The sequence below is a fragment of the Acipenser ruthenus genome, chromosome 2 (assembly GCF_902713425.1).
Source record: "Acipenser ruthenus chromosome 2, fAciRut3.2 maternal haplotype, whole genome shotgun sequence".
NCBI lineage: Eukaryota > Metazoa > Chordata > Actinopteri > Acipenseriformes > Acipenseridae > Acipenser > Acipenser ruthenus.
The window spans coordinates 59,313,600-59,430,280 of NC_081190.1; the positions used below are offsets into that span (position 1 = coordinate 59,313,600).

General features: G+C 38.2%; 1 protein-coding gene and 1 long non-coding RNA gene across 7 annotated transcripts; both read right to left on the reverse strand.

Annotated features, from left to right (window-relative positions):
• Nucleotides 1-5,050: 5,050 nt before the first annotated feature.
• Nucleotides 5,051-10,837, reverse strand: LOC131700268 (uncharacterized). The gene is made up of 3 exons (XR_009308358.1): nt 9,645-10,837; nt 5,910-5,999; nt 5,051-5,223 (listed from the first exon to the last, which is right to left on the reverse strand). It is a non-coding gene; the product is annotated as an uncharacterized LOC131700268 (long non-coding RNA).
• A 3,392-nt stretch (nt 10,838-14,229) lies between these two features.
• Nucleotides 14,230-98,784, reverse strand: LOC117409581 (microtubule-associated tumor suppressor 1 homolog A-like). 6 transcript variants are annotated; one of them, XM_034015846.3, is made up of 16 exons: nt 98,570-98,783; nt 97,107-97,165; nt 70,074-72,310; nt 65,867-66,089; nt 62,017-62,214; nt 59,228-59,368; nt 58,246-58,377; nt 45,529-45,749; nt 34,250-34,316; nt 29,967-30,181; nt 29,274-29,379; nt 20,161-20,234; nt 19,550-19,645; nt 18,315-18,431; nt 17,497-17,594; nt 14,230-15,418 (listed from the first exon to the last, which is right to left on the reverse strand). In XM_034015846.3, the coding sequence occupies exons 3-16, from the start codon at nt 72,120-72,122 to the stop codon at nt 15,202-15,204; spliced, it is 3,954 nt and encodes a 1,317-aa protein (XP_033871737.3). In that variant the 5' UTR covers nt 72,123-72,310; nt 97,107-97,165; nt 98,570-98,783; the 3' UTR covers nt 14,230-15,201. The 6 variants fall into 6 exon arrangements, with proteins under 6 accessions (XP_033871737.3, XP_058853767.1, XP_033871738.3 ...); XM_058997784.1 differs by lacking the exon at nt 97,107-97,165 and having other exon boundaries at nt 18,315-18,428; nt 98,570-98,784; XM_034015847.3 differs by lacking the exon at nt 97,107-97,165.
• Between the last annotated feature and the right edge of the window lie 17,897 nt (nt 98,785-116,681).

A 116,681-nucleotide genomic window follows, 5' to 3' on the forward strand; every position in this document is an offset into this window, starting at 1 on the left:
CCATAGATCTACCCTAAGTTAATGTCTTAAGAGCATACACATGTCTCTTGGTATATTGGAAATTTGACTTGGCTTATATTTTTTTTTCAATGGCTGATATTAATGATTCTTAACCTTTTTAATGTTCTGTTATATTATGGCAGATAAATTAATTACTATAACGTTTTTATTTTTTTTATATAATCTGCTATACTGCTGTATAAGTGTAGCTGCTGTAAATATTGGGCCCTATTCATTAGGACTGTTTTAAATACTTTTTTTTAGAAATGTTTATAAAAATTCACTTACATTACAGTGCTTTCAAAATGTAGAATACAATGATAAAATCCTCACCAAAACAATTGAGAAAGGTTTCTGCATGAACTGCAAACTTGAATGAACCAAAGTGGGTTTTAAAAAGCTGTCCTACAGCACATTCATTAAAATTCTGTGAATAGGACCTATTGTCTTTAAATTATAGTATTGTAGAATGTGAATAGTTTTTCCAACGGGTTTTTACTAACATTTTTGTCAAATATATACCATTCATTGTTCAGATGTGTACATTCTTGTAACCTGTTACAAACTGAAGCTGAGCTAATTAAAATACTACTGTATGGGGTCCCATTTGACTGGAAATGTATTAGTTTATTGAAACAAAACGTATTGTAGAAACATACATCTCTTCTAATTGCCACATCCAGTAAGGTGTGCTTTTAGTTAGTTTTGTAATTATTATACACCTCACTGCAGTACGAATGGCGGAAGAGGGTCCCAGTCAGGACCAGGTCGATTTTAGCCTAGTTCATTGTAAGTGCTAATTTCAAAAGCTAATGGTTTTCAACTTGTGACCATGTAGTTTTATTGTTATTTTTGATTAGATACATTTTTGCAAATTGTTGTATGATTTTTTTTGCTTACATAACGTACTCACAAAACGTCCTTGTGGCCATTCCTCCAAACTTATATATATAAGGTTGGCACTTCAACTCTGTATGTGCTGTGGAATGTGTCAAGAATACAGTAAAACTTGTCTTTTGGTCACCTGCTCTCACCAGAAACACGCACATTAAACGACATTAAACCTTGAAAAAGCAGTCATAAATGTCCATTCCCTTTGTTTCACTTCATAGGTAGAGAAAAGTAAATACCGGTATGCTGAAATATGTTTTGTATTCTTGTTTGTGATTGAGAGAATAATAAATGTCTTGGAAATGTACAGGAATACATACTGGAATACAACTTTAGAGATCTACAACCTGCTACTAACAAACACACACAGGTCAAAAATATCAGGTGATGTACCCTCTGTTCAGAGCAGAATTGACATGGTTAGAAATCATGTGTGTGGCCTGTTAACTCAGAGATCATTTTCCAATATTCCCTCATAAAACTGTACCATTGTAAAAGCATGCCAAAATGTAATAATGCATAGTAAAAGTATGGGATATACCTGCGTTTAAAGATGGATATAGTTCAAACCATGGTAGTCTATGGTAAATGCATAGTATAAATTGTGTGTAAGAAACAAATTCGTTGTCAAAATCATCTTAATTCTGTGTACAGATGTTATCCTGTTAATAGAACCCTACAACACACACTTTAAAAAAAAAAAAAAAAACAAAAAAAAAAAATATATATGTTTAATAGTCATTCCTGAGTAGGGTCTTGTTTTTTGTGACCTGCAACAAGTTCATATGTTTAGGATGTCTCTTAGAGTAAGGTATGTCATTATTACTTCACAGTTTTATTGCCCAAACTACACAAGATGCCACCTCCTACACAAAAAGGGACACCCCACACTACATGTGTGTAACCACTGGAAAACTGTTCCTGTACTGTGTGGTAAATGTTTATAAGGGAAGAAATGAAGGTATTATTTATTTGACAGAAATAAATGATTAAAACACATGACATGATATAGGGTAACAGACACTGCCCTTTTATTTTACTTGAGTCAGTAATATGGACTCTACTTTAATGATCTATGTAATCCTACTGTTTAAAATCATTAAAATAACACCATGCATCATGATTACAACACACTCCATTAGTACAGTAAATGTGGAAGCCCTGTTATTCTCACAGTGATGTTTGTTGTGTTTAGCAGATGATTTAAAGGCTCTCTACTCTCTTTACTGTCCTGCTTGCACTTGCTCAACACTAGTTTCTTTCGCTATCAGCAGGGGGTGCTGGATCTCTAGAAGACGCAAGGGAATTGGAGCTTGAGATTGAAGAGGTCCCCAACCTCCTTGAAATGTTATGCTTCATCTGGGAATGTTCATTCGTTTGAACATTCATTCCAGACCACAGGACCAGGAGGCTGCAGCCCGGCCTCCACTTGCGCACTTCGCCTGTCACATCTTGAGAGCAACTTCGCACAAAACTGAAAGCTACTCCTGTGGGCCTAAAACCATTTCAAAGACTGCTTTACCAATTTCACAATGACGTTCTGGATAATTGTTACCTGACTGGAATCTGTGTAGTGCTTCAAAATAGTGAGCATCTGTTTTTTTTAAGAACATATTGCTGCTATGAGAAAAGCATCAGGCCTATGTATTAAATAGTCATGTTTTGCTATATTATCCATTTAAATATGATGTCAGCTTTTTTTTTTTACCCAAAATGGAATTCAGAACAGACTATGGTGCTTAATACTGTTTTCAGTAGAGTATTGGTTCACATGGGTTCTACTTTGCAAAGTTATACATTTAAAAAGTTTATCTTACTGTTTTTCATCATCCACTTTGACACAGGGGACAAAAAAAAATGTCCACCTACTTTAGTTGCTTGGATACTTCTAACACAAACATTGTTTTTCTTTTTTCAAAGGAATGCATGGTTGAAAGTTATTTCTTAGCAGAAGCAATGCGAGCTGCAGCCGAGGGCCTGAGAATAAATGGCACTGTGATAGTTTACCACTTACAGAAGCCATTGCATATTCAAAAGTGAATTACAAAGCAGTGTGTTCCATTTGTTCAAACAAAATATAATATTTGAACTTGAAGTGTAAACACTCCAGGGACCACATGTTGAGGACAGTGGTACAAAGATATTATAGTAGCTGGTAAATTGAATTCAAAACAATTAAGGTAAAAGCATATTCTTACAATAGAATGTCATCGTCATGTTTGTACAGCTGTACCAATGATCGTTTTCAGGAGTAGTTATGCAGCTTGCAATATACTATAAACATTAACAATAAACATTGTCTGGTCTACAGTGAACGATCGCCCTCTGGAAATGAAAATACACCACAGTTCTGCCTTGATGTGTTGGAATAAACATGGTTAATATTCAAAATGTACAACCACAGAATACAGGGAACATTTATCAAAATCCATGGCACTCCTCAGGAAAAAAACAAAACAGAACTGTGGTGTAGTCTGGCATGGAGGTGACTGTACATATTTAAACCATTTGTTAATTTCAGTGGTGTAATGAACATTGATTTTTGTTTAAACACTGGAATTGGCACCGCAACTGCAGACACTGGAGAGTTCAGCTGCTGGCCTCTGCTCTGCAATGGCCCTGAGTGCACCAAGGATGTGGACAAATCTACCACCACTTACATTTACTTCACTGGTAGTAATCTACACAGTAAATTCATGTTGTTTCAGCAAAAACTGTTACAACAAGAGACTTGGGGCCTCAATTACAAAAGGGCACTAAAATTTGGAGCCTAACGTGCGCGATAAATCTAAATTCACTGCCCCATTTACTAATCAATCTATAAATCAATCTATTTTATATAGCGCCTTTCATAGTGGACCGTCATCACAAAGCACTTTACGAGATAGTGAGGAACACTGCATAATACATTAAATACAGTGAAATACAGGGCATAGTACATTAAATGGGGCAGCAGTGTGGAGTAGTGGTTAGGGCTCTGGACTCTTGACCGGAGGGTTGTGGGTTCAATCCCCGGTGGGGACACTGCTGCTGTACCCTTGAGCAAGGTACTTTACCTAGATTGCTCCAGTAAAAACCCAACTGTATAAATGGGTAATTGTATGTAAAAATAATGTGATATCTTGTAACAATTGTAAGTCGCCCTGGATAAGGGTGTCAGCTAAGAAATAAATAATAATAATAATAATAATAATAATAATAATAATAATAATAATAATAATAATAATAATTATTAAATACAAACAGTAAAACAAAATGCAAATACATTAAATACAGGCATATTACAATGCAAATACATTAACTACAGGCATATTACATTTAATACAGGACTAGGATGTGAATTATAAACATTGTGGATGCGTGTATCATACAGAATCATACGAATAAGATGGAGTGAAAAACCTGAAATAGCAATTTAGACAACAGCTAATAACAGATATCAGGCCTAAAGAGCACTGAGAACAAGAGAGAACAAGTTGGTCTTGAAAGTTGATTTGAAGCGAACGACTGTGGGAGCTACATGCACTAAAGCTGGGAGAGAGTTCCAGAGAGTCGAGGCCATGAAGCTAAAAGAGCGCTCTCCGAGTGTGGTGAACTTTTGTTTGGGTACAACAAGCAAGCCTGAGTCAGAGGACCTCAGCTTGTGTGCAGGGACATAGCGGGTCAGCAGGTTGGAGAGATATTCTGGACCTGTGTGATGAAGGTCCTTGTAGGCAAGCAGGAGAATTTTGAAAATAATCCTGAACTTTATTGGTAGCCAGTGCAGCTGGGCAAGACAGGAGGTAATGTGATCATGTTTTTTTTACATCTGGTAAGGATCCTAGCAGTGGCATTTTGAACCAGCTGAAATCGGTTTATGTCGCGTGATGGAAGACCACCATAGAGAGAGTTGCAGTAGTCGAGTCGAGGGAGATGAATGCATGACAGAGTATCTCTGCATCCGGGAGGGAAAGGTAGGGACGACCTTTGAGATGTTTCGGATGTAGTAGAAGGAGGATTTGACTACAGAGGAGATTTGGGCACCAAAGGAGAGGTTACTATACAGAAGTACACCAAGGCTTCAAACAGTGGGGGAAGGCAGCAGCAGACAGTTTCCAAGGCTCAAGGAAGCAATATTGAGATTCTTGAGTTGAATTTTCAATCCTACTAAAAGAAGTTCAGATTTGTTGGTGTTGAGCTGAAGAAAATTGGCAGACATCCAGGCCTCGATGTCTTGGATGCAAGCTGAGAGCCGGACCATGGCAAAGGGACATCAAGGGTCTAGTTTTAGGTAGAGCTGGGTGTCATCTGCATAGGAGTGAAACATGAGGCTATGTTGGCGGATGAGGTGACCTAAGGGAAGCATGTAGATGTTAAAGAGAAGAAGCCCAAGAACAGACCCTTGAGGGACACCGCAAGTGACCGGGTTTGCGTCAGCACTGCTTCTGTCATAGAAAACAGACTGCATGCGTCCAGATAAGTAAGAGGACAGCCAGGAGAGACAGGTTCCAGAGATCCCCCCATACTTCTGAAGGCGGTCAAGAAGAATGCTATGATCTATGGTATCAAAAGCAGCAGTTAAGTCAAGGAGGACAAGGACAGAGGGAGCAGCAGCATCAGCATTAAGCAGAAGATCATTTACAATCCGGAGCAGAGCAGTTTCGGTACTGTGATGGGGCCAGACTGCAGAGATTTAAGCAGATTGTTATCTGTGAGATGTTTCATCAGCTGACTGGCTACAGCCCTTTCAAGAGTTTTGGAGAGAAAAGTAAGATTGGATATGGGAAGGAAGTTAGATAAGGCAGTCAGGTCAAGGGAGGGTTTTTAGAGCACTGGCGTTACTCGGGCAGTCTTGAGGGCAGCAGGAACCAGGCCTGAAGCCAGGGACGGGTTGAGAGTGTGCATAATGGAAGGAGCAAGGTCAGAGGCACAAAGACGGACGAGACTAACAGAGAACGCATTAATTTCTGTGCGCAGTATTTCGCCAATTTACATAACATACCGTGCATGCTACATAATTTAATGTGCACAAGACTTACCCATGACCACCTTGATATCAAAAGCCCCAGCAGTCGTGGCGTATCTTTTGGTCAGTAGCTTATTGTGAAGGTTGAGGTGGCTTGCATTGACTGAAAAAGAGCGATCAACAGACACAGCACTCAGCAGGGGACAGGCAGAGGCAACATAAAGTGAAACTGCACTGCTTACCTTTTAATTTTAACATGTATTCCTTGTCTGATGTGTAAAAAAAAAATCCTCTCTCTTTTATTGCATACGGCCCGACCATTAGTTTATAAATCTGCATTGTATGTATAGTTTTGGAATTCTTCTTTAAAACAACCCGCCTCTAATATAATACGTGTATTCAACATGTGCAGTCTGCATTGTATGAGTGACTTTCCCATTAAACCAATCCCAGCTCACAGAGGTAGTAAAATAGCCAATTAAATAGCACACAGGATCTGTTTCCTTATGCACACAGCACATATTTTGATTAGGATAGCGAAGCAAAGGCTTGTTTAAACTATTTATTTTACTTTGTGTAAAATTTAAAATCAGTAGCAAAAAAGTAGCTGGAGATGTCACAGGAGTGAAAGGTGGAACACAGAAGATTCTAAAATCGTTAGCCAATTGATTATTTTTTCACTGAATAATTTTGACCGTAAGGCAATATGTCTGATTTGCATTGCAACAGCTGCAGTTATGAAAGATTATACCATACAACGTCACTATGATACGCTGCACAAAGCAACGTAATTTGAGTTTCCTGGAATTGAAAGAAGCTATGGAGTCAATTGAAGGTTTTTCTGAAAAGTGCTGTGGATGCCATTAACAACACAACCACAGACTTCAAGAAGCCATGGAAAGTGCAGAATTACCTTGGAAGAAAGTAACTGGGATTACAACAGGGGGTGTACCATACGATTGGACAAAAGAGTCGACTGGCTAACTAGAGAAAATTAAAGAAAGAAATGCAGAAGTACCAATTTTCTTACACTGGACTCTGCATCAACAGGCATTATGTGGAAAAGTTGCAGAATTAGAAGAACACATAATGAGCACTGTTATCAAGAGTGCCAGAAAACAAGTGCCACGTGTCCCGACAGAAGTCATGAAAAGAAACATTGCATAGTGGCACTGTTTAGTAATTCCCATTTTCATAGCTTCTCAGTATCTTTTTTTTTCCAGTGCAGTTAAAAACGTTATATTTTGGAATTTAAGTTAAATATTGATTCTTAGCATTATATACTCTGACAACTTTTTTTGTTTGTTTTTACTGTTTGAGATTTCCATTGAAATAAAATACTCTTCTATTTCCTCCATTGTATTACATTTGTGATATTGAGTTTTTTTGTCAGTGTTCTAGAAAGCTGCTTCTAGTTATATCTGCTTATTTCTGTACTATAAAATACACTAAGTAATAATGTTGATTAATTGATTGAAACCGTGCCTGCATACTTATTGACTAGGAATTGTACAGTGGGGGTAATGTGTTTTGTGTAGTATATTTGAGTATATTGGCCTTCATACAATTTATATAGACAGTTTCACGTACATTACGATGTACATATACAGTTGTAGTCAACAGTTTACATACCCCAATGGAAATGTATAATTTTTACAAATTTCTTTTGTAGCAAAACTTTTGCTTTTGTGGATGAGGAAAAAAAAAAAAAAGTTACAGTACAAGAAATAGATGTCTACAATTATTTATTTCAGCATTTTATTTTTTTTTTGCAAAACTCCAAAAATGCTCATTCAAAAGCATTCATACCCTTTGATGCTATGATACTACTGCCTACAAGGTGTTAGAAATTTAAATATGATAATGCAGAACCTAATTCTAGAAAAGTCTAGAAAATGCTGGATTGTAGGTGAACATTCTTAGAGAGTATAAAAGGGTTAGGCATAGGATGATTGCAGTCATTACCAATAAGTCAATATGGGAAAAAGTAAAGAGCTATCTGAAGACCAGAAAATGATGTATTGTCATAAAGCTGGAGAAGGATACAAGAAGATTTCCAAGCATTTGAGTATCACAATTTCAACTATTGTTTCTATTATCAAGAAGTACAAGACTCATGGTACTATCATAACACTACCTCAGTCTGGAAGAAAGAAGGTTCTTTCACCAAGAACAAGTAGAAGAATTGTGAGGAAGGTTAATAACAATCTGAGATTAACTGCCAAAGATATTCAAAGTGAATTGGCTGCAAGTGGGACTAGGGTTTCCATTTCAACCATAGGTTGAGTATTGCATGGTGAAGGTCTCAATGGTTGCAGGCCAAGGAAAAAGACACTCTTAGGAAAACGTCAATCGCGTAAAGTTTGCAAAACAGCATTTGAATGATGGATACGAGTTCTGGTCAAAGGTTTTGTGGAGTGATGAAACAAAAATCGAGCTATTTGGTCACGCTGATAGTCGTTACGTTTGGAGAAAGTCTGGTGCGGCGGGCAAAGAAAAGACCACCATACCTACTGTCAAGCATGGAGGTGGTAATATCCTTCTATGGGGCTGTTTTTCCTCTAATGGCACAGGAAATTTTGTTCCAGTACATGGTAAAATGTATTCCATAGCATACCAAAAGATATTGGCCAATCATTAATTAAACTTGGATTAAAGCGCAACTGGGCATTCCAACACAACAACGATCCAAAGCACACATCAAAATCTACTTCACAATGGTTAAAGACAAATAAAATCAAGGTTCTGGAATGGCCTAGTCAAAGTCCTGATCTAAATCCGATTGAGAATCTTTGGTATGAGATGAAGAATGCTGTGCACAAGAGAAGTCCTCGGCATTTGAATGAACTGGAACAATTTTGCTTTGAATAATGGTCAAAAATCAGTAAAGAATCATGCCAAAAGCTCATTAAAAATATTCTAATCGTTTAAAAGAGGTTATTATTGCTAAAGGTGCCTCAACTAGCTATTCATTTCATTTTCCTTGTCAGGGTATGAATACTTTTGAAAAAGCATTTCTTGTAACTTTGTTTCCTCATCCACAAAAGCAAAACTTTTACTACAAAAGATGTTTCCTATAATTACTTGTTTTTGAGAAATTTCTAGAAATTATAAATTTCCATTGGGGTATGTAAACTTTTGATTACAACTAGATATAGATTATAGTTTAACTGAATTTCTGTGCTTATTAAGAATTCTACATTTTCAAAACCACCAGAGGGGGAAATGTGTTAAATGGCCAGCAGGTGGTGATGGTGTAAATGGGACTAAAACAATGCACATTACATAGCAAAGTACAAAAAGCAGCCAGTACTGCAGGTATGCATTAGACTACCAAATATTGCTTATAACCCAGCATATTTCCTCTCCACCTCAAATAATCAAAAGGTTTCAGGTCATTGAGAAAAACAAATTGTTCTAAACTGTTTTCTTTTATCTCTTGCTTAATTTGATTGTTTTAAACGTAATAAAAACAAATCAAGGCTAAAATTGAAAGTATTTTTTTCTTTTACATTCATATTGCGCTTCATGATTTCAAATTCAGATGTTTTGCGCATCTTTTAACTCAGTTGAAGCTTACTGAGAAACACACAACTTAAAATAGAGGCTGACGTATTAGTAAAACTACAAAGACACATTTAAACTAAAGATAACAGAAACAGACGGTACCAATTACCACCAATTCTAGTTGACAAAAAATACAGACTGGAAAAAAGGTATTTTCTCTTGCAGTTCCAAGTGGCCCTTCGTCTGTAATAATTGAAGCTTCCTCAAGCAGAGTAATGGGAGGGGACAACATAAACGTTACCTGCACTGTCCTCGGGGAGCCTGAGGTGGAGGTGGACTTCACTTAGACCTACCCTGGACAGTTGAGACACACCATCTGGAACACAAAGGAAATCTATCAATTAAACACATAGACACATGTTACAGTACTTTTTAAAATAAGTATAGAATGTAAAATCATTATCAAATAGGCATTCAAAAAAATAACATTTTATGGCAGTGCTTAAATAGGTCTTTACCAGTAATCTTTTGATTGTGTCTAAATCCCAAGGTTTCTCCAATATCTGCACAGCCAAAAACCTTCGAGGACAGACCTTTGTGGCTGCCCGTGTGGACTCATATTAATGGCTATGGTATGGTGACAACATAAAGATGATTACATGCCGTCACTGCCTCCTCCTGTACTCCCAGGCAATGCTGCCTGTTGTTAGTTAGTTGTTATCTCTTAAAAGGAACAAACTACAGCTTTACAGCAAATAGCAACTAATGTGTTTACAGTTTATAACTTTCTTTCTGATAAAAGGAAACAGGAAAAAGCCAATTTAACCACTGTCAGCCAGGGGAGTGGGGCTCCACTTCCCCCAGAAGTAGCTGACAGCACCACATCGCCCTACACAGCGCCGCTGCTACCGCCACTCCCAGTCAGGGGAGCCCGACAGTATAGACTCCACCCCCCAAAGTAGCTAACAGCTCTACAGTTCCAACAGGGCCCACCATTGTCATGGGGAGGACCTCTGTGGGGGTTCCTTGCACACGGCATTGACGGTTACATTGGTTAAATACCAGCAGCCAGCTGGACAACCAGACGGGAATCCTTCACTTCCAGGAGGGCCCGGCCATCGCCATAGCCCACGCGGGGGTAACAGCCACCACCCCCAGGACAGCCTAGTGGGGGCCGGGGACCGGCTTGGGGAACCAACACACCCTTGACGGACCCAGCCAATGAACCACGACACATAGAGCCTCAGCCACAATCAGAAGCTCGGCTTGCCATGCTAGCGGGACCCGGTTGCAACAGTGTTGCCACAAATCAGGGGATAAGATGTTGCAACAGTCAAGGGATCGAGAGCAGGAGGCCGGTGCACCAAGGGCGTGGCCTGGACAGGGGGGATAAGTAGTGGGCTGCTGAGACAAACAGGCACTGCAGAGGCTAAAGAGAGCTGGTGCAGAGACGAAAGAGAGCGCCAAAGAACAAAGAGAAAGATTGGCAAGAAACAGCCAAGGAGAGCCAGAGAGAAGCCCTGTTGGTGTAATGTATGGGTGTGTGTGGGGAATATTGGGCTGGTAGGGAGGGGGTTAAATTAGTCCCTGCCAGAACATATGTGGGAATGTGACTGGGGCCATAATGTAATAATTGATGATTTATTAGGCTCCAGCTCTTAAGGTGTGTTAGTGTTGGTGTGTTTTGATGTGTGCTGTGCTCTGCTGTATTGAACTGAAGGGTACATTTACAGTAGTTTGTGTTTATTTTGGCCCTGTACCTGTTCTTGTTTAGTTAAAGTGCACAATAGCACTTAAACCTGCAGCTTCTTTTGTCCGAGTCCCTCTCCCTGACGAACAATCCTTGCCAGCAACGCTGTTCTTTCACAGGGGTTAAAGAGGATCAAGTAAGAAACCAGAGACGGCACTTAGTTGGTTGTAGCACATGGCCAAAATAATGTGCTTTGAACTTTCTTTTATTTAGTCAGTCTGAGTAGCACTACGCTGCTCAGCTGTAGTTGTACCACTAACTGGTAAAGCAGCACACCTTACATGTCAAGTCCTGGCTTAAAGCGCTGCATTCGAGAAACTGAAATAGCAGAAAAAAAGGCAGTGGGCTTGGGGTCCCTCAGCAGCAGTAGAATCTTATTGACTGACAACACTATCTTAACATTTTACCTTAATTTGGCTGTTAAATGTACTTTCTCCACTAGCCAGCTGAGAAAATAAAACAATACATAGTTTATTCTAATAGACTTAAATGTTACATGTTGAAAAATACACTGTATACAACATTAATATAGCATTTCAATTTCAAGACCACATCACAGGGTAAGATTTGTCAAATTTCCAGTGGGAGAGGAATAAAATACACAATCTGCAAAACCGTAGGAAAGCCTATAGTAAAGATACATCACGTTGATACACCACTAATATGTTAACATCTAGCACCATGCAAATATTGTTATTTAACACATTTTATTATTATTGTAATGTGCATGGGGGACTCATAACACTAAAATTCGAGCCGAGGGTCTTGGTTTCCCCCACTGGCCGGATTATGGAAGCGCACACCCTCATTAGCCCTGCCCCGAGGGCCAATAGCCAGCCTGGACACTGATTGACGGGTTCCCATAGGGCTCTATGGGGAGTGATGGAGTGGAGACACAGCTGCTGGTGGTGGTTGGCCAGAGAGACTGGGGGCTGGGGGTAGGCGGGACTAGCAAGGGTTATAAGACTGGGGAGCGGCCATCTTCGCGCTGTTGAAGGGACAAGAACTGTGAAAGAGCTCTGTGTAGATTAGAGTATCAAAATATAGTTACGGCATGGCTGTGGCCAACAGCAGCCATGTAATTCTTGTGGCAGCACATAGATGTTTATTTGATGTTTTGTTACATTTCATGCACCTGTCAGTCCCAGTAAACGTTGGGTTTAGCCCTGTTTCAGCCTCCGATTCACCGATTTTCAAAAGGCAGTAACAACGTACACTTCTGCTACAAACAGAATTTGACAAACTAAAAAACGGAGTGGCGGTGTACTGTGCATACATAATTGCCATACTATATACAAAATGTTTGAATATCATTTGTAGAAATTATTTTTCAGCAGAAAGACATTGTCAAAACAAAATCTAATTTTCCCTGCCGGAGATTAAAACAAAGAGCAGAGTCTGGGATACAAAAAGCAGAGCTTGAATTTGTCTTGCCATAGTTCTGTACCAATAGGGGCTGGATGACTAAGTCAGAAGAGGCAGAATTGCAAACCTGTTTCACCTAATCATTAAAATGTATTCCTTGATTTTTCTAGCACAATAAAGGAAATGGATGAAATCCATTGACATCCTAGTAAATATGGTTATTTCCATGCAAACAGCAAGTAACTGGTCATAGCAAGCAATTATTTCTGTAAGTTCTGTGTCATGCTAAATTGTTTATTACTTTGAGATATGTGCATGCATCAGCGTTTCATATTAATGTATTCATCGCCATCGTTTCAATGTTAACTTTTAGTATTATAAATGAAATGCACTTGGACACCGAAACACATCAGGTGAAAATTAAATTAACACAGTAGTTATTACTTTCCATTCTGCCTACTTTTCGTGGATATATTTGCTTTGAAATTTGCACTATATCTAGCCTCAGACTACTCATGTAAATTTTGGACTGCCATATGTACTTAGAAACAAATTAAAAAGGTAGAAGCATTTAAAATCAAAACGTATACATCTTTCGCTGTTTTCCCATACACTACATGTATGTGTAATAAGAGTGCAGTATTGGTAATACTAGCACAAATTCATATATGTCATGTCATTGCATTTCAATGTAATTTTTCATTACTGTTTCTATAAAAAAAAAAAAATAATAAAATTGCTTCTCCAATTTAAACCAGGGATCAGACTACATCTTCTGCCACTGCTAGTACTGTGTGTGGTTATAGCAGATAAAAGTTTATAACTGAGACTGGTCTGAGGAAAAAATTCTGGGCTCCAATTAAAACCTGTGCTCAGATCACGTTGTCTGCTACTGCGAGTACTGTGGTTAACGGCAGATAGGAGTTTATAACGGAGAGCCTGAACTGCTGTTAATATAGGAATATTGAATCTAGGGTTTAGGTTAAACGTCATTTTTTTCTTGTATTTTAGACAACTTTGTTTTATTGAACATTATTATATTATGTGTGACGAGGTAAAGCGATCTTATGCTAAAATTTGACCTCCCAACCACCAGGTTGGGAGGTCAAATTTTAGCGGAAGTTCCGGCTTTTGGGCGGAAGTCCCAAAAGAGCGGTCGCCATCTTTGTTGGGGGCAGCAATAGGAGAATGTGCTGGAAAACTCCAGAATCAGCAGGCAATTTAAATATCAATCGCTGATTGGTGTTCTGCTGATTGGGGGGTGTTCCAAGTTACATAAAAAGAGCTCTGGTTGCAACACTCTGGGTTGGTCCATGGGAACGCGTAGGACTCGCACAAAAAAAGGGAAATAACCACAATACCAGCAGAGGTGGAATCTTTTCTTTACAGAACCGGAAAACCTGGCATGAGGAAAGGATCCGGAAGCCATACGAGGGCCTAAAGGAGGAGATATTCATAAGACCTCTGGCTGTTTAATTTAGTTAATTTCCCTTATTTCACATGTTTGTGTAAATTTGAGTTATTACCCCGATACCATTGCTGGTAGAGGGGAGTTTTGTTTTGTTATTTTTGGTTTAAATAATAAACCTGGAACTATCTCCTCGGAGGAGTAAACTGTAACTCTGCTAGTCTTTGACAGCCATCCTGTAACATTATGCTACATAATTCAATTCTTATTGCCCATTGTTTGAGACTTCCACTTGCAGCGATTGCTAGATTAACTAACTACAATAAAACTTATACTTGCATATAAACAAACATTTCACTGCCATATTTTAATATATATTTATTCATGTTTTTATACATAATTGCATATTTTCAAGAGTCAACATTGCACATTGATGACACTATTTTGACACCCACACAATTACCTTTTGTGATATTCAAAAGACTTCCTAAACCTTAAAAGATATGCATATTAAGGAAAGCCTCATTACAACTACATGTACATTATATAGATTGAGCTTCTCTGAAGAGCTATGCCTTGTCATGATTTACAGTGCTTTGAAAATCACTCTCGTGGTATCAGACATGCACAAAAACTTCCTTTGGTCCCATGGCCACAACTAAAAACACATAGTTCAACATCTAGAGCACACACACACACAGACAGCACCATGGTGATTCTGGTCTCCCTATGAACCCAGATTTAAGAGAGGCATCTCCCTCAGTGAAGGCTCCAGGCACACACATTTCTCAAAAACCACATTACAAACATGTTCTCTTTCTGCACTAAGTATTTTTTATAGATATAGGTGTACTTTAGGAAACTGTTGCCATAATGTAATTATCAAAATGTACAGAACATCTGCTCATTTTATTTAACAAAAGACAGCAGCCTCAAAAGTGCTCACACCCAAAGTGCCAATTTCATTCACACAGCATACCCAACCTACTCGACCAAGCTTTCTGTGAACACAAGGAAACTTGGTAATAAAACAGTGATACATTAATCTACAGGCCCTGAGTTTTCCTTTTTTCTCCCTAAATCAGGCAAAAAGGCAAGACCAAGAATTCTTGCTCTATAAGTGCTTTTGTGCAACATTGGCTTTGTACAGTTGTATTCATATTGTATATATTATACAAGAATCAGCTGAAAGTATATCCATTTTGGATTTTCTTTGCCTCCAGTTAATATTTTCATTATACTGTATCATGATCATACATAGCTAATATAGCTCCTGTTTGTCATGATGTTTCCATCAATAGTACTGAAATGCTTCCATGAAGCCCAGTTCCAGTGTTATCTTGGTGTAACAGCAGGGCTATTAAACACTCCAGAATTACGTGGCGATAGGAAAGACATGGGAGGAGATGAAGGAGATAGCTTTCGAGGACTGCACAGATCTCCGTTGTGTAACTTCCAGAGAAGTTCTTCATTTTCCATTGATAAACGTTTATTGACTTTTGATTCCTTTTCTAGGGATTCTTGTAGAACAGACTGTTCAGTTGAAAGTTGCCTAGAATTAAAAACAAATACAAAAAATGGTATTAATCAAAAAACTCAATATATACCAGTAATACAGTATGCTGAATGTACTGTAAACGGTTTGTACTTCACTTGAAGGAAGAATAGCAAAAAACCCTGATTGATAATGCATTGAGAAACCCTTTGTTATACAATAAAACCATTACATTTTTTGAATGTCTTAAAAGAGATCATAATGCACTTTACACAGCTAATGCCATAAGTCCCAAGTAAGCCAACTACAGCCCTGTGCGGGACTATTTTTTTTTTTAATCCCCCTCCCAGCCTGCTCCGCAAAATCCACTCCTGCCACTTCATCATCCAAAGTCTTTGGTGATGAACTACTAGAGCGTTCAGTTTCGGTGTCTTCCCAGCCGCAGAATTTACTAAGTATGCCACTTGCTTGCTTTTTTACTGGTGGCTCAGCTGAAACAGAGGCTTCTACATAAAACTGTCAATTATCATTTGCTTTGCAGCCTGAACTTCTTTTTGTGCATCTTCAACAGCCATAAAATTTGGGTTAGAAATGTTGCAATTTCTGTAGAGCATGTGAAGAGGCACTTTTGCAGTGGCACTCGTTGACATCAATTATTGTAAGTGGGATGCGCAAACAGATGCAGATTCAGACAGCAGTGGTTCCGATTCAGCCGCAGTGCAATGCTCCATCAGTCTTACATACCAAAGTAGCGCCATCGAACTATTGGGTGAGGAACGGTCACATTCCAGGTCATTTGTTTCATCCTTGATTAAAATTAATAATTTGTATTAAATTATTAATTTAGTTTTGGGAGTACCAGCTTCAAACAGGAGCAGCATAATTCCTGAAACAAGTTTTAAGTTGTAATTTATGTACTGGATAGTGGTGGATAAGAAGGAGGTCTTTCAGTAATCTTCGGTCCAAATATCGGTTGTGATTGCACATCCATAATTTGGAACAATTGGCTTCACTTCCTTCACCACGGTTTTGAGCATATTGGTAGCTCTGTCTTGCAAATGCCTCAAAACTGTGGTTGGATGGGGCAACACATCACTCGCATCGAATTTTCCATATTTTGCTGCTGTGTCAACTAAATGCTGAGCCAACTGAAGAAAACCTTTGCCAGCTACAAAATCGTATGGTCTAAAAATCAGCACAAGCAACATTTACACATTTGTCGATCAATTCTTGTTTGATATTAGTGGGGACTACAGGAGATTTTAGTTGGAAAGGAGTGGTTTGTCCAGTGGAAACCACACACACACACACGACGGCATATTCCTGAGGTACCAGTCTTGTGCCCACTGCGATGGAAAACTTTTAAACATCTGCATACCCGTCAACTCCTACAGGTTTCCCTATTTCTTACATTTTTTTCAAGTCTTACGGCCATAAGATGAAAATCTTACGGTCAGGGAAAAACACGCAGGGCATGCGCATCACCGGTTGCTTCCTTCAAAAAAAGGCTGAAGCCGTTCGCAAAAATGCCACCGCCAACATAAACTGGAAAGTTGTACAGTGGACGGTACCTTAAGGAATGGCGATTTGAGTCGGAGCCGAATTTAAGGTTTGTAAGCATTCCTTAAGGGTTTGAAAGCTCCGGTACAAGTTGGGCTCAAAAAGGGTTGACAGGTACGCACCTGTCACAATTTAAATTCCAGTTTCTAAACATCTGACTTGCAAGGTTTCTTCTTCGACACTGTACTCTTATTAAAACTTCTACATCCTCAGGTTTTAGATTACTCATTTTTCAAAAACACTGACAGCAAGCTGATACAGCACTGACAGTCTGTATATGTGGTGTCACAGAACGACAACGAGACCCGCGATTCTCTGACCCGACTTGACCTGGATTTGGAGCGCAGAAGCCAAATGCTTTTACAAAGGAGAAACACACAAAATAATTAGGAATTTCCTCATTAGCCTACTCTTGGCAAGCAGATGAGAGATTTAGTCTGTTCCCACAATCTGACACTTTTGCCTTCCTGCAACAAAGTTGCATTTTTCCTGCTCCCGCTATCACAGAACCCCAGTCCCGCTGCAGGGCTAAGACAAACAGCCAAGTTTTAAAATAGTTATTTACTTCATCTTACCTTGACAGAGCTGCATGTCTATCCATTCTTGCTCTGAAGTCTTCATTTTCTTGCTGGACCTTTTTAAGACATTCATCTAACTTAATATTCTTTTCCACCTACAATTCATTCAGACAAAGAATCAAGTTATTACATAATAATAATAATAATTAGGTGGGTAATGAAGAATGACAGCGGACATACTTATACTATCAGTATCATATGTACCTGGGGAACTATGTCTTCAATATGTAGCCAGATATCAAAATAGGTCAGAACACTACTAAACCACTGAACTCTACAATTTAATCTAGTAGGCTATTACAAATACTGTATTTCTAATTTAACTTCCAAAAAATATTTAAATTTACAAACAATGACCACAAGAGTTCATCAGGATCTCAAGGTTTAAAATTCTCATGCATCAAAGTGACAAATTCAATACGGATCAAATTTTCAAAGAAAACATTAAGTGAATTTTTTGTGGAATATTTAATAAACTCCAGACCATGTTATAAAAATAAAGATCATACAAAATATAAAAGTAGATACAAACGTTAATAAGAGCATCAGAGTTTGACGAAATGGTGCCATGACATGGTCATGTATACTGAGAAATCAACTGACCAGTCCGAAACAAATGTTAAAGCAAATTAGTCTCAGCTCATTCAAAGAAAGACATCAAATTCTGCTCTATGCATCTGTGAATTAAACTTTATTTACCTCACAAGTGGATCTTAGAACTGCCCTGTGTTTTTTGCTTAAGCATTTGGGTATGCGAATGAGTTTCAAAAACAAAATGTTTACTCCCCCGGTATCTGTTGTGCAGCAAGTCTCACCATTTTTTCCATTTGCATCAGTTTCTTATTCTGTTGATGTAACTGTTCATTCTTGATATCCAAAACAACTTTCAGACTTTCCAGTTCCTGCTCCAAATATAGAGTGTGGGAATCCTTCTAAAACGCAAACCAGATTACAGTTAGGCTTATCTCTACACCCCACTTTTTTTTTTTAATTTAGTAGGTTGCCAATTATTTTTAGAATATCTAATTATTTTTAGGCTCATCTCACCGCTACCACCCCCACGCTGACTCGGAAGCGGCAAAGACCGCTTCTTTTCACACTGCAGACTCACCATGCAGCCACCTCAGAGATACAGCGTCATAGGACAACGCAACTCTGGGCAGCTTACAGGCAAGCCCGCAGACAACCTAAGCCCTCTACCCCCGGGCAGCGCTCAGCCAATTGTGCGCCGCCCCCTGGGAGCTCCCGTCCACGGTCGGCAGTGGAATAGCCTGGACTTGAACCAGCGATGTCCAAGTTATAGGGCGCATCCTGCACTCCAAGCGGAGCGCCTTTACCAGATGCGCCACTAGGGAGCCCCTATACACCCCCTCTTACAGTATCTTATCAATACCATCATTAACTACATTCCATCATTCTAAACGTGCGAGTGAAAAAAAAAAAAAAAAAAAACTGGACGTGCAGAAACCGAGATTCTTAGGCACAACCAGCAATCCTAAAGCTTTATTTTTTTTTATTATTATTCCCCATGCCAACCCATCCAGGGTCCAAGCAGGGTCTTAATTATTTCACGGATGCAACTTAAATTGAATCAAGGAGGTGTTTGGAACAAGGTTGGAGTTTTGTATTCAACCAGGTTTCAGCCCTAATCAAAATGATAAATTTAGTTGCCCATAACAATAAGGCGCTGCTGTGATACTTGAAAAACAAGGAGATTAAATACTCTTCCTGCCTGATCCAGCCCAGGTCACTGTACATGTATAAGTGATGTCTACAGGGCCTTAATACCATCTGCATTAATTACTAGTATGATGTATTCACATGACCACTGCACAGAGTATGCATACAACAATTCTATGAATAAAAACATTAAGCTTTCCTGATCTAAAGCTTGCCTCAACCCCAACTCTAAAGTTTTATTATCCCTCCCCCCCAGCAATATTAATATCACTACCAATTATATATCTTATGGGATTACTTGCGATCACATTAAGCACTTTATAATACAATGGAGTTTAATTCAAGGACAGGATTATGAGAATGCCAATACCTGATTCTTTTCACGAAGTGCTTTCCTTCTATCATCTTCTGCTTTCAGTTTCTCATTTAAAGAATTATTCAAAGAAGTCAATTCATCAATCTTTTCCTGAAACATCCAATTGCTTCATGTTAATTTTACAAGCATGTTAAGAATACTACGTTGTACAGAAACAGAACAGAAAACAAATACTACCATTACATACTTCTTGGTTTGGGAGACTAATCAGAATAAAAGCAGTTTGTAGTCCCAAAGTGTAGACAGATCTCTACATATGGACTCCCATTCGAACTAACTTTAGGGCCATGTTCATTCATTCAGCTGCGAGATCAGCAACTGCTTTGCGGCTGGTCTCACTGCACTCTACCAAAAACAATCCATTAACAGGCACTACTTTTGAATACAACATCAATATACTCATTTGTGGGTTATTGTGGCCACCATCATCCACAGTTGCATTAAACTCTTTTACACCACTGCTATTTTCACACCACTATTTAGAAGATGGTGCTGATCTGTATGAAACCATTCTTATGAGCCTTGCACTCATGGATTACTGAATTGAGTATCGATGTTATGACAATGGGTAAAAAAAAAAAAGTAGACCATGGTCCTCTACTTACAGATAATGCTGCTTCAGTTTCCTTAAATGATTCATTAAGTGAATCTTTTTCCACTTCCTGAGATTTCTTGAGTTCTAAAAAATAGATAGAAGACTAAATCAATCAACAAGACAATGTTTTAAATCTGTATTCCGATTTATCTAATGGTTTACATGTTGGCCCATTAATCTGTTTATAAACCCATTACTGGGTAACACGCCAGTCAGCACGAAAGTGTGTAATGCTGCAATCATGTTACAGTCGGCGCAGCGTTAAATCGGGACACCTCAGGAGAAGGAAAAATATCCCAATTAAAAACGAGAGGCAGTTGAGAGACCCTTAAAGTAACACTATTTTGTTTCTTAATGAAAAAAAATCACACCACATTATGATTAAACGTTAATCAGGAGATGAAAGTGAGAAGTTTAAAAAAAAATTAAAAAAAAACACACACACACCACTGAAATGTGGCAGGAATCTGTTCCTTTTCCTTTGGATCTCAAATGCAACTTGTTTACACCAGAAAAAGTCACTCCCTTTTAATTAAGGTTAAAAAATAACTGTCCACTATCAATTGTTCTTGTTAATTTCTATTTTTGTAGCACCTTCCTCTCCCCCCTGTTTGAGCTTTAATAACACCACCACCACTAAACATTAAAACCTACAAAAGCCACACAAAACAAACACTTTCAGTGCAGGCTGTGGCAAGGTGGGGGAATGGAGAGAAAAGTGTGTGTGTGTGCACGCATGGGGGTGTGTGTGTGTAGGTGTGAGTGTTGGTTGGCAGGGAAAAAGAGATCCTGCCTTAATGAGTCCTTGCCTGGAATGTGGCTGAGGCATAAAAGCAGGCCCTTGTTCTTCGTATGAGGAGGGTGTTGGAGACAGAGGTTGTCTGTTTTTGTGACCGGTAAAAACGCCTTCTAAAACTAGGGATCTGAAGAAAAGTTTAGCTTAGCACTCCTGGAAGGAGTTAGGCTTTTTGTTTATTTTGTGAATAAGAAAAAAAAAAAAAAAAAGTGTGCAGTAAAGCGCTGAAACCTGTGTCTGGGTCACTAATTGAAGGGTGCAAACCAACCTTGGCCAGGGGCTTTGTTACAGAGCACACACAAGGCAAGAGCTCAAACTTGAGCTAATCATCCACTCGTTTGGGCCTATTTGCATTACTAAGCATTTAAGGTTGTAAATGTTTAGTTTAAGCACAAAGTTGACATTTTCTGCTTCATTTTATATGTTACCATGGGGGAGTAAGGAAGAAAATAGTGCTAATAAAAACAAACACTAAATTGCTTATGTCATGTAAGTATAAATAAAATAAATAAACACACAAACAAACGTTAATAAAATTTAAAATGACCACTTGATTTTTTTACTGTCTTCTATGGGGATCAAATGTCTGGCAACTTCCTTTTTCAAAAGATACTTGTTTAAACATGGTATTTTATAATTCGCTGGATCACTGCGTTTGCCTCCATCAACATCAGGTCACAAAGAAAATGCAGACGACATGGTGTATTTATTTTGGTCTACATGTTTGCTGCAGAGAATATCGCTTTCCAGTGCCTTGTATCCCCTTGATCCATAATCAGGGGTTCACATAACCGGTATGGATATACGCATGCGGATTAACACAAAACAAAACAAAAAGCGGACTTCGTTATTGTTGTACAAGACGCAAGTGCACCATCAGTATATTTTTTTGCATTTTCCTGCTTAATTTACTAAATGCCTCCACTAGTGTTTTCTACTATAACAACCTTGACTTGCATAAAGAAGGAAAAACTGAGTGAAATAGCTTGCATCACCTGATTTTCAAGGTTTGGTGTCCAAAGCATAAATCAACAACTACAGAGTAACGTCATCTGTAATTGACAAACCCAGCACTGGAAAACCAAAAAAGCTGTCTAACAAGGATGAACACTTGAAGATGATTTCCATTACACGAGAGTAGATGTTAAAACTTCATGCTGATTTGAACTCGGCTCTCGCCAAGATAAGCACCAACTAAGACGTAGCTTTACAGTAAACTAATGTGATCCATATGTGTCTCCATCCATTTACGTTTCCTTCCATATGATGTAGATATCCTTCAGTCTGGTGTTAATGGCTGAAGTGTAATGCTGGCTCCAGGGATCAGCTTAATTTTGCCTCCCTGGCGCATCAGCACACACAACGGCTGCGATGCTGGCTCCAGGGATCAACCACAGTGCGGCCTCCCCAGCGCATCAGCATGACAACCGTCTGGATTGAGCTAAGTAGGGTACATCTCTGGGGTTTTCAAGTGGGCACCTTCCATCCTCAGTGTTTCGTCGACTAGCCCACGACACCTCAAGAGGGCTCGACGGTGATTCTGGCGTCCCAGCATCACCCCCCTCCGTCCCCCACTCATCTCAGCCCAGCTTACTTACCTGTACATCAGCGTTTCTTTCTTTCTATTGTGCTTGAGATCCCCAGCCAGAATCTTTCCGTCTCAACCACAGCCAGTTGCTGCTCCTCTCTGCTGCTTCAGATAAGTTCTTCACTGTGCGACGCAACTCTTGGCCACTGAATCCGACGTCTCTGAGAAACCGGGTTGTAGAGTGTGCCACAAATCCTCGACAACCCACTTCCACTGGGTAAACCCGAACTCTCCATCCTCGCTGTTCCGCTTCAGTGGCTAGTTGAGCATACCGCAGTTTCTTCCTCTCATACGCCTCATCTACAGCATCCTCCCATGGCACTGTTAACTCTACCAGGTGAACAAGGCGTGCTGATCCAGACCACAAGACAATATCTGGTCGAAGGTTAGTGGTGGCAATCTCAGGTGGAAAAATAAGCCGTTGACCAACATCTGCCAGCATTTTCCAGTCTCTACCAGCTTCCAGTTGTCCTGGGCGAGGATTGGTTTTAACACCTTTTCTTGGTGGTTGCTCTCCTGGGCGGAGGAATGTTGTCTTTTGTGTGTAATGTTTTGATGGAACAGGTGGCAACTTATTGGTCATGTTACGCTTGTCTTCCAATGCTAAGGCCAAACATCGCAGCACCTGGTCATGGCGCCAAGTAAACCGTCCTTGGCTAAGAGCCACCTTACATCCTGTCAAAATGTGCCTTAATGTTGCAGGTGATGAACACAAAGGACATGAGGGATCCTCTCCTACCCAGAGGTTTAGGTTCTGTGGTGATGGGAGAACATCATATGTTGACCTGATGAGGAAACTGATCCTGCTCTGTTCCATTGACCATAGGTCTTGCCAGCCAATCTTGCGTTGTTCCACACTCTCCCATCTCATCCATTCTCCCTGCTTGGCCTGGGAAATGGCCTTTATACACCTCATCCTCTCCTCCTTTGAGCTCGGGCTGCCTTGTGCCATGTAGGAGGAGCTGAACTGAACCCAATACCCCCTCTTCCATGCTGAACTTGTCCCATGATATCACCAATTCGAAGGGGAGCCTTTGCATCTTCCACAGCTGTCATTTCCAGTCTGACCTTGGCACACAAAACTCCTCGGTTAGAGCGGAGACTGGTAGCTGCAGTATTCCTTTACCATAAAGTCCCACTCTGCTGAGGCAGCGTGGAACTCCCAACCATTTCCTGATGTATGAACTGATTAAAGCTTCCAGCTTCTCTACTGTTGTCAAAGAAACCTCGTACACAGTCATCAGCCACAGCAACCTCGGCAGTAGACCAAACTGAAAGCACCAGAGTTTTAGTTTACCTGGTAGAGCGCAGCTGTCTATGCTCTTCAACCCTTCCACTGCTTGTTGTCTAACTTCTCCCACACGAACTGTGTCCTTTAGATCCCCGTCGTACCATCTCCCAAGACTCTTCACTGGCTTCTCAGACACTGTTGGTATTGCCTCACCATTAATGAAGAATGTTTTATCTACTACTTTGCCTTTAATTATAGAGATGCTCCTTGATTTAGTGGGCTTGAATTGCATTCGTGCCCATTCAATGTTATTGGTTAATTTGCCCAATAATCAATTAGTGCAGGCTACTGTTGTAGTCATGGTTGTCATGTCATCCATGTATGCTCGAATTGGTGGTAGTCGCATTCCAGAAGCCAAGCGCTCTCCTCCTACTACCCATTTTGATGCCCTAATGATTACTTCCATTGCCATGGTAAAAGCCAGTGGAGAAATGGCGCATCCTGCCATTATTCCAACCTCTAGGCATTGCCATGTAGTGCTGAATTCTGAAGTTGAAAAACTGAATTGCAAATCTCCAAAATAGGCTTTCACTAAATTTGTTATTGTCATCGGTACACTGAAAAAATCAAATGCTGCCCAAAGTAGTTCATGTGGCACTGAACCATATGCATTAGCCAAATCCAGGAATGTCACATGGAGCTCCTTCCTCTCCTTTTTAGCTGATTGAATTTGTTGCCAGATCACATTGATGTGTTCTAAGCAACCTGGGAAACCTGGAATGCCCGCTTTTTGTATTGAAGTGTCAATGAAGCAGTTCTTTAATAGGTAAGCTGACAATCTGAGCAATAATGCTGAAGAAAATCTTGCCTTCTAAGTTTAATAGGGAAATGGGACGAAACTGACTGATGCTTGTAGAATCTTTTTCTTTAGGTATAAAGACTCCACCTGCTCGGCGCCATGCTCTTGGTACAACCTGTTTTTCCCCATGCCACTTTTATCAATTTCCACAGAATTCGTAGAACTCCTGAAGCACTCTTGTACACTCTGTACGGAACTCCATTAGGCCCTGGAGATGATGAAGCCCTTGCTTTTTTCACAGCTTGCTCTATTCCTTTCCACTTAGGTGCACAGTCCTCCATTTGGTATTCTGGTGGATTGATAGGTGGGATGTCTGACGGAATTGACATAGGCTCCTGCCTTTTTGAATTTGTATGTGTTTCTTCCAAATATCTCTCCAGCTCAACCTTAGATGCTTTTAGTGTGCCATTCTTCTCACTGGTGAATAACTTCTTTACAAATTTGAATGGGTCTTTATAAAAGTTAGCTCTCGCACGCTCCTTTTTGTAGCGTTTCCGTAGGCGCTCAGCTCTGCGCAATGTTGCAAGCTTATCTTTTATGACCCTTTAAGAGATTGAGTCCCTCCTTCTGACTTCATTCTGCTCTTCTCCATTGCTTCCTCAGCTGTCTCCTTTCTCTAACTAAGCGTTCAATCTCCTGCTGCCATCTAGACTTTACAGGAATAGTTTGTACTTTCCTTCCTTTTTTCAACTCCAAACCTCTCACTTCCATATGCGTAGATGATGTCCCCAAATTTATCCAGCTTCTTTTCAACTGTTCCACTTAATCTTTCCAATGCAACGCAGAGATCTGCGTTTACTGTGTCCCATGCAGTTCTCTCAAGCTCTTGGCCATTTAACTCCAGGCTTGTGCCCATTGAGGTTCTTTTCTCTCTTATGCTGGTTTGTCTGACCGGGTTCACAAGGATCATTAGGGTCATCACTAACTGTGTCCATGCAAGTCCTCCTTAAGTAATAGAAAGACGACAAGCATTGAATTGACAACAGAACTGGCAGAAGGCACAGGTGTCATTGTCCATCAAATCAACAGTACGAAGGTCACTCTTGAAATCGGGACTTGATGTGTTGCAGTACGAATACCACTGTTAAAAGGGGAAAGCTTAATGCAAGAAAGACTAAAATGCTAAAATATGCACAAGAACACAGAAATTAGACTATGGAACAATGGTCAAAGGTGCTTTGGACTGTTGATGGATGGACAATTGAACATTGGAGCACATTCTACAACAAGGACTATCTATATAGGTGGGACGGACGGCACTTAAACAGAAAGGGAACCAATCTACCCGGAGAAAGGATCCTTGAGGAGGTCCAGAAGCATTTAAACTAGAAAGGAAGGGGAGAGAACAAAAAACAGAAGGGAGACCACATCTAAACAAGGGCAACAACTCAGGTAAGACAACTATTAAATGTATTTATCTTAATGCTAGAAGTCTCAGAAACAAAATGTTAGAACTTGAAGCTACTACACTAACAAGTAACTACGATGTGATAGGCGTTACAGAAACTTGGTTGTTTGAGAGTGATGGAGACGAATATAAATTAGTGGGTACACACTGTATAGGAAAGACAGGCAGGACAGAAGAGCCAGAGGGGTAGCGTTATACATAAGAAATAGTCTTGAAGCCCAGGTGTTAAATCTGGACAAAGAAAACAATGCAGAATCAATATGGGTCAGAATAATGGACACAAATTCAAAAGGGCATAATAGGAGCATGCTATAGACCGCCAAATTCAGACACTGAGCAAAATAATCTGTTATACAATGACATTCGAAATGCATGTAGAAAAGAAGCAATACTAAAATGGGGGATTTCAACTTCCCCTGTATAAAATGGGAGAACCTGGTGGGGAGCACGACGGACGAAATTGAAATGGTGGAAATGACAAATGACTGCTTCCTAACGCAATTTGTCAAGGCATCGACTAGAGAAGAATAACTAAAACAGAGGTCAGAGAGCCATTGGCAAACTCAGACCACAACATGGTCTTATTTGAAGTATTTTTTAAAACCCCAAAAAGTAATGACTAAGGTTTACAATTTTAGAAAAGAAAACTATGAAGGTATGAAACAGAGACTAACAGAATTAGATTGGAGTAAAATAGAGAAAACATCCACAGAAAAAGGATGGCTTTTTTAAAAATGTAGTACTAGAGGCGCAAAACAATTACATCCCAAAAGTAGACAAATCTAAATCTAAAACAAAATGGCCAAAATGGTTTAATAGATCAATTAAAAAAAAAATAATTCAGCGAAAAAAGGCACTTTACAGAGCGTTTAAAAGGGACCAAAAACAAAAGTACAGAGTACTTGGAACTGCAAACGCAAATCAAAAAGGAAGTTAGAAAGGCCAAGAGAGAGCTAGAAATCAATATTGCTAAAGGGGGCTAAAACCAATTCCAAAATGTTTTTCCAATATAACAGCAAAAGAACATTCGAAGAGGAGGTTAAATGTCCAAGACACAAATGGCAAAATCATAGATGAAGGAAAAAAAAAAATAGCAAACATATTAAATGATTACTTTTCACAGGTTTTTACAAAGGAGGACACTGACAACATGCCCCACATGTCAACCTGTTCCTATCCAATTTTAAAATAACTTTAGCATAACAGAGGCAGAAGTGTTAAAGGGACTAGGAGCTCATAAAATAAACAAATCCCCTGGGCCGGATGAGATCCTCCCAATAGTACTCAAAGAAATGAAAAGAACTTATTTACAAACCACTAACCAAGATCATGTACAGTCTCTTGACACAAGGGTTGTACCGACAGACTGGAAAATTGCAAACGTAATACCGATCCACAAAAAAGGAAGACAAAACCGAACCAGGTAACTACAGACCAATAAGCCTGACTTATTATATGTAAACTTATGGAAACTATAAGATCTAAAATGGAAAATTACCTATATGGTAACAATATCCTGGGAGACAGTCAGCATGGTTTTAGGAAAGGGAGATCATGTCTAACTAACCTGCTTGACTGAGGATACAGCATCGACAATGGATAATTGCAAAGCATACGACATGGTTTATTTAGATTTCCAGAAAGCTTTTGACAAAGTCCTGCATTAAAAGATTAATTCTCATACTGAACGCAGTAGGGATTCAAGGAAATGTATGCACATGGATTAGGGAGTGGTTAACATGTAGAAAACAGAAAGTACTGATTAGAGGAGAAACCTCAAAATGGAGAGAGGTAACCAGTGGTGTACCACAGGGATCAGTATTAGGTCCTCTGCTATTCCTAATCTACATTAATGATTTAGACTCTGATATAGTAAGCAAACTCGTTAAATTTGCAGACGACACAAAAATAGGAGGAGTGGCAAACACTGTTGAAGCAGCAAAGGTCATTCAAAATGATCTAGACAGCATTCAGTACTGGGCAGACATGGCAAATGACATTTAATAGAGAAAAGTGTAAAGCATTGCATGCAGGCAATAAAAATGTGCATTATAAATATCATATGGGAGATAGTGAAATTGAAGAAGGGAACAATGAAAAAGACCTAGGAGTTTATGTTGATCAAATGTCTTTATCTAGACAATGTGGGGAAGCCATAAAAAAGGCCACCAAGATGCTCAGATATATTGTGAGAAGTGTTGAATTTAAATCAAGGGAAGTAATGTTAAAACTCTACAATGCATTAGTAAGACCTCACCTAGAATATTGTGTTCCATTCTGGTCACCTCGTTACAAAAAGGATATTGCTGCTCTAAAAAAAAAAAAAAAGAGTGCAAAGAAGAGCAACCAGAATTATCCCGGGTTTAAAAGGCATGCCATATGTAGACAGGCTACAAGAATTAAATCTATTCAGTCTTGAACAAAGAAGACTACACAGTGATCTGATTCAAGCATTCAAAATCCTAAAAGGTAGACAATGTCGACCCAGGGGACTTTTTTGACCTGAAAAAAGAAACAAGGACCAGGGGTCACAAATGGAGTTTCGATAAAGGGGCATTCAGAACAGAAAATAGGAGGCACTTTTTTACACAGAATTGTGATGGTATGGAACCAACTCCCCAGTAATGGTGTTGAAGCCGACACCCTGGGATCCTTCAAGAAGCTGCCTGATGAGATTCTGGGATCAATAATCTACTAACAACCAAACGAGCAAGATGGGCCGAATGGCCTCCTCTCATTTGTAAACTATGTTCTTATGATGATGACGACATGCCAGCTTTCTTTGCAACAGCAGCCTGAGAAACCACAGGAGACCTTCAAGAGTTCAACGTGGTTTACGCAAGTTAAAGCATATTCGCTGCACTGTGCTATGCAACCTGTCTTGCTCTGAAAAGCGATCTCCGTTCATCATTTGAAAATACTGTATTCCAATTAAACGACATAAATAGCATTGGGAAGAACTGTCTCCCAGAGTAGTATCCCATTTAAGCAGAAATCATGATTATCAGTATCCAGATTACATGGCGCCGACTGTACTGTATATCAAAACAGACATCTGTATCCCTGGTGTCCGTTTAGAACATGGCTTTATTTAGTCTATTATACATTACTTCATCAGAAATAAGACATTGTTGGCTGCAAGGTTTGCTTAACTGTTCCCCCTTGAAACAAGCATCAGTAGGAGAGGCTTAATAAAATACGATCTAAATCTCTCAAAGAATGCTTTAGAATATAAATGTACCTTCCAAAGAAGCTTCATACTGCTGTTTTAACATTGCAATCTTCTCTGAATGGCTAGTTTCAAGTTCTTTCCTGAAAGCTTCATGATGGGAATTCAGACTATTAACCTGGGAAAAAAAGAAAGATGTTTTCAGGTAAGTGTGTGCAAGAAAAAAAAAAAAAAAAAGTATACATCTTGGAGAAACCAGGGTGATGCCTGTGTATGGAACAAAAACATATGGTCCACTGTCCTAACAGCAAAACAGCGTGAGGTTTGTGACAGTATGGCAGAGAAGTGCAGTATATTTTCTTTCAGGAGTGAATACAATTGGATGGGATGTTGGTTGTCATAGATCCTGAAGCTCTTTTCACAACAGTTAAACTTCACGCTTAGATTAAATCCCCCTCAGGACACTTCTGTGTTTTAACATGACCTGCATGTTTTTTTTTTTTGTTGTTTTTTTTTTTTTAACAGAGCTACCTTGGGTTTCCTGAGAAACAAGAGCCTACCTTAATGTGGTTGATTAAACTAATAATTGGAAGTTGTTTAATTACAAGAAAGGAATATGCACAAACACTTAACATATAATGAAAACATGCCATTTATTATTATTACTATTATTTTTTTTTTTAAAAGAGTCATGCCCAAGATGCACAAGTTGGCAATCTATTCATCATTTATTTTGCGATGGTCATGCATCTAAAAATAACAAACCTGCTGCTGCAGTTGTGTTTTCAGTTTCTCTGCCTGTTCCTGGTAGGCCTCGTGTACTTTCTCCCACTCTACCAAGTAGAAGTCCTTGAGTCGTTCCTCCAGGTCAGCCAGCTCGCTCTGGTGCTGTTCCTGCACTTTTTGCAGCACAGCCTCGAACGCCGTCCGCAGCTCATCTTTCTCTCTCTCAAGCTTGTCACACGAGGTGGCTGTGTTCACTAACAAACAAACAAACAAACAAACAAACAATTGTATCTTGAACAAAAATAAAGAATATAAGTTTGTCTGATGAAAACCAGTAAGACCGTAATAGTGAGCAAAACAGAAGGACAGTGACGGCTACTGTTCTCTCTGTCATTATATAAAAGGGAAAGGCGGGGTACAAATCACAGTTTTAAAGCAAGCCTACCCTTCAAGGTCTAAAAGTTTCTCACATCTGCTTCTGGTAAACCTCACTATACTCAGTCTGACCTTTTTATATAGTACCATGAACCTGCCATTGCCAAGAGAATTACTTTTCGTACATTTAAAGCTTTCCATCATTCTGTAATAGTTATAAAATGTCAACCTTCTAGAAACTAAAGAAATCTCTCCATTTAACAATTGATGGATTACAATTAGGGCTTCTGTTTTTCGGGTTATTAATTAGTATTTTTCGGTGCTTATTTTTAAGCTATTTGAGTTATGTACATTTTTGGGGGGGGGGGGGGGGGGGCGGCTTTCGTTTTTGATATACTGTATGAAATTAGTGTTTTCGATTACTATCCAAAATGTATCATCATATCTTCCAGGATGTATAGATTTCATGGAAATATCAGAGAACAGCAGATAAACTTGGATAATGCTTGGAATACATAGATCGATGTATTTGTCATGTTTCAGTGAGAGGTAATACAATACACAATTCTCAGAAACCACTGTTTGTTTTGAGAATGCATATGAAGTTGCACTTCTGAATTCTTATTTTTTCTCCAAAATATGTAATGTTCAAAAATCAAATCAAACAAGTTTTCAAATTAGTAAAATGGTGTCACTGCAGTGGTACAGTAAATTCTACCAGTTTCATTTTTTTTTAGACTCTGAACAGAGAAGATAACTTCTGCTACAAACTATTGATGGTAAAATGACAGCAAAATATGGTTTTGAACTGACCAGTTGTGTCTGCTTCTCTTATTCTGAAAAGCTGCCCAGTTTAGTTTCGTCTACAACTGATTTTCAACACTGGATAGATTTTAAAGCCGCTGGCTCTTCCAAGCTGTACAGCTGTTTACACCACTTTTCTCTGTCAGACCATTTTCTAACATGGTGGCAGGTGGTGCAGCTGTACAATGTTCATTACTCAATCACACACAGACTTAAAGCTATAATATCCTATTTCAAAAGAATACTGTTTCATTATATATAAAAAAAAAACAAAAAAACAAAAAAAAAAACACAGGAATGTCTCTGGCAAATACTGGAGGAGTCAGAACTCAACCCCACCCGTTTTCTTAGGGCTGCCAAGTTGGAGGATGACTATACTAGCTGGGAGAGATTTAAAATACAGTTTCAATGTGTGTGTAGGTTAGTGGGGGGTTGGGGGTTGAACTTCAAAATACAGTACAGTAAAGATAGTTACAGCAATTAAATTGCCAGTTTTGGGGGACTTTTGGTTTACTACGGTGTTTTAGTTTTGAAACCCTTAAGAGCTTTAAAGTCCTCAGGACTGGTAAATAACCACACAGAGGTATCTGTGTATGATACTAATCCATTTACAACCTCTATTTAACTTAAGGTTTACTTCTTGGAAAAAAAGTAAGCAAGTTATTTTTGTAAGCAAAACACTGGTACCAAATGGTATTAAGGTTTGGGGACTAAACTGGAACTTAAGGCCAGTTTTCATAATACAAACACTTTGAACACAGTGTAGTCTGTTTGAACTAGAAGGGTGTATTTATGATCGTCCTCAAAGTTAACTTGAAACACATTTTCAATGCAAATATTATGTTAGTGAACATGCAAATACTATGCAATTTGCCAATTTTTTTTTTTGTGTTTGACCTTTCCTACATGGCGTGTCCTTTTTCTTACTTTGCACAAATACTGCATAAGTTTTTCTTTTGACAATACAGCTGATCAGGTTTATAGGATGTTGTGTGCAGTCTTCCAAATATCCAGTGCGCACAATTGTCAAAAGTAGAGCAAGTTGTGGTGCAAAGTAGGTTTAAATTCTATACGTTTGTAACAAATATTTTGGCAATGGAAACTGACCTACTGGAACAGCAACTCTTATTACACAAGCATTTACACAATATTATCTGCTAGTGCCATTATATATATGTTTTTTGGATGTGCCCCACCCCCCTTCACAAAAAATAAGATATTTTTCATCATATGTAACAAATTAATATGGTAAAACCATTATCAAAACCATGACTGCTAATGAAAGCTTTTGTTTACTTGATTTAATTGCAGTTATGGGTGGATAACTTTAGGTTGGGGAAACAAAGAGAAAAAATATTTTTTATGCCGTTTACAATGTCGCAATATCATGGTCCAATGGGTTGGTCTCTTGGAGCCCCCTATAGATCTCATAAATGTGTTCTTCTCCTGTTGGCCAGAAGATCTAGTTTCCTTCCAGAAATACCTTTTTTCACGTACACTCGTGGCGCAAGAATAAAGGCCATTAGGCCCAATGATCAAAACAACAACTTTGAATAGACCAGCACATGACTTAAGTGGTTACCAACCTGTGCCTTATCAATGTATCTTAAATACCACCCGGCATAGAAAGGGGAATAAAAATAATGCATTTATGAAAATAAATTCTGGCTTCCAAAGTAAGGTCTAGGGCCATTTGAAAAACGTGTGTTCATTTAAAATCGTACATTGCCAATTGCAGAATTAGGAATTACAGGTCGCCACCTGCATATGTCTATCCGAGGGCTCTTTTATTCTTCAAGCACGTGCAAGGCAGATGTCTTACAACTCACAGGCCATTTAAAATTGGAGATCAGTGTGTGATCTCCACACAAGTGACAGCTTAAATAGCGACCACTCCTTTGCGTAAACAGACATTGAACAGAGAACATGACTCATAATGCAGAAATACCACAGATGGCAAGTCTGATCAGATTACTTTTGTAGTGATGGTTTTTCAGATATGGCTTTATAAAAATGTGTAATGGAGACTATTGTAAATTAGACCTCATGCTTTTGTTTGAGTTCTGTTCAGAAACAGTTTAATGCTTGGTGTACATAACACCTCTAAAACATTTGTAAGTTTCAGTAACAGGCAGTGTTAGCCAAGCATAGGAGGAGTGGTCCACAACTAACTAGATGGATTTTATTTTTTAATAAGAAATCACAATAATCTTATTGTGTTGATAAACCCGGATTAACTATGAAGAAATTAGTGTAGTGGCATTTACTATAACAGTTATCTAAAATCCTTTGTAAAAGCATGTTCTATTTTAATGAATATACAACACACATTACACCCAATGTATCACATCAGTACTACACTGAAAATGGACTATAACTTTACACACTTCGATATAAAATTGGTGTTATCATGGTTTCATAGCTCCTTATATTGCCTGCATCATCCTTTGCATTTACCTATATATCCAGTATGTTAATCATGAATAACCTCTTGCCCCAGACAAACCTGCTATTTTATTACCTTATCTTTAAAAAAAAAAGAGTGCTATTAAACAAAGCTGAAGCAAAACTCTTGCACATGCTTTATTATAATGCTTCTTTTAGAGAGAATGCAAAACATTCACAGATTACACATTCTTCTGCAGAGGCCCTTCTAGGTTATGATACACTAGTGCTAGGAATTCTAAGAACAGGGGTCACGCTTACAGCCCCAAGGGACACAAAGGCAAAGTGTTCCAACAGAGAGGGGGGCAGCACAAGACGGATGCTACTGCTCTGCAGTGCCAAGTTGCATCTAGAACGTGAAAAGGTCTGCATATCAGGAATACAGTATTTACAAAGCAGCAACATCGCAGGGATAGAAATCAAGCACTAAAACAGCGCTACCAGTGTTCTTGTGTCAATTTAACTGGATTGTGACCGTTACATAAGTTAATTAAATAAATTAGTTTAGGAAGTTTTTTTTTTTTTTTTGTAATACAAAGACTCATGGCTTTTTTTTTTTTTTTTTAATTTATGGATATAAAATCAACATCCTCTTACCAGTACATCATTAAACCATAATTGTTGACATACATTAAAAGCCAGACATGCATTAGTGTTTACAATATAAATGCACAGTATTTAAAAATGTTTTTCCTTACCCAATTCCCTGTGCAGGTTAACAAGTTCCTGTGAGGACTCCTTGTGTTGCTTGAGAGCCTGCTCATGCTGTGAAAGAAAACACTTAGTTACTCATTTCTTTTGCATCTCCAAAACAAGCGTTTACCTTGACAAAAAGCACAGGCTTAAGCCTAGAAATACTAAATTAGTCCATGTTAGAACTTATATTTGACATGAAGATATATAGATAGAGATATATATATATATATATATATATATATATATATATATATATAAAGATATAGATATATAGATAGATAGATATATATATTTATGTATGCACCTAGTTAATTGACTTACTTCAGGGATTCTAAAAATCAGAGGTTACTGTAAATTAAAAGTTAAATAAACAGTAACTGTAAAATGTACTTTTTTTTATACAATCCAGCTTCATTGGCAGTTACAACCCCTTGCATTTACTGCCCCTCTCTCTTTTGTACGTAAAGGCAAAATAATTCAACACAAAAATCACCCAGACTGCAGCAAGAGTATGGGATGACTGCAGAGGCAATATTCAAGCATAAAATACCATATGTTGTCACACAATGTCAAAATTAAAGAAAAAAAAACACCACAACATCTGACACTTCATTCTTGTTGAATCAAAAGGGCTATGTTATAGTTATTATTATTTTTTTTTTTTTTTTAAAGACACAGTAGCATTACCTTAAGACACCATATTAAGAACTGAGGTTTAAATTCATCTTTAGGTGCTCAATCAGATCATAGTGTAGTAATTCCAGTCCAGTGCTGATGAAGACAATGACTCTGCAGGTTAAACATCGGGAAAAAAACTGCTCTGAAAAAGCCGTTCTATCAAAGCCAGCAGAGAGTCGGTCCTGCATATTCAGCACCGGGCTGCAGCACTTTAATCAGCTCAATAACCGCTGCAGATAGAGGGGGGTGGGGTGGAAGCACCAAGTCATCCGCCTCTGAAAACCCCCTGAAGACAAGACTCTGATTTAAGTGCTGCTCAATAACTGTTAGTTACCTAAAGTCAAGCCTTCAAAATCCCACTCTACTAAATGCACTTATTATTGAAACTTCTTTGATACAAGGGTTGCTTTGAAAAGGTAACTTCCCTTATATTCCTCTGTGAACAAGCAAGAAATGCAGAACTGAAATTTCTAAAAAAAAAAAAAAAAAAAAAGCCCACAAGCCAAAACAAACCCACCAGCTACAAATTTAAAAAAGCATCAACATCCAGTCCTTTCATCCGACTTCATTTGCTGCACAACAGAAAAAAAAAAAAATTTAAAAGTGGTTACCCTTTTTCCAGCACAAGGAGTGTTGAGGCACATTTTGCTGCCAGAGCAGCCCATTTCCAGGCTCCTTATTCCACAGGCTGTGTGGTGTAGAATGCGTAGTACAGGTGTAAACACTACAACCAGAAACTGGTCTGTCTATATTTAAGTCACTTCTAAAAAGCAGCTCCATTGGACCTTGCCTCCTTCTGCTACCTCTAGCATTATTGGCTCCCGTAATTCTTCTAAAAGCTGTGCCTGCAAAAGCTCTACTGACTGCATACTGGAAGTACTTCAAGCCACAGCCTTTTACATATAAAAAATGGGAGTCTGGCATTCGAGTGATCGATTGCCACTTACTGAAATGCTGGCCGTTACAGCAGAAGATTGTGCACTGACCTTGTGTACAGATAATTGAAGTCAGTTTATTTTTATTCACATAGCAGTAGAGAATACATTAGTTTGAACACCCACATATATAGCATGATGTTCTATAAAGCCTTTAAAAGCCTAGCCGTCTCATTTTCTATTAGCAAAACAATGTAATTTACAAAAGGTTAGGAGAGAATTGCCTTTACTTTTATAATTTAAAAAAAATAATAATTTAACTGGAAGTTTCCTCCACACACTCCAATTCATATATCAACATGAGACTATGATAATTTCTACATATCTGAAGTAATGATGCCTATTGTATGGTTCTAGGGCATAAAATACTTCCACATAATTATTAAAATATCAAACATGTCCTGCGCCACACAACTTCCAGCAATAGTGAAATCTGGAAATAGTTAAAGAATGTTTATACAGTACTTGATCGAACAACAATGTGGTCTGAATTACACAATTATAATTACTGATTAAGGAAACTAAGAATTAAAGCATTAAACATACTACACAACAGTAACGTACCTTAAAACAAATACAGATGAACACTGGTTTAAAAAAAAAAAAAAAAAAAAAAAAAAAAAAGCTGACATTTCACCTTAGGCAATTACAACAGAAACTATGGTAACTATTTTGCTGAATGCTGATATGATTACGCGAAAAGCCAATAGACAATGTGGAATTCACTAACATCCAAACCTTTGGGAAAACTAACTTAGACAGTGAGATAAATAATAATTAAGTCTACATCAAACAATAAAACCACCAAATTAGATTAATAATATATATATATATATATATATATATATATATATATAATATATATATATATATATATATATATATATATATAGAAATGTGTTAAATACATGTAGCTTTTGTATGCACAATTAGAAAACCTAGTGCCACACATGCCAAGAAATGTTGTGAATGTAGTTGCCGCTAACACTATTAATTCCTGCAAGACTATTACCTGCAAGTCAACAAAAAAATTAGTTCTGTTAAAATAAAAATAGTTCTCCATCTATAATCAAAACACATTAAAAACATAGCCTAGTTATTTGATGTAAGCAGTATAAGCTACTGGTATCTTATCAAGCTTTTTTTATATATATATATATATATATATATATATATATACATATATATATATATATACACACACACACACACACACACACTACCGGTCAAAAGTTTTAGAACACCAATTTTTCCAGTTTTTATTGAAATTTAAGCAGTTCAAGTCCAGTGAATAACCTAAAATGGTACAAAGGTAAGCGGTAAACTGCCAGAGGTTAAAAAAAAGTTTAGGTTACCAAAAACTGAAAAATAATGTACATTTCAGAGTTATACAAAAAGGCCTTTCAGGGAACAAGTAATGGGTTAACAACTTACAGCTGTTCTGCAGCAATGGAAGTAAAATTAAGCCTTGAAAGTTGATGCTAACAATTCCTACAGGTGTCCCAACTTTTGTTGATTACTTACAAACCCTCTGTCTGTATAAAAGCAGTGTTGGAACAGACTGTGTTACTACACCCTCTTTAGCATTATTTGGACAGTATTGTACTGCAGGAAGTAGTATATTGCTCTCATAATGGAGAGAAAAAGGCAATTAACAAAGGAAGACAGACAGACCATTATAACCCTTAAAAGTGTAGGTCTTTCCTTTAGAGAAATTGCAAAGAAAGCCAAGGTGTCAGTGAGTACAGTTTCCTACACCATCAAAAGGCACTTGGAAATTGGAGGAAACTGACAGGAAGAGGTCTGGCAGACCCAAAGCCACAACAGAAATCAGAAGACAAGTTTCTGAGAGTCAACAGCTTGCGTGATAGGCGGCTCACAGGACAACAGCTTCAAGCACAGCTTAACACTGGTTGAAGTAAGCAAGTCTCAGTTTCAACTGTGAAGAGAAGACTTCGAGCTGCAGGTTTGACAGGTTGAGTGGCAGTAAGAAAGCCATTGCTAAGATGGCAAAATAAGAAAAAAAAAAAGAGGCTTGCCTGGGCCATGAAGCACCGCCAGTGGACTACTGAAGACTGGAAGAAGGTCTTATGGACCGATGAATCAAAATTTGAAATCTTCGGTTCATCACGCAGGGTTTTTGTACGCCGTCGAGTAGGCGAAAGGATGGTTCCTCGGTGTGTGACACCAACTGTCAAACATGGAGGAGGAAGCGTGAAAGTCTGGGGCTCTTTTGCTGGATCCAGAGTCGGCGACTTGCACAGAGTGAGTGGCACCCTGAACCAAAACTGCTACCACAGCATTTTGCAGCGCCATACAATACCCTCTTGGTATACGCCTAGTTGGTCAGGGGTTAATCCTACAGTAAGATAATGACCCAAAACATACCTCCAGGCTATGTCAGAACTACCTTAGAAGAAAAGAACAAGACGGTAGGCTTCAAAATCATGGAATGGCCAGCACAGTCTCCAGACTTAAACCCCGTCGAGCTGGTTTGGGATGAACTGGACAGAAAGGTGAAAGCAGAGCAACCTACAAGTGCAACACATTTGTGGGAACTTCTGCAACAGTGTTGGGAAGAACTTTCCAAACAATATTTGATTTCCATTGTAGAAAGAATGCCACAAGTGTGTTCGGCTGTTATATCTGCAAAAGGTGGCTACTTTGACGAGTCAAAAATTTAGATTAAATTTTGTTAAACAAAACTATTCCATGATTTCTTTATCTACAATTGTTTATTTGTTCTATGCTTTAATTTCCGAGTACATTGAGACATTAAACTGCGTAAATTTCAATAAAAACTGGAAAAATTTAGGTGTTCTAAAACTTTTGACCAGGAGTGTATATAATTACACACAAATTGCCAGATAGCAGAACTGTGTGTTAGTTATACAAAGTTACATAAACAGACCCAGCTATCAACTGTCAGAACTGGTTTTATAAATAATTCTAGTCACCATTAAAATAACTGTTTCTGTGGCCTCAAAAGTCATAACTTGACTACAAAAACTGACCAAGTAAAAGGTTTATTAAGCTCTTACATAAAATTACCAGCATTATTTTCTGGGGTACTATTTTTACCTTCCCACTAAAATAAGTTTAAAAAAAAAAAAAAAAAAAAAAAAAAAAAAAAAAAGTGCATACTGCAAACTGTATGTAATGTTTTTTTGGTGGTGCTAAAAAGTACAAGACACATTTTGAAAAATGCCAAAAACTCAAAAACACTAGTAATCATGCTTCCATATTTTATTTACAAAAATACATTTCATTAGAAAGTTCAACACAATAGCAATAAATACATAAATAAAATTAAAAAAAATAATCCAGGTTGCAGGACTTCATCCAGTGCATCAGACCAAACTCCTTCCAGACCAAAAAAATGCCAACAAAAAACAGACATTACAAGCCAGGATAATTTAGCTTAAAGGAAATCAACCAACTACCTAGAGACAATTGATTTATACTAATCATATTTAAAAAGCAGCAGCTCCAGGCTAGAACTACAAAACATGCATAAACACGAAGATCCTCCAAGCAGATGGCAAGCCTGAGGTTGAATTTGGGGGTTGGGTCTTGAAACGGCTATTAACAAATATTCAGAAGGACAATGCCCCAATTCACAGCATGCATTCATCAATAATGTATTTATATTTATGAAGACAAACAAAAGATGGCTTGTCTCATGTGCAAGGCATTGTTTCAGTGTACCCCGCTTCTTAATATTTTATTAACCCATTATTTGTTAATTTTATTTTCCATTATATTTTAGCAAAGGAACCAATAACTAATAAAAAATAAACCAGTATTATTTTTCACTTTCCATAAAGTATTGGTACTGTAAATCTTAATTTTATTATAAAAAAAACTCAAATAGCTATCGTACTAATCAATGCATGTACAGTTCTGAGGATTGTAATGAATGCCTGGTTTCACTGATGGTAATTTGAACTCGTTCAAAAGTAAATGTTGATAGGCATGAATGTAGTGTCACTTTCTCTCCAACGTATTGTTTAGTCTCTTATTTGACGTTTGAAAACTGAAATCATATAACCATCTGCATCCAAACACCCCAGTTTTCTTTACTTTGCAGTTTTATTTATTTAAATTACAGATAAGCAAATACAGTACAATACACCTTCGACAAACAAGAAAATTGTTTAATGTGTCAAAAAGGCAGGTAATTAATTGCCAAGCAATGTTATGGTCCACTCCTCCATTCCCCACCCCCTGTGATATTTTCCAAACTGTTTTAAGTTGCCTTAATATCATTTCTAAATTGAACAGGGAAAATTTAATTCAAATGAATGGGACCAAGCCATCACTTTAAAACAGTATTTCTGTAAATCAAAACTGAGTTCTGTGAATTCAAAAAAAGACAAACCTTTGTGTCCAGTCCTCCCCATATCCTGTAACCTAATTTGCTGCAGCTTTGAAAGGCTATAAAATTTATATTTAATGTACTTAATGGGAATTAGTATAAAAAGGTTAAGACCCCCCCCCCCCCCACAGAAGAAACGTAAAGCTCATTCTCTGAAGCAGCCCAACAACATAATTTATAACAAATTCTTTATAAACAGTGATTAGCAAAACACCAAAGTACACTATAACCATTTCCCATACTGGTTTAAAATCAAGGACAATTCCACTGTTAGACTATTTCAAGTCTTAAAAAAAAAAAGAAGAATTAGAACAGGGCTTTGGATTTTGTCTGGCAACAGCAGATACTGTTGCACAGAACAAGGCACTTGCAGACACTGTCCAACAAGGCCCGAGTAATTACTGTACCAAAGAAATAATAAAAAAAGTGCAATCTGGAATAAGAAAATATTATAATTCAGCATTATTTCAAATATATATATATTATAAATATATATATATATATATATATATATGTAAACAATTGCACCTCACACGGGTTCGTGCCCCTTTAAATTACGACCCAGCACAGAGAAATTGAGTTTTCAGCGTGGTTGCGCTACTTTTAATTCAACACAAAAACAAATACCAAACAAAAACCTAACTCCGTTTGGAGCGCTTACTAAACAGGTACTTTCCCTGACTAACTTGCAGGACGGCTAAGCCGTTTACCTGGCACAATCAAACTCACAGGTTTACACAGCACTTACTCTTTCTCTGACTGCTCGGAGACAGAGCCCCTCTTCTGCCTCCTACTCAGCAGCCTTGAGCAGACTGACTGCTCCTCTTAAATACCCTGCACCTGGTCCCAATTTAACAATAGCTACCAGGTGCAGGGAAGAATTAATAATAAAACAATTAAATACAAAAAGGTGCCATTTTTTCCTTCAGGGAGGTTTTAACCCCCTCCCTGTTGTCTCACACAACACACTGCCTTACAATATATATATTTTTTTATATATATATATATATATATATATATATATATATATATATATATATATATATATATATAGACACACACACACACAGTACTGTGCAAAAGTTTTAGGCAGGTGTGAAAAAGTGCTGTAAAGTAAGAATGCTTTCAAAAATAGACATGTTAATAGTTTATATTTATCAATTAACAAAATGCAAAGTGAGTGAACAAAAGAAAAATCTACATCAAATCAATATTTGGTGTGACCACCATTTGCCTTCAAAACACCATCAATTCTTCTAGGTACACTTGCACACAGTTTTTGAAGGAACTCGGCAGGTAGGTTGTCCCAAACATCTTGGAGAACTAACCACAGTTCTTCTGTGGATTTAGGCAGCCTCAGTTGCTTCTCTCTCTTCATGTAATCCCAGACAGACTCGATGATGTTGAGATCAGGGCTCTGCGGGGACTATACCATCACTTCCAGGACTCCTTGTTCTTCTTTACGCTGAAGATAGTTCTTAATGACTTTCGCTGTATGTTTGGGGTCGTTGTCATGCTGCAGAATAAATTTGGGGCCAATCAGATGCCTCCCTGATGGTATTGCATGATGAATAAGTATCTGCCTGTACTTCTCAGCATTGAGGAGACCATTAATTCTGACCAAATCCCCAACTCCATTTACAGAAATGCAGCCCCAAACTTGCAAGGAACCTCCACCATGCTTCACTGTTGCCTGCAGACACTCATTCGTGTACCGCTCTCCAGCGAACAAACTGCCTCCTGCTACAGCCAAATATTTCAAATTTTGACTCATCAGTCCAGAGCACCTGCTGCCATTTTTCTGCACCCCAGTTCCTGTGTTTTCGTGCATAGTTGAGTCGCTTGGCCTTGTTTCCACGTCGGAGGTATGGCTTTTTGGCCGCAAGTCTTCCATGAAGGCCACTTCTGACCAGACTTCTCCGGACAGTAAATGGGTGTACCAGGGTCCCACTGTTTTCTGCCAATTCTGAGCTGATGGCACTGCTGGACATCTTCCGATTGCGAAGGGAAGTAAGCATGATGTGTCTTTCATCTGCTGCAGTAAGTTTCCTTGGCCGACCACTGCGTCTACGGTCCTCAACGTTGCCCGTTTCTTTGTGCTTCTTCAAAAGAGCTTGGACAGCACATCTGGAAACCCCTGTCTGCCTTGAAATTTCTGCCTGGGAGAGACCTTGCTGATGCAGTACAACTACCTTGTGTCTTGTTGCTGTGCTCAGTCTTGCCATGGTGTATGACTTGACAGTAAACTGTCTTCAGCAACCTCACCTTGTTAGCCGAGTTTGGCTGTTCCTCACCCAGTTTTATTCCTCCTACACAGCTGTTTCTGTTTCAGTTAATGATTGTGTTTCAACCTACATATTGAATTAATGATTAGCACCTGTTTGGTATAATTGTTTAATCATATTTTACAGCATTTTTTTACAACTGCCTAAAACTTTTGCACAGTACTGTGTATAATATATTATATATATACACACATTATAAAAACACATTTGTAAGCCAAAGGTTTACATACCCCAATGGAAATTCATAATTTCTAGAAAATTCTCAAACAAATTATAGGAAAAATCTTTTGTAGCAAACGTTTTGCTTTTGTGGATGGGGGGGGGGGGGGGGGGGGTTACAACTCCATGTCTACAGTTTCTTATTTCAGCAATTTTCTTTTTGGAAAACTCCAAATGCTAAAATTAAAAAGTATTCAAAATGATTCATACCCTGACAAGGAAAATTAAATAGCTAGTTGAGGCACCTTTAACAATAATAACCTCTTAAACAATTAGGATGTTTGTCAATGAGCCTTTGGCATGATTCTTGACCATTCTTAAACGCAAAATTGTTCCAGTTCATTTAAATTCCGAGGACTGATCTTCTGCACAGCCTTCAACTCATACCAAAGATTCGCAGTTGGATTTAGATTGGGACTTTGACTAGGCTATTCCAGAACCTTGATTTTATTCCTCTTTAACCATTTTGAAGTAGATTTTAATGCATGCTTTGGATCATTGTTGTGTTGGACCATCCAGTTGCGCTTTAAAACCAAGTTTTGTAGCTGAGGATTTTAGATGATTGACCAATATCTTTTGATATGCTACCTCCATGCTTGACAGTAGGTATGGTGTTCTTTTCTTTGCCCGGCGCACCAGACTTTCTCCAAACGTCAGCGTGAGCAAATAGCTCGATTTTTGTTTCATCACTCCACAAAACCTTTGACCAGAACTCAACCATCATTCAAAGGCCATTTTGCAAACTAAGTGATTGTCCTTGTGGCATTTTCTTAAGAATGGCTTTTTCCTTGGCCTGCGACCACTGATACCTTCACCATGCAATACTCTACCTATGGCTGAAATGGAAACCCCAGTCCCACTTGCAGCCAATTCACTTTGAATATCTTTTGCAGTCAATCTCAGATTTTTATTAACCTTCTTCACAATTTTTCTACTTGTTCTTGGTCAAACAGCCTTCTTTCTTCCAGACCGTGGGAGCATTGCGACAGTACCAGGAGTCTTGTACTTCTTGATAATAGAAACCAGAGTTAAAATTGGGATACTCAAATGCTTGGAAATCTTCTTGTATCCTTCAACTTTATGACGATAAATAATTCTGCCCAAGGTCTTCAGATAACTTTTTCCCCATATTGACTTACTGGTAATAACAGCAATCATCCTATGCCTAATCCTTCTATACTCTAAGAATGTTCACATCCAATCCAGCACGTTCTAGACTTTTCTAGAATTAGGTTCTGCATTATCCTATTGAAATTTCTAGCACCTTGTAGACAATACTATCATAGCATGAATGGTATGAATACTTTTGAAATATATATTTTCACACACACGGGCATAACTTCCCACATTTTTTACGGCAGCATATTTGTCCTCCTCCACAAGACAAAGGAAAATATCTAAACCTCCAAGGTACACACATCTTAAATAAACGTCCTTGAGCAGGTGTAACCTGAAAATCACATTTACAATGTGCCAAAACACATAATGAAAGCTTCAATAAGGAGTTGCAGATGACAACACCTTAAAACTAAACTTATGACTTCCATAACAGAAATATTTTTTATATTGGTGTTGCAAATGAGGATTTAGAGAATTAGCCAATATCTAGAGCCAAACATTAACTAAATTTTCCTCTGCCTATTAATCTTTCATTCCTAAAGAAACTGCCATTCAAATTATTTTGTTATAGCAACACCATAACAAAATGGTAGGTGAGTTTTATAGCTGGAGCTACACCAGTACTAAAATAATATCAGTAGTATTCTGCAAAGAAAGCATAGCTAAAAATTACCCTCACTCCTCGTTACCTGCATTCACAAACAAATACAATAAACCATGCTATTTCTGATGTGCGGGTTATTAGCTTAAAAGGCCCCATTAATGAATCATCTGAAACTGCTCAGCAAACTCAGTTCAGTCTGCACCATATCCTCCTGAGCAAGCTACATTTTTGTTCATGTCCAATCCAGATTAATCTAAATTTTCCCAATATCACATTATAAAAGACAACAATAAATCCATGAAAGGCTTGTGAACAATAGTTTGGATAAAGTCAAACGGATATCATTTGGTCAAGTATCAATTAACTCCAATACGTAGGTAAAGAAACAGACGAAAACCCATACAGTAAGTATTTACTCCAGTGTTAATTTTTCTAGAAGGAACAAACCAGTAAACCAAGCTATGTAAAAACTACTGTAACGTTTCGTATTTCTCTCATCTACAAAAAAAAGTCCAAACTTTGCACACAATTCAAAATATAATTCAAGAATTACAATTGATATTTTAATCTAGCACCTCTCACCTTTTTTGTTGTTGTTTACAAGAAAATAACCCTTTACTCCTGCCATTACAATTTAATGGATTGTTTTGACTATTCTAATAATTTCCTAAATGACATAATACCTTTGCAGAACCTAGGTAATTGTGTGACCTGTGGCTGTTACTATTAAAAAATAAATACACAACCCACAAACAATCCCCCAAGTATGCAGATATGACTATTTCAAAACTCAAGTATTATTGTGATTTAAAAAGCCCCCCACCCTACCCCTATCAAAATGAATTGGTGATTAAGTGAATTAAGCAGTGATTCTAAATATTCCAAGCTGTGCAGATTGCAACACTAGCCAAATAGATTGTCCCCTCTATTATTGCCATTCCTAACATGCTACTTAAAGAACACACATCTATAAAAGATGACACACACACATACAGAGGGACAGAAGAAAAGTATTTAGTCTGCTTTAATATTTAGCAACAATGCAGCATAATATTTGACTTACCTCTGCCAAAATATGCTGCACCACCACAGTGATGGCCTCAAACCTATGGTTGCTGGTGGCTAGTAACGTCTTGAGATGCTGAATGCATTCGTTTTTCTTCTCGCACTGTGTTTTGTAATGCGCTAGTCCATGGGTCTTGTTCTCTGTTGGCAGCAGATCAGGCTGGGTCTGTGCTTGTGGAGGCCGGCTCCTGGGGCTTGTCTTCAGCTTGTTCTTGTCCACTGCAAGAGAACATCCATTTACTGTTACCACGTTCAGCATCTTTCAACACACTGCGAAACACAAGACTCTGGGTTTTCGATCTGAAACTTATTACTCCAGCGCCCTGACCACAACACCCAATAGGACATGCAAAGAGTTCCCGTATCAGCTCAATTCAGTAACTTCATTAAGATACACAGCAAAGTTGAAACCCAGCTATGCTTAAAGCTTAAAGAGGATTTATTGAGCACTTAGGACCAACATTAAAGTTTTATTTCCTAGCCAGTGAAAGACATTATATCCATTTCCTCACTGAATACTCTATGGGTGCTGCTGTCAGTGTGCCTCATTTGAGCAGTCTTGTCACAGTGGTTTTGATTTACATCAGCACAATAATGGAAAGAGTACTACTAAATGAGCAGATACATTAATCAAAATTACAGGTCCTATGGAAAACAAAAACCAGTCTTAAATACAATTTAAAAAATGAATATAAGACACTAAAAGGAGCCTGTGAAACTTAAAGTAATATTTAGCATAACAAAGTTATAATGTAATATTTAAAATCAAGCATACACCCTATTTTATAGTGACAAAGAATACTTCTCCTATAGGAGGCTGTGTGGTCCAGTGGTTAAAGATAAGGGCTTGTAACCAGGAGGTCCCCGGTTCAAATCCCACCTCAGCCACTGACTCATTGTGTGACCCTGAGCAAGTCACTTCACCTCCTTGTGCTCCGTCTTTCGGGTGAGACGTAATTGTAAGTGACACTGCAGCCGATGCATAGTTCACACACCCTAGTCTCTGTAAGTCGCCTTGGATAAAGGCGTCTGCTAAATAAACAAATAATAATAATATACCTCCACACAAACAAAAAAACCTGCTCCCAAACCACTTAAAAATGTCAGAAGTAGAATTCCACAGCCGACAGCAGGTGGTGCCTTTTGCACTGTCTTGAACCTGGGGAACATTGCATTTTGATATAAAGGCATGCAGTGAGCAATATAGTAAACTCCCTTCACACCGTCAAGCGCTACATGTATGAACTGTTATACAAGTTTAATCCACATAAAAATGTCACACATTTGAGTCTAGTATCAAAGTGCCTTTCTACAGTCTGGATTGTATTGCTAGTTTTTAAAGAAAAGCAAAACTTGGTTTGCACTACAAATTTGTTACTGTCATAGAATTAGAATAGAACTAAATGATCGTAACAATGGACTTGGAGCCCCACTAAAACCTGAAGGAGCTTACTGCAGAGCTGCACAATGCAGTTAAGAAAATGTGCGAGATGTGAACTAATGTGAACCCCCACCCAATGTTGTATTCATAGCATTAAAAACTAGTCGCCAAAATAAATGTATATTAAACTGGACTGTTTAAATTATTGATTTACCTTTACAACACAAAATGACCTAGATGTTTAGTTTGTCTAAAAATGTTCAAGTTAAAACTGCCCTTCTCTTATGCAACAAGGCTGCAGTTATATTTGTATGGTTTCAACAGCAGTTGAATAGGAGGAGTCAGCAAAATAGACAAGGCACACATGGCTAAATAAGCCAAGTTACAAGGTGTACCTTTGCCGCTGTTATACATTCCAGCCCTTGTAGACACTGCCAGAAGTCAGGCTGTTGTACAAGCATGATGAGTTTACAGTACCTCAAAAAGGCATTCAGTAGGGCAAATCAGTACTTTAATTACAATACACATGACATACTTCAAACCAAAAATTCTGAAATGTACAAAAATAGCATGCTTTTTATTTGTAATCCCATAAAAAAAATGTTAATACTTAATCCTATCTGTGTTGACTATAAAATGTGTTACACTTTCCCCTTTTAAGTAAAAACAGAAACAATTATTATTGTACAGTAGTTAAGGATGTAAAGAATGGACAGACTTTAGAATTGCCGGAACAAATCATTTGTTGGTGGAGGCCACCCACTAGTTAAACAGCAACACATTACTTGCCAAACATATTTGAACTAGTACGTGCGTCAATAATATATAAAATGGCAATGTATCACAGTACACTGTAGACACCCGTTTACTTATGGTGACAGTTCACTTTGAACCATTCAACACAATCAGGTACAAGGGTTATTGGAATATTAGAACCTAAAATATTATTTGGGATTTCCTGAAGAGAAGGTGCCACTCAAACAGAGTTAATAGTAATTCATATTTCACTTTTTACTCTTCCAAAAATTAGACAACATTCTACCTATCCAAAATGATTACCTCACACTGCAATATCTGCCATGTTTCATAAAAACAAACATTATTCCTGTAGTTCTGTAAATATCTTTAAAAAGGAAGAGTCCACTAGGAGAACAATAAATCATTGACAGGTCAGTGCAACTGATGGAATGCAGCCCAGTAACCGTTGGCCTTTTGTCACCTAAAAAAATGGTGCTGTTAAAAAGCAGCAAGGATTTCTCTGCCAAAAAGTACATTCGCTTTTCTAATGCTATTAAATCAAGCTGGTGGCGTCCCCTGTATGGTCTTGGGATGATACTCTAGATCAGGGGTTTAACCTTATTTTGAAAACCGAACCCCTTCCGTCTGTTGTTTTCAACACAAGTACTCTTGTGGTTTCTTCCTTAGTTTCTCTTTTGCAAGTAAGAAATGTTTCCATTTCAACCAGCCGCTATTGCTGTTACTAAAAATGCAGCTGCACCCAATAAATAAAACAAAAAAAAACGTAAAAGTATTGTGACTAATTTATGTTTACTGGAGCATTCATACTTAAAATGCTGAAATATTGTGCTTCACTGATTAGTATTCAATTATACGACAAGTTGAAAACAGCAAAAATGAGCAACAAAGACTGCTCTCCAATCGGCCGAATCGCCAGACAACTGCTCCACCCACCCATATCGGAGTGGGAAACCGCTCAATCGAAATCACGTGTGCGTACAGGTAGAAAAGTGTGGATGTGATAGAATCTGTGTCCCCACCCCCACTGTTCACTGAGCTGCTAAACACATTAAATATTCATGCACAATGGTTTACAGATAATACAGAATACTGTTAAAATCAATTCAAGATCATCATTTTCTTTTACTTCAATTTTTATTTGTGCATTTGAGTCATCCTGTGTACCCCCTATGGCCCTTAGAAGAACCCCCAGGGGTACGCGTACCCCAGGTTGAAAACCCCAGCTCTAGATGAATGCAACTTCTATAATGGATATTGCAAGATTTTAAATCACAGTACATTTACAAGCAGATTTGGTCTAAGATTTGTTTCTTGCTGCCCTTTGGCCAAAGCAGACTATTTAGATTCGGGTTAACATTTAACTGATGCGAGCCTGAGCTAAATATTATTGTGACCTTCAAGGATTTTACTGTGTTCTCTATAAATATCAGCTTTCCATAACCTATGCTGTACCCAAGTAAAATGATTTGGGCGATTTCATTTCATAAAGAAACACTTTTCAAAAGGGAAAAAGCAGACCCTAAGGCAATGTTCCACATCACTCAAAAAAAGATAGAGAAACAGACAGATACCTTGGCTTGCATTCCTCACACTTGAGTTATTGAGTAATATTTCAACCCTTCAAAATATTCCACTTATCAATCCCCTTGCACAGCTTAACATTTTAATGTAATTATATACTACTGACCGTTGACTGCAAAGATCCTTAGGCAACACTCAAAAACAATACAAATTTGATGAAATGTGTTTAAAATAAATAAAATAAAAAATAATATATCCATACAATGGTTCTCATCTGTTACCAAAGCTGTGTCAGATAGTAAAGTGTGAAATACTAAAATGCCATGGAAAGAATAGCAGAGTGTGTTGATTTCTGTCCAGAGCTTTATTACACAGATATTCAAAATAGTTAAATAGAGGTACACTGGTTTCTGGTGTATTGGTCTTCAATATTTCCAGAACTTTAAGTGACGCTGCTGTAAAAGCTTGTCGTTTATGTTATAATTGTTGTATTAATTTTTGGTGTGTGTGAGGCGGGGGGGGGGGCAAGAATAAAATTAAAGCAGTGGGAGATTTGTAGCAAATACATGCATACATTCTTAACCTAATAATCCCCCCCCATCTCAAATGAGGCAATTATGGCAAAAGCAATGAACATGTATCTGTAATTGTGTGCCATGTTTGCTTGTGCACCCTCTGGTGGTGTGATTACAACAGACAGGATCTCAAAATGTATTCAATATAGTGATTTGTTTTAGAGATCAATGCAAATACATAATCACAGAATTAAAATACCACATATTTGTAGCAATCATACCAAACAGTATACAAATTGCTTAATGCACTGTACTCATTTCTGAAGCCCTAAATAACCACCAATATCTGGCCTTGTTCTTAGGCCGTTACACAAACAATTAATTGTGCCATGTTAGACTACAATCATTTTCTAATCTATCCGAGAAAATGTGACCTTGTGTGATCAATCAAGAACGCTAGTTTGTTGGCTAGCTTGACCTCATTATTTCTTCGTTCAGGACCTTTAGACCTGGAGGATGTTTATAGACCAATCACTTTCATCACTAAAAAAGCAACCAAGATAGTTCTACATACATAGTTTTACTTTCAACATTTTTGGCATAAACAAAACATGTATATATTGAACACCACCCTGCATGCACATAAATTATATATATATATATATATATTTTACACACCCACACACAGTGCCTTGCAAAAGTATTCAGACCCCTGACCAATTCTCTTATATTACTGAATTACAAATGGTACATTGAAATTTCATTCTGTTGGATATTTTATTTTAAAACAGAAACTCAAAATCAATTATTGTAAGGTGACATTGGTTTTATGTTGGGAAATATTTAAGAAATAAAAAACTGAAATATCTTGCTTGCATAAGTATTCAACCCCGACACATTAATATTTGGTAGAGCCACCTTTCGCTGCAATAACAGCTTTAAGTCTTTTGGGGTAAGTATGTACCAGCTTTGCACACAGTGTTGGAGTGATTTTGGCCCATTCTTCTTGGCAGATTTGCTCCAGGTTGTTCAGCTTGGTTGGACGACGCTTGTGGACCGCAATTTTCAAATAGTGCCACAGATTCTCAATGGGATTGAGATCAGGACTTTGACTGGGCCACTGTAGGACATTCACCTTTTTGTTCTTGAGTCACTCCAATGTTGCTTTGGCCTTGTGCTTGGGATCATTGTCCTGCTGAAAGGTGAATTTCCTCCCAAGCTTCAGTTTTTTAGTGGACTGAAGCAGGTTCTCTTGCAGTATTTCCCTGTATTTTGCTCCATCCATTCTTCCTTCAAATTTTAACAAGATGCCCAGTCCCTGCTGATGAGAAGCATCCCCACAGCATGATGCTGCCACCACCATACTTCACTGTAGGGATGGTGTGTCTTGAAGCATGGGCAGTGTTAGGTTTGCGCCACACATAGCGCTTTGAGTTTTGGCCAAAAAGCTCCATCTTGGTCTCGTCTGACCACAGAACCTTTTCCCACATCGCAGCTGGGTCACTCTCATGCTTTCTGGCAAACTCCAGACGTGCTTTCAGATGGTACTTTTTGAGGAACAGCTTCTTTCTTGCCACCCTCCCCATACAGGCCAGTGTTATGCAGAACTCTTGATATGGTTGACTGGTGCACCATTACTCCACTCCCAGCAACTGAACTCTGTAGCTCCTTCAAAGTGATTGTTGGCCTCTCTGTGGCTTCTCTCACAAGTCTCCTTGTTTGAGCGCTGAGTTTTGAGGGACGGCCTTTTCTTGGCAGTGCCTGGGTGGTGTGATGCAGCTTCCACTTCCCGATTATTGATCCAACTGTGCTCACTGGGATATCCAAACGCTTGGATATTATTTTGTACCCTTTCCCTAATCTATGCATTTGTATTACTTTATCTCTAACTTCTGTAGAATGCTCTTGGGTCTTCATTTTCCTTCAGATTCACAGCCTGACCAATGATCCTTCAACAGTGGGGTTTTTATCCAGAAAATGTGACAAACATTCAGTGGAACAGAATTAAGCCACACACATGCAGGAATACATGCAATTATACCAAGCCGTCACAATGATAGTGTACATTTTCATTGCAAGTAGCGTGGGTACTTTTGGACAGACCCTAAAAGATGACATACCCCAACATATATGCCCCAAAACTAACCAAATAGGATTTTTACAAATTTAATTGTTGCCAGTTATTTTTATTATTCTCTCCTCAATTTGGAATGGCCAATTTTTAGGCTCAGCTCACTGCTACCACCCCTGCGCTGACTCGGGAGCAGCGAAGACGAACACACGCTGTCCTCCGAAGTGTGTGCCGTCAGCTGACCGCTTTTTTCACGCTGCGAACTCACCATGCAGCCACCCGAGAGCTAGAGTCGGAGGACAACGCAGCTCTCGGGCAGCTTACAGGCAAACCCGCAGGCGCCCGGCCAGACTACAGGGGTCACTGGTGCGCAGTGAGCCGAGGACACCATATCTGACCTAACCCTTCCCCTAGAAGCTCTCGTCCTCAGGTCGGCAAAGGAATAACGTGGACTCAAACTGGTGACGTCCAGGCTATAGGGTGCATCCTGCACTCCACGTGGAGCTCATTTACTGGATGCGCCACTCGGGAGCCCCCATGAAATTATTGTTTTTGGTTATTTTCCAAAATGCTTTGATGTTTTTCTTTCTTTCTGTCACAATATGTATAGTAACTCGACAGTACTTGCACACTTAAGTTGTAACTTCTTTCCTTGGCGGTCTTCTACAAACCAGGGTTGGGGTCAATTCCGAATGTGTTGGTAATTGGAATTTGAATTGAAAAAATCTTCAGGATACAGAATTGGAATGAAAGGAAATATAATTTAATTCCATGAAATTCCACTCATTTTAAAATATATACTTCCAAATACTGCATCTTAAGCATGGTTCAAAGCTTTCAAAACTTAGTTTTTTGCATTTTTGTAATGAGATGTTTAAGAGCTACAGTAGTCCTTAATTTGTTTTTCTTTATTCATCCGTTATTAAATCCTTTAGTTTTTCACTCCTATGTTGTTACATGCCACTCATTTTTAAAAGTTTCTGGTGTTTATTGGCTTTACACAGATTTAAATTTATTTTGTATCGGGAGTGTTTTATCATTTAAAACCAGAAGTCCCAAGTATAACGCACCACGCTAAAATAAAATTCTCAACACAGCCGATAAACGTAGTACCGTGGACACAAGGACACCATACAGATGCTATAGACCGCCACCATAAACAAAAAACACAAGATGTTCCAATAAGCTTGTTTTAGAAAGGGGGGGGGGGGGGGGGGGGGGGGGGGTTGGGGTAATGAAGCAATAAACGGTGCATCAGATCTGAAGTGAAGTGGACACAAAAAGGTCATACCCTTAGTTCCACTCCTGAAGAGTGTGTGCTACCAAGACAACAATGTCCAATCCAATAAACTAGAGGGGGTCAAGACTGGCTTGTGACTTCATACTTCACCTGCTTTGGTTGGTTTAAAATTGGCCGATTTCCATAAAATGAAAGCGAGAGAATAAGAATGGTCCATAAGAGACAAATGCACAACATTCAAAATTTTGTAGACTCCATGTCCAAGCTAGTATACCTGCAGGTGGTCCAGCTTTCTACAACCAATGTCCATTATTTTAAACTACACCTGCATGAAATCTGAGGCAGTACAAATGACCTCATTGATGAATATAAATAAGAAAAAGGTTACACACCTGGCGAGACAGCATCAGGAGTCCATTAAGGAAAACCTGAAGGGCATTTTTCATTTCCTTGAGTTAATGTACGAATTGCTATTTTTTTGACAATATATTACTGACTTGGGACAGAAGTACAATAAATGGGAGTCTCCGAATTAGTCTGATTTTAAGGTTTTCGAACTGTCTCCATGAATACCACATTAAGTATGTTGGCACAAAGTCATTAATAAAACATGTGATCTCTAGACTCTTCACATACAATTAAGTTGTCTTTTAGACATTAAGGTAGAAGAATTATCAAAAATGTCCCTTTAGGCTAGCGAGAGTCAGGCTGCACAGCTCAATGCCACTTAGAACCGTACACTTAGAACTGCACAGCCATGGACTGAACTCCTCTTACAGCTGTCCGATTTGAAAGTTTTAAGTCACCATGACCCAGATTAGTTTTAAAACCTGCAGCCAATAATGCCACGCTCCATGCACCGTCTACTCAAATACCGGATTCTGCCGATTCAACACCCCGGTTTGAACGACCCCCCCCCCCCCCCCCCCCGCCGCCGAGCCAACCCCCACCCCCCCCCGCCGAGCCAACCCCCGGCGCCGCCCCCCCCGCCGAGCCAACCCCCGCCCCCCCCCCCCGCCGAGCCAACCCCCGCCCCCCCTCACCCCCCGCCGAGCCAACCCCCACCCCCCCTCACCCCCCGCCGAGCCAACCCCCACCCCCCCCCTCACCACCCCCCGCCCCCCCACCCCCGCCGAGCCAACCCCCGCCGAGCCAACCCCCGCACCCCCCCCGCCGAGCCAACCCCCGCCCCCCTCACCCCCCCCGTGCTTTTGCACTACACACTGTAGCTTTAAAGTTTAATGTTTGTTTTGTGAACATTATTTAAAAAAAAATGACAAAAAACAGGAGGACATACTACAGCAGCTTTGACTTGTATTTTACCAGTCAATAAATATGTTAACTGCACTTCCTCATTCTTTAGTGTGATGTGTGCTGTGCTCTACCTTTGAATTTTAAGCATGCCTAATTGTAAACGCAATATACCTAATGTTAATAATGCCTGTAATTGAGTCAATGCCAACCCCCAACGTTTGCCTTAACGACCACTTCCTGGGCTTGACACGGCAGAATCCGGTATATATTTACATATTCAGGTTTTAAAATCAAAACCTCTAGTAAAACTACTCCTAGCTTTGTTTCAGATAGCTTTGTTTCACTATTTACTTAATATTAATTATACAGTATCCTCCCACAGAAGTTAGCATACTGGGTTATTTAAGGGACATACAGTATGTATGAATATCCACAATTGTCATATTTATAAAAAAAAAAAAAAAAAGTTTTTATTCAGCTTATCTAAATAGCACCTATCAAAAGAACACACAAAAAAACACAAGAACAGCTTTAAGGTTCATTGTAGAACAGAACTGCACTGTTGGGGGGGGGGGGGGAACAACAACACACCACACACACACACACACACACAACCACCACACAATTCAAAGCACAATCAGCTTTAAAGATTTTAACTAGGGAAGTAGGTGCCGAAACCTACTGCAAAAATATAATAGATCACACAAAATCCACATCTGATATTTTAGGTAGAGCCATATTCAAAAGAATAATTTCATTCTGTGAAAAAAAGAAATAGTAACATCGAGTACCAGCACCTAAAGATCTTATTTACCACTACACAATTATAGATGTGCAGTACAAACCTGTCTGGAAGACGACCGTGCTTTTCTTGCATCCTGACAGGAGCTGGAGGTTACGTAGTAACCCTTTCGCGGTTAGTTTCACATGGATGTTGGAGAGGGAAAATTTTGGAGACCATAACATTGCTCCAATCAAAAGGAGATGATCCAAAAAAGGAAAAATCTCTCAAACTACCACATGCTGTGCAGGTTTATATTTAACACATGGTCTAGCAATATCTAGACAGTGTTTTGGAATCCAAGAGGAAACGGGAGGATGATGGCACAAAATAGCTCCGTTAAAGAAATAGCAACGATGACTCTTCACTCCATTACAACTGTCCTTTCTGTCCTGAATTAATTCTGCAGATGCTCACTTCCAATGAAAAAGCCTTTGGCAGTGCTGCTCCCGATAGATCTGACAAAAGCAAAATGCATTAATTCCTCCTTTTACTGATTCACAAACCAACAAAGCTGGTCTCAAGTGCATTACTGTGCTCTTACTTAATACATTATGCGACACTTGGTGATGCTGGTTGTATAAAAGGGGGAGTGGAGTGGGTGGTCTTTGTAGCTCAAGTGAATTTTTAATGTTATTTGGTAATAAAAAGAAAAATAAAAAGAAAGAGAATAAGGAGTCATTGGATGTGGTGGTAACCTGGTTATTGCTGTATAGCAGAAAACTGCACCCAAAATAGTAGCGGTCCAAGACAACAACTCTGATTTATGATTAATCCCAAAGGAGGATCAGTCCTTGACAGCATCACTGGCTTTGTCTGGAGCCAGATGGTGCCAAAGGCTTTTAAATATTTATAGAATTTAAGTATTGGTGTTGATTACTGTTTTACAAAATAGCAACCCCCCTCCCCGCCCCAGCTGAATTTGTTTAAGTAGGGAAAAATATTTGAAATTAGATATAAAAAAACACACCCCACATAAGAGTAAATGTATTTAGGATGGAATCTAGAGATGTTAACTCCAAAGTAATGCTCCTCTAAAAAACAAATACTACTTTTCAAAATATGTTTAAGCTTTAAAAAGGGTGACCTGGCATGTATACTCTCCTTGGTTCAAGTCCTGTTTTCAGTCAGAGGATTATTGTATAAATCAGAATTACAAAACTGCACATAAATGATAAACTACACAATATTCTTGTGATAAACAATAGAAAACTAAAAAACGCAATGATATTGTAGTTCCCTTCAGGGTTATAGTGCTTGATTACAATTACCCACTGGAGACTAGGAGACTTGTATGTGATTTCTCGGTTGTTACACGTATTAAAATGATCAATTCAATAAAAGGTTCCTACATTTTCTTCATTTTACTTGTGCCATACACAGTAATCCACTTCCTACACAAAACTACTGATAGTCTTAGTTGAAATCTTACAAAGCACTGGCAGTTATTACAGTAATATAATGCACACACAAAAGTGCAATGCATCATTGAACAATAGAAAGAAAAAAAACGACTTGTTTGAAAAAGCTTGTTCACACAATACCTACATAGTCTTTTATGGATCTCAATATAGTCATTGATAAAACAGCCAGGCCTTTTAGCATGGCAGGCGTTGACATTTCGCCCACTCATTTTCAGAAAATGAGATCAGTTAAAACGGAAATCCTGCATATTAGTAGCATGTACAACTAACAAAGCGGTTCCTAATTAACTTTAAAATGTCAATATAAAAATCACACTTTAAATCAAATTCTATGATTTAAAAAAAAAAAAAAAAAAAGTCAGGGGGGGGGGGTCACTCTATATTGCTGTTGTGTAAAAGGATGTCCTGTTTTACTTTAAATTGCAGATCTTCAAAGGCTTTAATTGGATCTCACATTCCGATCATTCAGCACAGCTGACTGATTCAACTGCTGCTCAGTTCAGTTGTTCATATGACGGAAAACTATAAAAATTGCTACATTTAAAATGAGTACAAATGTCAAGTTCCTATTAGGCCACATGGCACAAAATCATGCAAAACATAAATCTATACAATAAAGTAACTAAATGGGGAATCTGATTGTATCTTATTGCAAACAAAAAACTATAGTAAGAATACTTAAATATAAACATTTATTTTATAAACCTTAACTTGTTTTATGCTCTACATGCATGAATTAATGGTTGCAATGAGCAACTCATTGGAAACAGTCATTGCTTGCTGATTGTAAAGGCTACTGAGGGCTAGAGGTCATGAAATGCCATTAGAAAAACACTTTTAGTAAGTACATACTCAAACTTCAGATCTATTAAAGGCTTTGGCCTTTTAGTTGGTATTGAACAAAGTGATCAATAACCTTAATATAGCATTAAAACACATCTGTTTTACATTGTCCCACTTTTCACATCATTTTTTACATTCTCGTTTAATTTGTGGCTTACAAATTTCTAGGACAGCACGTTTAGTAATTTATTGATTATGGTTTATTTTTGTGACTACAAGGGTTCAAATGCATGTATGGTTGCAGACTAGTGGTAGTCATCATTGTATTACTCAAACTTACGGAAACTAGTTAATTTAAGATTCAGATCTTCAATTTGCCATTAAAATGTGTTAAGTTGCTGGAGAATTTCTATGGAAGTATGAGTGTTGCACAAAAGTACAATGACAGCTCAATCGTGAATACATTTCCTGTTAAAAAAACAATAGAACTTCATTTTCACCAACATTTTAGCCCACAGTCTCAATTAAATATATTTATCAAATCCATGTTGATCAGCATGTCTGAATATTTTATTTATAGATTAATCATGTTTATTTCACCAATTGTAATTAACATTTCAACTGTTTAGAAAGGCTGAATAAAAAGCTTAAGTAACACAATCTTAAAAAAAAAAAAAAATTGATCAAGGCAAAACTAGAATTACACCACACAGTATAAATCTCGAGCACCATCAACGTTTATCACTATGTATGGAAATGAGTAACAGTAATGAGTAAAAGGTTTACATTTCATTGTTTTGTTTTTTTTTTAGGTAAGGGAGATCCACCAGTTAACCCATGTAGCATTTTCCAGTGCACTTCTGGCACGGATTAATGATTTTACCCTTCAATTATATAAGGGAACTCCTCCCTCCCTCCCCCCCCCAGTTTTACATGTTCTTTCCTTCAGTCCTTATTCAATGATTGTATTAAAAATCCAGTATTACCTGCTAACCGATTCCACATGGACACCCCCACTTGTCTTGCAGAAATGCCAGGAGCAGTCCTTGGAGTTATTTGATTCTGTGAAGTGGTAGATCTTGAAGATGCTTGATTTTGGGAAGAATTTGTCTTGTTTCCTGAGTAACAAAAAAAAGGGTGTAGTTGAACATATTGACTGCCATGTCATGTAGTCGGGTCCCTTTGAAGACCAAGTGTAATCAATAATGCCTTGTATCAAGCATTGTCACATGCATTATAAACGTTTAACAGCATCAAGGAAAACATGCGATAGGATGTCTGACTAAAATTGAATTATTTATTTTTCTTCAATTAACTTTTTATTTCAACTTGTAAAAGGGACTGTTAATTGTTCAAGGGATTCACCTGTGTGCAGCATTTAATTCACTTGCCACCACTGTCTCCTGTCAGTTTAACGCTAGAACCGCTTGCTACCATTTGAGCGGGGATTTTGAAAGTACACAACTTTCTCCAAAGGTTTACATTGAATAATGAAGGTTAGCAAAATTCTAAACAATTTATTTCACTGCCCGATATTTGAACAGAGTGGGTTCTATTCAATTAATCTAAACAAAATAGCAGTGGATCTAAAGCCTGCCAAACCTTGAGTTGTGTTCATATTTCTAGGAATAAAACTACAGACACCAATACAGTTCCATAGCATTGGTTCTTTATTAAGTATTGAAACAGTGGTAGGAAGTATGTGTTTATGTTAAATCAATTTCAAGAGATCAAATTATGGCATTGTCTATTTGATTCCTCAAGCAGGTCTTCCTGCACCTCAGATTGTTGTTTTTTTTTCGTATACAGACAGCACACTGGTAACTAAGGTCATTGTCACTCAATGTTAAAAAGGTTAAAAGGTGTTCACAGCTTCTTCCTTAGTAGATGAGATTCGAATCAGGCTACAGTCTACCAGGTCAGCTATGGCAGACTTAAAGGTTAATCCAGATCATATCCTTGTATTACCTGTTGCAGAAGTTTGATTAACTGCCGTCTTGTTTCTCGTTGCTGCTTTTGCACAAGAGGTTCTTGCAGAATTCGGAGCTCCACTAGAAAGTATAGGTCGTGAAGATTTATCCACAGTTTTACAGCTGGTAGCAGTTGTAGCTGTAAAAGACCATTATCAGAATGCAATGAGAATTTATTGTGTGGGTCATAGAAACAAAAAATTGCATAAATGAAGTAAAGCAATTATTAAAAAGGGCAATACTTAAGTTCTGTGTGCAAGAGCAAACTAATGTAAAAGGACCAATTACATCAAAAGAAACCGTACTTGTCGATTGTCTTATTCTGAAATGATATACTAAAAAAATGTAATTCCATTTAGATTCATATTGTCAGTAATATTGTTGCAAAACCTTCTAAAATCCTTCATTTACCACTTGTGTAAAACAAATATAGTGGGACAGCCATAGAGATGAACTCATTTTTATTCCAGTTAGAATAAATTTAAGGCATATGGACTACTTCAGGGTAAAATAAATTCTTAGCTTCCACACGCCCACATAGCTACATAACCTTTTGGGGAAATCACTTATTTATATGGCACATGCAACTGTCCTCATGGGAACTGCCAGGACTCAAATACTAGGTGTCTTATGCCATCAAGACAAAGCAGAATTTGTACACTGTACAGACAAGTCTCTGTACAGTGACTAGAAAGGAAAATCCCATAAAGTGTCATTAAGAGGAATAAAATATAGGAGGCTGTGTGGTCCAGTGGTTAAAGAAAAGGGGTTGTAACCAGCAGGTTCAAATCCCCCCTCAGCCACTGACTTATTGTGTGACCCTGAGCAAATCACTTAACCTCCTTGTGCTCCGTCTTTCGGGTGAGACGTAATTGTAAGTGACTCTGCAGCTGATGCATAGTTCACACACCCTAGTCTAAGTCGCAAAAAAATAAAATACACACATACAATGACATACAATGACATACAATGGTCATCAAATCCCCATTTACAGAACATCATTGTGGCTTCCAGTTATAAAAAAGATTCACATTTCAACTAACAGCAGAAGGGTGTGAAAATAACGACACCTATTGATTGATTTTTTTTGATCAACTTACTTTTCCATAGCTGGACTCTAGTCTTCCCATTAATAGCAGCAAACAAAAGAATGATACAGAATCTATATGATCCAATACGAGTAGACAGATCAGTAAAGTTACATCGCAGTGTTTTTTTTTCACTAGCCTGTGGTATCAGCGTAGCATTAACAACATGCAAGGAAAATTAATTAAAAGGTACAGCTCTGAAGTTCTCCTGTCACAATCATTGAGAGAGGTTGCTAATCAAATACAGCATTAGCGTGCTAGAGGTACCTCGGCTATATTCCTTTGTTTTCTGGTGCCTTTAGTGAAATAGTGGACTAAAACCAAACTGCCAGGCATCAGCCTGATGTGAATTTACCACACAGAGGCAACTAGCCAATCAGCAATAAGCACAACACCATGGAGGGTGCTGAAACTGGAGGCACTCGAGAGGGATTTTATTGGAGCATTCATGAACATATCCTTAAAAGTAAGCCCATTAGATAGCTAGAACTGTCTTTCCTTCTTTGTAGGAAAACATACTGTGAATAAATGTGGGTCTATTTGTAAGGAGGCAGTTTACAGCACAGCATTTGAACCTCAGAAATTGGCAAAAATGAACACTATTTGTAGTTTCTAATCTAGGTTTTTTTTTTTTCTTGTCAGTACTGCATAAAAGCAATAGATATACAGTAGGCAAAGGATTATACAAAGGCTATAGCTTTTATGTTATACTATTAAAACAATTCCAAAAATACAGAAAAAGACTAATCGGGATTCCATCACCAGTATCATTGATTTACTGCTGGCACACATGAGCTTTGAGTAGGTCAAATCAGACTTGCAGTGAAATCTCGAATGGCTCAAACTGCTATGCCATGCGGGTGTTACTTCCACCCCTGTGCAGTCAGGGAGAGGGTTGCAGTATAATTAACCCACTTCCTGATGGAGCTCTTTGGAGAGAGCAGATAGAATTTTGTCGCACAGTATTTCGCTCCATCAAACTGAATCCCATCACTTCATGCAGGACTGCTCTTCAGTGCATGAACACGTTTATTGCAGGAATGGATTTTTTCTAAACTCGCCTTATTGTTCCGTGCCATGAATGATCCTATGTGACTGACAAACAGACTCTTTCTCCTGAGACAAGGTTATGTTTCAAAATAAATGTTATTAATGTCACCGAGAGAAAATAGATTCTCATCATTCATTTCTGTTAGGAAAGGTGCAGGTTCTGATAAGCGTTTATTTATAGTTTTTTTTTTATTTTTGTAAACACTTGTTTAGGAGGCCCCGATTGATGATCATAGATAACTCATTACTCCAGTATCCATTTTCTTACATATCCCAAATCTGGTATACCTCTGCATCCTTAGATCAACCAATTGCAATGTTATGTTTAGATCACTGACTTCAACATGATACCACCGTCTCTCCGTATAAAAACAAAAAAAAAAAAACACCACACCACACCACACACAACACATTCGGGATGGGAGGCAACCAGTCCAAATGTTTGTTATTTTTCCTGTGAGAAACAAACTCCAAAATGGATCAGGGGGTACAGACAATGTTGGTTTTTTTTTTCGTTAAAATTTCAAAATGTAACTGAAGTTCCTGCAACTCAAAACATATTTCCAGGACCTGAAGGATTACCAAAAATACATTTTATAAACACCTATAAATATTTTAAGCTACAGAAATGCCATTGATGAATACTCACATTGACTTCTGCAAGTACCGGTACTGGGCTCACTATGAGAGCTCAAGAGTGAAGACACACTGGAGGATCTCTCTAGTCCTGCAGTTTTCACAGGCAGTCTGGACCCTGTTGCAGATCTAGCCGAGACAGACCCAGTGTTTATGGACATCCTTGCAGAACTTGTCTTTACTCTGGTAGAAATCGGTATTTTGTGAGTGCCTGTGAATTTACAGAATGCTGAATTAAAACAAGTTGAAATGATCTTCTTGAGCTGTATCTGACATATGTACTATACAATTTATCTAGGCTCAGACACCGGTAGTTTAACTGCATACATTAATTATGCAGGCGAGTTTGTGAAAAAATTAATTTTACAGTTCAAGATTACCTCATTCATAATAAATGCATCATGCCTTAACTTGCTACAGATCAAAGAGTTCTGTTTCCATATAAATTCAGGACATACACAACTGAAGTATAACCAAAATGAACAAGGAAACAAAACCAGACACACATATACACACACACACACACACACACACATACATCTATCAATTGTTTTATTAATACAGGATGAGCAGCAACAGTACTTTATTGTACAACAGGAGTGCATTGTGTAAGGCCCTGTGTAAAATTGCGATTTCAGTGGCTGCATGGAAAATCGTGAAAATAGCCCAATACCACGACTTTTACAATATTCATAAGAAATAAAAAAAAGATTTTATAAATTTGTATTTTATAAAAAAAAAAAAAAACTAAAAAAAACACTAACAAAACTGCACAGCTCTGCTGTGTACTAGTTGCCATGCACAGTGCTGTGTAGTGATTATGTCATGTGACTGTATGCAATCTAGGCAGGAAATTAAAATACTACATATTGTAAACAAGAAAATCAATGTCTCTAAAAAGGCTAAATGTGTCTGCAGCAGATCACGTAAAAGCAGTATCCAACAGGAGCTTTACACTGGAGGTAAGCTCTTCACAGGGCCTTAATTATGAGACAGCAACCAGTCTCGACAGGCACAGGCTGCACAGTTCTGTCATTAATTTCAACCATTCAATTACCGACACTGCCAGGATACAATGATGTAATCTTTTGATTGCTCAAGAATCAACCAACAATGGATTATGGTATGACTTGCAGAGCCCTCAAAAATAAAGATTTGTGGTATCCTTGCTGGCTGCTACTCAGGGGCTGGATAAATAAGATTGTTGCCTCTCCATGAAGTTCTACATGGTTTACTTTTGATAAAACAATGAAAGGAAGCGGTGTGGTCCAGTGGAACAGGCTTGTAACCAGGAGGTCCCCGGTTCAAATCCCAGCTCCCTCACTTAAACTTTGTGCTCTGTCTTTCGGGTGAGACGTTGTTTTAAGTGACTCTGCAGCTGATGCATAGTTCACACACCCTAGTCTCTGTAAGGTCACCTTGGATAAAAGCGTTTGCTAAATAAACAAACCAACAATTATTCAGGAAAGTTGTGTTTTGTATAATTTAGACATAGCCATGTTCTTGCTTGCATTTAAAAAAGGTCCAGCGGTGCCTGATAAGTTAAACATTACTGAAGTAGCCTTTTCTTTTTTAGTGGTATGCAGGTTTCAAGGGGGGGTGGGGTGCCTACAGCTAAAACTACCTTTGGGGAATGCAAACAAAATCAAGGGAAGCTTAAAATGAAGTAATTTCACTTTTTGTGCATATACCAATTTTGGTGAATATAGGAATCCACTTTCAGTACAGTCCAGACTACAGTTTTTCAACACATTTTACTTGGGCCTTAGGTTCAATAGGTTAGATGCTTGCATTTGTTTTAATTTCTTGCAGGATATTTGCAGTGATAAGAACTTCTAGTAAGATACCTATGGCACAACCTTGTTCACTTAGAAGTATTAAAAATCACCTTCATGATGTCCATTTCAAATGCTTAAGAAAAAATATTTGGTGATGCAAAGAACAGTTTATTCCCATCTTAATAAAGCAATCTTCTCCTTTTCAGAAACCTGTGCAGGTACAAATAGACACTGTGTCTATACACTGCTATGTGGTACTGGATTGTACTCACAAAAAACAGGTTTTAATTTCAGAAGTGCAACTCAAATAATCTTTACTACATCCTTTCCTCCTGTTTATGCCATTAACAAGACGTGTTTCCTATTACAAGAAACCACCGCCCCATTGAGGCAATTTTCCTTCTCACTACTTGGAGCAGTGTGTATTTTTTTTTCCCTTCCCCATAGCATCCCTACAGGAATTTGTAGGAGGTTATGTACATCTGTATCCATGGCAATGCCCTCAAGGGGTTTTAATAGGCAATGACACATGTCTGAATAAGCTTGGTTCATCAGGAACAGGAAAACAGCTTTGTTTAAATTACAGAAGCCCTTTGGCCAACTGCCACCACATGGTTATTTACCGTACTGCAGCTTTTAACAAAGGGGTGCAGGTTTCAGGCCAGTTGTATACTACTGTTGCTAGCAAAAGACTGAAGATACATTTTCAAACATGGGCTTGCTTCCTTCCTTCCTTGCTTCCCTTCCCCCTTCCCACAATTAAAACGTAACATTTTGTTTTTCTATAGTATGAGAAACTAATGCCTTTGTGTATTTGCTGCATTTTAAAACCAGGGGCTGGTTTTGCAAAACATGTAATCTGGATAAAAGTGATCCAGATTTTGTAAACAAGATGATTATCTGGATCGTTTTGATCAGCTTTTGTAAAAAATAATAAATAAATAAATAAAATAAATACATAAATAAATAAATATTGCACTGCTGAATGACAAAACTACAGAATTCATTTTTAAAAAAGGAATCCATCACAGAATTTAGGATTACGTTTTGAAAAACCGGCCCCAGGAGAAGATATAAACTCCTATTCTGGCAGAACACACACTCATTTTTAAATTAACATGAAATAATGTCTTCAGTATTTAATTTTTGAACCTTGGAATATATATATATAATTTTTTTTTTCTCTTAGAAAAATCAGTGGTTCCCAGGGAAACTGGGAATTTGTCTTGTTAAGTAAAGTCATTAGTGACTTAAAGATCCAGTTCATTCATATTATTTATATGGTGAAAAAAAACTGCAAAAAGTCAAAATAATTTGCATAACATTGCAACACTTCAGCTACTGTACCTTGGTTTTCCAAAAATGCATCTTCAAAAATGACATTATTATTACTATGAATCCTGGTCAGATGAAAAGCTGCCAGCACTGTGCAAGGCAGGCTATTCAGTTTATTACAAGTGAAGTAATACAGACTTGCTGTTCAACCTCAGTCTTAACAACCTCTCTCCATTGTCAACATGGAATCTCATTTGGTTTTAATTTCCAAAGACAACTGCTTCTTTGTACTGGACATTTCAAAAAGCTGCTGGTGAGTTTACACTACTTTGGACAGCTAAACCAAGTCATTTTCATTCAAAACTCAGTGGAATATAGCAAATTACAAACTAGATTGCATTCGTCATGTGCACATGTTTTGGAGATTTGTTGTTTTTCATATCGTGTTACACTATAAAATATTTATATAGTCTGAAAATGACAAATCGGAGTTGCTGTTTTGCATGGGAACTGAGTTTTCTTTTTCTAATTTACCACATACAATAAATCAAATTAAAATTACTCATGTTTATTATACAAAGGATAATTGACTATGCATTTACGTATTCAAGAGTAACCAATATCTAAAATGACAGTTTATCATTTCTTAACAATTAAACAAAAATGTTTTTCTTGGAATACAAGGGGGGGAAAACGCCTGAGTTTGGATAAACTGGTAATAAAATAAAACTTCTGCTTTTATTCTAAATATTCAAACCCTGACTAGGATAAAAACCGGTGAAGAATGTAAGACCTCCAAGCTTTCCTTACCATGAGCTGGCATCTGTTTGGTCCTTGGTGGAGACAGGATTCCAGTGGTGCAGCCATCTTTACTTAAACTTCCCAGCTTCAGTTTTGATACAGGAGGTGGCAGTCTAAAGTCTGCAGATGTAGTCTGCGGACCTACACTGCTTTTCGGCTTGCTGAGGGATGGCTTCTGTCCAACTCTGGATTTGCTTACGTCTGAAGCTGCTGCCAATTTAGTTGACAACATCTGTAAAAAGATGTCAGTTTTATTCACAGGATCCCATGTTAGTATTCTGTAACCAGCATTTCTAACTCTCCAAGGTGTTGGCCACCTAAAACCAGAACAGTAAACATGCACATTAATCTCAGGCAAGCTCTTTGCGAAGTTGCTATTGTACTCTATTCCCTTGGGATACTGGCAACTACAGCCAATTTTTTTTTTTTTTGCATAAACACTATTCGTCTTACTCACAGTATAATACCTACACAGGGAACTTTATATTTTGTTCGCAACCAAGTTTTACTCTAACAGTTTCAAAGAAAAGTGTATTGCACATCATTTGGCTTAAATGTTTGTTGTTTACCTTCCAATGGGACTTTGGAATCTTAAACAAACATACTTAAACAGCTACTGTCCTAAATTTGACCTAAAAAAAAATTAATTAAAAATGTCTTTATAAAATGTACAGGTAAAGACTGCTGTTTTGGACATTAGACTTAAATTTTGCTTTTTTTTTTTTTTTTTTTTTTTAAATTAAAGATTGTCCATAAATTGAGGTAGATTTTCTTTATAAAATTATTTAACAATACAATACTTTGAAGTTGGGCCACTGCGTGAAGTACATCCTTAAAGAAGCCATGGCATGGAGTCTAAAAGATGTTTGAAGGTCTCATGTAGCAATTCAAATCAGTCGCCACCAAAGACCAAAAACATTGGTTCTATACCAGAACTGACATTCATTCAGTACTGTAGCAGGTGTAAATAACCACAAAAAAGTTACAACATGTTTTTAATACTAGCTCCCAATGCAGCATATATGGCATCAAAAGAGGCACAGAAAGGCAAATAGGAGTTGTTGTAATAAAGTTAGTTAGTCTGTTAGGCTACCAGGAAGCAAGTCTAATCACAAAAGTTGCTTGGCAAAGGAAAAAAAAAAGAGAACACCTCCTCCCATGATGTTAGAAAACATTATTCATTACTCACAGCTGAAAAAGACTATGTGTAAGTGTTTGATGCTATTGTTAGAACATTGCAGACAGTGAAACTGAGCCCAGAGTAAACTGATCATGGATAATTACCAGTAGCAGTCCTTTAAACAGATCCTGTAAGCATTTTTTTAAAAAAACAGCTCACTGAAATAATGCTTCATTCCTCCTGAAAAGTGATGAAATTAAAAGCTATTTTATCATGTATACTTGCATGCCTTTGGTATGTCATAGAATAAAGCAAAGAAGCTGTGAAAAGAGATGAATTATTGCTTATTCTACAAAGATATTCTAAAATGGCCTGGACACATTTGTTGGTACCCCTTAGAAAAGATAATAAATAATTGGATTATAGTGATATTTCAAACTAATTAGTTTCTTTAATTAGTATCACACATGTCTCCAATCTTGTAATCAGTCATTCAGCCTATTTAAATGGAGAAAAGTAGTCACTGTGCTGTTTGGTATCATTGTGTGCACCACACTGAACATGGACCAGAGAAAGCAAAGGAGAGAGTTGCCTGAGGAGATCAGAAAGAAAACAATAGACAAGCATGGTAAAGGTAAAGGCTACAAGACCATCTCCAAGCAGCTTGATGTTCCTGTGACAACAGCTGCAAATATTATTAAGAAGTTTAAGGTCCATGGAACTGTAGCCAACCTCCCTGGGCGCGGCCGCAAGAGGAAAATCGACCCCAGATTGAACAGAAGGATAATGCGAATGGTAGAAAAAGAACCAAGGATAACTGCCAAAGAGATACAAGCTGAACTCCAAGGTGAAGGTACGTCAGTTTCTGATCGCACCATCCGTCGCTTTTTGAGCAAAAGTGAGCTCCATGGAAGAAGTCCCAGGAGGACTCCACTTTTGAAAGAAAAAAACATAAGCCAGACTGGAATTTGCTAAAATGCATATTGACAAGCCACAATCCTTCTGGGAGAATGTCCTTTGGACAGATGAGTCAAAACTGGAGCTTTTTGGCAAGTCACATCAGCTCTATGTTCAGACGAAAAAATGAAGCTTTCAAAGAAAACACCATACCTACAGTGAAACATGGAGGAGGCTCGGTTATGTTTTGGGGCTGCTTTGCTGCGCCTGGCACAGAGTGCCTTGAATCTGTGCAGGGCACAATGAAATCTCAAGACTATCAAGGCATTCTGGAGCGAAACGTACTGCCCAGTGTCAGAAAGCTCTGTCTCAGTCGCAGGTCATGGGTCCTCCAACAGGATAATGACCCAAAACACACAGCTAAAAGAACCCAAGAATGGATAAGAACAAAACATTGGACTATTCTGAAGTGGCCTTCTAGGAGTCCTGATCTGAATCCTATCTAACATCTATGGGAAGAGCTGAAACTTGCAGTCTAGAGAAGGCACCCATCAAACCTGAGACAGCTGGAGCAGTTTGCTCAGGAAGAGTGTGCCAAACTACCTATTAACAGGTGCAGAAGTCTCATTGAGAGCTACAGAAAACGTTTGATTGCAGTGATTGCCTCTGAAGGTTGTGCAACAAAATATTAGGTTAGCGGTCCCATCATTTTTGTCCATGCCATTTTCATTTGTTTTATTATTTACAATATTATGTTGAATAAAAAAATCAAAAGCAAAGTCTGATTTCTATTAAATATGGAATAAACAATGGTGGATGCCAATTACTTTTGTCAGTTTCAAGTTATTTCAGAGAAAATTGTGCATTCTTCATTTTTTGTGGAGGGGTACCAACAAATTTGAGCACGTCTGTATATCACTAAAACCAACTGAATTGACTTGCATCTTTATATAAAAGAGAGCTTTCTTACTTTATATATTTGAGACATTAATATACATGTGTACAACAGCGTCATTCTGAATAATGACTTGTTACACGCCCCAGCTTAATTTATATCCTTTTTTCCCCCTATTTTAAAACACAACTGACATCAGATTACACTCTCATTTACAATGTATTTACAGTAGTGACTACAGATTCTTGAGCCTTACATTTGTCATTACCATAACAGTTTTAATGGAGCTGCAATATCCATAAATAAAGTAACACTGTAGGGAGCAAATGAGTGATTTACCTCAGAGTTGAAGAGCAGGAGACACACTTCCTTTATTTTAAGTAGTTTAAAATGTTCCCTGGAAAACAACTTTACCACTGTACATCAGTGAAGTCTAAAATGTAATTTATGCACAATTCAATCTGTTAATTTCTTACATTGAGAGAAACTTTCAGGAACAACTTCCATTAAGGATATAGTAAACTTACCTGTATTCTATATATTTTACACTTACACTACATTGTACATTTATGGACACACTTCCATATACTGTACCATCTTTAATAAAAACCGCCTCCCATGAAGTTAGAAAATATTATTAATTACTAAATGTAGTTGTACAAAATCAAAAAGATAGTGTTTCAATTTGAGTCAATGGAACTTAATTTGGCAAGTCGCTTTGGGAAACCTAAATAAAACAATGCCCATCATACAGTTAAGCCATCAATTACATTTCACTCAAATACTTGACCTTTACATCACATATGTGATGGTGTTTCTCTTCTTCCTTGTCATCCTTGCCTAACTAGACAGTATAAGATGTGTTACACAATAGTCCTAGCAAGTTATAGTACAGCTACAAAGGACTTCATGTGTAACTATATAGTTTAAGACATGTGCATATACTGGAGCATCTTTTGTACAATAAAAATAATTAAAAATAGAAACAAAAAAACTGTACTAAGAACCATTTCACAGAGGAGGAGACCTTGGTAGATAAAATAAGCTCAGGTTGCACCCCAAGTAAAATCGATGGCTCACTGATCCAGAGTTGCATTTGCTACCAACTACGGTACTGTACTGGCAACTATATGATAATGGTACATGGTAATGAAATCACTGGCTCAGCAGATCGATAGACCCATTATAGCAAAATTAAAAGGTGACTATAGTGACTATACTAGATCTTGGCTGCCCAGACATTTCTATTGGCCAGAATGTACTCCAAACTGCTGTTACAATTGCTAGATACAACTAATACTTACAGAAGAGGTGGTTGCAACAGCTCCAGAAGTCAATCCATGTGCAATACCATTCGTCAGATCACCAGTTTCTTTGCGAGACAAAGAAACCGAAATCACTGAAGACTTAGTTTTCTCAGCTTTGTTGTTCAGAGTGGTCTGGTTGAATCTATTATGGGAACCAGTTACTGCAGTCTCGGAGAATAAAGAGCTTGTTGAATCTGAAGAGCTGCCTTTGTCTAATACTCCATTCCTCTGCCTTAAATTGGATGCTGGTTTTTGGACCCTGTTGACTACTGTTTTTGAAACTGCAGAAAAGGGGGTCATCTTGCTTGGAAAACGCTGGTCGCATGCCACCACCTGCTTTTGATTTCTCGATGCTTTTTCCTGTGCTATGTCATGTCCTTTTTCAGACCCTTTCTCTTTTTGAACATCTTTTTGTGATTGTGAAGCCCTTGGAAAGGGGCAAACCTTACTGGGTGTGGAAGGTGATCTCTGTGTATTTCTAATATGTGAGGGATTGTCAGTTTTCACCAAAGGTCTTGAAACAACTTTGGGCTTTATGTTCTTGAAGTCAGGTTTAGGATATTTCAATATTTCTACTTTGGCAGCTTTGCTTGTAGTAGATGTAGTTGGCCTTGTACTTTCTTGTGTTTTTAATGCACAGGACCACTGGCTGCCTTTAAGGGTTTGAAAAGGGTTCTTGTCACTGCAGGAAAATAAATCTTTTACATTCCCAGTTGCCTGTTCTGGAATCTCATCAAAAGATGGAATAATAAATGTTACGTTCTTCGATTCTGGCAAAGGAGTGGATGTATGTGTGTGGTAATTGCATTTTTCCTCTGGACTACGGACCAAAAATGTTTCGTCGGAAGCTCTAGCGGCCTCTCCATTTGGTGAAAGCATTAGTCTCAGCTGAGGTATTAAGTTATCAGCTTCAGTTTTAGACATAGGAATCAAATCTTGAGTGGATGGGTCAACAGCACTCTCTCCAACTTTCTGTGCAAGGATTAGTATGGCTCCCTCTTGGTCAGATATTTCTACATTGACATCTTTTACAAAATGATCTGCAAGGGACAAACATTCCACTTCACCAACTGCTGCTGCACCCAAGAAGCTTCCAAGCTGAGCATGGTGGAGATAATTAGGCAGACACTGTCCTTGAGAGCCATCTTCAGGGAGCTCTTTTGGTACCTCTACTGTACATTGTTTGGCATCAAAATTACAGCTAGATATTTCTGGCTGGATGTTTTCAAATGTCCCACCACAAACATCTGGCATTGTGCTTGAAAACTTTCCCTGATCAGAAGGGATGCTACTGGTGCTGTTTGCGGCCTCAAGTATAGAGGCACTAGGAGGCTTCTCGGAGCTACTCAACATAAAACTATTGCTCCTCATCACCATCTCATTGGAGTTCAGTGAATCCAAGGAAGCATGCGTGTTATCTGCAGACCCATTTTCTGGACTGTTAGATGAAACTGGAGATTTTTTTGTGACTGGAGGGTCAGGAAGCCTTTCATCTGCATCAACAGCCATCTCATTGCCTGGGGTCACAGATTCAAGATCAATTTTCTTTGTGCCTATATCTACATTGCAGATATTCTTATTCTTTGTACATTCCTGCATACAAGGCACCACAAGGGTAAGGTTTGGATTCCATTTTTCCAGGTTTGGGTCTGCCTCAAGATTAGGCTGCATTATTCCCTTAAACTGCTCTTTTACCCGAGGCAAACTGACCAATTCTGTTCTGCCACTAATACCCAAGTCCTCTTCAAGCATAGGATCACCGACGCTCTCATTTAGAAACACAGAATTATGATTAAAGGCTTCGGCATCATGGTCCATGCTTGAGTTACACTCACTCATTTCAACAACAGGACTATCAGCAGAATTCCCGTAACTTAAACAGCTGACACTTCGAACGGAATCCGAGGGTGACCCAGTATCGGACGAAACTTCATTTCCATTTTGATCACCAATCAACAGTGGATACTGCAGCTTACCAAAATCTATCTCTTGATCGAGTGCGTCTTTCCTCAGTTGATTTTGCACTGTAATATTCTTGACACTCATGTTGTTGCTGTTTTGTAGTTACTATTGATTCTACACCTGTTGTACTTCAGAATTGATGAATGGTTCACCATTACATGTTGTTCCTTTAACGTTCATTACAGAAGGGAATATGAACACAGCAGGAAGTAGCAGAAAACATTCCCGTGCTCCTGTCCAGTTAGTATTTAAAATCCTGTCTGTATCCAGCCCTGAAAAAGAGAGATTAACATATTGTTGAAAGACATAGTGTTTATAAAAAGACAAGGGGACAAATATATTGTACATATTGAAATCAAGGTTTGCACTCTATACAAAACCATATACTTTGTTACAATACATCTGCTTAAATAACTAGTGTACAGAACTGAAGCCCTATTCAGGTGATACCAAATTAGAGTTAATAACCTACAAGTTTGTTTTCTATTGTATGGTATCACGTTTCTAGGAGACAATATCTACAACATTCACGGCTCTATTTCAAAGCAAGTTTAAATTGTATAAAACTGGTACTATTACACAGGGCCTGCGCCAGGTTTGTCCCCCAACTCACCCCACAAAAACAATGATTTTAGCACACTCTTTTACTGTAGCCTACTTGGTACATAATTAACAGTAAACACACTTTACAGAAATAATCATTTTAAAATGTACTTAGATTAGATTCTTTTTTGTAGCCATTTCCTACCGTTTATTTTTATTTGGAGGTTCGGTAGGTTTCATTTTTGACAGTTTAAAATTGTATAATAACTGCCATTATGATAATGAGGCTCAACAAAATGCTCTTATGAAGTCTTGATTGTTGGAAAGTAAGACAAATGTGCCAATTATGAATGTCTTTAATTGGCACATTTGTATAATTGTATGTTGAGATTAGCAAATGGTTTTCTGCTTTACGAAGGATTAGGGAAGACGGGAGCCAATAGGAGTGAGAAGAGGCGGGACTAAGGGAACAGGACTCAAGCAGGAAATGGAAGAAAAAAAAAAGCAGATCTCTGAAAAGTTTCACTGCACTGCATGCATACATTTTTACTTTGGTGAAAACTAAAAAACGGGTATAGCCCTAAAGCCTGTTTGAGTAGGATAGCTGGCACAGAAATAGTACATTTGCTCATATTTGCAATTTCTGTATGCGTCGTGGCCCCGGCCACTTGCCCAGGTGCGGACACTGGCCCGGACGATACAACTCAAAACAATAATTTAACTTCTGTAATCATGTTGTTTCTTGCTAGTGTGTTATACTATTACAATTGTTTTATTTATCTCAAAATCTCTCCTGCCTTCAAAGTTCACGCTCAAATGCATTTTGTCTTATTATATAATTGATGACAGAAGAAACAAGCTATGGATTTATCAGTTTCTGTTGGCTTGCGATGTACATTACCTCACATTTTGAAAATAAAGTCTGTAAATCACTACAAACAATGCCCAATGTAACAATGACATTACCCTAAAACCAAGGAACATTGGTACCTGCTCATATTAAAAAGGTTGAATTAAGACCTCACTTAAATAAAATACTTGGATATTACCACTTCCACTTGCCATTATCTCCCACCCCATTCCACTTGTCTTTCTAGTAAGCCTAACCCATCTAATAATTGTTGTTCTTTACACCAGTACCCATTGGAGGGCACTATTGCTATTCGTTTTAACCTTGGGAATTACTGCATGAATATTTTAGAAGTCATGAACCAGGATAAACAGGTATTCAAGACCCCAGGTCCTAATGGTGCATTTAGCCCCACTGAACAATAATACTTAACATGTAAAGCAGGAACACACAATATGTTCAGGAATCTGGTAGTTTAAGATTCCATGGCCCTCTAACCCAATCCAGCTATAATCCATGCTTTTAAAAAACACCCACACCTCCTACTGCAGCATGGGTGTTATCCATAAAGATGCCATCACCTAGATATTTTTTCTCCATGAACGGTCATGCTTGGACAAATGGATCGCATCTTGTGACCAAAACCCATCGATTATTACACTCACATTGCAATAATGGAAGTCAATACTGAGGCTACCTACATTTAAAAAAAAAAAAAAAAAAAAAAAAAAAAAAAACCAGGAGACAATACCCTTACATTTTTAATGACAGCAAGACTTCGCAACGTGGCTCTTGCATTATACAAGTACTTGTTACTGACACTACTTTTCAGTTACCAAATGTACTGCACACAGTGTAACATCATTATCACCATGCAAAATACAGTGTAAAGATATTTGTATAATGACAAGTGCAGACTGTAGATGACAAATCGCTACACAGTATGGAGAGTGCATCAAATCAAAACTCCAGCTCAAATTGTATCACTTAATTATCTAGTCAGTTTTTTGCATTTAACTTTAATAGAGAGCTTGCATCACATTTTATGAATAAGCAAGCAGATTTACTCATGGTGGTATTCAGAGTGAAAAAACAGTTTTGTGAATTTTTTTTTTTTAGGTCGTCGCCAATAGTTTTTACCCCGGTTTTCTCCCCACTTTGGACTATCCAATTATTGTTTTTATCCCGGTTCACCGCAGCAACCCCCCAGCGACTCAGGAAATGGAGGCTGAAACATGCATCCTCCGAAACGTTTTCCTGCCAATCTGTCATTTCTCACTGTTGATCCACCAGACCTATAGCGACGGAGGAAAACACAGATCTGAATGGCTCCACTGTGGACCCATAGGTACCCTATCAGCCACAGGGGTCGCTGGTGCGCAGTGAACGGTGGATTACCCTGCCAACCTAAGCGCTCCCTACCTGGGCGGCGCTCGGCCAATTGTGCGACACCCACTAGGAACTCCCGGTCACGGTCAGCAATGACATAGTCTGGATTCGAACCTGCGATCTCCAGGCTATAGGGCTTATCCTGCACTCCACACGGAGTGCCTTAAATTCTTAGTCTTTGTAATTTTATTTCTACACAACAAGTATAGTTATCATATTACACAATAGCAATTCAATAATATCAACGAGATTCTATTTTATTGCCGATTACTGCTGCAACATCCTATCTTTTGACTGTGTGCAATAAATGAAACCGGCTAAAATCAGCTTTACTGAGTTTGTTTAGAAGCTGCCGAAACAGGAATTTCCTTCTGAAGTAGTTAAGTATGGCAAACAGTAATCCACCTAGACAAACCCTTTAAGTTTCTCCAAATAACTGTATTTCCAAATCCCCCCTTTATCATGCTGTAAGCCGACGGGCATCACTTAAAACAGAAAGGAACCTGTTAAAACGTGTTAATTGCATGATCAAGGTACCAATCTGTTCATGAGAAAGTGTCTTCTGACAATGTAAAATTAACAATGCATTTTTACAAAGGCTAATTTCTTTGCTGGAGTTAAATTTTGTTGTAAACCGTATAGGCCGAGACATGAATCAAGATGTAAGATGAAATCTTATTAATTTTCTGATCAAATGAAATGTCACTTCCTTACTTACGAAAAGAATACTATTTAAGCTTCCTTAATAGAAGCATAAGCCTTTGTAAAAATGCAGAGAAGTAGAAGTTCAGGATTGTCAGGAGACGCATTCTCATTATCATGGATTGGTGCTGAAAAACTGCACGGACAAAGTATAACGTTTTTAACAAGTTCCTTTCCGTTTTAAGTGATAGAGCCTACCTGTCTGTTTAAAACAGTCAAAAGGAAATAAAAAAAAAAAAAAAAAAAAAAAAAAAAAAAAAACACTGCTTGGAGAAACTTGAGGGATCAACCCCACCCTCAGCCCCCCAGTAAATCTTGCCCTGACATTTGCTGAAGGAAAAACATATGTTTTTATCATGGTGTTTTTCTTCTATTAAAACTAATAGCTGTGAAAGTAAAAATACCTTATATAGCCATCGCACATGTGCAACAGAACAGACAGCATTAAATGTGTCTCTACTTTCTTAAACTTTGCAGGATAAAACACACTTCTACAATATATTTAACACAGAAATAAAAATAAGGGTTCACCACATTAAAAAGATGTATCTTGCCTCTAAAAGGCAGCTTTAGATATTTAAAAAGATAAAATGGCATCTCTTTTTTTTGTAATTGTTTTAAAACTATTTGCATCATACAGTACTCAACTAATTAAAGCAAATAATTAAATTAAATGGGAACCTGGAGATCTGAAACTATTGTATTTCATGATTGTTCAAAGTGTTCAAACTACAACAAACTTCAGTGCACTGCACTGTAAACATGGCACATGACAGCGTTGATTTCCGCAATTGTAGTCCATAGCTACACACAAAGCAGCCATTTGCACGCAGATATACAAATATCATGGATGAAGAGAATAATTCCAAACACAAGACAAAAATACCAGTATGAGCCGTTAATGTTAGACTACCCTAGTCAAACCTCTTCAGGCAGCAAGAGTGATGATTCAGACAAGGATAGCCACCAGTTCATTTTAACAATCAGTGGATAAACCCACCTGCAAGTCTCTGATTTGGTTGCAAATATTAACGTTGAGTGTTCAGCAATTCTCCAGATTTGCACGCCACTGCACAGCCGCTTTTTAATGCTGCTGGTCTTTCAACCTTCCCTTAAGTCACATCAAGTGTCATTGTACTGTAATAAGTTAGATATGTTAGTAACACAGCAGCCTGCATGATATACAATATTCTAAAGCGAATGTTTACAATTTAAAAAAGGCAAAAAAACTCTGAAGGAATGAAACAGACTAACAGAAGTAGATTGGAGTAACACATCCACAGAGAAATGGCTATTTTTCAAAAATGTAGTACTTGAGGCACAAAACAAATACATGCCAAAAGTTGACAAAATCAAAATCTAAAACAAAATGGTTTAATAGATCAATTAAAAAGTATATATTCTGGAGAAAAAATAAAAGCACTTTACAGAGCGTTTAAAAAGGGACCAAAAAAGTACACAGAGTACTTGAAACTGCAAGCGCAAGCCAAAAAAGTTAGAAAGGCCAAGAGAAGCTAGAAATGAACATTGCCAAGGAGGCTAAAACCAATTCCAAAGTCCCCCCCCCCCCAATATTATAAAACAGCAAAAAGTAAAAACAGTGAAATGCCTAAAAGAAAAAATAGCAAATATACTAAAATGATTACTTTTCACAAGTTTTTACAAAAGGATATGGACAACATGCCCCACATGTTGACCTGTTCCTATACAGTTTTAAATAACTAACATATGAGGCAGAAGTTTTAAAGGGACTAGGCGCTCTTAAATAAACAAATCCCCTGGGTCGGATGAGATCATCCCAATAGCACTCAAAGAAATTAAAGAAGTTGTTTACAAACCGCTAACCAAGATCACGCAACAGACAGGTGTTGTACCAACAGATTGGAGAATTGCAAACAAATACCGATCCACAAAGAGGGAAACAAAACCGAACTAGGCGACTTCTAATTATATGTAAACTGTAATAAGATCCAAAATGGAAAATTACCTATATGGTAACACTATCCTCGGAGACTGTCAGCATGGTTTTAGGACAGAGATTGTGTCTAAATGACCTACTTTTGAGGATGCAGCATCGACAACAGATAATTGCAAAGCATATGACCTGGTTTATTTAGATTTCCAGAAAGCTTTTGACAAAGTCCTGCATAAAAGATTTAATTTTCAAACTGAACGCAGTAGGATTCAAGGAAATGCATGCACATGGATTAGGGAGTGGTTAACATGTAGAAAAACAGAAAGTACTGATTAGGAGAAACCTCAAAATGGAACGAGGTAACCAGTGGAGTACTACAGGGATCAGTATTAGGTCGTCTGCTCTTCCTAATCTACATTAATGACTTAGATTCTGGTATAGTAATAGGAGTGGCAAACACCACTGCAGCAGCAAAGGTCATTCAAAATGATCTAGACAGCAGAGTTGGGGTCAATTCAATTTCAATTCCATTTCCAATCCCAGTTCCTTTTTATACAATTCATATTCCGTTTACTGCCGCCTTTACTGAGGTTTATGCAATAGGCTTTCAGGTTACCTGACAAGTTCATTATGTTGTATATAGTATTTGTTTGCTCAATAAAGCCTTTGTTGTGAAATTATTGGAATAGGAATTTGAATTGATTAAAAGGGAATTGGGATTAGAAATGGAATTGAAAAAATGGAATTGACCCAAACTCTGTTAGACAGCACATCAGAACTGGGCAGACATGGCAAATTACATTTAATATAGAAAGGCATAAGGTACTGCATGCAACAAAATGTCCATTATAAATACCATACGGGAGACACTGAAATTGAAGGAACCTATGAAAAAGATCACTCTTCATATTAGACAATGTGGGGAAGCTATATTTAAAAAAAAAAAAAAAAAAAAAAAAACCACACACCACACACACACACACACACCTGAGGGATATAATGTTAAAACTTTACAAAAGTATTAGTAAGACCTAATCTAGAACATGTTCAGTTCTGGTCACCTCGCTACAAAAAGAGATATTGCTGCGCTAGAAAGAGTGCAAAGAGCAACCAGAATTATTCCTGGTTTAAAAAAAGGCATGTCATATGCAGACAGGCTAAAAGAATTGAATCTATTCAGTCGAACAAAAGACTACGTAGTGATATGATTCAAGCATTCAAAATTCTAAAAAGATATTGACAATGTCGACCCATGGAAATTTTTCGACATGAATAAAGAAACAAGGACCAGAGGTCGCAAGTGAAGATTAGATAAAAGGGCATTCAAAAAAAGAATAAGGCATTTTTTTGTTTGTTTTTACACAGAGAACTGTGGGAACCTGGAACCAACTTCTAGTAATGTTGTTGGAAGGGAACACCCTGGGATCCTTCAAGAAGCTGCTTGAGATTCTGGGATCAATAAGCTACTAAACCACCAAAATGAGCAAGATGTACCAAATGGCCTCCTCTCGTTTGTAACCTATTCTCTTACCGGCGTGACGATGCTCTCGTTCCGACCACAATCGTCAGCCAGGAAACTCATTCAGGTGTCATTCGTCTCACATTGACACAAAAAGCCCTTGTGGGATACTTAGGGTTGCCAACTGGCCCCATAATACTGGAACATTTTGGGATGGGACAGGGCTTAAGTTGCCCATAAACAAAGAAATACAAGTGAATTGAGCACTAAACACTTGCTTAATTTATACTGCTTGTTAATTATCCGAACCATTGTGAGAATACAAATCTTACAAAAGAATCTTTAATAAAACGTGTGTAGGTTTATTCAAGATTACTCTTATTTTGTAAAATTAAGTATTTAGTATTTCAGTTATCAATATTTAAAAAAAGTTGCTATTTATATCCTTTAGTAATTTATAGCCTAAATTTACACCGACTCCCCCAATGAAATAATACTGATCAGTCGTTCGCGCTGTCTGGAATAATGAACAGCCGATCAGTATTAATGATTTGAGCAGGATCAGGGGATACTATTAGAAACAGACAATTATTTAATTTATATATACAATATATATATAAAAATTACACACACAGTAACAGTCAAAAGTTTGACTACACCTGCTTGAAACCAGGTTTTTCATGATTATCTATGCTTAACTGTATAAACTTGTCTAAAAACACTTAATATTTCATTATACGATATGTGTACCCATACAAGCTGAATCATAAGTGAATTGCATTCAAAAATTATTTTAATGAAAATGTAAATCTTGTCAATTTCAATGAAATGGTCACCCAAAGCAAGGGGATTTCAGTCTGAAGCCCAAGTCCGTTAAGTCTGAAATGTGTATAACACGGTGTTAGAACACTGGCCTAAGTATACAAGTGTCTTTGTTAGATGTTCTCCGAGTTAACTAGCATGTTACCCAATTAACCCTTTGTCACCAATTATTGTTAACGGGTGGGGTCCATGATTACTATAAATATAGGTAGCACAGGCACAAGTTTGTTATTCCTGAGTGTAAGGGAGCAGAAAATGGAAAAATACGCTCAGTTAAGCAAAGAAAAAAAGACACAGTCTGTAATTACTTTAAGAAATGAAGGTCAATCTTTAAGACAAATCGCAAGAACTTTGCAAGTGTCTAATTGCTGTGGCTAGAACAAACGATTTGAAGAAACTGGCACTCATGGAGGACCGAACAAGGTCAGGTAGACAAAGGGTGACCTCAGAAATCAGAGAAATTCATTCGAGTCACAAGTCTCCAAAACTGACGATTAACTGCCCCTGAAATACAAGCTCAGCTAAATGCTACTAGAAGTACAGATGTTTCAACATCAACTGTTCAGAGGAGATTGTGTGAAGCTGGCCTAACTGGAAGAATTGCTGCAAAGAAACCATTGTTAAGAGTGCAGAATAAGAGGAAGAGACTTGCTTGGGCCAAAAAACACAGAAACTGGACGTTTGAGGAGTGGAAGTCGGTCTATATGGATCGATGAGTCCAAATTTGAAATATTTGGGTCCAACCGCCGAGTATTTGTAAGACGCAGAGAGGGTGAGCGCATGAGTTCTGCATGTGTGGTTCCCACAGTCAAGCATGGAGGAGGCAGTGTCGTGGTCTGGGGTTGATTTGCTGGTGACAGAGTTGGTGATCTTTACCAAGTCCATGGCAAGCTCAACCAGCATGGCTATCATAGCATACTTCAGACTTCAGCAATGCTGATCTTGAAAATTAACAGAAACTATCTTCTGCTACTTGTGTGACTTACTTTCCTGCAGAATACTTTGCAATTTGAGGCACCTGAGCGTACTCCACGACGCTTTCAAATTAGACTTTACATGTAGAATCTACACACTACTCCACATTGACAGTTAAATGCATATAGAATATAAAAAGTAAGATTTATAGAGAAAAAAAAAAAAAAGGATTACTCAGTTGCATAAGTAGGGGTCTATCTAAATTGCGTTTTCGCGGAAATCGTGAAATTGAGGGGTCACCGTGAAATTCACCTCTTAGGGGCCAATGCATACAAACAAGTACGGATAGGAATAAAAAGAAACCTAGTTTAAATGAACTACTGCACAACGCAAGCGACGCAAACTACGTGTCTTCCTTCTGTAGATAGCCTCTTTTATTCCTTCGCTGTCCTGTGTGCATTGCACTTAAGCAAAAAACAAACAAACAAACAAAAAACGTACACAAAACATTTACAAAAAAAAATTATCCAAAGCGGTTAACGTTCTTGTTTACTATTCAAATGAGTTTTAAAATCAGCCTATCAGTGCGTCTTTACTGCATTTGTGACCTGTACTGTGCAGTAAGGGGTGGGACAAAGTTGGTGCTGCATTGTTTTGATTTAGGTTGCTAAAATCTAGTTTTCAGCATTGGGAGGTGAAATAGTAGAAATGGACGACAAAGAAAGCAAAGTATATTTTGGCCGATGATCGTTTCAAGATATTTCCCCAAAGAAACTACATGCAGACTGAGGTAATTGTTTTGCATATCTTAAATGTGTCTTTGGAGAAAATACGATCAATCGCCATTTAGCTTCAGAATCACACATTAAACAAAAGGCTACTACAGAGACTACTTAACAGAACATAAAATAAACAGCTTTCAGAAACCAAACTGGAAAGTCAGCGCAGACAAAAAGTATTCCTGTCTGCAAGTTAAATCAGTAATAAAAACGATCCAGCACAGCCACCTTGCTTCAACCTGCTGCTTACATTTACGCAGTTGGAATTTTAGACCCGAATGTACACATTTTCATTTTGACTCGGTACTAATAAAATAAATTATTGGATGGGACAAATAACATGACAATGAACGTGTTCCATACATTGCCTTTATTAAAGTATGCCAGATGCCATTGTGTAACCAAGTTTTTGGGCTGTTTCTAAATAGATTTCCACATCTGTATAACTTGGCAAAGCTTTGCCTTAACTTCCAAGCAATTCAGTGGATGCAGAACGTACAGTCTCAATGTATGGGCAAGTCAGCTGCTGGGGGATGCTGCATGCTCGCCTTTAGCAGATGACAGCACTCTATGTAAGGAAGCAGGTACCACTATTATTAGGCTTTATAGCGTTCTGAAATACTGTCTACTTAGGCTTATTTAATGTTTAAACAGGTCTGCGGAATAAAATTAGGATTTTGCAACATACCCATGAAATATGTAAATTTACCGCGATTTAAAGTAGACCCCTATGCATAAGTATTCAACCCCTTTGCCTCCGCAGCCCTAAATCAGCTCAAGTGCAAATCATTTGTTTGAAAGGTCACAACATTAGTGAAATGGATTCAGCCTGTGTGTAGTCAAAGTTGTTAAACTTGTAGATAATTTCCCTCAGGTATATAAAGACTTTCAAGCCGCAACTCAGTGATTCAACAAAGCAACCATGAAGACCAAGGAGCTTTCGAAACAAGTCAGGGATAAAGTGGTAGAGAGGCACAGAGCAGAAGGGTACAAGAAATTTTCAAAAGGTGACGATTATCCATCTCAGTACCGTGAAGTCCATCATTAAAAAAAAGTGTAAGATACATCATACCACCCAAACACTACCCAGATCAGGTCGTCCTCCCAAACTGAGCAGCCGGGCAAGCAGGAAACTGGTTTGGGAGGTCACTCTAAAGCCAACAATGACCTTGAGAGATCTGCAAAGTTCTGGTGTCTGAGATGGGAGTCAGTTTTCACACATCAACAATAAGTCGGTCCCTACACAAAGCTGGCCCGTATGGACAGGTGGCAAGAAAGAAGCCATTACTCAAAAAGACTAAATCTTAAAGCCATGAAAAAGTATTTGCCGCCCCCCCCCCCCCGTCTGATTTTCTGCATTTTTCACATTGTATTTGGTCAGATTTTTTTGTGGGTTGTAGTAGTATATAGAGGGATTCAGAGAAAAAATGACACCAGTTTGGTGCTTCTTTCATTTGTTTGGTGTGCAAGGTAATCAAACATGCAATCTTCAGATGTGAAAAAGTTATTGCCCCCCAGTTAACTCAACCCAATTAAAGGGATAATTAGGGTCAGCTGTTTGAGTACTTTGGTCAACAACCAGGCCCGATTTGGGCCAGCCCTGCCCAATATGAATCTGACTAACTTTGGCCCTTGCCATCAGATTGAAGTTGTCAGCACACAGGTTCTAGAGGCACATCATGCCACGAACGAAAGAAATTCCTGAAGATCTCCGGGAAAAAGTTGTTGATGCCTATCAGTCTGGAAAGGGTTACAAAGCCATTTCTAAGGCTCTGGGGTTCCACCGAACCACAGTCAGAGCCATATTGTCCAAATGGAGAAAGTTTAGGACAGTAGTGAATCTTCCCAGGAGTGGCCGTCATGCCAAAATCTCTCCAAGAGCAAGGCGTAAAATCGTCCAGGGAGTCAAAGAACCCTAGAACATCCAGGGATCTGCAGGCCTCTCTCGCCGCGGCTAAGGTCAGTGCTCATGATTCCACCATCAGAAAGACACTGGGCAAAAAATGGGATTCATGGCAGATTGAGCAATGGTTTCCGCCTTGCCACCAAGAAGAACATGAATGCTCATCTCAAGTTTGCCAAAAAGCACCTGGATGATCCTCAAGAGTTCTGGAACAATGTTCTATGGACAGATGAGTCAAAAGCGGAACTTTTTGGCCGACATGGGCCCAGTTATGTCTAGCGAAAACCAAACACTGCATTCCACAGTAAGAACCTCATACCAACGGTCAAGCATGGTGGTGGTAGTGTCATGGTTTGGGGATGCTTTGCTGCATCAGGACCGGGACGCCTTGCCATCATAGAAGGAACCATGAATTCTGCTCTGTGACAGAGAATTCTACAGGAGAACGTCAGGCCATCCGTCCGTGAGCTGAAGCTGAAGCGCAGCTGGGTCATGCAGCAAGACAATGATCCGAAACACACAAGCAAGTCAAAATCCAACCACAAACTGTTGACTATACTTTTAGTTATTTGCTTATACCGTCTAATTTGACAGCTAAATAGTAAAAGTTAACAAAAAGTACATATACTGAAATTGAAGGAATCTATGAAAAAGACCTAGGAGTTTGTTGCCTCAGAAATGTCTTCATCTAGACAACGTGGGGAAGTTATAAAAAATGCCAACAAGATGCTCGGATATATTGTGAAGTGTTGAATTTAAAATCAAGGGAAGTAATGTTAACTTTACAATGCATTGGTAAGACCTCACCTAGAAATATTGTGCTCAGTTCTGGTCACCTCGTTACAAAAAGGATATTGTGCTCTACAAAGAGTGCAAAGAGGAGCGACCAGAATTATCCAGAGTTTAAAAGGCATGCCATATGCAGACAGGCTAAAAGAACTGAATCTATTCAGTCTTGAACAAAGACTACGCGGTGATCGGATTCAAGCATTTAAATTTCTAAAAGGTATTGACAATGTCGACCCAAATGGAGATTCGATAAAAGGGGCATTCAGAACAGAAAATAGGAGGGTCTGGAACCAACTCCCCTGGGACACCCTGGGACCCTTCAAGAAGCTGCTTGATGAGATTCTGGGCTGCTAACAACCAAACGAGCAAGATGGGCCAAATTGCCTCTCATTCGTAAACTATGTTCTTATCTTAGTTTCACACAGAAATCAAAACATTGTCGACTGCTTTGCATGCAAAAACAGAACTTTTAAAGCTTCTGCCAACACAATAACCTGAGTGTAACCAGCTGCACTTGGTAGTTGCGAGCAAACGAATGAATGAACGATCCATTTCCAGTCAGAAGTGAAACAAGAGTGTCAAGCAGATCAGTCATGTGAAATGACAGTGTCGAGTTATCCACTAGTCTAATAGTTTTTACCCCGTTGGTACCAGTAATAACTGAAGTTGAGTAAAGCGTGGGGTCAAATAATTTAAAAGGAGACAGGATGCGTATATATTTTATATGGAGAAAATCCAGGGCCAGACTGTCAAATTAAGTGAAGGTGTTGAGTTATCCACCAATTGAGTTAACCAAGGTTGACTAAATTTATATATTATTTTTTTTTTAAAACAGACAAGTAGGGCTCATCGCACGCGCAGCCATCGTAAGCCCCTGTCACACTAGCATGCGGGTCGGCTATGCGATTTCACGCTGCTTTTTGCTTTTGATAAAAGCAGGGTTTACCTGGGTGACAGATGCAACTACACAATGTGTGTATCAATGCCCCGGAAGCAGCTTGTTAGGGACGCTTCCATCCAAGCTTCTTCATTCCTGCTACACACTGGCTCATGGTGGGTCTCAAATCAACAAGAATGTGGCTAAACAAATGTTTCTTGCAGAAGACATGGCTGTTTGTTATTTTGTCCGCTTACGAATGGCTGTCATGCATTTTGTCTTGCTCAACCCATCTCAAAGCATGTCGACCCACATCCTGAGGTGGGTTGCTGCAACCCAGGTATGTGGTTTCACACTACGCAGGATTGCGACCCAGTGTGAAATGCGGCTATAGATGGTCAACTATGTGAGCTTGCCTCATACCTTGAATGCATGCCTGCCGCACGGCTCCCCTGGGTCCCAAACCCTACTAGGTACAGACAGGATTGAGTAACCAGACATTGCATGCCTTTTGCAGAAACGAAAAGGTTTGCTGACAAAGGGGTTTTAAACACTTGAACCGCCGCGATTTCGGACTACATACAACCGCCGCACCCACAAAATCTGCGGCTCCATTTTAAAACGGCTTCAATATGAAAAACAAAATCGGATACAACTTAATATTTTTATTTATGAACATCATACATAACATTGATCAGAAACAGTATTTACATTGAAAAATAACTTTCCAAAGAGCACATTACATACATGGAAAACTAATAAAATAGACTATGCAATAAACTGTGTAAACAAGTATAGAAAGCTGTATGCACATATAAAATTATAAACTAATAACTAGTTATAAAAATAGCATAAAACTAAAATATAACAATGCAATGTGAAAGTGCTTTGAGTGAAAGAGGCTCTGTCTGTTCAGAGTTCTATTACATATAACATCTACGCAGAAAACATGCTTTTCAACTGTACCAGTGCATTTGCCACAGACTGCCTTTTCACAACATGTGCAGACATCAAAAGTTCTCTATTGCATTTAGCAACCTGGCATTGTCTTTTAATTCATGTGCCAGTGGGTGTAGCGCTGGCTGAAGGTTGAGGGGCATTTGCCAGCCGGCTTTCGTGTCTCTTATCAAAATGTTTTTGCAGCAGCTCCTGGGTTAGCTGCAAAATGAAGTCCCTCAGAGTGATTGTGTTGACGGTGCACTCCTTGTACAAAACCAAAGCATTGATGGCTGCCACGTCCAAAACATTAAAAAAAAAAAAAACACACACACACACACACACCACACCACACACAACCACCACAGGCCACCTGCAAGTACAGCTGTGCCATTTGATCCAGTATATCCACACCGTACTTTGTCGAGTTGTAAAATGCAACAGTTGCATTTGCTGGCAAATACAGAAGAAAAAAAAAAAGTGAATTAACAAAAATTACCATTTTTGACTAGGAAAACACTTAAACCTCCACTTTAAATAAAAACCTTCTTGTGTTCTGTAATAATGGCTACTATAAATCACTGGAGAGAACTATGCACCACTTTATCATGGACCTAAATCCTTACTGTTTATTCATTAAAGTCCATAATAACCCCAATTGCCTAGGATTTGAGCATCCTTGAGTAGATCGTAGTACATATAGGGAATCTGTAAATATAAAAGTGAAATTTAGTTTAAATAAAACCAAAAGATTGTATATAGTTTTGTACATGGAAGGATGTATACACATTAGACAGGTTTCAGAAACCTGCTATAAAATTGTCCTCAAAACACATAAATTGTGACGTTCTAAATACAGACCCACGTGCCAATCAAGAGCCTCCAAAATCAGTCTGTCAGATCTGTTGTAACACTGGCTTACAGACAGCAGAATCAAAAGGTCTTCCTTTGAACTTCAGTCTGGGGTAAAATCAATAGAAAAACACAAACATCTGGGAGTATAATATATGCAATATCATGCTGCTTTTTTATACTACACAGTTTTAAAAACTTAAGAAAAAAGGCACTTATACAGTGGTGCTGGATTAAAACAAAAAATTCAAATTTGATACATATAATTATGAGTGGAAGATGTGTGCGACCAACCTCATTTCTACGAGTGTTAGAGCAAAATACAGTTTATAGGTCATTGCTGTTAACCATTAACTCCAGAGACACACACACACACATATATATATATATATATATACACATATATATATATACATATACACACACATATAAATATATATATATATATATATATATATATATATATATATATATATATATATATATATATATATATATATATATATATATATAATTTGTAACCAGCCGGCACTCACGGTTGTTCGTTGCCCCTTTAAAAGCAGGACCCAGGACACAAGAAATTGATTTTTAAGCGCTTACGCGCTAATTTTAATACACACAACAATAAATAAACAAAACAAAACATCTAGCTCCGTTTTGAGCACTAACTAAACATTTTATGCAGGTCCCTGACTAGCTCGCAGGATGGCTAAGCCGTTTACCTGTCATAAAAACACTGAAACCACAAGTTCAATTCAGCACTTTGACTGCTCGGAAGCAGAGCACCTCTCTTCTGCTTCCTTCTACTCAGCAGCCCTGTGCAGACAAGCTGCACGTCTCAAATACCCCGCGCCTGGCATTAATTTACAATAAATATCAGGTCCGGGTGATAATTACACAATAAACAAATTACCAAAATAATAAAACTATTAAAATGTGCATACGCACATGTTTTCTTCAGGGAGGATACGAACCCCCTCCCTGATGTGTTACTAATATTAATATATATATATATATTAATATTAATTTATTGCCCTATGGTTGACACCTCTTTTTGGAAAAAGCTCTGCTGTGCATGAATGTCTTCAAGATTATAGGCCTAACACCAGTATTCACTATTACCAAGGAGACAGAACCTTCATATTAACCTGATACTGCATGTTTCCATTTAAGTGCCATGTACAAGAAACTAATGATTTAATGTTACTGTACATAGCTCCTGCAGTACAACATACTGTACTACCTTTGCATAATAGTGACTAAATGTTGTAATGCATTGCGCTGGATGGTATTTAAAAAGGAAGACTCCCACTCTAACACTCTGTTGAAGGTCAATGCATTGATGCCAGTGTTCTCCCAATAAGACTGTTGCAGTGCTTACAGTGGGTATGCCTCTGCAATACTGGACTGTTTGTTACAATGAAAAATAGTTCCACAATATGTGATGCAGAATCTAAGAATTCTATAGTAAATAGATACAAGCCAGCTCTGCAAAACAAGTGTCAGTGCAACATGAGCTGCATCTCAATTTTAGAGAGCGGTTTTAAAGATCTAGCCTTCAACATCTTAATCTTAGTGGCTAGAACCACAGTAAACATTACCTTAATTGTGAAAAGGAATACCCATACCATGCATTCATCATAACTAGTTGGGAGTTCCCAAATGCTCAAAATCGACTTATCGGTGCATTCTCAATATGCTTGCACCAAACCCAGTTAACAATTCCCTAACAAATAGAATTGCAGTATTTCAGCCAACAAAAAAAAATAAAGAAAATAAAAAAACTACCTACCCATATAGCCTACTGGGAGATAATTTGCCTATCAAAGTTCCTTGTAATTGGATATACAGTATAGTGACTTTGTAATTGGAGATACAGTATAGGGCAGCAGTGTGGAGTAGTGGTTAGGGCTCTGGACTCTTGACCGGAGGGTCATGGGTTCAATTCCTGGTGGGGGACACTGCTGCTGTACCCTTGAGCAAGGATTGCTCCAGTAAAAACCCAACTGTATAAATAGGTAATTTAATGTAAAAATAATGTGATATCTTGTAACAATTGTAAGCCGCCCTGGATAAGGGTGTCTGCTAAGAAATAAACAATTAAATTATAATTAAGTGACAAACAGCATCTTTTTCCTGGCTATGCCATTCTGTGCTTGCAAATGTCGCCATGTAGGCATTCCATGCCAATTTATTCAACATCCTGTCATTAGTTTCACATTTCATATTAAAAAAAAAAAAAAAAAAAAAGGGGCACACTCACCAGTTTTACTGTATCATTTGGTTTGAAAACAATGAGACTATACTGAAGATTATTAGGCTGGCCCTGAAAACCACAGCATGTATTTTTAGCTTTTGCTGGATTATAAAATGATAGAATTTATAATACAGCAAGCATAAATCAAGAATGACTAGCCAGAAAAAAAGCAAGTATTGTATTCACATCCTTTAATAGATGTTTGAGGAAAAGGTGTTAAATATTTGTTTAAAAGGCTGAACATGGCTAAACATCAATCTCAGCTACATTAATGTAAATGAAAGGTTACCTTAGGAACTGCAAGCATTAATGCTTAGTCATTTACAGTAAAATACAAGGAAGAGAGTTTGAACCAAGTATTAAGATACATCCAGACTTGTTTTTAAAACATAAAATAGAGTTATCACTGTTCGTACTGTCCAATATACAGTAATGTAAAAAAATCTAAAAAAGAAAGCATTTGAACCATCATTGAATTCAGTGTTTTGGGGGTAAACAATGATTCTATAATAACCACTAGTAGAAAGCATGCTCCCTAAAATCACACAACTATCTATTCAGAATCTCTATTTAAAGCAGCATTTCAATAGAAAAATAAAATAATTCTTCTGGGTATGGAGGATAGGTGTGCATCCTGGCATATACACAGCACGCTGCGTTCCATTAGGTACATGCCACGCATGACACATGAAATGTAAAAACAAAATACAAAACATTTAATGAAAAAATCTGAAATTCCACCAGATAAATGTAATGTTTTAAAACGTATTGATCACACCGATGAGATTGTCTCAATACAAATGAAGCCTGTATGATCAATTCAAAATGTCACTTTACAACTTCCTGCTTTGCACAATGTTCATATCCCTGCCTTAAGGTTACAGTTAAAATGTATTCAGCACACCCAGAACTTACCTCACAACATGCATTCTTACAGAAGGTTTGTCATTCAGGACTGCCGATCCATATACAGCTATTTGAATTCATCATTCCTCTGCCAGGAGTTTTACTCTGTTCAGATCCCATTAATGCTTAGTGCCGCACAAAATGGAATAAACCACAAGTGCACTAAAAACTACAACAGCAGCCTGAACTCAGCCTCCTCTCCCAAGACTGCTCTGTTTTCTCAAGCAAACTCAATGGTGCAGAAGTAATAAGGCTAAGCTTTGTGACTCTCAGGCAGGCTGGAACTTCTTTCCAGTAGTTTATCTGGCTTCCCTTTGCACACCTCTGTGCTATTGCATTCATATGCAATAGTTCAAGGTCCAGCTCCGGAGTGTTTTCTATAATGTTCCCCAAGTGCTAAGTTTACTTGAAACAACTGGATACTTTCCATGTCAGACTCCAGTAGGAGTGGCCTGAGGCTGTCAGACCAAATCAGCATTCAGGGTTGCTTAGCAACAGAAGTGCCTTTTACAGGAGAAAAAGATCAGCAAGAGTTTGGCCATGGCTGGAAATTAAATCAGAGAGTAAAGAAACCTAGGAAAATAGATCAAAATAAATCTTACATTTGACATAACTAGCAGGTTGTAGGTTTCACTGCAATAAAAACCTTAAACTGATTAATGTTCTAATCCAACCACATGACAAATACTACTGTCCTAAACACCACACGTTTTTAATACGGCAACAGTCAGGTTGTCCCATCTCAACTTCAATAAATAAAAAAAAAAAAAAAAAAGGGAGAACTGTTCAACAACTTAACTTCCATAATTATTAGATAGCAGTAGACATTTGATGCAGGTTAATATTTCTGAAACTAAGCTAATAAAGTAAGACTACTTTGTTACTACTAAAACAGCAATCCATGAATTTCTATAGCACAATTTAAATCATGGTGTGCACCTATGTTTAGCAAGATATCCAAAAAGGCAACAGGATTGGCAGATCCAGTGCCAAAGTGCTTCGTGGCACTTTGGTATTTGCTTAAGCCGTATTAGGTCCCAATGACTGCTTACCGTAATGTAGCATCTATGACTCATTGCCTCCAAGGAAAAAAAAAAAATTAAATATATCTACCCACTTTAATAAAACATCAAAGTGGGATCCTAATCCTTAAATTAATGTTGGCAGTTCCAATGGATTCTTCAAATCATACATTTGTGACACCCTAAAACAATCTAGTTTGGAGCATGCAGTAAAACACAGGACACCAATCATATTTTACTATCACACATCCCCAACCAAGGCTTTTAGAAAATCTTTGCAGGACATCTACACACTTAACAGAAATGTACAGGTTTCTCAGTTTATATTGCACCCATAAACATCACATAAATCATATTCAGAATGATAGATCAGGCACACAGAAAGCTCTTGTTCCAGCCCCGTTTCAACACGCCCACCATTAATCCTGTAATGGGCAACACTGTCTCTAGCAAATTAACACTCTTCAAAAACAAATACAAGCTGACCAAAAAAAAAAAAAAAAAAAACACACACGTTACCACCAATGAAAACTTACATGTGCGCACCCTTCCATAGAAATTCAATTCCCTTTATATGCTAGAAGCATTATACAATTGTCTTAACTATCGTGAACTAAAAAGGGATTGAGCTGTTCAAACAAAACCCAACATAGTTGTGGATTATCCAAGTGTCATTTCTCCTTGCAGCACGATGCTGTACTTTTGACTTTGGTAAAATATTTTTACATTACTACACAGCAAACCATGAAGTCTGACTGTATTTGATACATACAAAACTAAATTGTTACACTAACAATTTCTATCCACATGTTGCACACAAGTTACCTTATCCTACAGTGAGGCTACAGTTATTCTTTATGCAATGCATTAAAGTTGGTCAGGAAAACTCATGCAATAGAACAATATTTATTAGAGCTTAGACAATAAATACTACGTTATACATTCATTACATCTTTAGACGTGCCCTTGGAGGTACCCCTAGCCATAATGTAGTTTGTGGATAGTGGAGAAGCGGACTGTAGGGAAGCCATGGGCAGGGGGGCAGGATAGCTGCCCTCTCACTTAGACGAAGCCAAACAGGTGGATTGAATAACTAAAGGAGATACATGCCATTTGACTGAGGAACGTTCTAGTAATGACTGTGCCAAACAGACTTAATGTTTATGATTTTAATTTTAATCTTGCTTAAAAAGGGAGTTCCCCGTCTGAACCACCGCTTTGCTAAATTACATACCAAACAGAATTACTTTGTGGGACCAGAAGCACATGGAATTATCCCTTATATCCCCCCCTTTATAAAATGCTGCAAATCTGGTACATCAGCAAGCTATTTTGGATGCATATGGAGCATAAATAAATCACATGTTTTGACAGCACGCCAATAGCAGCACAAGGGGCAACCTTCAGTGTGGAGTTCACCATAGAACAGGATACTGGTTGAGGCTCCCAGCTGTCAACATTAGAGTAAGGATCTCAGTTTCAAACGGGTTATCATCAACTGTAAATGCAGCAAATTCACATTTTCCTCAAGACGTTTTCTTTGCCATTAGCGATAGTAATGTTAAATACGCAAACAAAATCCTGACAATGTTAAACAGTATGTTTGTGTAGAGTGGATTGAATTCATTTCCACGTCTGCGTTCAAGCAGGGTTAAGCCCCCCACCCCCTGACCCCCGCCCCCATCCCCCATGGACTGTCCATCTATCAGTTAACAGAAACAAATTTACATATTCCACCCGACAAACAGATCAGGTAGCACTGGACACATAGCAGTCTTGCCAAGTAAACCGAAAATAGAATGAGGAGCAATAGCGCAACATGGCATCTCCACAATAAGAATCCTTTAATATAGACATTAAGAACTGCACATCTGCTCCATCCAAATCTTGGTTAGCAACACATTATGCAGAGACTCTTCAAAACACCACCAACAAAAATCACTAAAAATACATACATTTTTTTGTTGTAGCAGAGCAGTTTGCACTCACAAGATTTTAAATCTAGACAGGAACTGTTCTCCTTTAAAAAATAAAATAAAAAAAAAACATATAGGACAAACATCCAAGCAGTCTTGTTGAAACTTAAAAGCTGTGTAACATACATTTTATAATTTTAGCAGGGAAAAAAAAAAAAAAGTTGTCAAATAGATAATGCACTAAATTACTAGAGGCCTGCATTTCTAAATTAAATTAAAATAAAAAAGTGAACAAACTATTATGGGCTTCACACACTATCCCAAAAGAGGAATACAAGAAGCAAAAAGGAGGTGGGTATTGTAAATTATACTGAAAAGACAAAAGGAAAGACCATGCTTTTATGAAGGGAGCAGCTACGTTTCAGCCTGGTGAGCTTGATCCATTGTTGCAAATGCCTGGAAAATCTCCTATTATATCCATACAATACAGCTACTTCCTTAAATCATGCATACAACCAGCACCAGTCACACTTCTTATGCTGTATTGCTACTTCCAATCGGATACCTCTGTAAACTGGACTTCATCCAGTAATCCACTGTACCATGTTAATACAGTATATACACTGGAGCAAATCTCCTGGCATCTGGAACAGGAAGTAGAGTAATCGGCTACACTACAGTATCCCACACAGTCAGTTCATTTAAAATGTAATGTATGATATTTAAAATTCTACTAAGTTTCAAATAATTAAAACGCATTCGATGCCGGTTTAACGTAAAAGGATTTTTAAATGCTGCTGGTTGGGTGCACACTGTATTTACATACCCCCAGGCTAGGATTAATTAGCTTTTAAAAGGCAATAGTCATTTTTGCTGTAGTCAAATGACATGGCTGTATAAAAATCACACATTTCTTACAAAATAATAAAACGCAAGTCAACAGAAAGTGCAAAGCCACAGAAAGTTATACCAGGTCCCACTGGATCATTTTTCTGTTGGCTTAAATAAAACGTTTATCACTGTTAATTAGTTTTATCCTGAGGTTAATGTTTGACATTGTAAAGACTTTAAATGGCGATAATGCCGAGATGGGAAGTAAATGGTAATGTGTTAAACATTTACACTGCAGACTATTTATAACACACACACATATATATATACATATATATATATATTAGTTACACACACATAGCTGAATAGAAAGTGAATACACGTGTTTCCGAAGAGACTCCCAAACATTGCCTTTTGATTCTGTGCATCTAAAGACTTGTAATAAAAAAAACTTAAAAGAATCACCGTTTGGTATTCTGTCCTAAACCAACAATTTCTCATTATCAAACTGTTAATTATATATTAAATAAAACAGGAAAAAATGTAGGCCTATTTGTTAAATCTGTTTCTTCTGCCTTCTATTGCAGCTCTGGTACCATGAAGTAGAGCGAAATTTATAAAGGAGTACTTGAGCTGAAACCCCAGACAGAAGGGGTAAAGTTCTACATTTAAAAAAAAAAAAAAAAAAAAAAAAAAAAAAAAAAAGTTGAAAATCACTGGTCTAAAGCAATCATGCGCAAAATCTAGTCTACTGTAGATAAAGGCACACTTATTTCTCAGGATTCTGTCTGCCCCTCTGCGTTCTTTCTCTATACACACATACACACACACACAGCACTGCCTTTGGTAACTTTGGAAACCATCCCTAATGGCCTCTCACGCCCTGGTTGAGTTCCCAAGAGCAATAAGAGCCTGTGTAGCAAAGGAACATCACCTACTGTATGGTAGAGTACGTCTATTGTTTGTGGAACTGGATCAGAAGAGCAATAGAAAATCACTCTTAAAAAGGTGAACAAATCCAGAAAAGTAACTTCTGGAACCCCTTTATCTATTTGATATTTTCAGTTTATCCCTTTGCAACAGGAAAAAAAAAAAAAGTTTGACACTACACAATGATCTGTTTGTAAGAGATGGCATCATTGCTGACACACTATAGCAGATTTTAACCATTAAACAAAATGTTAATTAAAAGCAGTTACAAGTGCAAAACATATTTACCATATCCCTCAATACTACAAGAGGACTTCAAATCCATATGATAAAAACAGTGTCCTACAATTTGAAATTATTATGTTTTATTTGGCAGATGCCTTTATCCAAGTCATTTACCATGCAAAGTAAGTATTTATTAGAATGAAAACAAAACATCTATTAGGAACTTGTTAGCTACCTGCAGTATCTGATACCCCATTTACACAAACCACTATCAAGCCGGCTAGGGTCTTTTTTTTGTAGGGTAAACACAGCCGTCCTAAGAACAGTACACCCCAGGTTCCGCCATCCTAAAAGTGGCCTGCTCCAGAGGGGGGCTCTGTGACGGCTTTGGTCTGTTTTTTGGTCCACTGTGAACACATCGGTCCCAGAGAAGGCTCATGTTTGCCAAGTACTGTTCACTAGTGGAAAAAGTCCCCCATAAAGAAGAAGTCTGGATTGTTACTCTGACAACAGAACCTAAAAATATATTTGACAGAACGCAGAGAGACAGAAAACCTCAAAATACAAAACAGACATATTTGTGCTATAATATGACACAGATCCCAAGGCCAGTTTAGCTCAGGTGTAAATGGTGTGGCTCAAATGAGAAGAAGCTTTTAATCTGATCGACCCTAAACCAGCTCAGGTCCGAGTTGTAAGTGTAAACACACCATGAATGCCAAGATGATCCCTTTGCTGGGTAACCTGTCAGTTTCCAATTGTTCTAAACAGTAAAACCAACAAACAACTTGTATATTACCATATGAAACACCAAAAGAACCTTAATTACCAAGCAGCAGCAGTTAAAATAACTGAAAAACCATATGTTAAATTCCTCAGTTATGTACATTCCATGCAACACTCTCCATTTAATGCATGCATATTTATAGGATATAGTGATCCTAAAGATAATAAAAAGAAAGTGAAATAAATATTTGCAACTCATTGGTTAAATAATTGTAATTTACCACTCAGCAATAAATGACTATCATTAATCTCAACAAATGTTCAACAAACCTACTCACTCAGCACATGGCCATGTATTGTTGTCAATCCCTCAGGTAACTTGCCATATTTATTTGGATTTACCACAGTTTAGACTTGCTCTAAGCTACAGTAAACATTATTGAACACCTAGGAACGTCTCACCAAGTAACAGAGATATTGAGAAAGAAAGGGTTTACATTAGCAGCAAACAATTAGTGTATTAATGTAGAAAACACATAACTCCATGACAATGTGTACGAATACAAGAAAAAAAAATACAATTCAAGGGTGGAAGACATACTGTACTTGAACTAGCACCCTTAAATCAAACATTTATTACAAATTAAAATTAGATAAGAATAAGTATTACGTTCCTTATGTTAGCCAAAAACAGGCTAATTAATTTGGCAACAATGTCACAGCAATGCAAATTAAAGGTTTCTAATGCTGTACTTCATGCATGTGTTGAATTTAATACTCTTCTTTGTAATCAGCAAACTTAATTATTCAGTGTTAATTATCCTAAAGCAAACTAAGGAGAACACAAAAGTAAGTATGACCAAGTAAAAAAAAAAAAAAAAAGGAAAAGAACCCTGAAACTGTTTAATGTGCTTTTTAACTGCAAGAACTTGACTGTATGCAGTTCAGCACTGCATACAGATCTAGGGACAGATAGCTCCACTCAAACTTATGTATGTTCTAATACAGTATGTATATCTACACCCCGCCTTTTTTATATATACAGCCTAAACACTGTAGCTATTTAACTACATGTAGCTAGTGCTTAGAGGTCAGTCTTATTGTACAGAAATAAATCAAACCTGGAAATAAAGGTGTCCTACATTTTACAGAATAAATTTACCAGACACAAATTATAGCTGTTAATTAAACCAGAGCTTTATTGACCTACATAACTGTCACTAATTCCCCAGATTTATCAGACATTGAATTACCCAGCATTTTAAAAAGGAGCCAGATACATACACATCAGCATAGACAGTTTAAAAACACTTATATGTCTTTAAGACGACCCAGTTTTCATCTTTGTCTAATACAGCTGTATCTGTTCTCTTTAGATTGGTATACCTAAATTAAAGACCATAATTGGAGTAAGGTGTGTAACACTCACTAGCTGTAGGAGGTGTCAATAAAATTCAATCTAGTTTAAGAAAAATAGTTTTCCCACCCCCACACTGTACTAAAGCTTAAAAACAAATGTTTTACCTTTCTTTGTAGAAGTACAAACAGCTGCTTATGGAGATCTCCACCACAAGCTCAGCTCACTGTAAACAAGAGGATACATCTAGTAACCTGTCTGGGCCAAATTAAATTATTTCTTTGATGTGCTTTGACAATTAACTGTTAAGTAGAATATTTAGTTGGCATATTGCCCCATAATCATGCCTCAAGTCTCTACTTTAGGGACCACCCTCTTAGGGCTTGAGGTAGCAGTTTAGTCTCTATGCTTGGGCTTTGTAGGTGTGCGCTCCTTGGCACTGAAACATTAGTTCCACCCTCAAACTAACAATTTCTGGTCTACTGTCTCATGGTGTGAGGGGAAGCATGAATACAAATCCATTGTGCCAAATGTGGGTTGGTTTTGTGATGTGGACTGCTGTGTGATCACCGAACTCAATTTCACTTATAGATCTAAATCCAACCTTGGGTCACAAATGAAAGCAAAGTTCAGTAAACCACTGCACTTTCACCCTATTGCCAGATATAGCTGCTAGAACTTTGCAGGCCATAAACATATTTAATACATATCTTATTTTGTAGGTTTTTGTGTGCCATTCTGGAGGTTTGGAGTACTGTAAGACTAATACGTTTCTTTTCTTAACCATGAAATTCAATATGCATTGAAATCAAACTAGGAGCCTCCATGTACAGGTAATCCAAGTCCTCTGTAAAGTTATACTCTAGCCAAATATGTGAGGATTTTATTTTTTATTAGGTTCTGTGTAATCATTAGATTACTGTATATAGTTAATGTAAGTCCCATTAAACAAAGTAATAAACTTAAATACCGGACCCGAATGTGAATGTAGAAACGTTCTGCACCCCATCCAGGATAGATAAACAATTTTACAATTACATAAAGCAATTTGAAATTGCTGTCGTGTTAGTCGCCAAGCAATATGGTGTGAAAGCGTAGCCCTTCACGAAAGACTTTATTAATATTAAGACAGCCTTACGTTATTCCCATGGCACTACTTGGGGGCCTAACAGCTTCATAAATATAACTACCCGCTAAATAAATATAACTACACACGACGTTCTTATTAAATAGTGTTACATTAAAAAAAAAAAAAAAAAAAGTTTTTCTATAAAATCAATACGTCCCTCAACCCAAATTAGTGAACATTTCAACTGAATACTAGTGTTTAGGACTCGAAAATAATTAAAATTACCAACAGCTGTGTTCCTAGCTTCTCAGGACGCTCCAAAAATAAACAACATACTTTGACTAATTTTCCCAGCAGTTTACCGCATAATAAAAAAATACAACACACATTTTAACGTATAGTCAATTCAAGAAATTGAATGTGGGCTTCAAAAACAAATTACATTTGAGACGAGTGTTACTCGAAAGCTTGATTATCAAGTTTAAAAAAAACTATATATCTAAACAATGTAACTAGTGTTATATGTATATAAAACAGACACAACTGTTAACGTATACTTACATCGCATACAGTAAACATCAAACCCTGCATGTTTCCAAACAGCAGTATCGTGCAAAAACGCCACTCTCTCCGAGATCCTGCACCTGCATTTAAACCCTGTGACGTCGGTATTGCTCACTGACAAGGTCCCATGTTGCCACACTTTCCAGCAGCACTCAATCAGTCATCAGGTAAAGAAACGACGGTATAGGCCAAGGTTACCACCTGTTCTGTTTTCATCATGGCATCTTGCCTCTACTCCTGGTTATAGCGTGGAAGCAAGAAAATATCAAAAACTGAAAACAATATGCTTAAGTGACCCTATACCCAATTAGAATTGTTACTTGAGGAAACGCATAAATATATTATTCAAAAATATATTTGAAAATATGTTTAATTAAAATATAAATGTGATTATCTTAAGAAAGTTTGAAAATACCTTTAGTTTATGATTTTAATATTGCACAATGCTTTTGGTATCACTGTATATTGATTTTTGTAATATGAGGTTACAATTTTTTAGGATAGAAAAAGAACATAGTTCCTACCATTGTGGTTGTTTTTGAGCTCCTGATGCATTTGCATTGATGGCCACTCTGCTTATGCATGCTATCTCCCTGATAAGTCTAGACACCACTGTGGCTTTTACAGTAATTTACATTGTCTCCCACTGGAAACCACGTGACCACCTGAATTATCACTGGATTTTAGAGACTTTACCAAAGACAGTCCAAGAATGCATTACAAACAAATATAGATATAACTGTGCCATGCCAATATGTCAGTGTCTTCAGATACTAAATGTATTGTATTGACTGTTTTGATATGAATGAGTTGTACATGAGCCATTTTACTTAAAGTCACCTGGCACCACCTCGATTAATCTATCCTGGTAATAAAGAAACAGACTATAAACACATATTGTATTTATTTTACTGCAATCAAGTATGGTGCTAAAAAAAAAAGTGTGTTCTATGTTTAGTTGCTGATCTATTGCATTAAACTGTGTAACCAACAAGGGTAATGAATAATACAGTACTGTCTGTGACCGACAGTATCTATACTGGTTTAGAAAAAAATAAATAATAATTTGACTCGTGACAGATTACAGTGTAAAGGTCTTCTTTTTGAACTAAAGATAAACTTCAAAATAACCAAACCATTGTTTTGTGCTCATGGCATTGGTAGTTTCAACGTTTTGTAAACATTGTTTAAATGCTTCCTAAATATCAGTTTTAGCTATGTTACTACTTGGCACTGTAGCACATAAAAACATTATAGGTTGTTTGGGCCTAGAGCACAATACTAATTTAACTGTCTATAGGATACATTAACCAAACGGTGAACATAAATGTGTTTATGTACAAATGTATCTGTAAGTTGTTGAATTTTGTCATAAATGTATTTTCTAACTAAAAAGACTGATAAATGACTGAAATTGTTAAAATATTTATATTTGTATATCTTATGTAAAATAGAGGCTAGCTTCAGAAAGTGCAACAGTAGTCATCAGTCAAAACTGAACTGGATTAATATGAGGTAAAAAGTCATTACAGGCACTGTGTGAGAAAAGTAAAAATATTTTATAATACAGTAGTATACAGTAATATACTTGAGTCTAAGAAACATACCCAAAGCCCCCCCCCCCCCCCCCCCCCATTTTAGGAAGAGAGAAAATTGCTTTATTTTACTCTGTGCTCGAATTGCTCTCCCCACAGATGATACAGGTATACTGTTGCTGGTGTATCTGGTCTCTTCCCACATCTCATTCCTGATGTGGCACATGAACAGTATAGATCTGTAAAAACAATAACAGAAAACAGAAAAACTTCAAGTATAACTTAACTCTTTCATCTGGGAAATAGGAACTGTGGAAGTAGCTGCCAGATTTAATGGAAACAAATATGAACATTATAAAGAGACAGGAAAATGATGCCCATTTCAGACAAAAAACAGGCTATTCATAGAGGTTACTACTGTTTTTAAAACATTCAGGACTAATATTTACTGCCCTAATCTCGAAAATGATATAGTTTTGGTATATATCTTTTACAAGTTAGATATTTAACATGCAAATTGCATTTTACTGTCACAATAAGTTGTCATATAAATCAATCCCTGACTTTGCTTTTTTATATTCTATATTGACTCATTTTATCTACCTTTATCTACCTTTATGATCTTTGGAAAAAAAAAAAACATTGACTGAGACAGTCACTTCTGTTACCTCTAAGCCTGGAATGTGTCAGGATCAAAAAAAAATAAAAATACCTTCAGGGCATGTTTTAGCAATTAATGCAATAGTATACAGTATACAGGGTGAGACAACTACTGCTTTATATGGAATAATTTGCTGTGTACCTTGTAACACACATGTTAGTTCAATGAAGTGCAACCAGCTTAAATGGATACAGGACAAAGGGAAGCAGACATTTCTTCACACAAGGAGTGGTGTAGGTATAGACTAGGTTACCTAGTCATGTTGTTAATGCCAAATCACATGGGTCATTTAAGACCCAACCCTGACAAAGTTTTGAGATCAATCAGCTAATAGGAACCGGACGAGCATAGATGGGCTAAATGTTCTTATGAGAAAAACACACATTGAAGTTAAATAACTGAGAAAGTAATTAATTTTCTCTTTAGATATTCTTAAGGGTGTTTCTCTCTTTTCAGTTGAAGAGTAAAAGGCTTTGTGGATTCTCCCCTTTGCGTATACAATAAAGGGAGCTACTGTATAATACTGTATAATGCCACTGTCAGTACTATACAATAAGTATGTGTGATCTAGAATAAGAGCAATTTAAATGACTGCCAGGTCTGGCATACAGTTTATGGAAAGCCTGCAACAGATTTTCTTACAAAACTGTTACGTGGGTGAAATACAAAGACACATTAAATGTTCCATTTGTGTGGTGCTTGTCTTTAAGCTGTGTATTTAAATATTTGGAATTTTGTTTCCACAAGAATTTTGGAACCAAGCCTAAAAATAAGAGAGGAAATTGAGTGTCAGTAGCAGGTCCATGGTATGTTGATCAGTCTATCTTTGTAACAGCTAGAAGGCAATCAATCACCTTCAGTTGGTGCTTACTCCGAGTGACTGAAGCATTTGACTTGTCAAGAGCCATAGTACTAAAAGATCCTATAATAAGTTCAGATAATCACACATTTTGCTCCTCAGAAGAATTTGTTGAAGGTTATTTTTACCTAACCTTAGCTTTGAACTTTTAATATTACTTATGATTCTATGATTAATGAGTTGTACAATAAATAAATAAACACTGTCAATGGGGTGCAGGTCCACCAGGAAGCTGGGATGCTACTGATTCACAGCAAGCTGTTTGAACAAATCTGGATGGATATTGGACCATTCATTTATAGCAGTCACTGATATCAGTGTGATATACCACTTGAAATGTCTTGGTATTAAATGGCCTGAGTGACATAATATATACTTAGCTTGCATGGCAATGATATCACAGCACTGATTCAGATAGTTTTAATTTTATCCACAATAAATTATAAATATATAGATACAGTATATAATAGGGTGCTGAATACTTTGCCTGTCATGTTGCTGTAGTCTTTTTCAGAATGTCCTATAGAGTTATTCATTAACACTTTTTGGTAAGTGTTCTGATGTCCAACCCTCTATATAGGATTGGGGTGTGACTAATATATTATATGACTATCACTGGTAACACCAATTAGATTGCAGTTAGTATGACTGCAAGGTGAGCAAACATGAGGTTGTCAAATATAATCTTTTGCTGTTTGGAGTGCTTACGTGGGACATCTAGAACATGCCCAAACTTGTCCTAATGAGAACAAGGAAAAATAATTGACTTTTCCAGTAGCATTTACACACATAACAACACTGAAGATTAGTTGAAAAAAATAAACCTTTGCCTAGCAATAGCCATAAAACTTGAGCATGCAATAACATACAGTTTACTATAGGTATATTTTATAATACATTCATCTTTTTGAACTTGAGCATTTTTGTGAACATGATAAAGCAATAAGTAATATAAGGCAAAGCCAAGACACAAAAATTGCAATAACATTACAAATGATTTTTTAAAATAAAATAACATTTTTAAAAAATGTGATTGTTCCATGTTGAGTGAAATTTGAGTGATCCCGCTCAAGAAAAGTTTGTAAATGACTTCACTGTATAAACAGCATGTATCCAGCAAAGAAAGCATAATGGAGCAGTGAAAATGGTACTAATAGCTAATACAGGGTAGGATAATAATTTGTGGGTAAGCCAATGTGTTTTTATGCAGGCTTGTGAAAGTAATGTCATACATTTCAGAGTAATATCCTTCAAAGTACCAATGTCCAAATCAGTACATTTTATCTGCTCTTAAAAATGCAAAACATGTTTTTTGCATTGCATGTAAAAAAAAACAACAAAAAAAAAAACGAACCTCCTCTGTTGCTATGAAAAAAAAAAAAAGTTTGGTGACATGAAAGATTAAAGCATGATTTCCTTTAAGATATTAATATACAATGTGGTATAGGTGAGACTGTGTACTGGCACTGCACTGGAAGCAGGGTTTGAGGAAAGCCTGTATTCCTTTTTCACAGCTGTTAGGCTAACCACCAGGCCATAGCGGGCCAGCTGTATTGAAGTCTGAACTTGTGTCTGTCCAGCAACCTTAGCTGTCTACACCTCACCATTTTATAAGAAAGGTGATTTAAAGTGTGGACATCTGACTTATTGTAACATGTCACTTTCTGGCTTCCCCAAATCACACAACTGTGTATTATTATTATTATTTTATTATTTATTTCTTGGCAGACGCCCTTATCCAGGGCGACTTACAATTGTTACAAGTTATCACGTTATTTTTTACATACAATTACCCATTTATACAGTTGGGTTTTTACTGAAGCAATCTAGGTAAAGTACCTTGCTCAAGGGTACAGCAGCAGTGTCCCCCACCTGGGATTGAACCTACGACCCTCCGGTCAAGAGTCCAGAGCCCTAACCACTATTTCACACTGCTGCCCATCATCCAAATGTGTTAAATGTGATAATTTAGAATAAAAAGGTAATAAATTAATGATCCAATATATTTCATATCAGATTTTCTTTAGTAATTGGTAGTTTACAACAAAAAAACAAATACTACCATTAAAAAAAACATGCTGAACTAACACTACAAACTGAATTCCTATTCCATTCTTAAAGACCATTAAAAAAAAGGTGCTTTTAATTAAATAATGATACATGATTATAACCAGGGATCCTAGTTTTCTCTACAATAAAAAAAACAACATTTTCCGATAAAAAAAAAACAAATCTGCGTTATTCCTTAATTAAAATAAAAGGCTAAAATGGAGTAAGCCTAGAAAATCTGTGTTTTTTCTCATTATTCCGCAGCAAACAGATTCCTAGGATCCCTGATTATAACTAAAACAATAATAATAACCTCCCTTAGCCTGCCTGAAACTAAAATATGAGCAGAAGAGAGGCAAAGTTAAAAATTCAGTTAGAATACTTTCCTAGTTAACAATGAAATAGGACTGTGCGTTTGCTACAATAATATAGCATTGTTGCTCAGCATGGACAGGAAACAGATGTCAATTTAGAAGCTCTTTAATGGCAATTCCAAACAATCCTTAGAAGGACAGAAAAGCCAGAGACACACAAGGGAATACATGGACGGGGAGTGACGCTCACACACTCCGCTGCCACTTAGGGTGGCAGCGACAATTTAACCGCAGACACACGGGACAGGTACAGTGGGACAGGGCAAGTCAAAAAAACAGACATTAAAAAACTTTAATAAAATAAAATACATAAAGTGCAAATGAGCCTTTTCTGTATGGCCTGGAGCCTCACCCAGTATACCTTCTCTGTCAGGCGCTCCAAGATGCAGCAGGGCCTTTCCCAGGCGCTCTTCAGCTTTGGGCTGAGACCTCTCTTCTGGCATGGGCAGTATACCCAAACCAGTTCCCCCACTTGGAGAGCAGTCAGGTACTCTGGGCCCTGGGGCCCCCTCAGCTCGGGTTGGGGTGGTTTCCCAAACAGCAGTTCCACTCTTGCACCGCTGTCTGGTACACCATGAGGACCAGAGGCAGGTGCACGACGTGGCTGAAGGTTAGGATCACCAACTGGGCGTCCTGTTAAAACTCTACCAGGCTGTCGTTTTGGGGGTGAAGTTCCTCCCTTGGTCGCTGTGCAGTTGCTTGGGGGCCCCGACATGGCAGAACATCCCCTACAGCAGGGCGTCAGCGCAGGTGGTAGCACTCTGGTCGGGAACCGTGTACGCCTTGGGCCACTTCGTGAAGTAGTCCATAACCACGAGGACGAAGCTGTTGTCCCGGTCGGTCTGGGGAAAAGGGCCCAGGCTGTCGACCCCCACCCGTTTCAAGGGAGCCCCCACCTGGTATTGTTGCAAGGTGGAGTGGCCGCGGTCCAGGGGTCCTTTCTTGGCGGTGCAGGGGTTGCACCAGCGGCAATGGTCCTCCACATCGGCCCGGCAGCGGCCCTGTAGAAACGCTCCCGGAGGCGAGCCAGTGTTTTGGAGACGCCGAAGTGTCCAATGCCTGGGCCCCCATGTACAGCCTGTAGCACTTCAGGGGGAGGTTCCGTGGGATCACCAGCTGCCAGCGGTGGTGATCCTTGGCCGGGTCTCGCCAGGGGTGGTAGAGGACTCCTTCCTTAGTCTCCAGAGCGTCCCATTGGCCATAGAGTGCTTTGACTGAGAGCGAGAGCCGGGCGAGGTCTTCCTTGCGGGGCCACAGTTCTGTCAACTTCAACCGGAGGACTGGGCCCACCTCCGGGTCATCGCGCTGCTGTTGGCTAAGGGTTGAAGGGGCGAGGGATGCTGCCAGGTTGCTGCTGAGGTCGATGGTGGCCCTCACCTCGGACTCTCATAGTCGCTCCTTTTGTTCCAGGCGGGAGCAATACTGGCACTGGGTCTTTGCGCAGGGGCGACGGGAGAGGGCATCAGCGTTGGCGTGGTGGTGGTCGGCTCAGTGGTGGATGCCGAAGTCGAACCCTTGCAGGGACTTTATCCTCTGGCTCTTTAAAGGACAGGAGCCACTGGAGCAAAGCATGGTCAGTCCGTATTTGGAACCCCTGCCCGTACAGGTAGGGGCGGAAGTGCTTGATTCCTTTCACCACAGCCAGCAGCTCTTGTTGAGTTACGCAGTAGTTGCGTTCTGCCTTCCCCAGCATCTTGCTGAAGTAGGCCAGCACCTGTTCACTTTCCAGCGTTTCCTGCGCAAGCACTGCCCCGATTCCCACGTTGCTGGCGTCGGTGTCCAAGATGAACTCTTTCTTCGAGTCACAGAAAGCGAGAACCGAGACTGGGTCAGCGCCTCCCGGAGCTGGTCGAAAGCCTCCTGGCAGTCAGGGTCCCATTGGAAATGGCACCCTTTCTCTGTGAGACAATACAGGGGTCTGGCCACTCATGCAAAGTCCCACACGAACTGCCGGTAGTAAGACGTCAGTCTGAGGAAGCTGCGCACCTGAGCTACCGAGGTGGGCACCGGCCACTCCCACACTGTCTTCACCTTCACCTTGATTCCATCGGTCCAAACAATGTGCCCCAGGAAGGTGGTCTCTCGCCGCAGCAGGTGACACTTGCCCAGATGAAGTTTGAGCTGGGCTTGCCGTACCATGGACAAGACAGTCCAAAGGTTACTCATGGCTTGTTGGAAGGTGGGAGCATGCAACATGAGGTCGTCTAGGTATACCACACAGGCGGTCCGGGACCCTCTCCATCAGGCGCTCGAAATTGCACAGTCCAAATGGCATGACGGTGAAGGCTGTCTTCAGGCGAACTACAGGGTCCAGTTCAACTTGCCAATACCCGCACCGAAGGTATAAAGAGCTGAACCACGAGGACCCGGCGATGCAGTCCAGGGCCTCGTCTATCCGGAGGAGCGGGTAGGAGTCCTTGCGGGTGGCTGCGTTGAGGCGACGGTAGTCACCAGCAGAGCAGGGGCGGCCCTCTTAGCCGACGGGGTCGCTCTCAGATGGGGGCTGTAGTGCCAGTGTCGATGGTGAGTTGGACTTGTCTGGTGTGGCCGCAGTCCTGTGGGCTGGTGGAGATGTCTCAGAACTCTAGAAGCCCCCGGAGTTGTTGCTACTAGTTGGCCGTGAGGCTGGTGCAGTTGCGTTGCCACAGTTATACTATCGCCCCCTCAAAGGCTGGTGGTCTGGCGACGGTGCTGGGGGGGTGAGAGGTCACTGGCTGCTTCTGTGATGGTGCGGCGGGCAGTGATGGTGCACCTGGAACTTTAACTCTTACCCGTGGGGCAGGTCACGCAGAGCTTGCTCGGCGGGCCCATCCAGGATTGCCGCCAGGTTGACCGCCTTCTCCGTGGCTGTCCACCTGTTCACCTGGGTGACTACTTGGAACTCGGTCACATAGGTCTCCCAGTTGGAGGTCCCATTAAACTTCCCGGCCGGCATTTACGGTCACTGGGCCGACCTGGAGCGAATGGAGCATCTGCGTCCAGTTGCTGCTGAGGCTCGGAGAAGAGCTCAGGCTGGAGTGTCTACTGCCGCTGGGCCGGAGCCTCAAAGAAGGCTCACGCCATCTGCAGCTGGAGCTTGGGGGAGAGCTCAGGCAGGGGCGTTGACTACCGTTGAGCTGGGGTCTTGAAAAATGCTTCCGCCATCTGCCGCTAGAGCTCGGGGGAGAGCTCAGGCTGGGGCGCTGCTTGCACATCCGGCGTAATTAGCGCGCTCAGGCTGCTCGGTGGAAGCCCGCTGTCTGCCCTGGGGGAGTGCGGCAGCTGTGGGTTCCTGCCAAAAATATAAAAAAAAGGTTTTGGCAAACTGCAATAATGAAAAAGTGTGTCTTCCAAATAGTGTAAAACTATTTGGAAGTTACGTTAAACCAGGTAATCTTAATTAAATCTCAGGATATAGGACTCCAAAGGGCAATTTATACACTTTTTATGAAAATAAAATTGTAAAATTGTCAACAATTAACTCAGGAGGTTAATTTAAGGACTCAAAGGAGTTCTTTAATACCTTGTTACTAGGTTTGAAATAGTATAATTTTCCTCATAAAAAATGACAGTTTGACTAATTACCCACAATTCAGAGAGAAAACCAAAACTTGTATAAATGTACACAGCTCACATTTCAGTTTAGAAATCTATTATTCCTGTTATAAGTACAGTGCCTTGCGAAAGTATTCGGCCCCCTTGAACTTTGCGACCTTTTGCCACATTTCAGGCTTCAAACATAAAGATATGAAACTGTAATTTTTTGTGAAGAATCAACAACAAGTGGGACACAATCATGAAGTGGAACTAAATTTATTGGATATTTCAAACTTTTTTAACAAATAAAAAACTGAAAAATTGGGCGTGCAAAATTATTCAGCCCCTTTACTTTCAGTGCAGCAAACTCTCTCCAGAAGTTCAGTGAGGATCTCTGAATGATCCAATGTTGACCTAAATGACTAATGATGATAAATAGAATCCACCTGTGTGTAATCAAGTCTCTGTATAAATGCACCTGCACTGTGATAGTCTCAGAGGTCCGTTTAAAGCGCAGAGAGCATCATGAAGAACAAGGAACACACCAGGCAGGTCCGAGATACTGTTGTGGAGAAGTTTAAAGCCGGATTTGGATACAAAAAGATTTCCCAAGCTTTAAACATCCCAAGGAGCACTGTGCAAGCGATAATATTGAAATGGAAGGAGTATCAGACCACTGCAAATCTACCAAGACTTGGCCGTCCCTCTAAACTTTGAGCTCATACAAGGAGAAGATTGATCAGAGATGCAGCCAAGAGGCCCATGATCACTCTGGATGAACTGCAGAGATCTACAGCTGAGGTGGGAGACTCTGTCCATTGGACAACAATCAGTCGTATACTGCACAAATCTGGCCTTTATGGAAGAGTGGCAAGAAGAAAGCCATTTCTTAAAGATATCCATAAAAAGTGTCGTTTACAGTTTGCCACAAGCCACCTGGGAGACACACCAAACATGTGGAAGAAGGTGCTCTGGTCAGATGAAACCAAAATCGAACTTTTTGGCAACAATGCAAAACGTTATGTTTGGCGTAAAAGCAACACAGCTCATCACCCTGAACACACCATCCCCACTGTCAAACATGGTGGTGGCAGCATCATGGTTTGGGCCTGCTTTTCTTCAGCAGGGACAGGGAAGATGGTTAAAATTGATGGGAAGATGGATGGAGCCAAATACAGGACCATTCTGGAAGAAAACCTGATGGAGTCTGCAAAAGACCTGAGACTGGGACGGAGATTTGTCTTCCAACAAGACAGTGATCCAAAACATAAAGCAAAATCTACAATGGAATAGTTCACAAATAAACATATCCAGGTGTTAGAATGGCCAAGTCAAAGTCCAGACCTGAATCCAATCGAGAATCTGTGGAAAGAACTGAAAACTGCTGTTCACAAATGCTCTCCATCCAACCTCACTGAGCTCGAGCTGTTTTGCAAGGAGGAATGGGCAAAAATTTCAGTCTCTCGATGTGCAAAACTGATAGAGACATACCCCAAGCGACTTACAGCTGTAATCGCAGCAAAAGGTGGCGCTACAAAGTATTAACTTAAGGGGGCTGAATAATTTTGCACGCCCAATTTTTCAGTTTTTTATTTGTTAAAAAAGTTTGAAATATCCAATACATTTTGTTCCACTTCATGATTGTGTCCCACTTGTTGTTGATTCTTCACAAAAAATTACAGTTTCATATCTTTATGTTTGAAGCCTGAAATGTGATAAAAGGTCGCAAAGTTCAAGGGGGCCGAATACTTTCGCAAGGCACTGTATTTAATTTAACATTTTTTAGACTACACTATTTCCGCCCCCACTTTTGCATTAATAATTTGTATTTGACCCAGTAAAAATGATACACTGGATCACTCTCATCTTTTCTTACCTCTTCAACTTCAATTGGTTGAGCGCTATTCTCCTTCAAAGTCTGCCAAATTGATTTTTTGAGGTTTATTTTCCATACTTCTAAAAACTGGTTCATGCTGTCTTAGTTATCTTAACTAATGTATTCTTGTTGTTTGGGTTCACTTTGTCAGTTCCAGTTATCACCCCTGTGTTTCCTGGAACATTACCATAGTGTAACCATTAACCTGAACCCTCAACTACACTGCCCCCAGTGGGTCCATGGAATACATCACTAGTAAGAAACACTACATACATTCTGAACAAATGTGGTATGTATTACATGCACATGAGTGTTGGGGGGGGGGGGGGGGGGGGGGTTAATGATAATACTCTGGTGTACCAGATGTTAGACATGATTCTGATACCTATACTGAGATGCAAAGTGAATCTAAGATTATGTTTCCTTTATTCCGTGTGTATTTTCAGTCTTCAGTGAATTTCCTTTCACGCTGAAGAGGCTTAGAACAGCATCTACTATCTGTGTGCTAAATTCAGATTGGGTAACTTAAACAGCTGCTGTATTAAACATAACCTTAAAGATATACACTAAAAAGACACATGTTTTTGTCTATGCTTTGGTAGGCCACTTGTAAGATACTGTAAACATCCTTATTGTATGATTTATTGAGAAACTTTTATATTGTATGGAATTAGTTCACAAAAAGAAAGAATCATGGTCCCACTAGTATGTTCAATGTTACAGTGTTTACAACATATTCTTCCACGTATCACAATACTTACTGACTAAATATTTGTCTGAAGGAATATATAGTATGTTTAATGTGGAAAGTTGAGAACTCACTCTGTGAAGTTATGTTATGCAGTTTGTCATTTCCCAGTCAGAATGCTCCATGCATGTTTCAAAATCCATCCTTGTAGTCACTCCAGGCCCTGTGTGAGAAGATGATTGTTCTAGTGCCCTACCTAAAGTGCACGGGTAACATGTGAGACACCACAATAAACTGAAAATAACTGTATTAGTGAATGATATGAGACAATCATTAGAGTATGGCTAGACAGTAGTTTAACTTAGCAGCATCTACAATATAACTGCAATCATATCTCATAGTTAAAGCTACACTCTCAGTTTAGTGTACTTAAATTCAGGTTAAGCTGGATTTGTTTTTAATAACACTAAGTTACCTTGGATAAAGGCGTCTGCTAAATAAACAAATAATATAAGGCTACAGATATAAGATACTATATGCTTTGTGATGCAACCTTTAAAAGTTTTCATTGCCATCGGTTCTTCTCTGGATTACTGTCCACCCCCCTCCTTCAGTCATGTCACAGTAAAGTTGGAATTCAGAGGGGATTTCAGGGGCTGAATTTTGTAAATTCCATGCCTTCTATTCCCATCATTGTAGATCGGTGCACAATCTGAACCAGGATTGATAAATCCATCAAAACAAAATGTGTGTTTTTAAAAGAAGTAAAGGGTTTGTTGTTGTTATGTTCTTTATAGAATATGAGCTTTAATAGACAAGATAAAACGGTTAATATAGTGATACTATCATATCATAACAAGGCCGTAGCCAGCTGTAAGGCACGGGCCTCAGTTAATACCAATATTTATTACGGCTCTCTTACAAGTTGCTTTGCTGCAGCATAAAATACATTTCATCCCTTGTTGTGTGCATACATGAATTCCCAAGTCCTGCTGATATCTATAGCCTCTGTTCTCTTCAAAATCTTTTTGTCTGACTACAGCGACACCGTACGGCTCAGTTCAAACCACCATAGCTGCGATAGTTAAACGTGTTGAATGGCTTCGAAATGACCAAGGCTTATTAGCAATGGGCAAGTACCTCGGTCATTTTTCATGGCTGGCTACAGCCTTGCATAATGTAGTAAAGCCCTGGCAAAAAAAAAACAAAACAGAAAAACAAAAAAACATTGTGAAAGCATGACAAAACACAGCAATGAAGAACAATGCATGTAAAAGCAATGTAAAAGATATGATAACATACAGTAAACAGTAATTATGTGTTTTTAATTGTTGTTTACTTTAAAGACTTGTAAAGTATGTTTATCTGTATAGAGTGGTTCTAAAAATAACAAGGTGAGGTAATGTATTTGTTACACCAGTTTTTTTCAAAGCATTACCCTTTGTGAGTATCATGTTCTTCTCTGAAGAACAGCGATGACACAGCATCTTTCAAGGTGAATGATGATGAGCCTTCCTTTCCACTGATAACACCTGTTTGCCACAATAGCTTTTTGTTCACTGAGAGATACTGATTAGTTATTTCATCTTATACAGAGTAACATGATCAAAATGCTAGGCCTGATTCCAAGTATATCTATCACACTAACAAAAGAAAGTCTACCATTTTGTAATTTAACCACTACAGTATCAATGCTAAGATGAACCGGTAAAGTTTTTGTGTATGTATAATGTGCCTGGTTGATTGCTTCAAGCCTCACTAAGATAAGCAGTTGACCCTGATCTTAGTAATAATAATAATAATGAGATTTTCCAACCTGCATACCATGTTCTAGTAACCAGATCAATGTTCTCATCACCTCGTCCGTGCAGTGAGATTGTATTTCCATTGTGGAGCTCATGAATTAGCTATTGCTGCACCATGACACGGTTTTCAAGTTTCCTCACCTGGGACTTCAACCTTTGTCTCTCTTTCAGACAGCTACCAGGTGCCTAGAAATAGATATTCCAGAGAAACAGTACCAATAAGAGCCACATGGAAATCAATAATCTTAAATTGAATTGTCCAAGGGTGATTTTCAGGTATACAATTCAAGAGTCCAGTACACTACAAGAAAAAATATATATTAAAAGATTAATATAGCATATGTTGATAAATATTACAATTATTAGGAGCAAAAGCACATTTGCTAAAAGGAATAAAACAACTTTACAGTAGCAAACTACCAATAACATTTAATAATAACTACATCTTGCTAATTTTAAAACATTAATTGTTTTATTCATATCAGAATTTTTTTTTATCAAAGCTATGAGGATACTTGAAACCATTTGAGTTTTAGCTCATTACACAGCACTGTGGATCACTAGATTGCCTGAACCACTTACTTTTGTATTGGAAAATGATTGTTGATTCAATCCAGGGTCATTCAGCAGTGCTATAAAACGCTCTAAAAAATTCACTTGGGGCTTATGCAGGCAGGGTATAGGTTGATCAACACCCTTGAGAGCCTATGCTGACAAATAAGTACTAGCAAGTACTAGCATGAAGAACACATCCCTCTGAAAAAACAAAACAACACCTAACCTGTATTACCGGTACTTGAATTACAAACCTGCTTCATCATTAGGTTTCTGAAAGAAAAACAGAAGACTACAAGTAAAACATATTCTACTTCAAACTATTTACATTTGTGTTTGTCCATTCCTCACACATGCAGTTGCCCTGGCTTCTCTTGGTCACTTCACAATGGACTGTGTCTGCCACCAGTTAAGACTGTCTTAACCTTGAAATATTTCACCCCATATCTGTGAGTCACACAAGAGGAACATTTGGATGGGTTCTGATTAAAAAATAAATAAATAAATAATAAAAAACAGTTACCTTAATTCAGATTGGGGGATACCTTCACCTTCAAAAGAAATACATTTCAGTGTGAAAAACAGGCTGTCTTGTGTGGTGACATCAGGCCAAGAAATGCAGGATACAGAATGGTTTATGCTTGTGCGTCGGTTTATTGTAAAATAAATAAAAGGTTTGAACAAAACAGAAACAAACACTGAACTCAAAACCAAACGGCACGTTGGACAAAACAAACAGACACACAAAATAGTGAGCACTACGGTGTCCATATTAGGACATTTTTGTACATCGGGCAAAAAGGAGTCATTATGTGCTCCCTCCTCTGTAACTCCCTCCTCCCTCCTCTGAATCTCCCTCCTCTGAAACTTCCTCCTCTGAAACCCCCTCCTCCGTCCTATAAAACCTCCTCCCTCTGTCATGCTCCACGCTCCCTCATTCCTCACACATCATTTTAGCTGGTCTGAAGAGATCAGCCAATAAAGAACCATTTCCAACTTTTACGCGTTTTGTTTGGTTAGTTTAAATGCCATTCTGTTACCCAGGAGACCAGCTACCTAATTGAATGGGGCGTAGCTAACTAAACAAATTCACCGTTTGAGAGCTGAAAAAAGTAATAATAATAATAATAATAATAATAATAATAATAATAATAATAATAATATATCTAAAGCCGAATAATTATTGTTTTCGTGAAGTAATGATTGCAATTGTTAATTTCAATGCAGCAAAGCAAGTCCAAAAAAGCATGTTAAAAAATACACATTCGTTTAAAAAATATGCTCCTTAAAAGTACACATTCTTTAATGTTATTTTGCACAAAAGCATATACATCAATTCTCACAGGCAGGCACATCACACAGGGCAAGGCAATCCACACACAGGCGGAGGACGGGCGCCCATACATATACCCACTTTAATCTGCAGGTGAAGTGATTGTGCAATCCCCGTGCCTAAATACAAATATACATTTTAAATCACCTGTGCTAGCCTACACTTTGTCCACCACTACACACAGACATATAAACATATCACATACAACATAAAACTAAAAATACAGACAGGGGTGGGGCACCCCGCCACAGGAACACATAACAATTACATGCACACATTAAAACTTAGTTAGTATAAATAAGCCCAGACAATGCCCTGAAGTTTAATTACCAAATGGAGGTTATGCAAGGTTAGTAACTCTCTATTTTGCCCCAAGTGTTTTTTTCTTTTGTTTGTTTTTTTTTACTGTGTAGGCTACAAGTGAAACAAACAAACATGATTAGCATGAAAGTGATTTCAAAATGCTGTTTGTATTTTTTGCTAGAGTGACTAAAAGAGCTCCCTTCTCCAATGGTTGAGTATGATGGAGTGCAGAGAAAAGTCTTCACAGTGATTTGATTAGGTGTTTTTCTGCCCGTTTTCTTTGGCTAACACAACACAGAAATATATTCATGCAATCCCTGTGTCTTGTTCGTGTTTCTCTTAATTCACTTTATGAACATTTTCCATAACAGCAATATCAGTTGACTCCTGTGCTTGGAAAACAATGCAAAAATGCATTGATAAATACAACCCACTGGTCTAGATTTTGTTTTAAAGTATCCACATTCCCTAAACACAGATATAATATAATATAACAATAGATGTTTGATAAGCTTAAAATAGGCAAGCCAAGTAGGACGTTTCAGGTCTCAATCTGAAGGAGTAACAGCTGCAAGAATGCAGCAGGGTGGTAGAGGTGAAAGACATGTTGAGAAACCCAAACTCTTTACAGTGTCAATCCAGCCATATAATATGCTGTGTTTGGCCCCTAGGAGTAATACAGGCCTCCAGTAAAATTAGCTTGCCCTTCTATATACACAATACACATGCTTATTACACTACTTTTTAATAAGTAGACTTTTATAATTGTTGTTCTGTTTGTTTCAGTACAGTTCAAGAAGCTTTCTTTTTTTTTAAAAAAAAAAGCTTTCTCTTTAAAAAAAACTTTTTTTAAAGGCAACTGGTTTCTCAGTAAGCCAAATATAAATCTCTCTTTCGTGCAGAGTGCCCTTGAGCCCATCTGTTTTTTTTTTCTTTCTGACTTCACTAGACACCCTGGTACAAGCTACATATCTTACATACCTGTTGATTAATAACCATTTATACAATCTGCAATTGATTTTGCGAGAACATAGTAAATGTGGTGTTTATTAAGCTTGAGTGCTGAGTGAAACAAGATGCTATTTCCATGTTGCCAATGTGCAGTCCTATAAGGACAGAGCATCACAGATGAACTGTCTATTCATTGTTATTTCCCTCAATTTTAATCATCCATTTTTATGGAACCAGCGTAGCTAAACAAAATATGATGTGCTCATAACCATACTGAGCCAAGCCTAAGCAGGAGGAAACAATACTTAGGGTATTTATCATCAATCTCTCAGTGGTTACTGATTGTTGTGACAGGGAAATATGTATTATTGAAATTGTGGCATTTATGAATTAAAATAATTTACAAATTTAAAACAAAAATGTGTGGGAAAATGAAACTTCACTGAATTTTGTCTTCCAAACTGTGAGTAGAGTAAGCCAACAGATGTACATCACTTCATGACATAAACTTCCTGTACATATAGTAAACAGCTATACACATATTGGGAAGACTTCATAAGAATCTTTCCAGAACAACTCTCTGAGAAAAGAAAGGACTGTTAGAAAGCCATATTAGATACTGTAGATAATTACTGGAAATGCTTCTTGCTCTTTAATAACAGCTTCAAAACAGCTTGCTGAGGTCAGTGGCTGATCATTTTCTCTGTAAAAGAAACATACTCTATTCTCAGATAAACAATTACTGAAATTATTAGGTTATTTGTATTTTGAACTGGCCTCATTCCTGTAAAAAATAGGTGTTATATTACATAATACATGTAAAAACAGAAGACATTCTCTGGATTTGTTCCTTGTGGAACACTGAAGCTAAATCTCATTTTCAGTAAATATTTAATGCGTGCATCCCTGTTCTCTACTGTATTTTTAGTTTTACATCACAGAGACTCCAGTAATACTAGACGAGTAAGCACTGAGACATGTGCACTCACATCAACACAGTTTTAGTTGTTGTTGTGCATAACTGTATTTTTCAGTGAACATTGTGAGTTCTCTTTGATCCTGCTTTATTTTGTACATGTATGTTAGAAGTTAGCCATTAAATAATTACTATACTACGGTAATTAAGCAGCTGTTTCATTCTTAATTGACTTTTTTAAATATTAACATCTCTGTCAAGATCTGAACAAAACAAAAGCATTTATTAAGAAAAGAACTATTATTGCCTAAAGTGTCTTTCACTGCAGCCAACATTAGTTATTAAGGTCTTAAATCTCCAGTGCTAGAGGGCAAAATGTTAATATCTATTGGAATTTTATGAACCGCCTAATCCAATTTTTTGTTCTGAACAATTATTCGAATTATCCTGAGGTGCATGATTATAATTCAATATATTGTGGCATATTTCTGGCATGAAGGGATTTTCTGTGCATTTAATTTTTATAATGTTATTATTAATCTCTTATTGTATGCATTTCCTGGCTGACAGTTCCTTGCAAAACTACTGTATATTTAGATCTTTGATAAATATTTGGAACTCACTGAAAAAAAAAAGGCTGTGCCTGTAAATTCTAAATTAGAACCATAATTAACATAAAAAGTAGATC

Bases quoted from the DNA above. Each gene is read 5' to 3' on its own strand.
- LOC117409581 (XM_034015847.3), bottom strand. From the start codon at position 72,122: ATGAGTGTCAAGAATATTACAGTGCAAAATCAACTGAGGAAAGACGCA. The intron at 29,380-29,966 runs GTTTGTTATTTT...TTTTTTTCCCAG, and splicing joins AAACACAACTGCAGCAGCAG to GTTAATAGTCTGAATTCCCA. The intron at 20,235-29,273 runs GTACATTTATAT...TCTATTTTTTAG, and splicing joins GTATGAAGCTTCTTTGGAAG to AACTCAAGAAATCTCAGGAA.